General features: G+C 37.5%; 10 protein-coding genes across 10 annotated transcripts; 4 read left to right on the forward strand and 6 right to left on the reverse strand.

Annotated features, from left to right (window-relative positions):
- Positions 1 to 58060: 58060 nt before the first annotated feature.
- Positions 58061 to 58850, reverse strand: LOC113278587 (MLP-like protein 43). Its single transcript, XM_026527393.1, has 2 exons — positions 58618 to 58850; positions 58061 to 58522 (listed from the first exon to the last, which is right to left on the reverse strand). Exons 1-2 carry the CDS (start codon positions 58802 to 58804, stop codon positions 58233 to 58235), a joined length of 477 nt encoding a protein of 158 aa, XP_026383178.1. The 5' UTR covers positions 58805 to 58850; the 3' UTR covers positions 58061 to 58232.
- Positions 58851 to 59515: 665 nt separating this feature from the next.
- On the forward strand, positions 59516 to 60700 carry LOC113280746 (putative disease resistance protein RGA1). The gene has a single exon (XM_026529333.1). It carries the CDS (start codon positions 59516 to 59518, stop codon positions 60698 to 60700), a length of 1185 nt encoding a protein of 394 aa, XP_026385118.1.
- A 3-nt stretch (positions 60701 to 60703) lies between these two features.
- Positions 60704 to 63575, forward strand: LOC113280747 (putative disease resistance protein RGA3). The gene is made up of 4 exons (XM_026529334.1): positions 60704 to 61894; positions 62447 to 62477; positions 62640 to 62787; positions 63491 to 63575. The coding sequence occupies exons 1-4, from the start codon at positions 60704 to 60706 to the stop codon at positions 63573 to 63575; spliced, it is 1455 nt and encodes a 484-aa protein (XP_026385119.1).
- A 2692-nt stretch (positions 63576 to 66267) lies between these two features.
- LOC113284588 (cytochrome b561 and DOMON domain-containing protein At3g07570-like) lies at positions 66268 to 68487 on the forward strand. The gene is made up of 4 exons (XM_026534079.1): positions 66268 to 66628; positions 66726 to 67128; positions 67638 to 67924; positions 68032 to 68487. The coding sequence occupies exons 1-4, from the start codon at positions 66443 to 66445 to the stop codon at positions 68260 to 68262; spliced, it is 1107 nt and encodes a 368-aa protein (XP_026389864.1). The 5' UTR covers positions 66268 to 66442; the 3' UTR covers positions 68263 to 68487.
- Positions 68488 to 68826: 339 nt separating this feature from the next.
- LOC113280748 (pentatricopeptide repeat-containing protein At3g22470, mitochondrial-like) lies at positions 68827 to 70692 on the reverse strand. The gene has a single exon (XM_026529335.1). It carries the CDS (start codon positions 69913 to 69915, stop codon positions 68827 to 68829), a length of 1089 nt encoding a protein of 362 aa, XP_026385120.1. The 5' UTR covers positions 69916 to 70692.
- A 2916-nt stretch (positions 70693 to 73608) lies between these two features.
- On the forward strand, positions 73609 to 75892 carry LOC113284589 (cytochrome b561 and DOMON domain-containing protein At3g07570-like). The gene is made up of 4 exons (XM_026534080.1): positions 73609 to 74015; positions 74125 to 74527; positions 75115 to 75401; positions 75509 to 75892. The coding sequence occupies exons 1-4, from the start codon at positions 73770 to 73772 to the stop codon at positions 75737 to 75739; spliced, it is 1167 nt and encodes a 388-aa protein (XP_026389865.1). The 5' UTR covers positions 73609 to 73769; the 3' UTR covers positions 75740 to 75892.
- Positions 75893 to 75986: 94 nt separating this feature from the next.
- Positions 75987 to 81457, reverse strand: LOC113280750 (pentatricopeptide repeat-containing protein At1g63330-like). Its single transcript, XM_026529336.1, has 2 exons — positions 81313 to 81457; positions 75987 to 76384 (listed from the first exon to the last, which is right to left on the reverse strand). The coding sequence occupies exons 1-2, from the start codon at positions 81455 to 81457 to the stop codon at positions 75987 to 75989; spliced, it is 543 nt and encodes a 180-aa protein (XP_026385121.1).
- An 8693-nt stretch (positions 81458 to 90150) lies between these two features.
- LOC113280751 (uncharacterized mitochondrial protein AtMg00810-like) lies at positions 90151 to 91638 on the reverse strand. The gene is made up of 3 exons (XM_026529337.1): positions 91464 to 91638; positions 91284 to 91337; positions 90151 to 91199 (listed from the first exon to the last, which is right to left on the reverse strand). Exons 1-3 carry the CDS (start codon positions 91636 to 91638, stop codon positions 90151 to 90153), a joined length of 1278 nt encoding a protein of 425 aa, XP_026385122.1.
- Positions 91639 to 95688: 4050 nt separating this feature from the next.
- Positions 95689 to 101482, reverse strand: LOC113280752 (putative pentatricopeptide repeat-containing protein At1g19290). Its single transcript, XM_026529338.1, has 8 exons — positions 99581 to 101482; positions 99391 to 99449; positions 99234 to 99295; positions 98990 to 99057; positions 98810 to 98838; positions 98130 to 98173; positions 97924 to 97947; positions 95689 to 97479 (listed from the first exon to the last, which is right to left on the reverse strand). The coding sequence occupies exons 1-8, from the start codon at positions 101395 to 101397 to the stop codon at positions 95689 to 95691; spliced, it is 3894 nt and encodes a 1297-aa protein (XP_026385123.1). The 5' UTR covers positions 101398 to 101482.
- Positions 97578 to 99542, reverse strand: LOC113284590. The gene is made up of 4 exons (XM_026534081.1): positions 99234 to 99542; positions 98990 to 99057; positions 98035 to 98129; positions 97578 to 97947 (listed from the first exon to the last, which is right to left on the reverse strand). The coding sequence occupies exons 1-4, from the start codon at positions 99525 to 99527 to the stop codon at positions 97901 to 97903; spliced, it is 504 nt and encodes a 167-aa protein (XP_026389866.1). The 5' UTR covers positions 99528 to 99542; the 3' UTR covers positions 97578 to 97900.
- Positions 101483 to 114426: the final 12944 nt, after the last annotated feature.

Genomic DNA, 114426 nt, shown 5'->3' on the forward strand with positions numbered 1-114426 from the left:
TCCAAAAATGTTTGTTGGCCAAAAATACCTACACACACATAAAACACCATAATAAGTACAAAAATGAGCACTATCAATATATAGAATCGAGACAAATTAGACACAAAAATGTGTCTATCAAATACCCCCAAACCTATTATTTGCTATTCCTCGAGCAAATAAATAAATAAATAAAATCTTAACTCACTGACGCAGGCATCGTCGATTGCATTTAGCGTATGCAATAAGCCTTTAAACCCCTAAGTGTCCCTAGTGGAGGAGTGTCGTCTCCGGAGGGCTTACAAGAGGTATACCAACAAAACCTTTACTCCATAACTTAGCTATCTACACAGAACCTTGGAAGGCACTAAAGAATCTCCTTGGTTGGCATACTTATTGACTACAGGAGGAAGTACCCTGATGCGAAATTCCAATTGTTGCACACGAGTTTGCACTCAAGCATACTAAAACTCATATAAAGTGACAGAGCTCTACTCATATAGTCGCACTATGGACATCAATATCCGGAGTCAAAACTAATCACATGGATAGATCAAGAAGATGGATATAGAGAAAAACATAGATGGTTTTGATGTTTACTAAGTGAACGGCGTTTCCAATATCTGTCTGAAGGCCTCCACCAAAATGAACCTATCCTAATGGATTAAGATACTAGTCTGACTAATATCAACACAACTGGCATATACAAGGGAACCAGTGATCGATAATCCTAATTCTAGTTCAACACAACTGGCATATACAAGGGTACCAGTGGTCGACTTTATTCACTTTTTTTTTTCTTTTTTTTTTAACCATTTTTTTTTGATCCGTTTGGTCTAATTGGTCTGGTCTTTTTTTTTTCTTTATAACTCAATCACTCTAATTCACCCTAGCATTGGTAACAACTTGAATCGTGGGCCCCACCTATCACTTAGAGAAACATGGTTTAAAAACAAAATAAAATAAAAATAGAAGTGAAAAGGACTCAACGAGATATGGTGAAACTATCATGTTATTTCTAACACCTGAGCTCTGTGCTTTTATGAATAGACTCTTCTAGATGTTTCCATCTACTCAGATTGGTTCCTCAACTCCTACGATCAAAATGCTTCCATCCACTTAGATTAGTTAGTGCAATCCTCAATAGGCATAAATTTCTAGGTTATGGAGTTTATTTATTCATACTGCAACTAAAAAGTTACTCCCATACCCCCAAACTTAAATCTAACATTGTCATCAATGTTCCAAATATAAAATTAAAAGCATGAACAAGGAGAAACTGTTACCATTTGAAGCAAAGGAGATAAGGAAAGATATTACCATGTTGCATGAGATTGGGTTACCTCCCAAAAAGTGTTAAATTTAAAGTCTTCAGCCAGACGTCAAATACCACAAAATGGCTAATTACCTTTCAAATCATATATCAATAGTTGAAACAACTATGGGTCAAAAAAAGCAAATAAAATTTCCACAATTATCAGACTACTGCACCAAATCAGAAAAATGAACAGACATAGCACATCCTCATCCAAGGTTTCCTGCAAGACAACTGGTTTTTTCTGCTGTGCCCATTTGGGCTTCATATGAGTGTCTTGACAAATTGACTCATTCAAACAACAAGTCTTTAGAATTTCCTCCTAGGCAATATCAGGAGGATCCGGTTGCGGAGTCGTAAGTGACTCAGGTAATACCTCAGGTACACTAGGCTCGAATCCCAAGTTAGGGACTTCTAATGGAGATAATTGACCATTACTACCCCTAAATTTAGGGTAGTCAGTATTCTCACGCAAAAATCTAACTATTGCTTGAATTTATGGATCCTCAGAGTCTTTAAAATACTCAAGAGCTTCTTCTAGTTCATTACCCCCAAACTTAGGGTCAACACTACTCTCCGTAAGGCCTAGCACTATGGCTTGAATCTCAGGGTCCGTAGAGTCTTTAAACTACTCAAGAGATTCTTCTAGTTCAAAAGTTTGGTCACCTAACTGACTTAAGAGAATTTCCTCATCAAGTTCATCTAAGGAATCACCAAATAAAGTGTCGTCCCAATTATCCTGAGTTAGATCCTGAACTAAAGTGCTAATCATATTCACTTCTTCTAAATCATCGGAAGGTTGTCTATTAACATTAAAGACATTTAGTTCAATGGTCATATTACCAAAGGATATGTTCATAAGTCCGGTCCTACAGTTGATGACAGCGTTAGCTGTGGCTAAAAATGGGCGACCTAAAATCACCGGTATTTGAGCACTAGGATCTTGAACAGGATGAGTATCTAGAACAACGAAATCCACTAGATAAATAAATTTATCAACCTCAATCAGAACATCTTTTATGACACCACGAGGTACTTTGACAGACCTATCATCTAATTGCAATGTCATTTTAGTCGGTTTCAACTTACCAAGACCTAGATGGTTGTATACATGATAAGGGAGTAAGTTCACACTAGCTCCTAAGTCAAGCAATGCCTTATCTACTGAATAATTACCGATCACACAAGATATCGTGGGGCATCTAGGGTCTTTATGCTTAGGGGTTGTTTGGTTCAGAAGGATTGAACTTACCTGACCACCTAAAAAGGCTTTCTTATGGAAATTAAGCTTACGCTTTCGTGTACAAAGGTCCTTAAGGAACTTGGAATAAGCAGGCATTTGCCTAATTGCTTCTAATAAAGGGATGTTAATGTTTACCTTCTTAAATATCTCTAGGATTTCTTTGAAAGTCGACTCTCTCTTTGTTGAAGCTAACAACTGTGGATATGGGGCTTTGGGTACAAAATGAGACCTGTCGGGAACCACATTGGCATCACTAGAAATTTTATCGGTTTCTTCAGTTAGTGTCTCCTTCTGGGGATCATCTTGGGAACTAGAAGGTGGATCTCCAGTATGTCCACTATTAGGCATGGCTACCTTATTGTCTACCATTTTACCACTCCTAAGGGTTGTGACAGAATTCACTTGATTAAATGGTTTTGCACCTACTTTATTAACTCCTCTAGGGTTGGGTATCGGTTGACTAGGGAACTTACCTTTTTCTCTTAGAGACTCATTGATCAGACTAACCTGGTCTTTCAATTCAGAAATGACCTGACTATGTTCTTTCCCTATCCTATTACTAGCTTCTATGCTTTGTGAAAGCAATTGACGCATATTTTCAGTATTTTGAATAAACGAGGTGAGAGTTTCCTTTAGACTTAAGATTTTCTTATCAGACTGATTCTGAAACTGAGTTGATCCTGAAGTATTCTCAGTATAGCCAAAACCTGGGGGAACATTAGAATTACTAGACTGACCTTGGTCCTTAGACCATGAAAGGTTCGGATGGTTTCTCCAACCAGGATTATAGGTTTCTGAATATGGGTCAAACTTCTGACGGTTATCAAACCTAGTGTTATTATAGAGAGCATTGGCTTGCTCTTTATTATTCTGGCATTCCCAAAAAGGCTCTACTCTACCACTAGTGTGACCTAATTCTAAAGCTTCTAACCTTTTTGCTATAGCATCAATTTTGGCATCTGATTCATAGACTCCTTCTACCCGATTAACGTTTCCTCTACATAGAAGAATTGTTCTCTTGGGTTCCCTACAATATTCCCATTGTTGGGTATTTTCGGCGATTTCATTCAAAAATTCCATCGCCGCATCAACAGTTTGGTTTTCAAAACCACCAGTGCATAGAGACTCAACCATGATTGTTGTCGAATAATCTAAACCCTCATAAAGGATTTGAACTATCCTAACCTTTTATAAACCATGATGAGGACATTGGGCTAATAAGTCATTGAACCTTTCCAAATACCTATATAACGATTCGCCCTCCTATTGAGAAAATGTGCAGATTTGCGTCCTAATAGACGATGTTTTGTGCCTAGGGAAAAACTTGTTCAAAAAGGCCGATGTAAGTTGTTCATATGTTTCTATTGAATCGGAAGCCAAACTATATAGCCAAGATTTGGCTTTATCTTTCAGGGAAAAAGGAAATAACTTAAGTTTCAAAGCATCATCATCAAGGTCTCTAATCTTTAGGGTACTACAAATTTCCTCAAAATCCCTAACATGGAAGTATGGGTTTTCATTTTCTTTCCCTAAAAAGATTGGAAGCATCTGTAGGGTCCCAGGCCTAAGTTCATAATTTGCTTCAGTTTCGGCTAAACTGATACAAGAAGGACGAGTAGTCCTAGTTGGGTTCAACAAAGCTTTCAAAGTTTCCATTGCTGGCACTATCGGGATATTTAGGATTCTATGCAATCACAAAACAAGGCTGACTCAACCAAATCAAACCTAATTTTCTAGCAAACAAAAAGCATGATAGTTCCACTTAGATTGTTTCTAGACCAGCTTCTATTCTTTCGAAAAGAAACTCGTTACAATCTGAGCAAACCCCTCTGGAATCAATCCGAGTCAAAGTAAGTTGAATCGAGGCGAGGGAAGCTCAGTGGAGCTTTGATACCCAAGGCCTCACCGGTTACAAGGCGGCGCAGTCACGCATTCAACTCACAGAAACCATCATGAACTTCGAAGGATGCTCAATGAGAAACCAATATTTTTCGAACGACTTTCCTATTAAGCTCGTTACCCTATCGGTCTCGCTCTAGTCAAAATTTCAGGCTTAGGTTCGCGTTTGGTTTCGTTTTCCTAAGGCGGGCAAGAAGAGAGCGGTGATGAAATCCGAACCATTATCTTGTATGGCCAGTCGTTGCACTTTACTAGGAAATTAAAGCAGTCGTTTTCAAGTCCTCATCATATATGCAAACGAAGGAATATAGTAAACCCGTTGACAGGGGATTCGCGGGTGTTTCGAAAAACTAACCTCCCGTACCATACGGCGAAGAACCACTGAAGTCGACTCGGGCCACGACTCCTATGTCATGTACGAACCCGAGGGGCTGAGGAGATATCGTAATCACCGTCCTTCTCTGCACACAGTTTTTTTATTTAAACCAACCCTTCCTTAGGGTTTAAAAATAATAATGTCCCAGTCCAAAAATAAAGTCCAAAAATTGTCCGAATATAAAAAAAAATTACAAAAATAAAACCCTATTTACAGTTTCTAAAAATAAAACAAAATAACTATATAAAAAATCTTCTTCTTCACTCTTTTCGGATTCCTCTTTTCTTTCCTTCTTTGGCGATGCTTTCCTTTTATAGCACTTTTTCTTTCCTTGTAGCTTCGCTCGAAATCTGAAAAGAATCAAAAAATACCAAAGGAGTAAAAGAGAACAAAAATTCTAAAATAAATAAAATAAATCTAAAACCTAAAACCTAATACAAATCCTCTTCGGCGGCGCCAAAAATTGATGTAGTTTTTAAGTGGTAGTAAAGTTCCTTCAACTCGGATTATGTAGACTCGATTTTATACTCAAATTAAAATAGAAAACTTAAAAACAAATTGTATTCAAGTTTATAAAAATCACTGAGACTTTGGATTCCACCAATCTCCAATTTTTATGTGATTTAATCTAGTCAATATTTATGCAACTCTTTACGTTTAAAGTGATTCTAATATTTTCGCCCAGACAAGTAAATTCTCAAAACAATAGTTGTAAATCGAAAGCATGGACCATCAAAAGATTTAACCTAAGCATGACCCATCAATTGAGAACACAACCACTTAATCAGAATCATATATTCGATTTCAGTTCAGTGCAAATAATCATAAAAGAATTACGAAAATTAAATTAAATAGAATTTACCACATAATAATTGGAAAAATGGCTTCCTCCGTCGCCTCAGCAATGGGGTTTAGTTCCTCATATTAATCACTTGCTCAAAATATTTGTTTATGGTTCAAAAGTTGATTAAAAGATGAAAAACTATAACTCTGAATGTTTGCAACGGTGTATTGGATTCGCAAAACGAATGACTGACTGTTACAAAGAAGTTACTGTAGCAGAGTTACAAATTTGAGACGTTGTTCTTATTTGGAACGGATGTTCTTCAGCAACAGCAGCAGAAATACGGGTTTTCCTGCGACTTGATCTTCTCAGCTCTGTAGTTTTACAAACTTCTCTGCGACTGCTCCAATGACTTCGTTTTTCTTCCCTGGGACTTAAACACACCTCAATCACGTCCAGCCCAAAAAATTTCAGCGTTTGAATCTCTCTAAAACACCTTCGAAATCAATCCCCAACTCTGGTTCGTCTGCAACATTTTTTCCCGCCAATTTCTGAGTTTAAAAACGATGAAGATGACCTCCCCCTATAATTTGCTGGTCTCCCTTTAGCAGCTTCCTGGAAATGGATGCCCCTTAGTAATTTTTTACCCCTTATCCATTTGAGGGGTCCGAATAGCAAGTGCCCTCCGGGGGTGCCCGCGCAACTTTTTGAGGCGATTTTTCCAAAAAATTTTGTTGGCCAAAAATGCCTACACACACATAAAACACCATAATAAGTACAAAAATGTGCACTATCAATATATAGAATCGAGACAAATTAGACACAAAAATGTGTCTATCAACGAGATCCTTTCATCTTTCCATCAAATCAACAACGACAAAAGTAGGTCGGCTTCTTCTGGCTCCTCCAATCTCTCGTCCTGATGGTGGAGTAGCAATGGCTCTGGTGACGGTTGGATCTGTCACAATTGAAGAAACGTTGGGGTTGGCGGAAGTGGATCTGGCTCTGGTGATCGGAGGTGTAACGCCTGAATGGACATTTTCTGCGTCGCTGGTGTTTACAGGTGGCGTATTAATATGACTTTGTTAGGAGGCATGAAGAACCTGTGATCCTTGCATTCGCGGCTTTGCATAAATTTGGTTTGGACATTGAGTGTTGGTGGTGGAACTGCAACTTTTTCCATGAGATGGTGCTCTATCTAGCTTTGTAAAGGGGGATGGCGCTGCCCCGTTCGGCTAAGGAATAGCCCACGGTGCTGCTGGCTAGGACGCGAGCTGTTGGCGTCGGCTTGACATGGAGCCGTCGGTGTTGGTTTTGAAGTGGAGCCGCTAGCATTGGCTCGGCGTGTGCCATCTTGTCTTGGTGAGCTTTCAATGTCGTTGGCTCGGCTTGGGACGCGGAGCTGTTGGTGCAATCGGCTATGGCCGGAGAAGTTGCGCTGGAATAGTGCAAGCTGCTGGCGCTGGAAAGATGTAAGCTGTTAGCGCTGGAAAAGATGCAAGATGCCGGAGCTGGAAGGACGCAAGATGTTATCGCTGGAAAGATGCAAGCTTCTGGCGCTAGAAGGACGCAAGTTGTTAGCGCTGGAAAAGATGCAAGCTGCTAGCACTGGAAGGACGCAAGCTATTAGCGCTCGTATTATTGGCTTCGTTTCTATGTCTTGGTGCTAGCGGCAGAGTGGTAGCAATAAAGAAGGTGGACATATTCCAGGTACTATCTCCGTGTTTCTTCATTATGTTTGATCTTCTGTTTTTGGTGCAAACCCTAGCCATAGGCATGTCCACCATAGTTTTATGGGCGACGCCGTCCTAACCGCGAGAAGTCCCCAATCACTCCTTGTCGTGTGATAACTGGTAACTAAGCGGTTTGGTGACTGATCCATTGATCCCCGATCGGATCGTTTGATTTCACCAGTTTAGAAGTCCCCAGTCACCCCTTGTCGTGTAATAACTGGTAACTGAGATGTTTGGTGACTCAGCCATTGATCCCCGAGCGGATCATTTGCGTTCACCATCTTAGAATCTGGGTTGAAGAATGAAATCGGGAATTGAAAATTGATATTTTAACCGAGAGATTAATCTCCAACTGTGGTCGCCAATTGTTTGAGGGTGAAAATAGTTTCTGCTGATTTGGGTAATGTCGTGTGTGGGTGAGAAATGAGTTTAAACCCTAAACAATGTACTGCACGGGAGTACTTTAGATTCGAGAGATCAAGCTGTACAAATTCGGCCTAAACCAAGAAATGGCCGTTCCAGACTTGCTTCGGTCACAAAGTGAAGGAGAAGGGTTGTTCTTAGATAGGGAAGCGAAGAGAGTGTTGAGACCAGAATAGTTGATTTCTGGAAGAGTGGTTGTTTTACGACTTGTATCAGAAAGTGAAATGTTAGCAATATGGGAAGCTAACAGGTGATTTCTGAGTGTTGTATTATCTTGAACAAAACCTTGTCCTTTGGTGGAAATAAGTGAGACCTATTTATACAAGTCGCAACGAAACCTACCATGGTCTCATAAGAAGTGGAAACGGTTGAGTAAATGAAAGAAAGCGGTAACGAGTAACTCCTGAAATTGATGTTTCCATAATGAAGGAAATGTTTCACCATTACTTCTTGTATTTACTAACTGCCTCACTCTTATGACACTTTCTTGTAACGGGCGTAGTGTACGCCGCACGCTGTAAACCGCCATACCAATACCTTGATGAACATCCCCCAGTTTGTGACATGTTTTGATGTCTCGAGTATTTTCCTGGAAAACGTGTAGCATGTTGCTATTGGTTGGAAAGTTAAGATTGAGAGGCTTGCCGGTTCGGTAGTGACTTTCGACTGCCGAGATTTCGCATCTTGAGAGGAATGTTATCCGTTGAATGTGGTTACCTTCCGTTGGTAGCCAGTGGCGTGGCCACGGTGCTGGCATGTCTTGCGCATGCTCTTGGCGTTACTAATTAGAGTTTGGTGCCGTGACCAAAGAATTTGTATATCTAAGTATGTGTCGTGGCCAAAGAGTTGGAAGCGTAGCCTAAGGTTGCCACAAGTCGTTTGGTGGCAAGTTTGTACGGATAAGATCTGCATCTCAGGAGGAAAGATAGTTGTTGATTGTTGCAACCTTCTGTTAGGCAGCCAACGACATGGAGGGATGGACGACATGGCTTTGGCGTGGCCAAATTAGGGCTTTGGCACTGTGGCCAAGAGTTGGCACCGTAACCAAGAAATTGCCACAAGTCGTTTGGTGGCGAGTTTTTACGGCTAAGATCTGCATCTCATGAGGAGGGATAGCCGTTGATTTTTGAAACCTTCCATTTGGCATCCAGCGACATGGAGGCATGTTCGGCATGGTTTGGCGTGGCCAAATTAGGGCTTTGGCACCGCAGGCAAGAGATTGCCACAAGTCGTTTTGTGGCAAGTTTGTACGACTGAGATCTGCATCTCGGGAGGAAGGACAGTCGTTGATTGTTGCAACCTTCCGTTTGGAAGCCAGCGGAATGGATGCATGGCCGGCATGGCTTTGGTGTGGCCAAATTAGGGCTTTGACACCGTGGACAAATTAGGGTTTTGGCACTGTGGCCAAGAGATTTCCACAAGTCGTTTGGTGGAAAGTTTGTACGGCTGAGATTTGCATCTCAGAGGGAAGGGTAGCCGTTGATTGTTGCAACCCTCTGTTTGGCAGCCAGCGGCATGGAGGCATGGTTTAAGCGCAGCCAAGCTAGGATTTTGGCATAGTTTGAGGCGCGTCCAAAATTAGGGTTTTGGCATAGTTTAGGCGTGGCCAAAATTAAGGATTCGCATTGGGCCAAAAGTTTCCACGCATTTGGTGGAAAACTTGGACGGCTGAGATTTGCATCTCAAAAGGAAGGGTGGTCGCTGACTGTTGCAACCCTTCGTTTGGCATCCAGCGGTATGGATGCATGGCCGGCATGGCTTTGGTGCGGAGGTGCGACTGGCATGGTTGGCATGCCTTTGGCATGGAGATGTGGCTGGCATGGCATGTCATTGGCACGACGGTGCGGCTGGCATGGTTGGCATGGCTTTGGCGCAGAGATGTGGCTCGCATGGCATGCCATTGGCATGATGGTGCGGCTGGCATGGTTGCCATGTCTTTGGCGCGGAGATGTGGCTGGCATGGCATGCCATTGGCACAGTGGTGCGGCTGGCATGTTTGCATGCCTTTGGCGCGGAGATGTGGCTGGCATGGCATGCCATTGGCACGGTGGTGCGGCTGGCATGGTTGGCATGCCTTTGGCGCGGAGACGTGGATGGCATGGCATGCCATTGGCACAGTGATGCGGCTGGCATGGTTGGCATGCCATTTTAATTTCCATTTAAACCATATTTTGATGATTTCTACTCAATTTTCCAATCAAAAAACGAATTAAAAAGATTGACGGGTTTTTCAATCGAACGAGGAACGTCAAGGAAAGAGGGAAGAAGAAAAGAATAATTTTTCTTTTTCAAAACTAAAAAATTTCGATTCCCCTCTTGTTTTTGTTTTTGATTTTGATTTTGGTTAATAAATTCATTTAGATTAGATGTATATGATTAGATTTATATAATTATTAAGTTAGTTTTAATTTAAATTAAAGTAAAAGGTAAATGTGTATTTACATAACTTTAGGACACCTTTATAAGTATAGGGAGGTTGGCCAAATAAGACCATGGTCCCAAAAAACCATGGTCCCTAAAAAATGGTTCCTAAATAATTGCTCAAGGCCCAGTCCAGTTAAGTCCTAACAGAAAATTTCCGATGGACCACTCAATAACCGGCTGCATGCCAAATCCAATATCAGCCGCAGCACAGTCTTGTCATCTTATGGCCACCATCACCGACCACTTTCCCTTCACCAAGTCATTTCCTTTTTTAACACCGATAATCCAACCAATTACCATCTGTCTCGGATACTAGTTTTGTTGCTGCCAATTCAGTCAAGAAACGTTCACTTGAACGCAGTTTAGCTGCCTGTACGGACCTTGATTGTCTCCTTGCCAGACTGACCTACCACAAAACCAATGTCTATTTTCCGTCCACCAACAGTTCAGCCATCGGCTTCTTTGTCAGCATTTCTTGTAGCCTGAATTCGCTGCATCTCAAAACCCATTTGCACTCAGGTCCACAGCACCTGACTCTATTTCTTTTCACGTTCAGGCCGTGAGCTGCTGCCATGATGACGACTTCCAGTAATCACCAACCCATCGATTTGTTTCCTCCATCATCTGGCTACAGCACCATTGATTTTCTCTCTGACCTTCTGCTGTTTGAGTCGTGACCACTGCTTGCACTAGCTCACCTTCGTTTGTTGCTATCTTCCATTCACAATTCAGCTCTCAGTACCTACTTCCACCACTCACTGCACAACTCAAGGTTGAACTGACCCCAGCACCTTAACTACTTTCCGAATCCTACTCCTTCCAAAGTCACCAGATGCGTTTTCTTTTCGACCCTGTATATAACCATTCTGCAGACACCAAACAGACCAACACCGTGAAGATTTGGAAACAAATCTTCCTGGATCTCTTTCCTTGCGATGCCTTCACTGCTCAGCCTTCAATTACATGCAGCTGAATCTCCAGCCATGCATTATTTCTTCAAGAACGACCGGTACCTCGAACACAACAGCACATTCGAGTATGCACGAGACCAAGAGCTCACAAATCAAACTAACCACCACCACTGAAGAAAACCCATTCAGCCGGTGATGGTATTTTCAATGATGTTGAAGTAAGATGATTCGTTCACTCAGATTTGTTGAGAATTTTTTTTAAGACTTAATAAAGAAAATAAGGAAAAATATATATACACAATTTGTCACAAGATGAAGAGAGTTACTGGCACTCGGGATTCCACAAATTCTCACATTCATGCAGTTCAATATTTAATTCCGGACAATTAAAGCTCATAAAATAACAAACATCGACTCTAAATCTTTGCCAAGGTAGATTTTATAAAGAATTATATGTAAATCACAAGCACGACGCATCAAAAGTACCTAAGACTAAGCATGCGACACCAAACAAAATCACAAATAATCAAGAAAAATCATAAATCAATTATAATAGTGCAAATAGTCATAAAGAAATTAAATAGAATTACCACATGGGTGAAAAACAGCTTCCTCCGTCGTCCCAGTGATGGGTTCTAGCTCCGCATATTAAAAACACGCTAAAAATTCATTTTTATTGCTCAAAGGGTGTTTACAAGGATGAAAATGGAGATAAAATAATAAAACAGTGAATGTGCGACCCACCGAAAGCGTCCAAAATGAAAGACACAGAAGAAGTGCTATTGTTATTGTAGCTCTAAGACCCACACCTACGACCCACGCCTGTGAGTCTGTTTCACTGTTGATAAACGACTGTCCCTGCGAGTCTGTTCTTCGTGTTCTTCATCATCAACAGCAGCAGAAACAGAGTTTCATCAACTCTTGATTTCTCGCTCTTGAGCTCTCCTATCGACCCCAAACTCTCGACACCCTTCTCTGACTCTCGAGAATCCTTTTTATACCCAACAGCCTCATAAAATCTTGCTCAATCACTCCAAATATTCTCCCATTACTCGGCAGTAAACGATATATTTTTCTTTCCTTTTTTTATCTCGATCACGTATCTGCAGCTGTCAATTACGTGAAAACTATCCCTGTTTATCTTTTTCACGCTCCAACAAGTCGTTCAAGTCATTACACATCATCAGAACACGTAAAAATTCTTCCAGAACCCGTGGCTATCTTCTCCATGTACGTGTTTTCCCTGTTTGCAACTCGTGGATTGCCTAGCCGATTCTAGCTAATTCTGATCGAACCAAAAGCCCACAACGTGTTTGCTAGGCCATATCACAACTTCCTACCAAAAATCAGCCATTGAATCTCCTTGGAACACGTTCAAAACTTCGATCAAAAATCTGCCAGTGAAGAAGGAAATTTCCCCGCCAAAAATGAAATTTGAATTTTGTGAAGAAGGTCACCCCTTATCCAGTGGTCGCCCCCTTATCCGTTGCTGGAGTCCGAATAACACATGTCCCTTGGGGTGCCTTTAGTAATTTTTCTAGGTTCCTCCGGTGCATTTCTAGGGTGTCTTTAGTACTCTATCCTAGGGTGTAAAACACCACTTTTCGAGCCAATTTCGCCGCAAGAGCTTATTTTTCCAAAAACATCTACAAAAACATAAAATAACACAATAAGTATTTAATCGAGTCTAACAATACAGAACATTGAGAACAAAATAGACACATAAATGCGTCTATCACCCGGCACTCGTTTCAGACAATGAATAACCACCAGTGAGTTTGATTCCAGCCACATCACCTTCCTCCACCGTTCAAGACCATGGCAGTCATTTTCCATCAAATCCATCTTTCCTCAGGCCTTTTCACGAATACTTGAAATGCAGTTTCAGTGTGTCCTCCGGTGTACTTTAGCTGGTTGTATGAGGCTCCTCTTATAGATCATTTGACCTCATGGTTGTTTTGTAGCTTCCACAGTGACGTTCTTTTGCTAAGATAATATCTCCAAAACCGCATCCAATCCACTCGAGTTGCAGCCCCATACAAAACACAATTAATCAAGCCTTTATTTTTTCAATTAGTAGACAATCACCATTAACAACCAGTACCCATCACTTACAACCATGAACCGACGGTACTTCCAGTCTTACACCGAACCAGCTCAATCAATTCTCTGCATCAAGATCATCCACGGAAATTTCAGCAACATCAATTAACTCCGGCAACACACAGGAACCCATGTTTCTTTTCCAAATGTGTGGCATAGACTGTTCCTCTTTATATGTACTGGGTCGGGCTGAGTGGTGCTGATTTTGCTCATTTTTGACGGAAATGCCCTTTTTAGCTGTTTATTCTTCAGGCGATCAGATTTACTCGTACTTTCTACAAAAGCACTGAAATAGTTGTTGATGGTGGTTTTTAGCTTAGGGTTAAAATCGTAAAACATTGCATTTGATGTGACGTCACTCTGTAAGGAAGCGGAGCCATGAGTATGAACCTATCCACTGGTATATTTATTGAGTCGTTCAATATATTCACATGAAATTTATCCAGACTGGCGCATATAGCAACAATCCCAGATGCTCCGTAAATTTCGGCGTTTTGCCTATATTACTTATTAATATGAGACTCACCGAGTACCTTTCCTGTGCTATGTTCCCCGGCGGAACCCTTAATATCGGTATGGCATGACGGATTTGTGTTCACTCACAGCAGAGTAGCACAGATCTCCAAGTACCAAAGTTAAGGCCCTTGCAAAAAATACTCAGTAAGAAAGCGCACTCCACTTTGTAAATAAAGAATTTTGTGCCAGCACATAGAATACAATCAATTTTGTGATAACTCATAAAACTCATGAACTTGATTAATTTACAAAGTTAGGGTTTTTGCGTCCTTCGCAGTATATCATACCTCGTCGCTCGAGACTATGCTTCAATAACTAAGCAATTAATCCGTTGTGGATTAGTAAGAGTTGGGACCTACCCAAAAACAGAATACAAAGAATAACGGATCCGCGGGGTAGCAGCATCAATAAAAGGGAGCGGGGCCACGCCATAGGCTAGCCAGCACCGCTTGGCCACGCCCCATGCTACTCAACCGGCCCTTATTCCTTTATCGACCAATTGGGTCACACTAAACCTCCCACGCGCACCAAAAGAGTAGCCGCGCACGTGCTTGGCCGGCCCCCTACTTTCAGTGACCAATCAGGTTGCTCTAAACCTGCCACAGAGAGGTGGAATTTTTCCAAGAGGTCGCCATACTAAGTTGGCTTTCCAGAACCGTGCCAACATGCTAACGGCATGCCAAAATAAGCATGTCAAGCGCACATGCCAAACGCGCCACTTACCGCGACAGCATGCCAAAACTGGCCAACCCACTCTCCGTTCATGACCAGCTTCACAACGGAATTCAATTTGTCTATCCTAAACCTTAGGCGCGTCCATGCTCTAGTGCCAGTGGAAGAAACCCCAATTTCTAATTGTGGCACAAAATATGCCACCTCGGGCCCGCAACATGCCATATATGCTAATTAGGGTTTCTACATGCCAAACCCTAATTTAGGCAAAGTTGTTGCGCCAACCGAGCCAAACAATGTTCCACATAACATGGGGATCAATGTGGCCATTGATACTGATGTTGTCACACCACGTTTGAGTCTAACACCAACGTGCCAAAATTTCAGTGGCCATAGCTACGCCAGGCGCCACTTGCACCATCGTGCCGCTGGCATGCACAAACTATGCCATTCATTCCACCGCGTCACTGGCATGCATGAACTATGCCGGCCATTCCGCAATGCCGCTGGCATACACTAAAGGCGTCATTGTGCCACTATCAGGCGCCAACAGAAGGTAGCCATAATCAAAGACTACCCTTCCTCATGAGAGGAAATCTCAGCCATCAAATTTTGTCACCGAACTGAAAGACTTGTGGCAAATTTTAGGCGACCAACCACCTAAGTCTATTAGCCATGCCTAAGCCAGGAACCAATTGCACCATCGTGTCGTTGGCATGCATAAAATATCCCAGCCATTCACCGTTCCACTGACATGCACAAACTATGCCAGCCATGCCTCAATGTCGCTGGCATGCACTAAAGGCGTCATTGTGCCACTATCAGGCGCCAACATAAGGTAGCCATAATCAACGGCTACCCTTCCTCATGAGATGTAATCTTAGACATCCAAGTTCCCCACCAAGCTGGCAGGCTTGTGGTAAGTTTTGGGCGACCAACCGCCTAAATCTAGTGTCCATGGCTACGTCAGGCGCCACTTGCACCACCGTGTCACTGGCATGCACTAGTCATGCCGCACTGCCACTAGCATACGCCAAAACGCCACTGTGCCATTACCAGGCGCCAACACAAGGTACCATAATCAACGGATACCCTTCCTCATGAGATGTGATCTTAGCCATCAAACTGTTCCACCAAACTGACAAACTTGTGGAAAATTTTAGGAGACCATCCAAGACGAGCCTAATAGCATCACATGTTATTTTCCTACGACAAGCCTTCTGATTTTAACTTGCCACACGTAGCAAAGTGCTACATGTTTTCCACGAAAACACTCGAGACATCAAACATGTCACAAACTGGGGGATACTCATCAGGGTATTGGTCTGGCGGTTTACAGCGTGTGGCGTGCAATATGCCCGTTACAAGAAAGTTTGATAAAGTGGGGCGGTTAATAATGGAAAGAAGTAATGGCGTAAATGGATCCTTCATTATAGAAGCATAATTCCTGATGTTACATGTTACTCCACTCTTCCACCACTCAATCGTTTTCTACTTCCTACGAGGCCAGGGTACGTTTTATTACGACTTGTACAAATAGGTTTCACCTATTTCCACCAGACAAAAAGTTTTTGTCGGAGAACAACATAGTATCCAGAAATCACCTGGTAGCTTTTCATTATTCTAGCCAGTTCAAACTTTCTGATACAAGTCATAAGCAACCACACCTCCAGGATCAACGATTCTGGTCTCAACACTTTCTTCGCTTCCCTCCCTAAGACCAACCCTTCTCCTTCACTTTGTGACCGAAGCAAGCGTGGAACGACCATCTCTTGGTTTAGGCCAGGATTGTACAGATTGATCTCTCAAATCAAAAGTACTCCCGTGTAGTACTTTGTTTAGGGTTTAAACTCGTTTCTCAGCCACACACATGAATTTACCAAAACAAGCAGAAACTGTTTTCACCCTCAAACAATAGGCAACCACAATGGAAGATTAATCTCTTGGTTGCAATATCAATTTCCAATTTCCAATTTCATTTTTCAATACAGATCTCAAGATGATAGAATTCAGGTCCGGATCAGCCACAAACCCTGAAAACACTAGATCATATTGTGACTCACCCGGAAAGTCTCTTCCTCAAGTGTACGTACCAAACCGAGCCATGGCGCCGCTTTTGATAGTTTCTGATACAAGCGACCTGAAGATAATTTGCTCAGATAATGAAAAATGACTGGGGACTTTTCGCAGCCAGGACGACGTCACTATAAAACTCGGATTTGCACTATGAAGATCTAGTTTTGTTAAAAGACCCTAAAAGCGAGTAAGTTTTGTCAGACAATGCTTACACGATCTATTGTTTGCATATTTGCAATGGAAGACGATAACCATGTTATCCCAAATTTCATATTATCCCACTTTTTCCCTTTCATACAACATTCATGGTTTCGCGACTTTTCTGGAATAATTGTGCTACTCACGGCGATCGGGGTTCCACTATCTTGAAATTAATAATTTGTTCCAAAGAATAATCTAAAACCCTCACAGAAAGTAATCGTCTATTAAATCCAAAAAACCAGAAAACCAAACCATAAACTAGGTGTTTCTTTTGCCTTTCAAAAAAAATAAAAAACCTAAGAAAATGAAGTTCAGAAGACAGAAGATGTTCAAGGGAAATCATTCAACAATGGTTTGTTCTTCTTAGAGAAAACATCCTTCGCGCTTTGAAGAGCCGCTTGTTTCATATTCAACTCCTGGGACAATCTTTCGATTTCTGATTCCTGTTGATTGATTTCATCCGCGGAGGGACCTTCGATCGCTTCGGCCTGCAACTTTTGAATCTCGGAAAAACCTTCACAGAACCAGGAGACGTTGAACTCAAAGCCTACACACATATACCGGTGAAACTTCCATCTCGAGATTACATATCTGGAGACGGTATGGCCAGTCACATTGCACATATCGTGAATCGAAGATAAAGCTTCTTCCACGCGCCTGACCATCACAAATAGGATAGTGATCTATTTGGTTGTGACAATATGTCCATACCTTTCCCATATTTTTGTATACAGCGCCGCATACTTAGCTGGTACACTGAAGATGCCGATCAACACATGATCTGGAAAAGGATCCAAGAACGGAGGGAAGGAAGCAACACCCGCAACTGAATCCGTGACCAACAAGTATTCCTTAGTAACAATTGCACCATCTGCCGCAGAAGCGTTTTCCGCCAGCTGAAGCACATCAATATCTTCATGATAATCAATATCCATCTCTTGGTTACCAGCGGATATGGCTTTCACAATCAGAGACGAAACCGTATCTTCACTATGGCGAGTCTTCATTTCAGGTTTTATCTCCAGGAGTGATGTTGCCCTATAACATAAACAATTGAATATTTATTCCAAGTAAATAGTGCAAAAAAAGGGGGGGAGAGGAAAATGTGTGGAAGACTTACCGACTCATCCGTGGACTCACTAGAGGAAGATTCAGCGCTACTTTCAGAAGAGCTATTCTCATCACCACTGGATCCCAAACTTTCCTTCTCTTCAGATTCTCCTTTCCCATGGGGAGGCTCAGTGTTGCCACCCACTTTCTTGAGAGACGCCATCTTATGACAACGTGCAAGTTGGGAAAAGGCGTTCGTGCTATCAAGACCCTGAGTTTCAAAAAAAAAAAAAAGAGGAGAAGAGATGTTCACCGAAAAACAGAAGATCTGTGTAATCCAATCAAGTTAATGAGGAGTTCATGCACACCCGTATATTGGAAGAACTGAAGGTTACAAGAGTTGTCGAACCCGATTGGAAGCCACCTGCACGGTTTTTTGACCTTCGCTCTCTTTCCTAGCTATTGTTCATATCCGGGCTAAAATATTTCCGCTTGACTGTGGGAAGCTCCCTCAATAATGGATGTTTCGCCAAGATCGCAGGGGAAGGCTTGACATGGGGATCTTTCACCACTTGATTCACGAAACCGTGGATGGCAAGAAACTCATCCTGCCAAAATATGTTATATTAGGTAGTAGATGGATTTCTATCTGAAAGAAGCAAAGGGAGACATTTACCCCGCGCAAGGATACTGCCATCAAGAGCAGCTGACAGCAATTCATCTGGAGCCGCCAACTGACGAATAAACGAGACTCCTTGGTCATAGCCCATATGCCAATCAGCCCTGTCAATGTTATAAGGAACAACCTCATAAGATCCTAAAAAAAAGACGGCACATGTCCGAGAATACAGCTTCGCATGAATATGATTTCTCTAGCGCTCATATTCTTTTCAGTAGAAAAAAAAGTCGTTTTCGGGGCAGAGGCAAAAGTGTTCTCCTGAACTATGGATGCATAGACTGGAGCCCAGGGACGAAGGTTAACTACTTTCGTGTTTTCGAGGAAGTCAATGAGATTTGATCCAGCTTTTGGACGCTTATTCAACCAACGAAGTATCCTAGAGCCGCCATAGGATTCAGGAAATGAAGCCAGCGTGTTAGGAACATAATTTTTGAAGTGCTCCCACAGTGACGCTTGGAGGAAAGGAACGTGTACGTACGAGTCTACTTTAATATAACCATTGTAAGCATGCATGTTTGAGGCTAGATGATCCAAATGGGTGTACAAAGAGCCAAGAAACAAGCCACCAATGGGGAGAATGACACATTTCGCCAATTTGATGGCAAATTTGATGAGTTCCCGTCTTATGTCTTTCTTGCCGGAGCCATCATCCAAAATGTCTCTGGATATCCACAGAGCCAAAAATGTCGCAATATAGAGCGTACTACTCGGCTCCTTATTTGAATATGATTTACTCGGGAACCTTCACACACCCACCAGTTATAGAAACATTTCGTATCATTTTCCTTCCGAATGAATCATGCAGACTTCTCGATGAGGATGGTACGCATTTTTTCTTTTTCATCGGACAAAGTGATGTTAAGATTCCCTGTTATTGGAAGATTCAGCATGATGGATACGCTCTCCAAAGAAATAGTCATTTTACCCCACCTACATATAGTCGTGTGAGTATCCGGACACCATCTGGAGATAAAAGTGATCAATCCCGCAGTGTCTTTCCTTATTCGAAGTGTTGTAGAAGCCATGCCAGTATTGATTTTTCCCCTTGGTCAGATTGGTCTTCACGCAATCTTGACTTATCATGAATTACATCCATCTATCAAAATACTGCAATGTACTTTGACAGATCTTGAAGTCGATAGGAGAAGCAGGATACTCTTTTCTCTGAAGACAAAACTGCATTACGCGCCCTGGACGAGCCGATTGGACGTCTACCTCATTTTCGGAACCGTTCAAAAGGGTCGTGAAATATTTGGGATGTGTCTTCTTAATTGTGGAAGACTTTGTGAAGAACTCATCATCCATATTCGGTTTGGATACGCTAGCATTTTTCGACGCAACGGCGAGACCGCTTTTAGGTGACATCTTAACAAAATCCTTTTATGCTGCTTAACTACAATGGATCCAAAACGGAGAAAATTCACTACTTTGAGAAAATCGTGCATGAAAGGCTTTGTCAGAATCGAGTACAATGATCAAAAGAAAAAAAAATCCACGACAAGTTTTCACCGGGAAACTTTGTTTAACCAAATGTCATAACACGCGTACCCAAGAGGAGCACGCATAGCCAATGGAGTGGGGACTGATGCTCGCTTCAACAAGACATATTTTGCCGCGGAAAACACGCCCCTAGCCAAAACCGTGTCTTGCAGCGGGAAGCATGCTCTCGGCCAAAATGAAGAGTTCATCCTACCGCGGAAATTTTACTCACGACCACAAAGGAAAAAAAAAACCTAAAGCTAGGTTTTCATGGGAAATGAATTAATGGAAGCCACCTGTCCGTGCATGCCTACTTTGCATAATAATTGTTTTCGTTGTTACTAATGTGGTGGCTAAAATTACTGAGTTGCTACTGGCAAAGAGGAATCATTCATACTGAAGTATTTCTGCAACTTTATGGAAGATATACATATGGATAGGGTTTACACCAATACAGAATAGCAAGGAAAAAAAGAAACACTGGGATACGTACCTGAAATATGCTCGCCTGCTTTATTGCTACTGCTCTGCCGCTAGCACCAAGACGTGGAAACAAAGACAATAATACGAGATAAAGAGAATAAGTAACGCCTTTTATAGGCATGGCACTTTTGGAGTTCGAGTGAAGGAAGGTTTCTCGTTTGGGATATACACGGAAAGAGGAAATCGGGCCCATGCTGACAACGCTCCATGGCGCCAACAGGACGCGGCCAAGACAACGCAAACAGTCCGCGCACAAGCCGGACAAACGGTCTGCGTCCCATCTAGTGCCACGCCCAGAGCCAACAAGCCACTCTCGGCGCCAAAGCAGCGCCATCTACCATTACAAGCAAGCAGCGCCATTCCAAGGTCAGCAACGCCATCTCCGCCCGGTCAAGATTGAAGTGCCATCTCCGCCTCTTAAAGCAGCGCCATCTTCACCATTCCAAGTCAAGCGCCATCTCCGCACATTCCGTCACCTAGCCAGCCCTTGCCGGTTCCACGAGCCAAGTTCCAGTGCCATCTCTGCCGATCAGTAACCAAAGTTGTCGCGCTGACGCCAACACCCTATGGGAGCCAAAGTTATGCAAAGACGCCAATGCAAGGATCACAGATTCTTCATTCCTTGTGACAAAGGTTAGCCAAATTTTCCTGACAATCTCTTCATGACTTTTTGTTTTGATTTTATCCTTTTCCGTCACCATCTCATGATTAACCCGCACCAGTGCCACTGTCACGGGATAAGGAGGGGACTTAATGTTGATGGTGGTTTTTAGCTTAGGGTTAAAATCATAAAACCTTGCATCTGATGTGACGTCACTCTGTAAGGAAGCGGATCCATGAGTGTCAACCTCTTCACTGGCATTTATTGAGACGTTCAATATATTTACATGAAATTTATCCAGACTGGCGCATGTAGCAACAATCTCAGATGCTCTGTAAATTTCGGCGCCTTGCCTATATTACTTATTAATATGAGACTCACTGAGTACCTTTCTTGTGCTATGTTCCCCGGCAGAACCATTAATATCGGTATGGCATGACGAATTTGTGTTCACTCGCAACAGAGTAGCACGGATCTCCAAGTACCAAAGTTAAGGACCTTTCACAAAATACTCAGTCAGAAACCGCACTGCATTCTATAAATAAAGAATTTTGTGCCAGCACATAGAATTCAATCAATTTTTTGATAACTCACAAAAATCATGAACCTGACTAATTTACAAAGTTAGGGTTTTTGCGCCCTGCGCAGTATATCAGACCCCGTAGGTAGAGACTATGCATAAACAACTAAACAATTAATTCGTTGTGGATTAGTAGGAGAAGGGTCCTACCCAAAATCAGAGTACAAAGAATAACGGAGCCGCGGGGTAGCAGCAGCAATAAAGGGGAGCGTGGCCACGCCCTATGCTACTCAATCGTCCCTTATTCCTTTATCGACCAATCAGGTCGTATTAAACCTGCCACGCGCACCAAAAGGGTAGCCGCGCCCGTGCTTGGCCGGCTCCCTACTTTAAGTAACCAATCAGGTTGCTCTAAACCTGCCACAGAGAGGTGGAAATTATGTCAAGAGGTCGGCATGCTAAGTTGGCTTTCCAAAACCGTGCCAACATGCTAACGGCATGCCAAACATGCCAAAACAAGCATGCCAGGCGCACATGCCAAACGCACCACTTACCGCGACAGCATGCCAAAACTTTCCAACCCACTCTCTGTGCGTGACCAGCTTCACAACGAACTTCGATATGTCTAGCCTAAACTCTAGGGGTGCGGTGGAAGAAACCCTAATTCTTAATCGTGGTATAAAACTATGCCACCTTGGGCCCGCAACATGCCATATATTGTAATTAGGGTTTTGACATGAGAAACCCTAATTTAGGCAAAGTTTTTGCGCTAACCGAGCCAAACAATGTTCCACGGAACATGGGGATCAATGTGGCCATTGAAACTGATGTTGCCACACCACGTTTGAGTCTAACACCAAATACAAATCCAAAGTATTTTCCAATAGCAGGTACCGGGTCGACTAGAGAATACTAAGAGTCGAACATAGGTTTTACTCCGGCCTGTCCGAGCCTCGAACAACTTGCATTACGGCAAGCAAAAATATCTGACGCTTCCCGCGTCGCGATTTTTTTTGTTTTTGGACCAGATGGACAGTAATCACCGTGTTAATGGGATTACGAATTCTCGACCATTAATGCGGATATACTTACATCATGTCCCGGTTGCAGAAGCTACGGGGAGTTGCCCCTTCACAATCCTGCCAACTGCAGCGCTACAGGAAGATTCCCCCCCTTCACCAACTGCAGGGTTGCCTTTACGTGTTCGCCGATTGGGTTGTAAAGAAATTTATAGGAAATAAAGGAGAGGGTTGTTAGTCTACATACCTGAAACCCACCTCTTCCACGCGTATTGCCGCCCTCCATGTCTGTTCGTCCAACGCCTGCTCTGGTGAAATATTTCGGTTACTCAAGTCGTTCTTTATGCACTCGTCCCAAGTTAGCTTCGGTCGGCGTCTGCGTTGGCGCCCCTGATGCGACCTACTCGCACTGGGGCATCAGGCGGTCTGATGATATTTTTGATAGTGGTAAATAGTGTTGTCGTTCACTCGGACTTACATGAGATTGATTCTAGGCTTAAATATAAAAATAAGAAATTATATAAAAAATATGTCACGGGATGAAGAATTTACTGGGACTCGGGATTTTATTGTTTTTCATATTCAAGTGGTTCGGAAATTAATCCTAGGCAATTATAGCTCCAAACACAAGAAATATTAACTCTATTCTTTGCCAAAATAGATTTCGTAAAACATCAATTGTAAATTACAAGCATAGTGTATCAAAAGCACTTAAGACTAAGAATATACTATCAAACAAGATAACAATTAATTAATAGAAATCATAAATCATTTATAATCGGTGCAAAAAGTAAATAAGAAATTAATTAAATTTACCACATGATGAAATTCAGCTTCGTCCATCGTCCCAGCGATGGGGTATAGCTCATCATGTTGAAAACCCTCTCAAAGAATTTATTTATGCTCAAAAATGGTTTACAAATGATGAAAAGGGGAGAAATGATGATAAACTAGGTTTGTAACAATTATGCCTGTTACAAACAAACTGTCACAAAGAACGATACAACTAATGTGTCACTGTAGCATGAATGACTGTCTGCAGGCGTCTTATGTTCTTCATGTTCATCAATGGCAGCAGCAGCAGCAGGTTTCTCAAACTTGATTTCTCTCCATTTGGTTCTTCCCCCTAACGCTCCATCCCTTTATCTGACTCCAAACTCAACTATAAATACACCATAGGACCATCAATCTCTCGAGTAAATACCAGAAAGTATCGTATTAAAGTTTAAGATATTTTATTCTCCTTTCTTTTATTATACACGTCTGAGTTTTCCGAAACTTTTCAAACTCTCTCTGGATTGGATAAAAACAAATTTTCAGAAAATATATCCTCTTAAATCCCACGTAATATGCTCTTATAACTCAAGCGTAATCCGAGAATATTTGTTACCATGTTTAACGCAACAACCATTGATGGGCAGATTTTATTCCTTGTTTTCCTTCCAAAAACACGTCCTGCGACCTATTGATTAAGTGACAACATAATCGCAGCATAATATCCATGAAAATCTCCCAGAAATCTTTCCCAAAATCTCGTGCAGTGGTGATGAAATATTTCCCGCCGAAAATGATTTTCAAATGAAGTAGAAGGGGGTTCCCCCTATCCAGAGTAGGGGCGCCTTTAACAGCAGGGGTACCCTGGGTGGTCCTTATCCAAAATGAGGGTGCCTTTAGTACTTTTTCGGGGGTGCCCTGAGAAATTTTCCAACAGAATTTTCCAAAAATGTTTATTTCCCACAAATACATACAAACACATAAAATACCATAATAAGTACGAAATCGAGTACCAACAATACAGAACATTGAGGACAAATTAGACACAAAAATGTGTCTATCAAATACCCTCAAACTTATTATTTGCTTGTCCTCGAGAAAAACTAATCTAAAAAACTAAAATCCTAACTCGCTAGGTGGCCCTAGTGACCGAGCTAATCTCGGGAGGGTTTACCATAGGTGTACCCACAAAACCTTTACTCCAGACCCTAGCTATCTACGCAAAACCTTGGAAGGCACTAAAGAATCTCCTTGGTTGGCATACTCTCATTGACTATACCCTAATGCGAAATTCCAATTGTTGTACACCAGTTTGCACTCAGCATACTAAAATTCATATATAAGTGACAGAGATCTACTCGGATAGTTTCTAGACATCATAACCGGAGTCAACCAATCACATGGAAAGATTAAGAAAATGGATAAAGAGAAAAGTAGATGGTTTAAAGTGAACGGTGTTTCCCATATCTGTGTGAAGGCCTCTGCCAAGAGGAACCTATCCTAATGGACTGAGATATCGGTCTGACTAATATCAACACAACTGGCATATACAAGGGGACCAGTGGTCGATAAACCTAACTCTAGGTAAACACAACTGGCATATACAAAGGCACCAGTGGTCCACTTTATTGAATTTATTCTGGTTGGTCTGATGGTTTGGTCACAATTTTTTTTTTTGATATCTCAATCACCCTAATTCACCCTAGAAAAGGTAACAAATTGAATCGTGTGCCCCACCAAGTCACATAAAAAAAATAAAAACAGAAGTATTAGGATTCAACGAGATATGGCGAAACTACCATGTTTTTTTTTTAATTCTAACACCTGAGCTCTGTGCTTTTATGAATAGACTCTTTAGATGTTTCCATCTAATTAGATTGGTTCCTCAAATACGACAACCAAGATGTTCCCATCCACTTAGATTGGTTAGTGCCAACCTTACTAAGCATAAATTTCTAGGCTTTGGAGTTTATTTATTGCAACTAAAAAGTTCTCATACCCCCAAACTTAAATCTAACATTATCATCAATGTTCTAAAGATAAAATTAAAATCATGAACAAGGAGAAACTGTTACCACTCTAAGCAAAAGATTTAAGGAAAGATATTACCGTGTTGCATGAGATTGGGTTACCTCCCAAGAAGTGCCTAGTTTAAAGTCTTCAGCCAGACATCGAAAGGAGTTAATCACCTCATAGAATCATAAAGTAATATCCGGAATAACTGCGGATCACCAAAACCAAATAGAGATATCACAAGTAAAAGGAATCTGCAACATGCCAAGAAAATTAACAAATAAAGCACAACCTTGTCTAGTTTCCTGTTTAAGACAACTACATCTAGATGTGGTTCAGGTTCAGGTTCTATAACATGGTATGGATAAAATATTTCCATGGGTTTCATTTACTCATAATTTAGATCCAAATGTTCAGGTTCTAGAGTCTGGAAAAACTCAAATACAAACTTAGAAGCACATAATAATAACCTGAATAACTAGGGATCCTCTAAGTCAATCAGATTTGATTCACACATCTGACCACATTGAGAGTGGTGGTGTTCCTTAAACAAATGTGTCGACACTAATCTCATAAGGTAATTAGGTTTAGTCTCAAAACTCAATAACTGACACATTTCAAATTCAAACGTTCCCACAATTGGAATAAAAGTTTTTGGTGGGAAAACAAAATCAATGTGGGTATCATAGCCTGGGTAAACCATATCAACCAGAGGATGGGTTTCTAACAACTGAACTTCTTCTTGGACATTATTAGGTTCGGGAAAACACGTATGAAGATAATCTTGTAAAATGGTTGAGGAACATATTTCAAGTACCAAGTGAGGGACCTTTCTAAGAGTTAAAGCACATGGAGAATGATGATCACCCCCAAACTTAGAGTTTTCAGTATCTCTAGAAAGACTAGTCACAACTTCCCTAATTTCTAGGTCATCAAATTCCTGGAAATGGTCAATTGATTCTTCTAAGTCAGGTTCATCCTTACTCATATCTACGAGTTCATTTTCTTCTTAGAGTAGAGTTTCTAAATTTCTAGACTCGAAAGTAATATTCTCAGGATAAACTAGTTCCTCTAAACCATCATTGGCTTCGTAATCAAAAGGAAGTACAACTTCGTCTAAAACGGTATTATCTCTAGTAAAATCCCCGACCTTTTGAATAGGTGGATAATAATTAAAATTATCCGGATTTGAATCAGAAATATCATTATCATTATCAAGATCAATAAGAGTAACAAATACCTGATCACCATGCCTAAATACTTCATATTCTTCATCAGCATTGTCCACATCATACTCATAATTATCATAACATGGAAATGCTTGAACCTCATCTACACAAGGAGTGTCACCAATTCTAACCTCGATATCTTGATTATGCAAATAACTATCCTCATTTTCAAGAGTATTATTGGATACACTATATTGGAAATTCAAGTCATTTCGAGCAATACTTTCGTTCGTCTCTAACTCAAGTCTACGTGTCGACTCAACTATCCTCTCAAGGTTCTCTTATAAAGAAAGCTCCCTAAGTGTTGGATCTAAGTTTTCACTTAACCTATTGAGGATATCTTTCAAAGAAGATTCAGTCATTGCTGCAGTTATTTCGTCCATAACTACGTTGTTCACCTCATCTAACTTGTATGTCGATTCAGCTAACTTACGTGATGACACAGCTAAATTCCCGAGAGACTCTTCTAGAGAAGGAATATGAACTGAAGGATCATAAAAATGACTACTTTTCAATAGTTTGATTGTATCCTCTAAAGACGAAGAACTAGTATTATAATCTTTTTTCCTGTATGACCGGTACGCGTGTGGATAGTAATTCGGCTCACCATGGTATGACCCAAAACCTTGAAAAGGTTGGCGTGCCAAACCACTATTCACACTATGATCATAAAAAGAGTAATGTTCATGTTGTTCAGTTGGATAATCATTGTATTGGCTATACCAGTTCGACATCCTAACTGCAAGGGAATTCTAAACAAGCACAAACAAGGATGACTCGACCACAACAAGCCTATTTTATCTAGCAAAAAAAAAAGAATGATGGCTCCAGTTAGATTGTTTCTAGACTAGCTTATATTCTTTAGAAAAGGAATTCGTTACAATCTGAGAAAACCTCTCTGGAACCAATCCGAGTTAAAGTGTTGAATAGAGACAAGGGAAGCTCAGTGGATCTTTGATACCCAAGGCCTCACCGGCATTACAAGGCGGCGTATTCAACTCGCAGAAACCATCATGAACTTTAAAGTATGCTCAAAAGAGTAACCAATATTTTTCGAACGACTTTCCTAATAAGCTCGTTACCGTATCGGTCTCGTTCTAGTCCAAATTTTAAGGATTAGGTTCGCGTAGGTTACGTGTTCCTAAGGCAGTAAGAAGGAAACGGTTATGAAATACGATTCCTTATCTTGATTTGGCCAGGCCTTTCCATTTACTAGAAAATTAAATCCGATTTCAGGTCCTCAACATATATGCATACAAAATCATCCAGTAAACCCGCTGACAGGGGATTCGCGGGTGTTTATAATTCTTACCTCACGTTCCATACAGGGGATGAACCGTTGAAGTCGGCTCGGTCCACCGACTCCAATGTCAGTGTACGAACCCGAGGGGCCGAGGCGATATCGTAATCGCCGTCCTTCCCTGTGCAGTTTATATTTAAACTAACCCTTCCTTAGGGTTTTAAAAATAAAGTCCAATGTTCAATGTCCAAAAGAAAAGAAAAAAATGTCCAAAAATAAAATATTACAAAAATAAAAACCTTAATTACAGTTTCTAAAAAAATAAAAAAAAATTATTTACAAAATCTTCTTCTTCACTCCTTTTGGATTTCTCTTTTCTTTCCTTTTTGGGCTTTTCCTTTATTTTCATCACTTTCTCTTTTTCCCTTAGCTTAGCAACAAATATGAAAGCAAACTAAAATACCAAAACGCGTAAAAAAAGTATAATAAAACCTAAAAAAAAATCCGCGTCGGCGCCGCCAAAATGATGATATTTTGATAGTGGTAAATAGAGTTGTCGTTCACTCGGACATAGTTGAGATTGATTCTAGGCTTAAATATAAAAATAAGAAATTATATACAAAATATGTCGCGGGATGAAGAATTCACTTGGACTCGGGATTTAATTGTTTTTCATATTCAAGTGGTTCAGAAATTAATCCTAGGAAATTATAGATCCAAACACAAAAAATAGTAACTCTATTCTTTGCCAAAATAGATTTCGTAAAAAATCAATTGTAAATTAAAAGCATGGTGTATCAAAAGCACCTAAGACTAAGCATACAGTATCAAACAAGATAACAATTGATTAATAGAAATCATAAATCTTTTATAATCGGTGCAAAAAGTAAATAAGGAATTAATTAAATTTACCACATGATGAATTTCAGCTTCGTCCGTCGTCCCAACGATGGGGTCTATCTCATCATGTTGAAAACCCTCTCAAAGAATTTCTTTATGCTCAAAAATGGTTTACAAATGATGAAAAGAGGAGAAATGAAGAAAAATCGGGTTTGTAACAATTATGCATGTTACAAACTAACTGTTACAAAGAACGATACAACTAATGTGTCACTGTCACTGTAGCATGAACGACTGTCTACAGGCATCTTATGTTCTTCATGTTCATCAATGGCGGCAGCAGCAACAGGTTTCTCAAACTTGATTTCTCTTCATTCTGTTCTTCCCCCTAACGCTTCATCCCCTTATCTGACTCCAAACTCAGCTATAAATACACCACAGGACCATCAATCTCTCGAGTAAATACCAGAAAATAAGTTTAGGAGATTTTATTATCCTTTCCTCTATTATACACGTCTGAGTTTTCTGAAACTTTTCAAACTCTCTCTGGATTGGATAGAAACAAATTTTCAGAGAATATATCCTCTTAAATCCCACGTAATATGCTCTTATAACTCAAGCGTAATCCGACAATATTTGTTAACCTGTTTAACGTAACAACCATTCATGGGCAGATTTTATTCCTTGTTTTCCTTCCAAAAACACGTCCTGCGACCTATTGATTAAGTGACAACATAATCGCGGCATAATACCCATGAAAATCTCCCAGAAATCTTTCCCAAAATCTCGTGCAGTGGTGATGAAATATTTCCCGCCGAAAATGATTTTCACATGAAGAAGAAGGGGGTTCCCCCTATCCAGATTAGGGGCGCCTTTAACAGCAGGGGTGCCCTGGGGTGGCCCTTATCCAAAATGAGGGTGCCTTTGGTACTTTTCTGGGGGTGCTCTGAGCAACTTTTCGAGCCGAATTTTCCAAAAATGTTTATTTCCCAAAAATACCTACAAACACATAAAATACCATAATAAGTACGAAATCGAGTACCAACAATACAGAACATTGAGGACAAATTAGACACAAAAATGTGTCTATCACGGTCTTTGCTGGAGATGCCCAAATCAGCGCAGCCGATGCTGTGCGAGCATCTCCTTGATTGACGCTACCATAAGTTTCTTACGTACGTACTCATTCCTGATACGTACTCTAATGAAAACAAATGTATACTGAAAACAATTCACTTTAGTGTTTCTTAATAGTTACTCCGCATCTTTGAAATTGCAACATGTTTGAAATTCATATATACACCTAGTCTTAATCTACAATATGACGAAGGGTGAAATTACGAACATCTATATATGTTTGATCTTTATATCTCTATATCTTCTGTCAATACATGACTAACAAAAATTGTCTTGTGTTGGTTACGTCATATCGACTTGCACATAATTGACACAAACCTTACTTACCATATATAACCCACACACCTACTTATAAAATCTTACAATGAACAAAAATCACAAAGATTCATGAGATATTGATTCTCAAAAAAGAATACAAGCTTTATTCACCAATGCTGACATCCTACAACCAAATACTATGTCTGAGTCTAAGATCATCTGTCAACTGACATATAAAACCACTTGGTGGAGGCATAAAGCATGGAATTTACATGTTCATAATCACCAAAAGATTCTCAAAACAGGATACATATCACAGCAACATAAAAATAAACCTAAAATCTAAAACATATAGATGTTCATACTTCACAATCACCATCAGAAATAGCACCATTCCAAATCAAGAGTGTGTAACCTCCAATTTCTAAAATCATTAAACCCCCAAATGAATGAATGAGAAATACCTTAGATGAAGATGACTAAGATTTGAATTTCCAAAATTATGAATCACTATCAATACTTCTATGAGATATTGATTAAACTAAAATACAGGCTTGAATCGATGTTTCATAGAAGAATCGATTGATTCGTTGTTGTTGATGAAGTTTTCTACAGCTAAATGTACAAGAAACCCCCAAATGAATGAATGAGAAAAACCTTGGATTATGAATCAGTGTCAATACTTCTATGAAATATCGATTAAACTTAAATCTGGGGTTACATCGAAGTTTCACAAAAGAATTGATTTATTCATTCAATGTTGTTGCTGAAGTTTTCTACAGCTCCAATCAATGGAATTAGATGAACTGATAACCAGGATATTGAGATATCAGATATGGCATGATTCCTGAGCCAAACCATGCTGCAGTTTAAGATATGGCCCATATATACACAAGTGTGCTGATTTTATTTTGCTTGACCTATTTTGTTTGACCTAATTTGTTTGACATTAGTTGATTAATTAGTTGTTGGTCAGGATTCAGTGACCAGGGTATTGAGATATGGCATGATGCCTGAGCCAAACCATGCTGCAGTTCAAGATATGGCCCATCAATACACAACTTCATTTAATATTTAGGAAGATAATAAATATATAAATTTAATACAAATCCATCAAATTTCAAAAACAGTAGTGAGGCACAGTGGTTCACTTTAGTTTTAGTAAGTTTGAGGTCGGAGGTTCGAAACTCTCTAGACCTTTTTATTTCTTTATAATTTAGGCATTATGTGGCACAATGCTGATTTTATTTTGCTTGACCTATTTTGTTTTTGGTCAGGACTCAGGGACCAGGGTATTGAGACATGGCATGATGCCTGAACTGCAGTTCAAGATATGGCCCATCTGTTAACTAATTAATAAATCAAATAATTATGCCAAATATACACAAGTGTGCTGATTTTATTTGGCTTATTGACCTATTATGTTTGACCATTTTTTGTACACCTAACAAATCTCATCAACGTTAATCCATTTCATGTGTGAACACTACCATTATAGATGCTCCACACCAGCGCCACATCATGTCTCTCAACAGGTGTTGGCGCTCCAGTATCTACCAAAAAATAAAATATGATAATTAGTGTTTGGTTGAAGTGTCTATCAACCCCTTAGTGGCAGTTTTATTTGATATTGAGAATCGGAAGAGTCTACAATTAGGCTAATGGGGTGTATCAAATTAGTGAGGGGCGTACCAGCCCCAAGGAAAAACCAGTTTTCTCTTATATGATTTTGGAACCCACCACCCACTAATTTGGTACACTCCCATTAGCAATGTTGGTGTGCAGGAGTTATTATGATGGGATTAGGACTTGTTGCGCATGCCTTTGAATAGGCGTGAATTGTTAAGGGACGAGATGTTCCACCGAACGACTTAAATGACTATTAATGTCATCTTCTCTATAAAATGAAATTAAACAGAGAATTTCCAAAACATACAAAAATCATCCTAAATTAGGCAAGGAAATTAAGAAAAGAAAACATAGATTAGAGATAATGGGTGATCTAGGAGGAAACAATGCTAACGGAGATAATCATCCTCCTGCACTTTTTAAGTTCGCCAAGAAAGTTTCCAAGACTTTGTGTACCAGATAGTTGGAGAATTTGAGGGATTTTTTGCAGCAAGAGATTGACAAGAGAAATCGTCTGATTGAGTTCAAAAGAGCTCGTCAGGAAAATGCTCCACTGTATGAACTATGGAAGAGGAAGAGAATGGCAAGATATGTGAGGAAACCTAGAGAAAGAGATGAGGGGGGAAGGAGCGGATATTTTTGGAGAAAGTCCCGCAGTGGAACCTCAAGTGATTCTGACGAGAAAGAGAATGATTTTGAGAGAAGTGATGATCATGAGAGAAACTCTGAGACAGAGAAACAAAAGAGGAAGAGAGAAAATAAGATTGAGGATGCATGGTCTGAAAGGTTCTTAGCAGAAAAAGCAATCCCTAGGATCTTTGCAAGAACCATGAATGAGAGATTGAATGCTGATTCTGATGGAGAAACAATTGATGGTGTTGATGAGAATTGTGAACCAGTTGAGGTTGGAGATTTGGAGGAAAAGAATGAAGATGATGAAGGAAATGAAGATGAAGGTGATGGAGGTTATGGAAGTGCAACTGAAACAGGCAGTCATTATAGCAATGATTACAGCGATCATGAGATGGGCATCAACGACGACGATGAAAACGATAGCAGTCAGCAGAGCAATGAGAACAGCGGTGATGATTCTGAATAATCATCCCTAGAAAATCAACAAGATTTCGATGGGAAACCTTCGATTTTGTGTAGTCGGACTAAGAGATTCTTCGTAAAAATTCAATTAAATCTTGTAGGTGTTTGCCGATCATTTTGCTCATTGCATATTTTCCTTATATTATTGAATCTGCTGACAGAGGTTTTCTTGTGGTTATGTTGCTATTCAGATGTTTTTCTTTTTTTGGAACAAATGGGTTTTTTTTGATACTTTTATGCAGATGGTAACTGCTAACAGTTTGAAGGTGTTAAGGTGTTAAAAGTTTTAAGGTTTAACGGTTTTAAGGTGTTTACAAGGGGTAAAAGTTTTAATTTGTTTGTAATTAAGGTGTGTGTTTGAAGGGGGGTAAAAGTCTAGTTTTTCTTGGTATGAATAATTAATCTATCAGATGTTTGAGGGAATTACAGACTAGGTTTTTGGGTCATGTTTTGATGTGGATATTTTGAATGGGTTTGATTGTAATGGAACTACTTAGGAATTAAGGTCTGATCAGTAATAATGATGGTATTTGTAAATCTGGTTAATGAAATTGCAATTTCGGTTTCTTTTTGTGTTTATTTGAATATAGTGGGTTACATTTGGTATGCTGGAGATGTCTTTGTGATTTCTAATGAAAGGAACAATGGTATGTTAAACTGTGGTATGTTGAAATGTATTATATAATATATGAATTTACTAAAGCATTATCTGAATTCTATCCAGAACTAGAATCCCGGTACAAGGTAAGGGAACATATTAAGAATCCTAATTCTCTCCGCTTTTCATCTAAAGTGTAGAAACTGCTTCTCATAGCATACTACAATCTTGATTCACTAATGGTAACAATATCTTACACCCCAACACTATAACTGAGTCTAACTTTATCAACAAAAGGTATAACAAGATGTAGATCATCTGTCAAAGCCGTAATAACTGGACTCAAGATTGTGTCCTGTGAAACCTACATGATTCCACTGACCTACAAAACTACTTGGTGCTGGTGGAGGCATATACACATCTAATTCTAATCTACAATGTATTCTGACCACTGACCCAAGAAACTACTTTGGCAATGAATTCATAAAGAACTAGAATCTGACAAAGGAAAGGGAACAAATTATGAACAATAGCTTCTCTTTGGTTTTCATCTAAATTATTGAAACTGGTTGGGATTCTCATTAGAGCTACTGCTTCAATAAAATTTATTGATTCACCCATTTACAAACAAATGGAGATATCCTATAAACAAATTGTGACATCCTACAAACAAGTAAAATACTATGTCTGACTCAGTCTAATTATCAACTAAACCTACAAAGTACACTGAGATATTCTTAAAACGTAATAAAATGTACTGCAACATCCACAATTACATATACAAATCTTCTTAATCACACTCAACAAACACAAAAACCATACACATAAAATATACAATCACATATAAATCTAAAAGATATAGATGTTCATAAACACCATAAAAAATTGCATCATTCAAATTCAAAACCAATAGTTTCTAACCTCCAATTTGTAAAATTATTAAACCCCCAAATGTTGAAAAACAATGATTCAGAGAAAAACCAATAAATGAAATACCTTAGATGATGATAACCCAGATTTACATTTCCAAGATTGTGAATCAGTGCCAAAACTTCTATGAGAGATCGATTAAACTTAAATTTTGGGTTACATCGATGATTCACAGAAAAATTGACTGATTCGTGTTGCTAAAGAAGTTCTCTGCAGCTGCATCTCGATGTTTCTGAAGCTCAAATCGATTGAGTAATATGAACGGAGAGGAAAAGGTAAATTGGTGGAGAAATGTCTCAGGATTTCAGTTGTTCTCGACATATTTATTCTCTTTTAATTTTCGCACAATTAAAAAAAAAAACGAAAAACTAATTTCGTTGATTTTAGTTTTTTTTTCTGATTTTCGGTAATTAAAATGAAGAGTTATAATGAGAAAAAAATATTGGAGAAAAAAGCCAGAATCGTTGGGAGGCTGGGTATCCCTTGAGTGTGAGATGAAATTGGGAGCTCATAGTAGTAATAGAGGCGCTAATAGTAGTAATGGAGGGTAACAGTGTAACTTGGAATTTTAAGTTGAGGATAGGAAGGTAATTACGCACAACCCTCCCGAAACTCTGTAAAAAATACCAATTATTGCAATGATTATTCGACGTTACAAAGTTACCAACGTCGACACGATGTTACTTAAAAAATATCCGTTACAAAATTGGGTGTTACAAATTCCCTGATTTCGTGTAGTGATTATTGATTTTCTCAACATCTTCAGGAGATATAAACGGATTCAAGACAAACTTGTCAATTCCAAAGATTTCTTCTCTTGTTTTCCTTTTTCCCGTACTTGCGAAAATATGAAATACCCTAGTTACGGTTTTGAGCAATCTTCCCCAATATGTTTGAACACATAGCAAGAGATTATCTTTTATAGGAAAACTTGACATCAAAAACCGGAAATAACTAGTTTTAGGAAAAACTCTCAAAATCGGAGACCGTGGCTTGTGGGTAAACAATTCCGATTTTGTATCTAGTTCATTCTTTTGGAAAACCGGTTTTCTATGGACTGGACCTTTATTTAGGGTTGATTCCATGTCTTAATTTGTCCAATAATCTGTGTACTCTTTCATTACCAGAATGTGATAATATCACTTGAAATTTATTCAAGAATTTACTAGAGTATACAGAAATAAAATTGAACAAAATATGATATTTGTTAAAAATATCATCAAAATCATAAACCATGTAATATTTCAAAAGATCACTTGCTTCATTAAAACAGTTGTGAGGTGTATGAAACAATCCATTGTTAATAGAATTATTAACTGAAAACTTATTTCTTGTAGGAATACATATTTTCCAGAGTCGCACCCTAGATGACGAAACATTGACAGAATTGCATATGAAAATGTACATGTATATATTTTGGTAGGCCATCCAAAATATATTTAAGATTCCAGATTTAACAAGAACACTATAGCCATGGTTCAAACAAATCATAAAAGGGATCTTATGCATTTTCAAGATACAACCTGTTACATAGGCCATAGTATCATTGTTACTCAACATAATGATATACAATCCTATGTCTACCAAAGGATTATGTAAGTCTCTCAAGACATACATAAGCATAATTCCTAACATGTTTAGGAATAAGAGTATTACATACTTCATACGTGATTTCCACCACGATCTTATAAATTAGTCAAATCCTACTATTACATTAACTGAATCAGACATTAGATTCAATTCTTATAGGTTGGATCGCACCAAACACGGATTGTTAAATCTTTTCGTGTTTGCCTGCTTTGATACCCATTGAAAAGGCGGGGGTACCCAAATATACCACAAGCTAAAACTTTTCCTACCTATAAGTCCTTTCTCCGAAAGTGATTGCCTATGGACTGAGTCGAGACAATACAAATAATTGGTTCACACTTCATATGATCGTCTATGGATACGAGATCGAGACAATGTAACAACGAAGTATGTTTACTTTATACAAAGGTTCGGACTTAACCAAACACAATAGGATTGCTTATCAAGTAAATAGGAATTAACGTTTGTGTAATTTACTTTAATTATAATGCGGAAATATAAAGTAAATGACACAGCAATATTTTGTTAACGAGGAAACCGCAAATGCAGAAAAACCCCGGGACCTTGTCCAGAATTGAATACTCTCAGAATTAAGCCGCTACACAAAATTACACCTAACTTCGTCTAGTTGAGACCAAGCAACTAAACATATAGTTCACCTAGTTCCGTCTGTATTCCCACACCTCCAGCTTATAAATAAGTCACGTACTTGGAAAAATTCCTTTGGTTCGTATTCCAAACAGTAAAGGAACAACAAATATGTCTGGTATCAACTCTATTCAACCAAGTGATACGAATCGGACAAAGGCTCTTACATTTATCTTAACATAAACTCCTTCGTCAGGTCCTTAGATCTATCTTATGTTCAATTACCGAAGTAATCGTTTAAGATTAAGCCAACAACACTCTTAATCCAAAGAATTATTTTGATGCCGATCTACTCAATTAATCAATCCAATCTACCACAAGAATAAACCGATTATTAATTGGATCCTCTTTTACCAAAACAAGTATTGTGCACACCAAAAATTATAAACCCAAGTCAGATCTTCAATATCTTTTTTTCTTCAAATCTTTTTAAATATTCAATAAAAACCTGCACACAATCACTTGAATCTCTTATGATCAATCACGCACAGAACGAAGTCTGTTAACAATGGATTATCACAAGATTGTCTTTAGAATTAACAACAGTCTAAAGATCCCTGTCGAAACTCTGAACTAGTTTGAATTGAATATTAAATCAGAAGAGAATATTCTCAAGCATAAACAAACTAGGTGCAATCAGATTTCAACCACCGTTAGTCAATCAAATCAATCGAAACCAAAAGATAAACCGCAATTATCTAGTTTCCCACCAATGGTACACGCTAGAGCTTCTCAATCCCAAAGAAGACTTAAACTGAGCGGCCGTAAGAGATTTCGCCTAATTAGGTTACTCTCCTCTCCGAATAGGCGGCTACACCAGTAACAACAACAAAAGAGGAAGTTTGTTGTTACGAAGGATTAATTTGCTAGAAAGGAAAACTTCAAGTATTTGTAGACAAGGAAGGACACCAAAGAATTTCCAAAACCGAAAATATTCTCAAGATATTCATTAAAGCACAAATTCGGTTTCCATAGTTCCTGGAAATGCTCTGTCCAAAAATAATGGTCGAAATCTCTCGGAAAATCTAACTAGTAGATGCACATTACTAATTCTTATATTTCCCTACAAAATGAAATTAATAACCTTAATTAAAATATTCTTAACTTACTTATGTTTCGGTCCTGGGATTTTTTTCCTTTAGCTATTAAGGAATAACTTTGAACAATTAAAGAAATAAACATTCACAACACGTGTTCAAAGTATGTCGACATCCTTACTCTGTAAGTTCTCTTTCACACTTATAACCTTGAAACCGATTTGCCACACTTCCAAACAAGTTTAGAATTGGTTCATCTGACTTTCAAGAACTATGTGATTGATCAAAAAAACATTCAATCACAATCATGGATTTAATGGTTCTACCAAAACAAGTTTCGGTTCTACCTCAATGTGAGTACTGTGCATAGTCACACTAGCTTTCCAAAATTCGGTTGAATAGGTACTAGGATCGGCTCCCCACATATATATGGTATCTAACTTATATGTGTTGCACATGTCCATAGGATAGGTTCCCCTTTGTGATGTACTTCACCTCTTACTAGGATCGGTTCCCCTTTCCCAAAATTGGTCAGACATAACACAAACCCGATCATACCATCTCAGGTGATTACTTAAGATCGGTTTCACTAATAAAAGTCATACCAATACATAATTCAGGCCTTTGTGAATAGTTCTACCAAGAAAATAAACAAGTTGTGAGCGGTTATACTCAATCACACATATTGGTTGTTCATAAGATATGCAATGAATAACAAAACCAATAACACCTGGCAATTTCCTTTTCGGTTCACAAACAAGTTTATGAACTTACTTCCTTAGAACACATGTAGACATTGTTCCATAGGATGAAATCCTCACCTCATACCCATACATAATCACAATATCATTCAAATGATTATGGAGATGTCTTATCTACAAAGTTTAAGGGTTAGAAATAAGCCTCGTATTGTATTCCTTAATACTATGTCTATTTAGAGTTCAAATATGCTTCGCAGTTATGTTTTCAATATGCACGACTTGAAAGATATGTTAGGGAATGAAACAGTTCAAGTCAAATATCACTAACCTCAAGTGAAAGGATGATTGTTGTCGTCGTAGATCCTTGCTTCTTCACATCTTCAAGTCTTCCTAATACTTGTAATGTCTCATATCCTAATACTTTCAAGATAACCTATACGAAGTTGACTCTAGTACATAATCAAGCGACTCTTAACATGAGTTTTGATTCACTAAAATATGACAACCAAACTTGACATACCAACGCTTGGTGGGTTCAACCGAGCAATGCTCTAACAGGTTATTCACAGAGTCTGATATTTCGCTCCAGCAAAAGGTTGTCGTGCTGAAGAAGAGGATTGAGGATTTTCAGGGCGAGCTGGTTAAGGCCCACGGAGAGCGAGATTCTGCTTTGCAGTAGCTTTCCACTATCTCTCGTTTTTTGATTGATCTTTCGCAAGAACGTGACGAGTTGCGAAAGGCGAAAGAGAAGCTGGAGTTTTTTTTTCCTTTGCTAGAGCAGGAATATCAATTGTTTGCGGATGAAGATGATAATAAGTATTACAAGGAGACTCAACATCGAGTGAACAAGGAAGATCAACTTGTTGTTTATTGGGTTTTCTCGAAACATGGGCTCCCACACGAAGAATATCCGCAAGTTCCTGCTAGTGATTATGAAGATGATGAAGAACCTAGCGCGAACTTGTCTCAGGGTGAAGGTGCTGGTAATGGAGAGAATCTTTTCTAACCACATGAGACTGATGATGTTGGTGATGATGATGCTGAGAAAGAGGTAAACTCCTCCCAGGACACGTCCAATGCTCGAGTTCCTGAAGCTAAGAATGGTTGTATCGCGAATGAACAAGTTGTTGAAGGTGCTGATGCTTTGGTGCGAACTGTCCAAACTTCTCTTAAAGGTACGAATCCTCCTTTTGTCATGCCTGTGCTAGGGAATGCTGAGGTTGATGCTATCAATCCTTAATTAGGCTTCATATCTTTTCTTGGGTGTCATGCTTTTGAACTTCTTTACCTTTCTTTTGGTGATTATCTGGGTGCTCCCAAGCTTGGGGGCGTAATATTTCATGTTTTTTCTTTGTTTTCTGCTTTTAAATGGATGTAGTAGAACAGAAGAAAAAAGAAACTAAATCTATTTTGCAATCTATTGCTACTAATTTTGTGTCTTATATCTATGTGGTCTCATCTAAGTCTAAAGCATCCGACTGGGAAGGTGGAAAGTATGTAGTTTAAGTATTCCCAAACTTGCCTCTTCTTTCCACCTTCGAAGGAAAGTTACTTCCTTAAACAATATGCTGGGTTTAACACGAAATATATCATGCGATACAATTTTTAAATAGTGTGAAACATTTCTAAGAAGTATAAGAAGTGTATCAGCTAACAATAGCTACAAATTTTCTAAGTGCAAATGCCTTACGTTGTGCGAAATGATGATATTAGTGCGAGAAACAAATTACTTGAATATCCATGTGAATTGATGCAACGCGAAAGATGCATTATAAAAATATCAATCCGAAATGATACTATGCTAAGGATGATCCCTCACATTTCATTGTGAAATGCTAACATATGAAGGGTGAATTATTCAAGTATCCATGTGAAATGTTATTTGAGATTTGGCGTTTATGCAAAGTAAACCTTACTATTCACTACACGAAATCAGGGATTTCGTAACAGCCGAATTTCTAACGGATATTTTTTAAGTAACGTCGGATAATCGTTGCAATAATCAATAATTGGTACATGTTACAGAGTTCCAGGAGGGTTATGGGTAATTACCTTCCTATCCCCAACTTAAAATTCCAAGTTATATTGATGCCCTCCATTGTTACTATTAGTGCCTCTATTACTACTATCAGCTCCCAATTTCATCTCACACTCAAGGGCTACCCAGCCTCCCAACGATTCTGGCTTTTTTCTCCAATATTTTTCCCCGTTATAACTCTTTATTTTAATTACTGAAAATCAGAAAACAAAATTAAAATCCGAAAACAAAATTAAAATCATCTGAAATTAGTTTTCATTTAATATGTATGGAAGTTGGGAGGTAGATAAACAACTTAATGCGTTGATAGAAAAACGGTTGAGACATTACTAAATCTAATATCTTTCACCTCCATTTATTTCACACCTCACCGACTTATTGGTATATCCGTAGCCGCCATCGATTTCACCAGAAAATTCATCAGATTCAATTTGAGATTCAGTTGCAGGAAGCTTCATTAACAAAATTGATTCAACCAATTCTTATGTGACTCGTCAATTTATTAAAGATTTAATCTTAATTGAGTTATCACAGAAGGATCGAGTTTGATTAAAATTTCTGAATCTATCGATTTTCCTGGGTTATCTTCAGCTGATTATTAAGGTATTTCTTTTATTGTTTTCTTAATCGACAGTTTTTCAACATCTGGGGTTTATTAGTTTTAGAAATTGATGTTGTTGTGAATCGTATTCTACTGTAGTGTGTTGATAAATCTGTGGCTTTTTCAGGTTTAGTTGATAAAATTAGTGTCTAAGACATAATACTTTACTTGTTTGTAGGATGATAAATTTTGTAGATAAATCTTGGATGCGTATAACAGACATTTATATCCCATAATATAGATAAGGGGTCAGAAAATTCATTGATTTTGCAATGGAAAATGGTACTTGTGCAAAAACGTGTGCTTGCCCCATGTAGGAAGTGTGAAAATATACATCGACGTGGATTCTCGATTGTTAGGACACATCTGTATGAGCATGGTGTCGACAAGACATACACAACCTGGAGCTTACATGGTGAGAGAAAGGATGGTTCTTCAACAAGTCGTTCTAGGGGAACGCCGTACTCGAAGAAACACCTGATAAGCAATCGGATTATTTGAATTTGAATGATTTTATTGACTCTTCCTTTGGTATTCATCATGACCATGATGGAACACAAATTGGATAATCAGTCTTAGAAGATCCAGATGTCGAGAAGCATTATAATAGGTACAAGCCGTTAGCGGCAGAGAAGTTATACCCTGGGTGTGAAGACAATCTCACAATCCTCTCTGCTATGGTAGAACTGCATAATGTGAAGAAAAATTATAAAATTTCGGGTAACTGTGTCAACAGTTTGTTGGATTTGTTAAGAAATTGGCTTCCGAAACCTAAAAAGTTGCCCAAAAAATATGATGCTATGAGTTCAATGCTTAAGGATCTGGGGATGAAAGCGAAGGATATTCATGCTTGTGAGAATCATTGTATTCTGTATTACGAAGAGAATGAGGATTCAATAGAGTGTCCGGTATGCAAAACTCTGAGGTTTAAGTTGAAAGCTACCAAAGATGGTCCTGTGGTGACAAATGAACCTTACAAAATGCTGAGATACTTTCTTGTAGACGAAAAACTAAAGAAAATGTATTGTAATGACCCGTCCCTCCACCGATATTGTCCATACTTAGCCACTGCGGTCATCCGGCAGTGTGGGATTTTCAACGCGCATCGCTGCGGTAATCCAGCAGTAACTTCCCGGATGGTCACCCATCCATGGATTTCTCCCGCCCGAGGACGCTTAACTGCAGAGTTTTCTGCCAACTCTGGAGCCAATTGTGCTGAAAAGGCCTCGGTGTTTGGAAAGGACAAATCATTATTTATATTCCATTCGGCCAACCACCGCCGAATATCGGGGTTTTACAATACCACCACCATAAATTGTAGACGTCCTCGACTCCAGAATATATTCTCAAGACCATATCTCCGACGTTCTATGCCCCTCATGAGAAGCACCTGGACCAACCTCGTCCAGCGTACCTTCCCACCCTTGGAAAGTGACCCGTCGTCAGCTTTGATACCATTTGTAATGACCCGTCCCTTTACCGATACTGTCCCTACTTAGTCACTGCGGTCATCCGGCAGTGTGGGATTTTCAACGGGCATCGCTGCGGTAATCCAGCAGTAAAATCCTGGATGGTCACCCATCCCTGGATTGCTCCCCCCGAGCACGCTTAACTGCAGAGTTTTCTGCCAACTCTGGAGCCAATTGTGCTGAAAAGACCTCGGTTTTTGGAAAGGACAAATCATTACATATATTCCATTCGTCCAACCACCGCCGAATATCGGGGTATTACATGTATTCTCTACCTTGGATATCAGACACAATGATGTGGCACGATCGAGCGCAATTTTCATCTGAATATATGCGTCATGCTATCGATTCATCTCAGTGGTCATAAATGAAAATGAAGTTTTTGTTGTGCCGGGGAAGGAAGAAATGTTTGGCTTGGATATCAACAGATGTGTTTAATCCCCAAGGTGTACAGACTTTGAGTTGGAGTTGTTGTCTTGTGATCCTTGTGGTTTATAATCTTCCGCCTTCTATGTGTATGAAGTATGAATTCCAAATGATGACTCTGTTGATACCTGGGCGTAAGTCACCGGGACAATACATCAATGTTTTCTTGCGGCCGCTGGTCAACACGCTAAAAAAGCTTTGGCATCAAGGTGTACAAGCTTTTGATTATTTGAAAAGGGAGTATTTTACTCTGAAAGCAACTCTGATGTTTGGAATTCATGACTTGCTTTCTCAAGGTGTTTTAAGTGGATGTACCACTTATGGCTATTGTGCATGTGTTTGCTGCGCAGACAAAATTCGAAGTACTCATCTAGCTTACGGCAGAAAGATTGTGTACACTAACTATCATGTATTCCTCAAGAAAAGGCAACCTTTTTGGGGATGGGACTATTTTGGGATTAGAGACACAAGAGCATAAAAGTGAACCGCTGAGACTCACAGGAGCGCATTCTCTTGAGAAGTTGTCCGATGTTCATTACGAACCTGGTAAGTTAGTGGTCCGCAAGACAGGTAAACGAAAGAGATACCAGTCTGATGAAGAGGAAGGTGATTCTGAGCTTGTCACAGGTGCTTTCTTCAAGAAGTGTATTCTTTGGGAATTTGAGTCGTATTGTGCCTTGATTATACAGAATTGTGTCGACGTGATGCACACCGAAAAGAACGTCATGGAACACATTATCTATACTATCTTTGATAAGGATAATAAGTCTATTGTTGCATGGAACAATCGTGACAAATTGAAGGAGAATAAACTACACTGTGGAGAGTGGAAAGATAAGAAAAAATATAAAGGAGTAGAGATGGTTATGTTGTTTGTTTTGAGAAAAAAAAAAGAGAAAACCGATTTTTGTCAGATTCTTAAAGATCTGAAAGTTCCCATAGGCTTTTCGTCGAATATAACTAACAATGTAAATATGGAGAAATTGAACTTGAGCAGCTTGAAGTCACATGACTACCATGTGATTGTGGGGTACTTATTACCTGTTCTGCTTCAACATGCCTTTTTAGGAGAGAAATACTTGCATACTGCGCTTCAACAAGTCAGTTTGTATTTTATAATTTTGTGCTCAAAGGTGGTTAGCAGAGAGTATCTGAAGCAGGCTAAGTAGATGATTGCAGAGTCCATGTGTGTGCTCGAAAATTATTTCTCGACTGTTTTTTTTGATATAAGCGTGCACAACATGGTTTATTTGGATGATGAGGCCTTAGTCGTGGACCTGTTAGGTATCGATGGATGTACCCATTCGAAAGGTGAATTGCGATTTTACCATTTGTCCTTTATTTTTATTTATGTTTGTTGTTTTTGTACTGAAATTTAGATACACTGTGTTAGATTTTCTATGGAGCACATGAAAAATGCCGATCAAGGAGGTCACAAAACAAATTTGGATCCCTTCTTAAAGGATGAACATGAATTCAGCGATGTGGGTTCTGTGCTTGATGAAAAGTCAGTTCAGGTTAGCCCTATTCAGTGGGTGCAGATACGTCGGTGGGTAATTTTTCGGAATAATTCATAAGGTCTCGATGTTTATTACAGGTATTGGTTGTCCGTGTTTTGTTTGTATGTGGACAATGAATGGGTTATTCTATTTATATTTTAATACTATGTATGCTAAATGTGGGGATTATTGGGAGAAATGTGAAGCTGATGGGGTTTCAACGGAGGAAGTCGAGATGCAAACCAAGTTCCTTAGTTGGTTGTATGAAAAGGTTTGTATTGGTGCTCCTGTTTGTTAGCGTAGTAATGATGTAGTATGCTGATGTGTTGATTTTATTTTCGCCCATAGCTTAGATCAAACGACAAAACGGATACAGATCTGTGGCGTTACGTTATCCAGTGTCTCAGAAAGAGTACAAAAGATATCGTGTGAATGGATTTAGTTTTTTTTCCCAAGAAAAACAGCAAACGGCTAAGACCCAGGACAGTGGTGTCATCGTGGTTGCATCGACCACTTTTAGGAGCTCGAAAAGGGAAAAAAGCCATGTTACTATCCTAACCCGGTGGTATGGGGTGATCAGACAAATCCTAGAGTTGAACTATGGTACATTTAGAGAAACTGTCTTCTACTGTGATTGGGTGAAGGTAGAGAATGAAACAAAGGTCTGTCAGGATTCATATTTTCCTTTGGTAAATCTTTCAAGATTGAAAATCCATAGCAATATTTAGGACGAGCCCGTGACTCTCGCTGAAGAGGCTGCCCAAGTTTTCTACTCCAGAGACGTGAAACATCCAGATTGGTGTATTGTTATTCATACGCCGATAGGAATGACTGCAGATGTGGAAAAAGCAGAGATACCAGGTCGTGACAGTTTTCAAGATATTTTAGAAGAGGAAACACATCTACGTAAATTGCTAGAGCAAAAGAGTCTACCTAGATCAAAGAAATAAAAAATCTCCAATATATGTGCGATCAGTAAGTTTCCTTTATAACGTTGTTCTTGAATGTATGCAGATTCCAATTGCAAGATACTTTGAATTTGATCAGAGTAATGCTGGTCTTGAATAACAATTTGTTTTTTTTTTCGCACCCCCCCCCCACCCCCACCAATTTTTACAGATATTTTCTTATATATCCCTGTGTAAGTTACTTTATTTTTCGTCCCACTTTTTAGCCGCCCTTAAGTTAGAAGATGTTGTTTCCACCCAACATCTCCTTTTATGACTACCAAACAAACACTCCCTTTCCCAACAAAATCATCTTCTTTGGAAAAGTAGCTTATGTTTTCTACTCAGAGACAAAAAGACATCAGTTATTAGTTGCTCTTCAATAGTTCAGAAGCTGAAGTAAGTGGAAAAACAACAACAACATCATCTTCAATTTTAGTTGCTTCTGAATCTTTGAATAAACCATACTCTCCAATCTTTATCTACACAGGTACGGGTTTGTATTATTTTAAGTGTTGTTTTTCTTTATCTTCCTCTGCATGATTGCATAAAAATGGATTCTCTTTTTAATGATCCTTTTTTCTTTGCTGCAAAGAGAATGCAGAGAAGTGTAATAACACTTAATGTATTATTTTATTTTATTTTTACTCTGTTTTGTGTTAGACTATCTAGTGGAAACAATTTGTTTGTGTTGGTGGTGTGTGATTGATTTAAGAATTAAGTGTAAGCATGATATGGGTTTTGTTTGGATTACATTATTCTACTGTGCATATGTGTTTGATTTAAGTTTTGTGGTGGTTGTTAACTTTTTTTTCTATGGTTTGATCTGTTTTTTGAGTAAAAAATGCAAATTATTTCTGTTGTTGTTTCTAGGATTTGATCTGTTTCTGGTTGAAAATGCAAATTATTGTCTCTCTTGCAATGTATTTGGTTATGTTTAACACCCAAAGTAATTGTGTTGCAGCAATGCTTTCTATACATTGCTGTATGGCGTCAAGGAGGAGCCGCAGTCCTGATTCGTCACATGAGAGGGACAGAGACAGGAAAGGAAAGAAGCCTAAGATTTGTTGTTCGGATGATGAAGCAGAGGCAGACATCTCCAAGGATCCTCTTGCTGAGTCTTATAAACCGATCGAGCTCATGACGCCAGAACAGTTGAAACAACTCTAGAAGCGTGTGAACAACTTCGTCACATGACATGAAATAAGGATCAAAGTTAAAGAACAGTCCCACTGTGTGGGGGTGAATCATGAAGCTGGTTAAACAAGCGATACAGTGTTGGCCTTGCAAAGTTGTACCAAGCGAGGGAAAGAACTTGTACCAAGAGACACATTCTTTTCTGTACTTTCTATTAATTGGTGAGTAAAGTCTTGCTATATCAGTGTATTGTTTGTTGTCATCTTAATTTAACATATGAAACCATGTAAATTCCCAATGACAAGTCTTTCAAATATAAGCTTTTAATGCTTAGGTTGCCATGTTCATATAAAAATAGTGAGAATGTATGCATTAGATACTGCTAAAACACACAACCTTGTCATTTTCTTATAACATAAGGAACCATGTATGTTTTTTTTCCTCAAGAAGTTGTTTCAGTCATATATACTTAGGTGTTTGAATGAATGATGAGACAAATATTGGTTCAATTGGTTGGTCTATAATGGGAATGCATGTATTGCAAAATGACAATGAACATATAAGTGAATTGCCAAAATTACTGAATGAATCTTTCTCTCCTACGAGAGATGTTTCTAATTTGAGTTTTTGTTTCATTTTTGTTGTTTTGTCAGGATAGTGGAGTCGATGGCAATAGCTGATGCCATGAGCTGGTTAAGGCTACTCTGATGTCAAAAGACGACTTCTTTTGGCTGATAACAACTTTTTTTCAGCCAAGGTATAATGCAGAACAACACTTTTATATTTAGAAACTTCTCAAAAACACAACTCTGGTCATTTGATTATAACCATATAGGGAACCATGTATTTTTTAGGCTAAAACACTTCTTTCAATGTAAGTATGACAATTGTATATACTCGCATATGTGAATGAATTAGGACACAAACCTTGGTTCAATTGGTTGTTGTATGGATTTGTGAATGAATGAATTCCTTATGCTGCTAGAATAATAATGTATGTACTGTGGAATGAGAAATGAATTATGGGTTTCAGATTCAGTATTATAGGTTCATAAATGAATTGCAATGTAGCTTCATAAACTAATTGTATTGCAGCTTCAAAAATGGATTGCATTGCATTGCAGGGTCCAATTATGGGAGCTTATTTATAACAGTAAAAAATGTTTTTTTTTTTCTGAAAACTATTTTTTACAAACGTCGAATCAACATTATAATATTTGTTAATAATTAGCACACCTGGCAAATTCAATACTGTTACAATGAATTGTCAACGTCTAAAGTCGTTAGTCTATATGTTATAAGCGATAGACACGTGGCAGACGGCAAGCGTTACAGTCAACTGTTACAAATCGAATTGTTACATCCAGCTGTTATATCTGAAATGTTATAATCAATCATTAACGTTTGAAGTCGTTACTTTAAACGTTAGAAGACATTGACACGTGTCGTTCGGCAGTCGTTACACTTAGCTATCACGGTTCTGAATCGTTATAATAACTGTTAAAGCCAATCTGTTACAATCAACTAAACACCGATTAAAATCGTTGTTGTATCTGTTACAAGGAAGGACAGGTGGAAATAAATCAACCGTTAACCAGGCGCTTTTGTGACATTCTGTTTGCAACATTATAAAAAGCGTCAAAAAACAATATTTATTTGCGACGTATTATATGTCATACATATACCGTGTTAGGTAGGTACCAAAATCGTGTGGACCTATTACTTAACCACACCTGTATTAGTGTCGCGAATAAAAATTAAACTAAATTAAGTGTTAGGAATTAACCGATGGTGTTCTCCACAGTTTGGATCCGTAAAAAATGCATAGTTAATGTAAAATTCTCTCTCCTAAAGACACGTACACGTACTAAATTTCATAGGAAGATTGTGAATATTACACGTTCACTACTTTTTCCGGTATTTTAGTGTGGTTAACAAATAACTGACCACTAATCGTATCATGCAAATCAAAGAAAATATAAAACATAAAAGAAACATAACCGCCCAAAATATTTTGTTCCCTTATATTGTTTTGAGAAGAAATTTTTGACTTCCCATATCAGAGTAACCCTAAAATCTTAGCCCGTCTTCTTCTTCTCTGTTTCGTTCTGAATTCACGATCGATATGTTATCAAATCAAGCCGCCGCCGCCATCACCACCACCACCAAATCTTGTTTAACCACAGTAGTATCTCCTTCTCTTTTTATATTTTTGATTTTCTATTTCTTATTCGGGTATTTTAATTCTTAGTGAGAGAAAAACATTCCATGGAGACATTGGGCAAGGTAAGTTGCTGATCGCATAAACCTTTTAATTTTTGAGGAGTTTTTTTTTTTTTTTTTTTTTTTTTTTTTTTTTTTTTTTTTTTTTAAGTTTCTCTGTTAGCTAAAAAGTCTTTAGATTTTGGGGTTTTTCTTTTAGATTTAGTCAAGAACAAAGAGATGAAACAAAAAATAGTCTCGGGCCTATTAAATTGATGATCTTATCGATGTTCCCATCGCTATTCTATCTATTACTTTAAATCTCTAACATTATTACTTATTTGTATACAATGGGCATTGGTTTTCTATTTTACCGTCTGTATTTGGAATTCCTTTGACAAGTAAACAAGTGAAACTGATCTTTCAAGAGAAGAATATATTTGCAACTCAAAGAACTAATTCCATGTCCAGAACAACCACTATGAGGATGGTATTAAGATTTGGTTGCGAAAAAGCTAATTTGCTTTATTGTTGAGAGAATGCAATTTAGATCTAAAATGTATTAAAATTTTGTTCAAAGTTTTTGTTTTTTTTGGTTAAATTGTAATATTCTTTTTTATGGTTATCGTAATTTTGTAATTCTAAGAATATTGTAATTTTTGTATATTAGAAATATATGATCATTTTTACTTATTCATGTTCAATTTTGTCGCGTCTGCCCAGATTGCATAGATTCATTAACATACAAAAATTGAACATGAATTTTGTAAGTGTGATGCAATAGTGTATTAAAGAAAGACGTCTGTAATAGTGTATTCATGTTCAATTTACTTATTGTAAGTGTGATGCAATAGTGTATTAAAGAAAGACGTCTGTAATCTGCATTAACAAATTAATATTTTGTTAATAAAAACGAAAAATAAATTTGGAAATAAATAAATATTTCATTAATAAAATGGAAAAAACTGCTGATGTGGCACATAAATTATTCGTGACGCAAAAATATGTGTTACAAAAGTCCCACGGCATAAGCGACGCTTTTAGCGTCGGTCGGATTATATGCAACACCTGTTTTTATAACGCATTGACCGACAGCAAAAAAACGTCATAAACATATATTTGTGACGTAAAATCAAATATTTGTGACGATACTTTTCATTGAAAAGTCACCGTTACAGTATATGTTACACCAGATTGTTACAGACCAACCGTTACGATCCGCACAATAACGGCTATCTGTTACAACAAAATGACATCAGATAAATCTTGTACTGACTAGATAACTGTTGATGTATTTATTCCAACGATTGAAACCGTTATTAAGTAAATTTATTGTAACAAAATGAACCGTTGAGAAAATATTGTAACACTAATAATAACGGCAGATTCCAACGTTTTTTTTGACGTTACAATATCTAGATACTAACGTTTTTCCAACGTTACAAAATTCCCTGATTTCGTGTAGTGATTGTATTATGTTGTAAGTCAATTGGATATTGTATGTATCGCATAACAATGGCAGGAACATAGCTTGTGATATAAATATTTACTCAAGTATTACTAACACGTTAGGTTGAGCAGATAATACGTATCTTGGAAAGAGTATCTCTCCTTATTGTTTCTTCGTGCCTCTGCGAGATCTTTCATTGACTTACTTTCCTTTGCGTTCCTTTGAGGTTTTCTTCGCGTAACTTTTGACGTAGTTTCTTACAGGACTTATTTTGCCTCCTAGTAAGGTCTTATAGACTTCCCCGCATGTATAGAACTTAAAGGACTTATGGTCGTCTTGGTAGGGGTTTCAATATGTTGGGAGACAAAATCTCAGTTCCATGTGCACTTGCGAGCCATTGGACTTTCATCTCTCCTTATCATTGTTATCGTATTATTACCTCCTCATGTTGTATTTTCCACAATCCGGTAGGCCTTAAATACTCCTGTGAGTACAAGCCCCGAAACATTGCCGTATTGACACAATTAAGCTCCCTAATGGAGGGTGATGTTCCTTTAATTTCCCGCTGAGTTTCCCTTTGAAAGAGGTTACACCTAACCATTTTAGTTGGGCTCCTCTCATCCAGTTATGTGACAATCAGTTGTTTTCGTGATCTCATTCGCTCCGCCGATATGGCTTTTAGTTACAAGACCACACCCTAGGTGGGTGTGCTCGGAACCGAGTGTATCCAAGCCATGAACTCATTCTACTCCTCTGGTCATGTTTCTACACCCCATGCCGGAGATTTTATTCGTCGAGTTATTCGTTCTAAGTGGCCTCCAGCGGATAGGATTTTGTTTCGCTCCAATATTAGTAAACTTCTCCAGGATTTTCTCAATATGACGCGCATTAGGGCTTATGGTCTCCTCTCACACATTGTGCTTAAATCGCCTTTCACACAATTGTATGAACTAAGTTGACAAGCCAAAATTGGGTACCCAACCTACCTAAATAGAGCTCTTAAAATGTCACTTTGTTAGCCTCTAACTAGGTCTTACTTGGCTGTCATGAAGACTTTGTCTCCTACTTGTGACTTTTCGCTTTGCTAAAGAAGTGTTTTCATTTTCATTGGAAATATTTTATCGAGTAAATTTCTCATTTTTCGCTTTCTTCTAGCGATACTTAATATCACATAAGGATAATATTTCTTAAGATATAACCCGGTTCCATGGATGGGTGAGCGTGATTTTCCCTTCACTGTCAGTGAGCTCATATGTTCCATTTCCAACGATACTTTTGACGATATAAGGTCCTTCCCACTTATTCTCAAGCTTTCCTCCTGACTCTCTTTGGTATGGAGGGATTTCGCGCAATACTAAGTCTCCGACCTTAAAGTCTATTGGCCTGACCTTCTTGTTATACTCTCGGGACAGTCTTATGTGATAATTAACCATGTGTTTTAGCGAGACTTCCCTTTTCTCTTCCACGTCACCGAGCTTCGATAATATGAGATATGTATTAAAGTTTTTCTCCGAGGCTTCGTGCTTAGTGGTTGGTATGATGACTATTGTGGGTAATACCGCCTCCACACCATAAGTTAAGCAGAATGGGGACATTCAATAGCTTCTCTCCTTGTAGTTCTTTATGCCCATAGAGCATTATGAAGTTGTTCGCACCATCCTTTGTGGTTCCCATCAAGTTTTTTTCTTAGTATGTCTGCCAAATTTTTGTTTGTTGCCTCTGCCTGACCATTACTTTGTGGATATGGTGAAGTCAACTTTCTTCTCTGGATATTGAACGCGTTTAGTAGCATGGCGATATTTTGTCCTTCAAATTTCTTTCCATTATCCGACACTATATGTGTTGGGATTCCAAATATGCATATTATTTTCTCAAATATAAAGGAGAATACATCGCAATCCCTGATGTGTTGAGTAGATTTCTTCTCTAATCATTTTGTGAATTAATCTGTCGCGACAATCAGATATCCTTTGCGTCTGGGGTGTGGACTCTCTTTCCATACCGCTAGCACTCTTCGCATTTTCTAGCGATATCCTTTGCGTCTTCGTGCATGTGAGGCCAAAAGTAGCCTTTCCCTTTAGTCTTGTGTGCCAAAGATCTCGTGCCACAATGATTTCCAGCGTCTCCATAATGTATCGCCTTCATGATCTCAATACCTTCATCAGGCGATAAATACCTTAGGAGTGGTCCGATAAAATATCTTATGTATAACACTCCACCGCGCAGTTCGTAATTTTTGGATTTGCTTTTGACTTTATGTGCCTCTAGTATGTCGCGTGTTACTTCTCCGCTCTGCAGAAACTTGTGGATTTGAGCTCTCGAATCTGTCTTCTCGATTTCCTTCTCTCTGTTATCATCCTCCACATTCATTGTCTCCAAAGCTCGTCCCTTTATATTTATTGAAGGCGACATTAAGATTTCAATGCGAATGAATCTTTCCTCCAGGTTCACCATCATGGATGACCATGCATAGACAAACCTAATTGGTCATTTACTTGTTTTCAGAGCCGACTAAATTTCGCTATTGAATTTTTATTTTGAGATGATATTTGTTCCGATGCTAAATCATTATTTTTTCAGAGATAAAGAAATTTCGCGGCTAAAACTATTTAGGTGACGAATTTGTTGCTTCACTATAAATGTATTTTGAGACGAACAAGTTTCGCGGCTAAAACTATTTGTGTGATGATTTTATTTTTTTCATTATAAGTATATTTTGAGACGAACAAATTTTGCGACTAAAACTATTTTTTTGTGACGAATTTGTTTCTTCACTATAAGTATATTTTGAGACGAAGAAATTTCGTGGCTAAAACTATTTTATGTGACGAATTTGTTTCTTCACGATAAGTATATTTAGAGACGAAATAATTTCACGGCTAAAGCGATTTTAAGTGATAAAATATTTTCCTCACCAATAATACCTAGAGTGGAAAAATTCTTCATCACAAAATTAGTGAACAATGTTAATTTTATTTGCTCACGAAAATATAGTTTTGGTGGAAAAAAGACTTATGTCGCTAATTAAAAGAACTCGGTGACGATTTCTTAAGGACGTTACAGAACACTTTCAATGACTCGCTATAGGTGATGAAATTTTTTGCGCCGCTGAATTCTTTTTGCAACGAAGAAATTGATTTTCGTGACACAATATTTTTTCACTAAAGGCGACTTTTCTTGTAGTGGAAAGTGCGTCTGCATACCGGTTGTCCTTCTTAAAGTTATGTCTCTAGATGATTTTTGGGATGCGATCTGAATATTGTTTTGCCAATTGCGAATATCTTTGTAATGCGAGATCAGTTACTTTGTATCGCCCGTCCATATGGCGAACGACTAGCTGTGACTCATTAGTAAGTATGACATCGTCCAATCTTATTTCCACCGTTAATCTTTACCCATGTATCACTGCTCCGTAATCTGTTTCATTGTTTGTGGTTTCGTAGTCCAATATGAAACAATGTACTATTATTCCTCCTGTGGGAGAAATGAAAATGATCCCTGTTCAATTTCCTTGACTATTCATGGATCCATCCATGAAAATTTCCCATCTCTTGGGCTTGTCTTCTAGATCTGTACGATCTTCATCAACGTCCATCATATCACTTGCGACATTATCTTTTTCGAATGGAAATTCCGCAACGAAATCAACTATTACTTGAGACCTTGGCGAAGATAGAACTTCATAACTTATCACGAATTTTTCGGTTTGTGCGTTCCATCTCTCAATTATTCCCACTCTCTTGGAGGATTTCAGCACAGATTCAATGGGAGTTTTAGTCAGCACCTTGACTCTGTGTGCATGGAAATAGGTGCGAAGTTTTTGAGTTGCATAAACCAGTGCCAGTATCAGCTTCTCTATCTTGGTGTAATTTCGTTCCGCATAATTGAAGGTTTCGCTGATGTAGTAGATCGGCTTCTCCACCCCTTTGTCTGATCGAAGCAGCAGTACACTGAGGGCATATGGTATTGTGGTGAGATATATCAACAATTCTTCATTCGGCTCTGGCTTTTGCAGCGTTGATAGATTTTTCATATAATCTTTTATGTTTTGGAGGGAGGTTTCGCATTCTTGTGTCCACGTGAACTTACTTTCTTTCTTCAAGATATTAAAAAAGCTTTTTCATTTGTCAGACGAATTTTCCTAAGGATGTGATCAGACCATTTAGTTTTGCACGTCCTTAATAGTAGTTGTTGAAGGCATCTCGTGAATGGCTTGTACTTTAATTCCCTCTTTCGAGATGATATAACCCAGAAATTTCCCAGACGTAACCACAGTGACACATTTCACAGGATTTATCTTCATTTTAATCTTTCGCATTTGTTCAAATATATCCTTCAGATCCTTCGCGTGATCAACTGATTTTTTTCTTTTGACTAACATGTCGTCGACATAGACCGCCAAAGTAGTAGGTACCCATGGCTTAAATACTTTCTCCACCATGCATTGGTATGTGTCCCCCGGATTTGTTAATCCGAAAGGCATTCTTGTGTAGCAGTACAAACCTCTTGGAACGAAATTTTTTATGTTCTCCTGATCTTCTTCTCCTAAGGGTATTTGGTTGTATCCTGAGTAACCGTCCATCAATGATATTCTTTCACACCCTGTGACCGACTCCACCGTTTGAGGAATGTATAGAAGTGGGTAACTATCTTTTGGGAAAGCTTTGTTTATGTCGGTGAAGTCAATGCAAATGCGAATATTTTTTTTTTTTTTGGGACTATCACCATGTTTGCGACCCATTTTGCATACTTCGCGGGTCTTATTATCCCTGATTCGATCATTTTTTGTAGCTCTTCATCTATTTGCTCTTGATATGCCATTGCTATTTTTCGTACCTCTGCCTAACTGGTCTTGTTGTCGGGTTGATGGATAACTTATGGCAAGCAAGGGAGGGCTCTATGCCAGGCATTTCTCCCATACTTCATGCGAAAACATCGCAAACATTTTAGCAGTTGCACTAGATTCCCTTCTTCTTATTATTCCATTGTGGTTCCGATTTTTACTATTTTTGGTTCAGCCTCCGTTCCCAGGTTGATGTCTTTCGTGAGCTCTTCAGCAATAAAACTTGGTATGGGTTCTCCTTGCGGTGTTGGCTCATTTAATTGGTGTATTAGTTCTCCTTTCCATTATGGATTCCTCTTTGAATTCCTTTTCCTTCGGTCGCCTTCACCATGTAGATTTGGAACTATTTCTCCTTCTTTGCCTCTTTCGCTCTCTTCTTCCTGTCTTTCTTTCTCTGTTTTCGCCCTTCATTCTACTGTACGCTGAGGTCCTGGCATTTTTTCTCCTGCGCAGTATATCCGTTGATTTTTCCTATCCCCTATGGAACAGGAAATCGAACACGTTGGTAAAAAGTCGATGCTGCTCCTCTAACTTTGTGTATCAATGGTCTTCTGATGGTCGCATTGTAAGTAGTATCCACATCCATAACACTGAATGCTACCACCGTCTCTAGAGATTTTATACGAATAGTCGCCGTGATTTCTCCCTTGGGTTTTGTTACCACACCGTTTGAATCCTAAAATGTTGTATTCTGCTGGGGAGAGACTTGAACCATTGTATCTCATCAGCCTTAAATGTATGGTAGAATAATATGTCTGCTGAACTCCCGCTACCTACTGATATTTTGTGGATCGCCCAGGTTGGTACCTTCTTTTTCACGCTATTTGTATCTCTGCGATCTTGCTCAATCGTCATGGTTAATTATGATTAGACTTTCTGTATGCGGTTCTCCACTTCCAGGGGCGTCTTCGGCGCTTAATGCGATCAGTTTTTTTGCCAATCTTCTAGGGGTAAGTTCTCCTCTCTAGGATGTATTTCTTTACCGTTAATGTCCCGCTTGTTGACTCTCCTTAGTAATTTTTCGTGAAATTCTTCAACCTCCTTTGTGGTTGATATGGTATAATTGCATTTTTGATGCCATGTGTTTCTTCTTATTTGTACATGGATTTTGTTTTCGCTCAGAGACGTTTTCCTCAAATGCTCGCATTGATGATTATTTTGGAGTGTTCTCCTTTCACTCTAGTTTCTTCTATTTCTTCTTCTCTCGTATCGACGCACCTCATCCCACAATTGTTTATCTATCCGTTCTGCCCTCTCTTCTCTTTCAATATCTCTTTTTCTGCGATATCTTTTTTAATTTTCCCCGTATTCCATCCCCAATTCGTATCTTCTTCAGGTTATGATTCTCTATCATTAGCCTCCCATGCTTATTTGGAAGATCTACTCGTTCTGCAGTCAGCATCTTTTCTTCTTCCCTCAATTGCGCGATTTTCTTCTCGTGCTCTCGCTTGGTGATAGTCGTTTCTTCATCTTGGTTCTTATTATTGGATTATTTTCCTTTCTTTTTATTATCTAAGTCATATTAATTAACTCAAACATTAATGATATTATTCACCACTTTTACAATTGTATGATCTTTAAAACTCTTTATAATGAATATGTGTTGCTCTTTCAATGGATGCAAGCTAAGTTTCGTATACAACAATGGAGAAATACAATAATGAAAGCTAAGTTCTAAGATGGAACTTGTTTACTTTCCTAGCTCATATCTCTCTCTCTGGTAGATTTCTAAGTCCTTATATAGGCAAATTTACTAGTAGAAGACAACCATGATTCACGTGTATGATCACAGTTGACTGATTCTATTTCAATTTTTTTTATGCGTCAGTTTTTTGAGAAGTTGTCATTGTTTGTGGCGTTATCTGTGGATTCTTCGTGCTATTCCTTTGGAGTTGGTTTTCGTGCTATTTTCATCGTGTAATTACCTTTCCGCGCTCTTTTCTTATTACTGCTTGACTACCCTTCGCCTTGTCTTCTAATAATTGTTATGTATTCGTTCTTAAAACTGTGTTATTTAAAGCGAAATTGTATGTTTTCCTTGCGCGATACCGCACCTACAATTGCATCTAAATGGAAAACTCTTCCACTATAAGATGTCAACGAAGATTTCAGAAGCATACAACAGAAGCTGTGCACAATTGAAGCTCTAGTTTAGTTATCTATCTAGCATTTCTTTTTTTGTGAATCGCGATCAGTCACTAGCTACACGGTTCCTTTTAGGATTTTTTTTTTTGCGGCCTTCGGCCTCTTTGTACTATAGTAACATTCCATCCCTACCCATCGTAGAATTCTACGAAAGTGCTACAATACAACACTAAAACTCCCACGACTGCCACTTGTGTGGTGAAGAGTCTGAAGACCGCGATCGCCACTTGTGTGGTGAAGAGTATCGTGTAATGAAAAGATAATGTATTGATTTTTAAGAAACTAAAACGCTGGCCGCTGGGCAACAATAATGCACCTACCAATCAAAAACACATCTTGATAGATACCTTCTTAAGTAAATTCTACAGGACATGGTAAAAAAAATTGGTTTCGTACTTTTCCGATATGATTTTGCATTTCTGTGATCTTTTATTTTCGGTTTTAAAATCATTATAACCTCGAATTACTATTACTGAAAAGGTTCCTTCGATTACAAAAAAAAAAAAAAAAATCTAAAATTTAGAAAAAAAAGAAATTGCTGGTAGGCAAGCACAACAACCTGTTTAATTAATGTAGTGGCATGTCGTTGGAGCTTAGCTTGTTAGGCTTTCAACTAGTTAATGTAATATTCTTTATCCAATAATAATATATGAAATTTAAAAAAAGAATCAAAAAAAAAGAAAGCTATTACTTTCTTGGTGCACAAAAACATCAACAGATCGTCGCATGAGAACTGAAAATCCTACAGATCTACAAAGCCATAAACAGGTTGGAATATCAACAGTTAGTGGAAAACCTAGATATGAAATTGACACAATCTATTTTCACGTGTACAAGACAGTTAACTAAGGCGCCAAACAAGTATGATAACATTATCTTAAAAAATCTAATTCATTACTTTATTAAGTTAGTAAACGTCTAAAATTGTTTTTATTTATTTTTTTATTAATAAAGAATTTGATGCTAGCGTTTTTTCAACTCAGATTACTGGTATAATTACCTAACACTTTTATCACTGTATTACAGTGACACCCGCTAAATGTCTGAAATTTAAGTTCACAGAATCACGATCATTACAAAGAAACGACGAGCAAAAAGTTATCCAGTGTTGAACTTACGTTAAGGCGGAAGCATACTGCTACTGAAATCAACCCAATTAATTTGCATTTATTTGGATAGTGATTATAGATTAATCAGCCTTTATTTAGATACACCTAGTTTTAAAACAACACAACACCCAATTGTCTTACAAATTGCATGTTTCCACTCTCTATGCTTTCTTTAGCAAATGGATATTCATTTCAGTAGTAGCTACTTCACATGCCTTGATGATTTCTGTCGGATCAATCACATCTTCGTTAGCTTTTTCATACTCTACAGACCACTTCACTAAACTGGTACCATCAGTGGTACCAGACTTGGGAGTAATATCCAATTTGAAATCAAAACTATTAAAGTTTTTCATGACATCTCCTTCAAAGACAGTGTATGTATTCGACCTATTTTTGTTGTCGACCTCCGTTATCTTCTGCTTGGTCAGGATCGCTGATCCAGCATGATCTGAGATTATTAACACATAAATATCATAGTCGTCAATATATATCTGATAAATGATCTAAAATGCATATAAATAAACCGGATATTTAGTTCCTTACGAGGTACGGCTTTCCACACAAAGCCAGTGCCTAAACGAACTTCTCCATCTCCAATAACTTCAACGCTGTGAAAGGCTTTTGGAAGATACTTTGGCAGTTGGGGTGCATCACGGGTAAACATGCGGTACAACTTGTCTGGACAACACTTGACCTCTTGCACAACCTCAAGTTTTTGAATCTGAGCCATCGTATAATAAAATAATCCTAGAAAGCTGGTTGCGATATGGTGTTATACCTATTTATAAAGAACAAGAAAGTACATATTAGGACTACACATAATAAATAATTAAGTTATAAAATTGGATGGAACAAATTATTAAGGCAATCTTAAAGAATCCATTCAAAATTCAATTAAATTAGTGTTTTGGAATGGTCCATACAAAGCCTTCATTATCTGCAGCTTGGTCCAACTAATAAAGGATATTGATTCAAAGTTCTTATCGACTCTTATCTGGAATCTGATTCCTGCACTAGTGTGATGAATCATAGTGGAGAGAAGGCAATGATCGAGTGCATGTGGTATGCAACACGTGTAGGGAGTGCAATGACCCGGTCTAGTTTTTCATTTTGGTTTGCTGGGAAACTACATTTGATTGTGTTGTTTATTTTTTTTATTTATGTATGTATAACATGTATTGGCCGGGAGGAGCCGTTGCAATACCAAATGAAGAGTTGGTGGAAAATGTAGACACCTGTCTCGACATACAATCTATTTTCACGTGTACAGTACCCTTAATTAAGGCGCCAAACAAGTATTAACCATTTTCTTCGAATATTTTATTCATTTTCCTCGTACCTGGGACTAAATTAGTCGATGTCTGAAATTTGAGTTCTGAAGAATCACAACCATTACAGAGAAAAAAAGAAGAAAAAAATCAAACTGTGTTGAATTTACGTGATGGCGGAAACATGTCTAAATAACACTACGACTGAAATCTTGCAGAAATTACGTTCAATTGCATCTAAAGGGAAAACTCTTCCACTGTCAGATGTCAAGGAAGATTTCAAAAGCATACAACAGAAGTTGTGTACAATTCAAGCTCTAATTTCCGATGCCCTTCATCGCCAAGACGATAAAAGCGTAACATTATGGTTGGAAAAGCTCAGATGTGTTGTGTATGACACAACTGATATACTTGATGAGTTCTTGTACGAAGCTCATAGATGTGAAATCCAGAACTCTACCGGGAACAAGGTACATGTCACCAATTTCTTTGTAGCTTCAGATTTGCTTCGTGTGTTTTCGCATAAAATTTGTGGTATTGATCAAAGGATGATTGATGCATCAAATGGTATGAATGGATTATGCTTGAAAATTAGTGATGGGTCTTTGCATACTATTGGAGGTAAAGATAGTCGAGAAACTTCTATGTTTGTAGACGATTCGGATATTGTTATTGGTAGAGAAAGTGATAGATATAAGGTTGTTGAGATGTTGCTGAAGGTTAACTCCTTGGATGAGAGGGTATCTGTAATTCCTATTGTCGGTGGTGCAGGAATCGGGAAGAAATATTTGCTTGTTATAGACGACGTCCAAGATAAGGATTTGGAGACGCTTTTTGAGATGTTGAATCAATTGTGCACTTTTGGTGCAAAAGGAAGCAAAATCGTGTTTACAGCTCGGAGTGATGATGTTGTCAGGGGGAAATTTACATGGCCAGCATACAAATTGCAGAAGCTGACGGAGGATGAATGTTGGTTTCTTTTCAAACAAAGGGCTTTCTGGAGTGCTGATGGAGAAAAGGAGATCCCAAATTTGGTTGCGATAGGCAAGGATATTGCAAAGAAGTGTGATGGGTCGGCAATGGTGGCAAAATCTTTGGGAGGCTTGATGCACTCTAAGAAGGAAGAGCATGAATGGTTGTCTGTCAGAGATAGTCATATTTGGGGTTTAAACTATGGAGATGAAAATGAAGTTTTGAGGGCACTGAAACTGTGTTATGATCATCTACCATTGCATTTAAAACAATGCTTTGCATATGGTTCGAAATTTCCTAGAGGTTGGAAAGTTGAGAAAGAAACGTTGATTCAGTTATGGATGGCAGAAGGATTCCTTCAGCGACCATGTGACAATAATGGCTGAGGAATGGCAATGGAGGATATTGGTAAAGAGTACTTCAACAGTTTGTTATGGAATTCCTTCTTTCAAGTTGCTGAGAAAGATAGGTTCGGAGAAATCAAAGTGTGCAAAATGCATGCTCTTGTGCATGAACTTGCATTAGCTGTTTCAGGTACTAATGACTGTGCAGAAGTAAAGGCAGACGAAATTTCAAATGTATCTGATGCGAGACGTTTATGGGTTTTTGATTCTGACAAAGAAACAGATGTGCATTCACATTCTTTTGAAAACGAGAACAAATTACGAACTGCTTTGACGAACATCGAATGTGTTTTCATTTTTAATAAGCATTTGCGAGTGTTAGATTTAAGCAAGGCTTACATTCCAGAATTTCCGCCATCCATCAAAATCTTGAAAAATCTACGGTACCTTGATGTTTCAAATCCTAGAATATGTGTATTACCTAATTCCATCTGCAGCCTCAACAACTTGCAAACTTTGAAGGTAGGCCCAAGTCTCTCACAGCTTCCGAAGGACATGAAAAAGTTGATTAACCTGAGACATATTATAATGGATAATCGTGTCTGGGGTGAATTTCCAGTAGAGATGGGTCGATTAAGATGCCTCCGGACGTTACCATTATTTAGAGTAGGCATAAATAACCGGTGTGGTATCGGAGAGTTGGAAAAGTTAAACCATCTTGAAGGGGATTTAATGGTCTATAATTTAGAGAATGTCAGAGATTGTAATGATGCTGTGAGATCAAACTTGATGGGGAAGGAAAAGATTTGCAGATTGGGTCTATTCTGGAATCGAAGAAACGGCAATGGTGAATGCAACGATGAGGTGGTGCTGGAAGGACTTCAATCTCACTCCAATTTGAGATCATTGCAAATAGGTAACTCTATGGGCTTGAATTTTTCAGCATGGATGACTAGCAAGATATCTTCGTCTCTCCGAAACCTGGTAGAGATCAATTTACAGGATTGCAGAGGCAAACAGATTCAAGGGTTTGGACAGCTAGGAAAACTGAAAAGGCTCACATTATCTCGAATGTCTGATCTAGTAGACTGGGTGGAGCCACCACCAACATCACATTTTCCATCATTCCCTTGTCTGGAGAACCTGACTATTCATTTGTGTTACTATTTAAAGACGACGCCAACTTATTTTCCTTCACTGAAGTCTTTAACAATAGCATACAGCGAAGCCGGGACGGTAAGTTTACTTTTGAGAAGCAACTTGACTTCTCTTACTTCTTTTGAGGTAAATAGAATTTCAGAACTCACATCTCTTCCGCAATCAATACTACAACCTCGCCTCGAATCTTTCAAGATTTTGAATTGTCCCAAGTTTCAAGGTTTTCATCCAAACAAAGAAGCGGATGGTGGGCTGCAATCGTCAAACCATAACATCTCTAGTTTCTCACCAAAGATGGAGGTCCAAGGCTTGAATTCTCTCAAAAGACTAGTTATACAATGTTGCAAGGATTGGAAGATTTTTCCCGATTCTATGCTGCATTTCATATCTCTAGAAGAACTTGAAGTTAGTTTCTGTTCTGACAATCAACATTCCATCCATATTCTTTCTCGGATACAGAAGAGGAAGACCAAGAAGAGTGTGCTAACATCCAGCAGCGATTTCCTTCGCTTCGAAAGTTAAAGATTGATAGAGGATGTAGTCTCGAAACTCTACCTAAACAGATTCAATACCTCACCACACTACAAGAATTGGAACTTCGATTTGTGGATAATTTGGTGTCTTTGCCAGATTGGTTGGGAAACCTCTCATTACTTCAGAGGTTTGAAATTTATAGCTGCAGCAAACTGATGAGCCTTCCTTCTGAGGCAGCAGTGAAACGTCTCACTTCCCTCCTTACGCTTGCACTTCGTGGGTTTCCCGGAAACCAATCATTTTTTTCCAGTAGAAGGTATACAGTATCTCATTTCACTTCGGAATTTAGAACTTGATGGATGGTCACATTCGAGTTCACTGCCTCACCAGCTTCAGAACCTCACAGCATTGCGTGAGTTAGCACTGCGGAACTTGAGGGATTTAGAGGCTTTGCCTGATTGGATAGGAAACCTCAAGTCTCTTGAATACCTGCAGATGTATGGTTGTGATAATGTGACATGTCTTCCTAGTCTCCCGAATCTACAACGTTTGGAAATTTATGGATGTCACCTGCTAGCGGAAGGATACAACAAGGAAAGCGGACCAGAGTGGAAGACAATCTCCCACATAAAAGAGATCTTTATTCCTATGTTGTGTGAGGCGCAAGGCAAGGCGAGGCGCCAAGCCAGCCACCTCACGCATTAAGCGCCTCGAATGGAAGGTGTTCCTCTATGACGTGGTACTAGAAAATGACAGGTTTTATTTCAATGTGGTTATTTTTTATGTAGTTGGCCACTTGTACGTGCTAGTCGAAGTTTACATTTACAAATTTCTAAAGATCATTTTCTGTCTTGAATTTGCTCGGCCACTATGATGCCATGATTTAGCTCTGCAGTCGATTAAACTCGTGAATCAATGCGGTCCTCAAGTTTGAATCCTACAGATTACCGAGTAGGATCAGATAAATTCCAAGCTTCACTTTTGTCTGTTACAATTGAATTCAAAAGCAGTACTTATCTTTAAGTATCCATTGAAACTTGAAACGATGAATCATATTCATTAATAACTGAACCATGACAGTGTTTACTCTGTACACAGGATCAGAGTTTACTACATAGTCTTCTGCGTTATGTTTTTCCCAATACTTGTTTAGCACACCCGTTTGCCTGTTTTCCTCTCTATTAACATGGGTAAATGCAGGCAGTTCATCCGCACCTCACTTGCAACCGCCAAGGAGGAAGTATTGATGGCTAAGTCAACCGGTTTGGCTACTTGGTCATGTTGATCAAGTCTTTAAAACAAGACAAAAAATTGTGAAGTCAGAGTAGGGCTACTTCTTTGCTAGTTGAATTCGTGTCAGATCATGATGACAATCTTTTATCTATTTTGTTTTTCTTAATTATTTAAGCCTTTGCTATTTGCTGTTCTATCCAATGCAATATATGCTATAATAATCATTCATAGTATCGTTTTTTTGAAAAACACAGAACATAACAAAATAATAAAATACTCCCTCCGTTCTTTTTTAATAGGCCAGATTTGTTTTTAGCGAAATTTAAGGAAATTAAGAGAACTAATCATTGAAAGTGGTTCTCATGACACTTGTCAATAAAAGAAGTGAAGTGAAATGGTCCCAATGACACTTGTTAGCAAAAGAAGTAAAGTGAAGTGGTCCACATGACACTTATCATCAAAAGAAGTTAAGAAAAAAGTGGTCCCAAAAAATAAAATAACATTTGACTTTCCCAATTAGGAAACTGGCCTATTTTTTTGAAACTTTTATCTGTAGAAACTGGCCTATTAAAAAAGAACGGAGGGATTAACATTTAAAGACTGTTGTCATACTTGTATCTACTATAGCCTAATCCTCAACTTTGGTCAGCTCAAGTTCATTTTCTCAAGTTGGTTACCTCCTCTACATTCTTTGTACTATTGAACCCTGCTCTTGAACTATCGCATTCTCGTGCATTATGTATCCACCTACTATTCCATATGATGTTGAGAAAATTAAAGCATAGTCAACTTCCAACACCTTCTTAATTCTATTTTTTAAAACACAAGTAGAACCTAACCCTTGCACTAGTAGCTCCTAGATGATTTAGCCATCTTCTACTTTCTAACGAATTAGTCTAAACCTAACTTGATTTTTTTTTTAAATTTATTTTTAACGATAGTTTTGTTAGCAGCCAAATTCTGAACCTTGGTTTAATCGATAGAACCAGTCCAAATTGTCTGGAGCTGTCATAGTAAAATTTTATTAGTAGAATATTGCTGCAAAATGCACGCCACATTATGAAAGTTTTACCTACTATTTCTGTTTGCTCACCTTGACATCTTACTAGTAAGAACTATTAGCCTCCAACTTGTGCGGAACCAGAAAGGAACAAGTCCGCTAGTTATCCCTATACACACTTCCAAGATTTTTTTGTGCATATTTTAACAAAACCACTTAGATTTGTGGTGATTTTTATTAACCCTTCTTACGTCCAGTCACGGAGAAATGTTATGTTAAACAGATGTTTATGATCATAAAATAACCACGATAAGAAGTAGTCAGGATCAAGGAACCAAGATATGAACCCAAAATGAGCCCCATGATCTTATAAATAACAAAACGTCGGGATCAGTTTCTTTCTTTTTCATTTTCAATCTGCTAATGCGATGGTCAACAACTCCAATAACATGTAAAAACAAAGTATTGAGCTGATTGAATAAACTAAAGATGATGTGCTCATTTCACCCACCAGCTGCCTTTCCCAATTGTTTAATAACTCGTATGTCCCAACCATATCTTAAGCCAATCTCTATGGTCCCATAATACAGAGGAAACAAGTCACACAGGATGCTATTTTGTCATAAATTAATCAAGCAAGTTTTATCAAATTAACAAGATGTTTGGCTTTTTTCTGATTCAACTAATTATCTGGATTTGTATTATTACGTATGATTCAAGTAAATTTTGATTAGTAAAGTTATGAAAAACTTTTGAATCCAGTTAGACATATACCAAACGAGTCAGGTAGAAAGTGACACCAAACTCAAATAGACCTTAACCAAATTTATCAGTCAAAATTAGACCACAAGCAAGATATTAGGGAAAGAAAAAAAAAAAAAAAAAGATAATTTGACATCTAAAAATTGAACCCAACATAATATCCAACGAGACCTTAACAATGAAGGTGTATATTTCAAACAGTAATAGAAAAACAAAAGCAACCACTGATCCCCACCATCCAAAAAATACCCATGTTCGGATCTCACGTTGCTTATTTACACCATGTTTATTTACTCATGATTCATCTGAGTCGTCTGGATCTGAATCATCTGGATCTGAGTGAAATCACCTGACTCATCTGGATCTGAGTCGATATGTTTGTTTTGAGTCAGATCTGACTCATCTGACTCGGAAATAAGTGAGTCAGTGGTTTGGTCCCATGAATCAGGGGTATTTTGTTACCTGACTCAAATGAATCCGAGTCAGGGATTATGTCTGAGTCAGAGGTCGAGTCAGATCTGACTCAAAATGGAAGACAAACGGTCTGACTGTTGACTCGGTCCGAGTCAGGAGTTGACTCAGATTCAGACGGCGAGTCAGCTTCAAACAAACAAGTTCTTAGTCTCAAATGTAACCATTTATTCTCATCCAACTTTTCTTTGAAAAATGGATGAAGAAATTAATCGGATCCCTAATTTTAAAGAGAAAATTAAATTTATATTATTTATTGACTGGTTAGCCTTACCTTAAAGATGAGGGTCAGGCTCGTGACCAACTAACCCAACTAGGATTCGACCATGTCTTATGTTTTCTTAACCACGATAGTTGAAACCAAAATTCCATTTGTCTTAAGGTAATTAGGAATAAACATTAAATGAAAAAGAACAAAAACATAATTCAAAAGAGGGAATTTCCCATCTGCAAGTGTATTTTCTAAGAAACACCAATTATGACTATAATAATTGAAAATTATTAAATTATTTTTCAATGAATACAAAAACTCAAACAGAACATGAACAGATGAATTTTTATGTATTTATAAATCTCTTTAATAACTGCCTATAATTTTTGATTGAGATCACCCAACCCACTAACTTTGCTTTGTCTCTTGACAAACCACTCCATCATCATCATCACCTCCACCACCATCTAAAAAAATGAAAATGAAATCACTTTCTTTCATTTTCATTCTTCTCATTCAATTGATCTCTTCATTTTTCGGTGTAAATTCTCAATCAGATTCTTGTAATTCCAATAATCTGAGTAATCTTAAAGGTCTTCCATTCGATACAACTTCTCTAAGTTGCTTCAATCTCTGGAACGATCATAATTATATCCTTAGAGTAAGTTTTTTTTTTTGTATTTTTTTTTTTACTTATTAGTTCTTGAATTGTTCTTCGTGTTCTTGGCGAACTGTTAATTAATATTTTGATGCAACAGTATTCAAAAACAGGATCAGACGTATGGAATTTCCTACTTTCGGCCCCGAACTCGAACAATTACATCGCAATCGGGTTTTCACAAAGCGGAAAAATGAAAGGGGGTAGTGCCGTAGTGGGATGGATTGGCCCAAACAGTATTGGTATCGCTAAACAATACTACTTGGTTGATAAACAACCGAATGCAGTATTCTCAGATCAAGGAAACTTAACTTTTGTCGATAAAAAATCACCGGCGATTACATCACAAAACTCACGGTTATATCTTTCATTTCAATTGAAAACTGGACAACCTATAACGAACGTGATTTATTCCATCGGAGTAGATGGTTCGCTGCCCAATCCGAGGTTCCAGTTATCACAACATGCGGATCAAGGAAATATACTAGTCAATTACCAGACAGGTAAGAAATTTTTTAATACAGAAACTTGAAAGTCTTTCTTCTTTAATGCTTGTGCCTGTTTAGATGTTTGTGGATGCACCACCAAAATTTTCTGGTGATACAGAAAACTTCAAAGACACAAAGTGGGATACAAATCTACAAAAGGGGTATTCAAGAAACATGGTTGTTGTGTATTTTGATTTTGCTTGAAAATAGTAGGGACAATTCCAGCCAAAAGAAATTCCTTTGGCTAGCATAGGCCAGAGAGGTTGGATCAAAACTGACCACATTTTGACAAAAGTCAATCTAACATTCTCATTCATTCGCATAGTGTAGAATGAATCGGAAATTTTCATTGTTCCTCCAAGTTTTAGTTGTATGTACTGTTGTGAAGGAAGGTCCTAGTGTATTGATGTCCCATACCCTCTTTATTATGACAATGGCATGTGCAGTGAATTGTGTTTGGTATTTTACAAAACTAGGAAAAATGTGATGAGATATTGATGAAAATTTGGGTCAACGTTTTGCAGGTCAAGCTAAAGTTTTAGGTAAGCCATATACAAGGCTAAGGAGAGGTCATGGGTCTTTAAATATGATAGGTTGGGGTATATGTTTGTTGATTGGAGCCATGGTTGCTAGGTACTTGAGAGAAAAGGATCCCCTTTGGTTCTACTTACATGCTTGTATTCAAGTTGTTGGATTCATTCTTGGAGTTTCTGGTATCATTACTGGACTTGTACTAGAAGATGTTTTATCTGCTTCAGTGGACAGACACAAGACTATTGGTATCTTTGTTCTCATTTTCGGATGCCTACAGGTGTGTACCAAATCCTAAAGCATAATGATTTTTTAAAATAGCGTAATTGTCGTATAAAGGAAAATCTGTTCAATGTCTGTTATTGACACTCTCATTGTTCTGTCCAGGTGATTGCATTTTTGGCTAGACCTAAAGTGGACTCGAAATTCAGATTTTACTGGAATATTTATCACTGGACTGTTGGAAGGACAATGATTATCCTTGCAGCCGCAAATGTGTTTTACGGACTCAAGTTAGCAGACGAACATAAAGGATGGACTGCTGGATATGCAGTTGCTCTATCAATCCTGATTGTTACTGCAATTGGGTTGGAAATAAGAATGAGGATGAGAAAGTAGATTTACTTGTACTTGTTGTGTTATTTTTCAATTGGTTTTTTCTTCTTTTCCTCTCCATACCACCACTTGATGAGATTCTTTTTTGTAACTATTTATTAGAATACCCTTTCGATTTTTGGTTGTTCTTAATTCGATACCGTGCATTTTCTTATGGAGCTAGATTCTTGTTGTGTCTGTATGCGTGGTGATCAAGATGTTAATAACTCTTTCTTTGGGTTTGGGATATACTACGTTTTTATCTTTTTATTTCTTTCTTTCTTTTTGGTTTTTCGAGACATATGCAGCCTGGGATCCCCCTTAAGTTTTCTAAACAAGTTCAAACATTATACACATAAATGAAGTTGCACTGAAAGTGAAGCATGACCAAAAGAACAGAATTTATAACCCAAGCTAACGCTATATGGTTTTTCATAAAGGGAGCACAAAGGAGCAAGTAAAGTAAAGAAAGAAACCATATATTCAAGCAAATATGTTGCAGTTGATAGAGATTTCAAATTGTCAGTGTTTACCTCAGCAGTAACGAGGTTTCACAAGGAGAAATTAAAAAAAAAAAAAAAAAAAAAGCTAGAGATTTCTAAACTCATCTACTGAGAGAGTGTTTAATAACCAAATAACAACAGAATCACCTGGTGGAAGTTTTCTTTCAAGCATCTTGCTAAGAAATCGCAATGCCTTGGCAGTCTCTTTTGCTATAAGAAATCCACGGATGATGGTATCATATGCTCTGGCATCTTGTAAACAGCCCTTCTCTTCCATTTTGATGATTAATGCGTTAGCCTCTGGTAACATCTTGTTACGAAAGAGGCCATCTATCACTGTGGTATATGTTACTACATCAGGTACTAATCCTTTTTTAGGTATTTCATTAAACAATTTTTTGGCATCTTCCAACTTGCCAGCCTGGAATGAACTGCGGATAAGAATACTGTATGCGGGAGTGGTAACTAGATTTTCCTCCATGGATTCAAAAATTTCTATCGCCTCTTCCATTTTTCCATTCTTGCACAGTCCATCCAATATTGTGTTATATGTAACTTCATCTGGAGATAGATCAAAAGTTTGCATCTCATTCAACAGATTCTGTGCAGTCCGAACTCTTCCATTCCTGTGTAGTCCCATTAATAGAGTATTGTAACTCACTATTGTGGGTTCTAATCCATTTTGTTTCATCCTCTTGAATAGTTGCACAGCTTCATCCAACTTACAGTTCTTGCAATACCCACAGATTAACACATTGTAGTTGAGCTGATTTGGCTCAAGGCCCCTATCCACCATCAGACCATCCATCATTGAATTATAAGTTATCTGATTTCGCTTTATATTTATCTTATCCATCAATTCAAACAACCCCCAAGCATCTTCCGTCATCCCATCTTTACAATGTGAATCTATTAATACATTGAAGGTGACTGTATCTGGAAAAATCCCTCGATCCATCATTTCGTCAAAATATCTTCTTGCTTCTTCCTGTTGATCATGTAGGCAATGACCATAAATCATACAACTATAAGTCGTTACATTCGCTGAGATTCCTCTACTATCCATATCTTTAAGGAGTCTCTTCGCCTCATTCAACCGGCCTGAATTGCAAAGTCCGTTGATCAAAGAAGTGCAAACAACTACGTTGGGTACAACATTCAAATCTCTAAGCATTTCCGTGAAGAGAATTAAAGCTTCATCAATTAATCCTCCTTTACAAAGTGCATCTATGATCACACAATATGTAACAACACTAGGTCTGCAGTTCCATTACAGCATATTGTTTTTCAGCTGAAGAGAACGACCCACTTGACCAGCCCGTGTATAAGAGTATTACATGTAAAGGCATTAGGTTGATTACCCATCTCAGTCATTTTAGCAAACACTTCTAATGCAAAATCAATCTTTTCTTGAAGACACAACCCTTTAATGAGTGTAGTAAAAGTGACAGTATCAGGATGATAACCTCTCTTTATAATTTCTCCAAGCAAACAAAACCCATGATCAACCTTTCCTAATTGACAACAGCAATTAATCAAAATGCTCAATGTATGCAAATTAGGTTGTACTCCAACCAAATTCATCTTTTTATACAACATAATCACATCTGAATAACACTTGATTTTGGATAAAGATCTTAACACATGATTAAATGTATCATTAGATAGTAATGGCCTTTCTAAAATTAACTTATCCAAGTATCTCTAACCATCATCAAGATTCTTAATTTTACCAGATTTACACTAATCCCTCACAAAATGCTCAAGTTGAGTTACTACTCTACCTCCTGAACCGGAGGAATAGTTGGAGATTTCTGTTATTGTATGCAGTAACCTCTGACCCAATTTCATTTTATCAGTCAATTTGAGAGAAAAGAGATGATGTACCTTGGTCTTAGAGAGAAACTGGGAGCACTTCAATTCCTGATGAAAAAAAATTGAGAAAAAAGAACCGGAAGTGATAGACATCCCGCCGGGAAAATTTTTGATCGCCCATTGCCGCAAACAAAAATGAGCGAGCACCTCTTCCACCGTCAGATGATTAAGATGTGATGTCATCAAATTAAGATGTGATGTCAAAAATGAGTTGGAGTAAGGTCATCATGTTAGATGACATCACATTTTAATCATCCAACGGTGAAAGAGGTGCTCGCTCAATTTTGCTTGTGCAGGTGTGCCATCAAATGTTTTCTCATCCCGCGAGCCCTATCCCGTGGATTGTCCCGTAAGAGACAAAGAAGGAAAAATTTAGTGATCCGACGGATTTGTAAGGTAGGTTTGGTGCGGGTCTTACCGCGCGGGGTGTAAATCATTTTGGAAAAAGAAATGCACAGTCAACGAAATTGAAACATTTCCAATTTGACTCATCAAAGGGTGCATGGATACGCGGCGTAAGAAATTACTTTCTCCAAAATAACAGAAAGGAATATTTTGACTTTGGTTCACATAGTAATGATCCGAATCGCAATTGGGTCACCAAAAAAATTTAATTAGAATTTAGGGTATAGGACCGTGATTTACCGGCTTGACCGTTACTAAAAAAAAGTTTCATTTTAATAAATTCGTGCGCAGTTAACCGAAGCCGTTAGATAAGGTGGGTGGTCGTGGAGGTGGTTACAACCAAAAGATCAACCATGAGTCAACTTGAAGAGGCACCTTATTTGATGTCTCTTTGGACTTTGCATTCACTGATCTTACCAGTGGTACTGCCTCCCCATGCATATCTTCTACCATTACTGTGTATAACATGATGCAATAACACCCAGCTCCCTCAAAAGTATTTTCTACACGCCCTAGAACAAATTGTAAGGGTAGTGTCACTCTTTCATTTGAAGTAATGAACTACCAATTTGCTCTAATTAGAAGTTGTTGTCGGTAGTTTTTATTCCACTTCCACCCTCAACACGTTCATACACTCGTTCGCATGAACGAATGGTCGGTATTGTACACTAGACGAAGTGGCGGAACCAGAAAACGAATGTTGGGATGGCTTGAAAACAAATTAGCTTGACTTGGACTAGCTTAAGCCTATTGTTTAGGCTTGATTTTTTGTAACCAAAAGCAAATGCACTACAAAATGGAAGCTTTTCTTGGACTTAAGCCAGCCCTAGTCACAACATAGATCCGCCACTGGCTAGACGAGGGATTGTCCTCCGTTTGACAAAAAAAAAGCTATATAGGGAACAGTCCCCCGTATATTAAAAAAAAATGGGTTGGACGAGGGGACAGTCCCCGTCTATAATGCTTTTCACTATCTCACGGGGGACTGTCCCTCGTGAATATTTGAAAATCAGTTTTTTAAAACAAATTTTTCCCACCAACCATTATTTTATTAATAAATTTTGAAAAAAAATCCTAAACGGGAGATGATTATCCGTGTAGTGCTCTCTTCTAATTTTGGCCATAGTAGCTTCACCCTTTCTATTGGACGAGTACTCTTTTATATGAAAGAGATATTCTTCATTTGGGGGCTACCCATAGGATTCGCTCTTAGTAGTGTTGCTGCCTTAGCGGCCGCGGAATCAATTCCCTAATAACATTCTCGGGAAAAATTGACGAGCTTCTCCTCAAATAGAGCAAACGCCAAGTCCACACCAACCACAATCACTATTATGTTGGATGCAATAATCAAAAACAAGGAAGACTCAAACAAGTAAAAATTATTGATACTTAGCTCCTTTATAATGGAAGTGATCGATTTGACCAAACGGACGAGCTTCCCAAATCTCCGCAACAGCAACAAAGCAAAACTTTGATAAACAGAGTGAGTCACGTGTTCAACACGCTGTCCTTAAGACATTAGTTTCCGGCTAAACTCAAGAGTGATGTTATATCCCTCACAGGACGGATATCTCCAGGATAAAACACCCTACGGAAAATCGCGAACGCTTAAGAAACCAATATAAAAATATTTTCCCTTGGTGGTCTCTCTAAAATATAGAGAAATCTCTTTCCCGTAGATTTTACAAAAGTAGAGAATTTGTTTATATAATGGAATAATACAACTTAAAAAGAGAAATTCCCCGATGTGGGACTAAAAAGTTTCATTCACAAAAGAAAACAATAAGTTATTATTTTCTTAATAACTTTAAAAATCAATTTTGTATTAATTGTTTTCCAACAATCCCCCACATGAATGAAAACCTCAATAAAACATGAAAAACATGAAAAATCAATCTTGGTAAATCAACAACCCAACCTCACGATCCTGTCTGACATACAGACCGTCCATGTGGAAATCATACTAGTCATTTCTATGTCCTCTCCCTCACACAAAAGTGTGTTGACCCCAAGGTCATAATATGGATTGCATAAATCATAATAATATAGAGAGCTTACATCTTTAGTTTATCACAGGTGAGACTAAAGGTTTCTTTCACGAAAGTAAAAAAGAATGAACTAGTGAATCCTTAGTGACCCTTAGGTCCTAAGTTTTAGTACTACCAAAATCATATAAACAAAAATCACATAAAAAACATAGGAAATACCATTTTAGGTAGAGGTGTTCATGAGGTCTTGAACCTTTGCTTATTGAGATATTACCAAAACTACTTGCTAAAGACAGTGAACGCGATGTCTTGAACTGCTAGTGTTTCAAAATTTTATCCCTAAATCTGATTTTAATCTAACTAAACTAATTAACAATTAATTAACTTAATTAACATTAATGATTTGGGGTAGTTTAGCTATTTAAAAAAATTGAGATAAGAAATAACCACCAATTACTATTTCATGACCTTTTTTGTCCTATAGCTAGGGGCCTAATTATTTTCAGGGCCCCAATTAAGCGGTGGTCAATTTAACAACGCTCAAGTATGAACACTACAGTACTACACACTACTGAGAATCAGATAAGTTTGAAGTTCCTTTTTGGCTGTCAACATTGAACAATAGTTGTTTGCTGATTGCGCCGTTTCTGTATCCATGGGGTCTGCCAGTACGAACAATGAATTATCTTAATAACTCAACCATGATAGTATTAAGTATGCAACAGGATCAGAGTTTACTGCATATCTAATTTTTTGCATTATGTGTTTCCCAATATTGGTTCAGCTAATTTCAGCACAGCTGTTCCCCTCACCATACAAAAAAATGAAAACGAAATTTTTTTTGTTCATTTTCATTCTTCTCATTCAATTGATCTCATCATTTTCCTGTGTAAATTCTCAGTCAGATTCTTGTTCTAATAATTTGAGTAATCTCAAAGGTATTTCTTTTAATACAACATCTCTAAGTTGTTTCGATCTCTGGACTAGTCGTGGCTACGTCCTTAGAGTAAGTTTTAATTCATTTAATTAATTTCGTTACTTGTTAATTAGTTCTTCGTTCTTGAGTTGTTCTTCGTGTTCTTGACGAAAAACTGTTTACCATTTTGATGCAACAGTATTCAAAGACCGGATCAGACATATGGAGCTTTCTTCTATCAGCCCCAAATACAAAGAATTACATCGCAATTGGATTTTCGGAAAGAGAAAAAATGATAGGGAGTAGTTCCATGGTTGGATGGATTGGCAACAACAATATTGGTATTGCTAAACAGTATTTCTTAGCAGAGAAACGAATAAATGCAGTACGACCAGATCAAGGAAACTTAACTCTAGTCAAGAATTCGGAGACGGTTGTAACACAGAATTCGCGATTATATCTTGCTTTTCAATTGAAAACTGCACAACAACCGTCAACAAACATTATTTATTCGATCGGACCAGATGGTTTGCTTCCGAATTCACAGTTCCAGCTATCGCAACATCTTGATCAAGGAAATACTCTGATCAATTACCAAACAGGTAAGAAAATTTATATACAGAAAACTTGAAAAATCCTTTTTCTTTTATGCTTGCCATGTTTAGATGTGATGGGCAGAAAATTTTCAAACCGACAAAGTGGAAAGCGAAAAGTCTAAAAATGGGTGTCAAGGAAACATGGTTGTTGTGTATACATTTGGTTTTTGCTTAAGAATAGTAGGGACAATTCCAGCCAAAAGAAATTCCTTTGGATGGCATGGTTGGGTCTATATTGACTACATTTCACGAAAAGTCAAACTTAACCTTCCAAAAAACTTCTTAATTTTGGTGTACATTTTGTAGGAAAATTAAAATTGGAATCCGATTTTGTGCATACTTATTCTGACTTTCTCATTGGAATCCATTGGAAAAAAAATAAAAATAAAATATTTGGTTCTTATAGATTGAAATGGATTGGAAAATGTCACTATTAATTCAAGTTGTGAAGGAGGGTCCTAAGTCCTAACAGATTGAGGTCCCGTACCCTCTTTATTATGACAATGTCATGTGCAATGAATTGTGTTTGGTATTCTATAAAAGTAGGAAAAATATGATGAGATATTGATGAAAATTTGGGTCAACATTTTCAGGTCAAGCCGAAGTTATAAGTGTACCGTACACAAGGCTAAGGAGAGGTCACGGGTCACTGAATATGATAGGTTGGGGTTTATGTTTGTTGATTGGAGCCATGGTTGCTAGGTACTTGAGAGAAAAGGATCCACTTTGGTTTTATTTACATGCTTGTATTCAAGTTGTTGGATTCATTCTTGGAGTTTTTGGTATCCTTACTGGACTTGTATTGGAAGATGTTCTTTCTGCTTCAGTGGACCGACACAAGACTATTGGTATCTTTGTTATCATTTTCGGATGCCTACAGGTGCGTACCAAATCCTAATGCATAATGATTTTTTAAAATGGCGTAATTGTCGTATAAAGGAAAATCTGTTCAATGTCTGTTATTGACACTCCCATTGTTCTGTCCAGGTGATTGCATTTTTGGCTAGACCTAAAGTGGACTCGAAATTCAGATTTTACTGGAATATATATCACTGGACTGTTGGAAGGACAATGATTATCCTTGCAGCCGCAAATGTGTTTTACGGACTCAAGTTAGCAGACGAACATAAAGGATGGACTGCTGGATATGCAGTTGCTCTATCAATCCTGATTGTTACTGCAATTGGGTTGGAAATAAGAATGAGGATGAGAAAGTAGATTTACTTGTACTTGTTGTGTTATTTTTCAATTGGTTTTTTCTTCTTTTCCTCTCCATACCATCACTTGATGAGATTCTTTTTTGTAACTATTTATTAGAATACCCTTTCGATTTTTGATTGTTCTTAATTCCATACCGTACATTTACCTCAAGCAAATATGTTGCAGTTAATAGAGATTTCAGATTGTCAGTGTTTACCTCAGCTCAGCAGTAACGAGGTTTCACAAGGAGAAATTAAAAAAAGAGCTACAGATTCCTAAACTCATCTAACGAGAGATGAGTGTTTGCTAACCAGGTAATAACGGAGTCACTTGGTGAAATATTTCTTGAACGCATCTTGCGAAGAAAGTGCAATGCCTTGGCAGTCTCCTTTGCTATAAGAAATCCACGGATGATGGTATCAAATGCTCTGGCATCTTGTAAACAGCCCTTCTCTTCCATTTGGATGATTAATGCGTTAGCCTCGGATAACATCTTCTCACAAAAGAGGCTATTGATCATTGTGGTATATGTTACTACATCATGTGCCAATCCTTTGTTTGGGATATCAATAAACAGTTTTCTTGCATCTTCCAACTTACCAGCCTGACATAAACCTTGAATAAGAATCCTGTACATCTCAATATTAGCTATGATACCACTACCTGTTCGTTAAACTTCAACATAAAAGTCACTAACAAGCTGGTTAGGACAAGATTAGGAAATTGATGTAATCCTAAGGGAATTAGAAGTCATCTAGTTCTAAGAAAAGGAAAGACATGTAATAAGGTAATAGGACTAGGAAAAGGAATTCATAGCTATATATATATGATCACCAAAGTTGTGGTTGATCATATGAGTAAGATTAGAGTTTGTGTTTAGTTTTGAGAGATTTTCTAAACATCAATAAAGAGAGTTGTCTTTATATAAGCTAAGTTTCATCTTGCAGTTGCCATTAATTGGTATCAGAGCTTGTTTCTGAGCCATGGAAAACGAAACCACCATTGTGGGTGCAAAACAGTTCACGCCACCATCAATACAAGTTCCAATCCTCAACGCCACAAACTACACAGTATGGGCCATGAGAATGAAGGTACTGATGAAAATATACAAAGTTTGGGAAACAATTGATCCTGGTACATTGGACCCAGACAAAAACAATGTTGCCATTGGATTACTCTTTCAAGCAATACCAGATTGTCTTGTTCTACAAGTTGGTGAACAGGAAACTTCAAAGAAAATTTGGGATGCAATAAAGGCACATAATCTCGGAGCTGATCGAGTTAAATAATCCCGTCTGCAAACCTTAATGTCTGAATTTGAAAGAATGAAGATGAAAGACACTGATACTATTGATAGCTTTGCAGGAAAGCTATCAGAGATAGCCTCAAAAGCTGCGTCACTTGGACAATCCATTGATGAAGATAAACTGATAAAGAAGTTTCTCAATAGTTTACCAAGATCCAAGTATATTCATATCATAGCTTCTCTCGAACAAGTCTTAGATTTAAAGAAGACTAGATATGAAGATATAATTGGAAGATTGAAAGCATATGAAGAGAGAATCCTTGATGAAGAAAACAATGGAGAAACTCAAGGAAAACTCTTGTACACAAACTCTTACCAACAAAACTCTGCGACAAGAGGAAGAGGTCGTGGAAGAGGTGGTAGAGTAAACAGAGGCCGAGGAAGGGGAGGAAGGTTTAACTCACAAGATAGAACAACAAGTCAGAATGATCAAAACCAAGGGAAAGAAAAGAAGGATAAATCAAACATTATTTGTTACAGATGTGATAAACCAGGACACTTCTCCTCTGTATGCCCTGAAAGAATACAAAAGATGGAAGAAGCAAACAAGAATGAAACAAGGGAAGAAGATACAGCTCTTTTCATGCACGAAGTTGTATTCTTAAACGAAGGGAAACTAATACCAAAGAATTACGAATCAAATGATGGATAAGAAGGAATCTGGTATTTAGATAATGGAGCCAGCAATCACATGACTGGCAAGAGACACTACTTTTCTAAACTCAATGAGAAAATCAAAGGACAAGTGAAGTTTGGGGATGGATCTTCTGTAGAAATTGAAGGGAAATGATCAATTCTATTTCAGAGCAAGACCGGAGAACAGAAGCTTGTCACAAACATCTACTTCATCCCAAACTTACAAAGCAACATTCTAAGTTTAGGACAAGCTACAGAAGTTGGATGTGATGTTATAATACGACAAGATTATCTAACAGTTCATGACCCAAGTGGAAGACTTTTAGTTAGAGTCTCACGCTCACAGAATAGATTCTACAAGATAAGTCTCATGATTGGAAGGCCATTGTGTCTGAATATGATACTGGAAGATCAGACATGGAAGTGGAACGCAAGGTTAGGACACATAAGTTTCAGAACCTTAAAAACTATGTCTCAGAACAAGATGGTTCGAGGGATACCACAGATAAACGATGAATCAAGGATCTGTGAATCATGTTTAGTTGGGAAACAAACGCGTCAAGGTTTTCCAAAAGAAACAACATTCAGAGTGGTAGTAAGTCGCGACGTGGTGTTTGATGAGACATCATATTGGAACTGGATAGAAACAACCAATGAATCGAGAAGGGATCCAGGTATGTTTCACATGATATGGGGTCAAGTAATTGATGAAGGAGAAGGACCCATAACCATCAACACTGAAGATAATCATTATGATAATCAAGAAGAAGAAGAGAATATTGAAAACACTATCCCACCACTGCGAAAATCAACAAGACAGATACAAAAGCCACAATATCTGGAGGATTATGTTCTTCAAGCAGCAGAGGAATGTGAGACATTATTGTTTTCCATTAATGACGAACCAAGAAACTTTAAGGAAGCAAAGCTTTCGCATAAATGGACACAAGCATGTAGAGAAGAAATTATTTCAATCAACAGAAACAAGACTTGGTTTCTACTTGATAAGCCAGGAGGGGTAAAAGTGATTGGTCTTAAGTGGATCTTCAAGGTTAAAAGAAATGCTGATGGAACTATTAACAAATATAAGGCAAGACTTGTAGCTAAGGGATACGTTGAAGAATCAGGCATAGACTTTGATGAAGTTTTCGCACCAGTTTCTAGACTAGAGACAATTCGTCTCTTAATAGCAGAAGCTGCATCAAACTCATGTGAAATTCACCACTTAGACGTTAAGACATCATTCTTACATGGTGAATTGCGAGAAGATGTGTATGTTGAACAACCAGAAGGTTTTGAAGTAAAAGGACAAGAGCATAAGGTTTATAAGTTATCAAAAACTCTATATGGTCTAAGACAAGCTCCTCGAGCCTGGAATACAAAGTTCGATCAAATCTTAAGAGAAATCAGATTTGTTAAGTGCTCTAACGACACATCAGTATACATAAGAAAAGAAAAGGGAACGCTTCTTGTGATTGCAGTTTATGTAGATGATCTATTTTTGACTGGAAACTCCCTTAAGGTGATCAATGAGTTCAAGAGAGAAATGTCATCAAAGTTTGAGATGTCATACCTCGGAAAACTCACTTATTACCTTGGCATAGAAGTCCATCAAGGAGTAGATGAGATTCAGATTAAACAAGAAGCTTATGCAAGGAGAATTCTGAAAGAAGCAGGACTTGAATCTTGTAATCCAACTAAGATACCAATGGAGTTTGGACTTAAAGTTTCAAAGGCACAAGAAGAAGCTGAGATTCATCCAAGGAGTTATAGAAGAAATGTTGGATGCTTTAGATACTTATTACATACAAGACCAGATTTGGCTTTCTCTGTGGGAGTAGCAAGCCGTTATATGCAGAGTCCACGCAAGTCTCATGGTGATGTAATAAAGCAGATATTAAGATATCTAAGAGGAACAATCAGTTGTGGATTGAAGTATGGTCGAGGAGGATCAAAAGGAATTGTTGGGTATAGTAACAACAGTCATAATATTGACCAAGATGATGGAAAACGTACAACTGGTCATGTATTTTATTTAGGATAAGCACCTATTACATGGTGTTCACAGAAGCAAGACACAGTAGCTCTGTCATCATGCGAAGCTGAGTTCATGGCCGCAAAAGAAGCAGCTAAACAATCAATATGGCTTCAAGAATTATTGGGTGAAATCAAAGGAAGAGAACCTGAAAAAGTTCTCATCAAGATTGATAATAAGTCTGCAATTGCACTCACTAAAAATCCAGTGTTTCATGGGAAGACGAAACACATTCACAAAAGGTATCATTTCATACGAGAATGTATCGAGAAGGAGATCATCAACGTTGAACACATACCAGGAACTGAGCAGAAAGCAGAAATATTGACAAAGGCATTAGCTCGGATCAAGTTTGAAGAAATGAGACAATTAATTGGAGTACAAGATATGTCACGGGTAAGGTTGAAGATTAACGGGGAGAATGTTGGTTAAACTTCAACATAGAAGTCACTAACAAGATGGTTAGGACAAGATTAGGAAATTGATGTAATCCCAAGGGAATTAGAAGTCATGTAGTTCTAAGAAAAGGAAAGACATGTAATAAGGTAATAGGACTAGGAAAAGGAATTCATAGTTCTATATATATATGATCACCAAAGTTGTGGTTGATCATATGAGCAACATTAGAGCCTGTGTTTAGTTTTGAGATATTTTTTAAACATCAATAAAGAGAGTTGTCTTTATATAAGCTAAGTTTCATCTTGCAGTTGCCATTACTACCCTCCATAGATTCAAACAATTCTATTGCCTTCTCCAATTTTCCATTCTGTCAAAGACCATTCAACATCGTAATGTATGTAACTTCATTTGGAGATTGACCAAAAGATTGCATCTCACTAAACAAACTTTCTGCTGTCCTGACTCTTCCAACACGGTATAGTCCCCCTAACAGTGTAGTGTAAGTAACAGAGGAAAGCAACCCATTCTATTTCATTTTCTTGAACAGCTGCAAAGCTTCATCCACCTTACGATTCTTGGAATAACCATTGATTATCACATTAGCTGAACTCATCTGGCTCAAGGCCTCTATCCACCATCAAGTCAAACAGTTTAAAATAATCTCTCATTTCTTCACCGAGTCTCAACAATTCTTGATGAAAAGCTTCATTGGACATTTTTCCGTCTTGTTCCTCCCATTGATGGTTGCGGCTCCTGATACCAAATGTTATGTTCTCCATATAGAATCATAACATCCAATATCGAAAGTAGATGATTAAGATAATAGTTTGTAAGGAAAACAACCCTTGTTTATAGGAAAACAAACCCCAAGTGAAAACTTCTCTAAAAGCAAATATATTTCACACATGATCTTTTACAATAGATTCACAGAATATTTATAGTAAAGAGAATAACTACTTTCATAAGTAACCATACTAACCAACCTAATATATCCGTAGATAAATACAAACTAAGCACATAACAATTTACAACTGAAATTAATCAAAATGCTCAATGTATAGATATCGGGTTGCACTCCAACCAGATTCATCTTCTTATACAACCTAATCACATCTGAAAAACACTTGATTTTGGATAAAGAACTCAGCACATGACAGAATGTAATATTAGATGGAAATGGCCTTTCCAAAATCAGTTGATTAAAGTATTTCAAACCATCATCAAGTTTCTTAATCTTGCCAGATTTACAGTCATCTCTCACAATTTTCTCAAGTTGTGTTATTACTCTATCAAAACCTCCTGAACCAGAAGCATAATTGGAGACTGCTGTTGCATGCAGGAATCTCTGACCCAAATTCATTTTCCCAGTTAATTTGAGAGAAAAGAGATAACTTACCTTGGCTTTAGAGAGGATACTTTGAGCACTTCGATATGTGAGGCCGTGGAAAAAGAAACGAGAAAAAAGGATACTTTGTCTAAATGTGCAAAGTCCAAGGGACTTGAACATTTTCAATTTGACTCATTCATATAGTATACGTCGAGAAGTTTTTTTTTTATTTTTGTTCGAGGGACAGCAAAATATGATCCGAGGAGAGCAAAAATCGTACTCGACCCACTAACTAGGTGTAGTTGCAGGAAATCCTACAACCACACCCTTAAGGAATTCAATAGATCAATTCAAGTAATCATCATAAATTTTATAAGAACATCTATTAGATCTTAATTTGAATACAAAATAATCAGAAACTCTAACTTGGAGAACAAACAATCTTTCTCTATCCTAAATTTCTTTTCTACACTCTCCAAAAGATCTCTCCCTCTAATACAAGGTCGCTCAGTCCCTTATATAGGGATTTACATAGTGGATGACAGCTAATAAATCCCTTATTTTCGGATCTGGTGACGCACACTCACATTGACTCTTTTCGCACGTGCTATATAATGTCGCATGGTTCTTCACACTTTTCTTGTAACTAAGCTGACGTCATTTGTTACGTCATTCTGTATATACTGTATGTGATTGTCTTCGCTCACACCTGACGATCGTTATTTCGCGTTACTAATAGGTGTGCGGTATTTTACTCCTACAGTTTTCCTCTTCTCATATCGTTCTTTTAATACAAAGGAAGCGATATGAGAAATTCCAATCTACTCTGCCGCACCCGTTCACCTTTTCATATCCTTATCTTCCGACATATCTCCGTAATTCCAGTGTAACCGTCTACACGTGCTAGTTTTCTATCCTTTTTACCTGCACGTTTGAGTTTAACCGGTCATCTCTTTCATCTATTTATTAACCAAACTTGAAGAGAGATAGTTATTTCTTTTCTATTTTGTTTCCCCTTCTCGTTTCTGTGAATCCTCTGCAAATCTTCATCTTCTTCAAATTTCTTCATCTTCATCTTTTGAGATCACACACTTGATCCTGCTGCTGTTGTTTCTATGGATTCTCATCAAAGGTTTGATTTCAATCTTACTGATCTTATCTTTCTTTTTGATTCTGCTGAAACTGATTCTTTTCTTTCTTCTTGTTAAAATCATGGTACAAATATGTTGTTATATTAATTCCCATACTGGTTCTGTTTCAGCAAAAGTTCTTCCATTGGCCATACCAAATTTACGATTCCCAATCTTAATTCTTCTTCAAATTTGGAAGACAGAGAGTCTCTGAAGAGGAAATCATTGCATAACAAAGGAGTAAGAAATACTTTTTCGTTTATGAAACAATATTGTTGCCTCTATTTCTTATATGCGTTGTTATTCGCAGGATTCCTTGTGCGAGACAATTGGTGGTAAGAAATTGAAAATTAAAAGAGTTCGCAAAGACCCCACACTCAACAAGAGTCTCATCATTCCTGAATTTGGCCGTAAAAAAGTCGAGATCTTTTCTTGCACTAATATTGATACTCCTACACAATTTTTGATTGCCTCTGCCTATTTTGATACACCTGCTTCTCCAAACGAAGTTTTCGCTGCTAAAGAAGATGTGTCAATTGATCATGCGGTGAAGGAATTTTCTGCTCCTCCAATTGTAACCGCACCACCAGCGAATTAGATTGTCTCTACCTTTGTGAATGTTTCATTGTTTGCGAACATTCCCGCCTCTATGGAGAACGTCACCCCCGTGGAAAATGTTTTTCCTGTAAAGAATGTTACTTCCCTGTGTCTATGAGTGTCTCTTCCTCTACTTCTGTTCCTTCTTCTTCTAAATTTGTGGAATCCATCACTATTGATAAGGGAGTCTTAGAGGGAGTTGATTCTGCTTCTCAATAAGCTTTATCTGATATTATTAATGCCGCTCATTCGTCCATTATTGACCATTTAAAATTCGCATCTGTGACGCTCTGAGTAAATTATTATGCGGTTCTCCGCTAAACGAAGAAACAAGGAGCGAGATCTTCTCTCGTATTGACCCAAGTGTCCATATCGCTCTTGGTCTCTTGGTGAATGTTCTTGCCCACATATATTTTTTATTTAAATTATTTTACTACATATTCACGCTTGTATTATTTCCCTTTCAGGAATCTTACCGCCAGACGATCTTGGCTGAAGGATACTTTAAGTCTAACAATTCTGCACTACAACTTGCTTTAGAGAAATAGGTTAATAAGATGAAAGGGGAACTCCAAACTGTAACTTTATAATGCAAAAATCTTCGTAGCAAGAATCAAGAGCTTAGAGGTCCAATTATCTTCACTCTTACATCCCTTTTAGAAGTAATTTATCATTCTTTGTTCCATGTTTCTCGTTCGCACATTAAGATTTAAACCAGAAGCGCGTTTTGGAGGGGTATGATTTTCAATCTGCCGCTGAAGATGCTTGCGCTGATAATGAGAAGTTGCTGACCCAAATAAGCCAATTACATAACGAGCATTCCTATTCACTCGACCAGATTAAAAATTTAACAAATGAGAATGTACATTTAACTCAACAGTGTGAGACATTGGGTTCCCATATTTCTCATCTATCTAAATTATTGTTTAGTGCTGATTTAAGACATCAAACTTTGTCAGATGAGAATCAAAGTCTATCCATTGAGAAGCGGTCTTTCTTAAAGAAAGAAGCGATGTTTTCGCATCAGTATCTCGTTCTCCAGAAAATTTGTGATAACCAAGAGAAATCTCTTCGTACATTAAGGAATCAGTTTGATGAATCTACAAAGACATGAACTACTCAAAATGAAAAGATCATTCAAAGTAAGATAAACTTGACCATGAAGATGAACCAAATTCAAGAACAATACGCCCAGTTAAAAGAATCTCATGATTCCCTTATGAAAGAGAAGGTTTCTCTCTCTTTGGATGAGAAGAAAATTCGGTCTCGCCTTAAATATTTAGTTGGTGATGAATTTGATAAGGCTATGGAAAATATGAAGAATAATGGTTTTGCGTCAGCTCAATATGTTATTTCACAAAGGGAAGGTAGTCACATGGAGATGACTGCCTCAATTTATTTGTCTTTTATTATTTAAATCTTTGCTTTGCGAAAAGTTCGCTATAATTATGATTCTGAAAACTTCGCTCTTGCAGAGTCTGAGAAACTGCATCAATCTACCATCTCTCGGTTGAGATCCGATCTGACTAAGGCTCGCAAAGAACGTGCGAAGTTCTCAACTGCTCTAATTTCTTCTCGTGATCGATCAGAGAGGAGATGTTCGTATCTTCAAAGCTTCATGGAAATTGGTATAAGAAATGCTGAGAAGGCTGTCGCTCGTGACGCTCATATTAAGGCTCAAACTCTTCTGAAAAACATTCTTCTTGAGAAATCACTTTCTTTGGTGACTGTTCCACCTCTTGATATAAGCGATGACGAGCGGCTTCCTGTTCATGACAGTGATTATGAGTATGTAAACGATGAATAGGAAGATCTTGAAGTTTCCCTTCAAGAAAATTAACTTGAAAAGGATGGATCTGATGAAGGTTTTTCCAAAGATCCTAACAGCGAGATCAATGCCGAAGCTTCTGCGGTTGATCAGGATGTGCCTTCCAATGATGGTTAGTGTTTTCTTTTATGTCTTTGCAAATGTATTTTGGTAAGCTTGAAACATATCCCCTTTTTATCATTCATTTCTTGATAAGGAAGATAATATATTATTTATGTTAATTCCCATACTTGACTCTTATTATATTCCTTGTAAGAAATGTGCGAGTGATTTTGTGCATCTTGCTTCTTTTTTAGTTTGCCCTGCAAAACAATGTTAGTGCGAAATTTAATTTTCTCACGAGGTCTTATTTTGCCTTCCTAATTAAAGGTCTTATTTTTCCCAGTATATTTCTTTTATGCAACTAGATCGCGGGCGGTCTTTACACTTTCGTGTAATGACCAATTGATCTCGCCTTATCATCATCTTGTATTACTGTCTCTGCGGGTTATATTACCGCAAAAATACGACAAGCCTTAATACTCCCGTGAGTAAAAATCCTCATAATATTTGCGTCTTTTGACACAATTCAGCTCCCTAATGGAGGGTGTCGTCCTTTTATTCCCCCTGACTGCCCTTTCAAGGAAGCTTACCCCTACCGGGTTAAGGTGGGCTCCTCACATCCAGTGATGCAAAAACCAGTTGTTTTCGCGGCCTCTTGTCCCTCCGCCGATATGTCTTATGGTTACAAGACCTCACCCTAAGTGGGGTTTCTTCGGAAAGAGTGCATCATAGTCAAGACTTATCAAGAGCGGCCAGGTACGCTCCAGACGCCCCAGGCACTCTTGACTCAACCGTGTACCTCGGCGCCTTGATCGAGTTTCTGCACTCCTAAGGAGAGATCTTATCACCTTAATCTTTCGATTTTGGCGTCTCTCCTGGATAGGCTTTTATTTCACCCAAAATCTCCAAGACTCAAGCTCCAGGGTCGACGTAGCTTTCACCTGAGCCATGCTAACTAGGTTTTTCCAAGAGTGACACGCGTTAGGTCTTATTATTGCCTCTTGTTGTATGCGAATTAGGGTGCACACCACAATTGGATATCTAGCCCCCCTATCGGAGTCTTTACTTCTAATGCCTTCTATTATGGTCTTATTTTTTCCTTTTTGAAAATTATTTTTAAAAGAGAGAAATCTTCAAATATATTCATATTTTTGAATAATATATCTTTGTTGAATCTTTATAAATTCACATCTTCCATTTCGCACACCTTATCCTCAGTGATATCGGATCGTTTGTTATATGTGTGCGACAATTACCGCATGACTTATGGATAGTACTTCTTTAAATATAATCTGTTCCATGGATGTTCAAGCTTACGACCAGTACTCTTACCTTCAGGGTCCATCAACTCAAATGCTCCGTTCCCAACTATTCTCTTTACTATGTATGGATGTTCTCATTGCCTTCTTCATTCGATGATCCATCTACTAATATCTCCCATCTACTATGATTGGTCAACAAGTCTTTAGGATTCTCATGTTCTTCATCTACATCCATCATTTCTTCCAGACCTTCGTCTTCTTCTAGCGGGAATTCTGCGAAGAAATCCGCTATAATTTGAATTCCGCACGGTTATCTCTCATTTTGGCTTTGTTGTTGTTTTATCAAAACCATGAATGTGATAAGTTGAGCAAGTCATATCCGCATCCTTATATCCCATTCCTTTGAACGCATGGTAGAATAAGATATCTACCGAACTACCCGTGTCTATCAAGGTTCCATATATCGCCCATTCATTTGAAAACTTCGCTTCCTCACTTCTTTCTTTTCGCTCTGAAGTTACTGTAACTACCAAAGGATCTGTGTGCCTTAAGTTTTCTTCTGGTATCTCCTTTGTTGTAAATGTTATCTTCCGCTTTTCCCAATCCTTCAAGAAAGATAGATTTTCTACCGTCATAATTTTCTTTCCTTCAAAATCTCGCTTGTGTATTTTCCATGTGATTCCTTCATGGAAATCATTGACCATTGTTTTCGTTATTTGGTTACACCGTAATTTTCTGCTATTTGCTCTTGCTTTGATGATTTTGATCGTTTCTGCTTGTTCACCTCTTATTTTAGCACCTTCTTGGTTTTTATAATTGTTCTTTTGTTGGATCTGTTCTCTGATTTGTTATTTGTTTTTGTTCGATTCGTCCATTTTTGCTGATTTATCAATTTTATGCTTTTTTCGTCTTAAAATAAGATCTTTCTTTTATATCAAATCTCTTTTTAACAAAGAATCACCTGTCTCCTCAGATTTGCATTTCAATTAGGTTTAGCAACAAGATTAATCACTCCAAGCTGGTTTCTAGCGCCAAAATGTAGTTGCAGGAAATCCTACAATTCAAGTAATCATCATAAATTTTATAAGAACATCTATTAGATCTTAATTTGAATACAGAATAATCAGAAACTCTAACTTGGAGAACAAACAATCTTTCTCTCTCCTAAATTTCTTGTCTACACTCTCCAAAAGATCTCTCCCTCTAATATGAGGTCGCTCGGTCCCTTATATAGGGATTTACATAGTGGATGACATCTAATAAATCCTTTATTTTTGGATCTGGCGTGCGTCATTGACGCACGCTTACATTGACTCTTTTCGCACGTGCTCTATAATGTCGCATGGTTCTTCACATTTTTCTTGTGACTAAGCTGACGTCATCTGTTACGTCATTTTGGATATACTGTATGCGATTGTCTTCGCTCACCTGATGATCGTTATTTCGCATGACTAATAGGTGTGCGGTATTTTACTCCTTCACTAAGATAAACTCGGTATGTTTAAGAAATTGGATCAGCTCTTCTTTTTTTCGTACGAACAATCACGAACTCTAAAAATATCACTCTTCCTCTTTGGAAAATAAATAAAAATCTTTCTTATGAGACTTCTCAAAGCAAATAAATTGCAACATCATATTGTTGACTAAGCACATAAAAGTCTACTGGTGTTTAAATTCGTAGGAAAATTTGGACTCATTAACAACAACAGTGATGCTAATGATTTCGAAATCAGAGAAGATAAAAAACCAAATATGTTGTAAACAATGTTCGAAGGTACAGTTCTCTATCTAATCTTATCTTCTACGCTAAATGGCCAACGGGGAATCAATTGCTATATGGCCAACGGGGAACCAATGATATAAGTATTGACGGTCAGTTTTTTACTTTCAACAATTCTTCCATGAGAGGATATTTCTGTTTCCTGCTTTAAAATTAAAAGTTTAGGGTTCATAATTATTACTTTTTACAATAAAGAAAGACGATAAAGAGAAGACAGAATATACTTTTTAAACCCGTGTGAAGAGCTTGTGTGCTAGTAAGGGATTTTTTAGACCGAGTTAAAGAAAAATATTGAATAGGACCTAGTCAATGAGTCAACTACAATTTTTTGCTTTCCTCGAATTGCATTTTGATCTCCCTCTATTTTTTTTTTCTTGTGAAAACCAAGTTGATTAAACAGATTAATGGGAGTTACTTAAGATTTTTTAGGAAAGCTAAAACAGTTAGGGGGAAAGCTGACTTTGTCAACTAGATATGACCTAGTGTCAATTAGGGGTAAAAAAAATTCCATGAAAAGTTAATTTTACTCCTCAAACTGTAACGAGACAACCATCATCAAGCAGTACATCTTCACTTTGAAGGTTAGCTATATCATTGGCCATCCAAAAATGTGCTTGCTTCTACAATATTTTGTTCATAAACAAACAAAGCATCAAGTATTTTTAATTAAAAAATTTCATTATTGCTGTACATTGATTTGACTATCAAGTGTACATTGACTAGATCAATCAAATACATCCGCATACAGAGTTGCAATGTATATATCAATAGTTGGCGATAAAACTTAATTTTCATTTATCTTTTATTTACTATACTTTTTGATGGGAAAATGAATTATATCAACTAGCAAATATAGTATAAAACATTTACAATTTCGTTTCTATTAAATACATTAGAGATAATGCTAGATTTTTTAATTATTTATTGTAATTTCGTAGACAAGACGTTGGAACAATCAGTTACTATTGAAACGCTAGACAAAACGTTGTCTCTTAGCCAGATGACCGCTTTTTGTAAAGATTTCGCTTCCGCATAAAAAGCCGAAGTAGTTGTTTCTGAACCTGCTAAAATGTGTATAAATGTCTGATGATCTACTGAATAAACGATGTGAGCGTATCCCATTAACAGATCTTCTTCCTTGGAAGATCTTTTATTTACTATACATTAAAAAGAACCATCATCTTATGTTAATCGAAAATTAATAACAATATGAATCGCTAAAAGGAACCATCATCTTATTTACTTAAAGTGTTGGTTAACCTTACTTCTTGACATTGATTTGAAATATAGGCTTCTACCAACATATTGTTAACTCCTACAGCAGAAAAGGAAGTTACAACTGAACTTGAACATGCTCATTGTTATGTGCCATAACAAGGAAGTGATTTAAAGGTAGAAGTTCAAATGTGCAGTTTTAGCTGAATGACCGCTCAAGTGAACCATTTTGGACCAAAACGGAAGCCTCTGTCACAATTTAAATGTTTAACTATAACATCTTTTAAAATATTTAAATATAAAATCTTTTAATGTTGTTTGCAGAGTAATGTGTCTTTTTGGACACGAACGCTCCCAATAGCTGCGTCCAAATGCAGACGCACATAAAAATTGGATGCTAGATCTGGCGTTGCTTCTTAGCATTTATAATGTTTCCACATTATACCTCCCCTGGCTACCGACGGGTTTTCTTTTTTTTTTTTTGTTTGTTTGTTTGCCAAATCTAGCAATTATAACTGACTGTGGTTTGTTGCAATATTGGGTTTTGGGATTTCTATCTCACACAATTGTGTTGAGATTAATTTCATTATTTTGTATATATACTTGTACAAATACATTGAATGAGTGAAGATCCTAATACTATAATTACATCAAGAGAATTAAATTTATTCCTATAGATAAATCAAAGAAATTAAAACTAATTACATCAATATTATTCTTTGCATGTACTAATCTTTATTTCTATATTCTACATTGCATGTATTCAATCACATATTATTCTTTGCATGTACTAATATTGTTTCCATATTCTTCATTGTCTGTACTTAATATGTGTTGATCTTCTTATATATTTGCATGTGTTAATACCCCCCTCATGTTGGAGCGGTAGAGCCTGAACAAACGCCCAACTTGCCAACTAGATGACCAAATTGTGGAGCTCCCAGAGGCTTAGTGAAAACATCAGCCAATTGATCATACGACGGAAGATGTTTTGGTAGAATCAATCCACTTATTAACTTTTCACGAACAAAATAGCAATCAATCTCGATGTGTTTAGTACGTTCGTGAAATACCGAATTTTGAGCAATATGAATTGCTGCTTGAATATCATAAGAAACAGTGATAGGAAGAGGACAAGAAATGTGCATGTCTTTGAAGAGATAAACTAACCATTGAAGTTCAGCAGTTAGATTTGCCAAAGCACGATATTCAGCTTCAGCTGATGAACGAGCCACAGTAGGTTGTTTCTTTGATTTCCAAGAAATTGGACTATTACCTAAGGTAACAAAATATCCAGTGGTAGAACGACGAGTAATTGGGCAGCCTTCCCAATCAGAATCAGTGTAACCATGAATAGAAGGAGAACTGGATGAGGACAAGAATATGCCATGTCCAACGGTTCCCTTGAGATATCTTAGAATACGATGAGCAGCATCCATATGAGCTGATCTGGGATGTTGCAAAAATTGACTCAAATAATTAACTGAGTATGTGATATCTGGTCGTGTTACCGTAAGATATAACAAACGACCTATTAAACAACGAAAGCAACTTGGATCAGTCAATTCCGTACCATTTGTAGGAAGCAACTTGAGTTTTGTATCCATTGGATAAGCTGATGCACGAGCCCCTGTGAGGCCGGAATCCTTAAGGATATCAAGAATATATTTTCTTTGACATAGAAATATACTATTGGATGAGCGAGAAACTTCAATTCCTAAAAAATAGTTCAAACTACCAAGATCCTTGATTGAAAAATAAGAAGCGAGACGCAATTTGAGAGAATTAATGAAGTTATTATTTGTACCAGTGATGATAATATCATCAACATAGACAAGAACAAATATAGAGGTTGTACCACGATGATATGTGAAAATAGAATTATCACATAAGGATTTAACAAATCCTTCAGATAAGAAAACTGAAGAAAGATTCGCAAACCATTGGCGACAGGCTTGCTTTAAACCATATAGAGACTTTTTGAGTTTGAAAATTTTGGACTCACCTGGACGTGCCATACCTGGTGGAAGCTTCATGTAAATTTCTTCATCCAAATCACCTTAAAGAAACGCGTTGTTGACATCAAGTTGATGAAGAGACCATCCCTTAATAGTTGCAATAGATAATAAGACACGAAAAGTAACCAACTTAGCTACTGGTGCAAAGGTATCATATTAGTATATACCCTCTTGTTGTGTGTAGCCTTTGGCTACCAGTCGAGCCTTGTAACTTTCAACGGTACCATCAGCATTGAACTTGATTTTAAAAACCCATGTGCAGCCAATGGCTGTTTTACCAGGTGGTAAATCTACTAATATCCAAGCATTGTTGGCTTCCAACGCAATGATTTCTTTGGCCATGGATGCGCGCCATTTGGGACATTTATTTTCCTGAGAGAATGATCTCGGTTCATCAGTGAGAATAACTGAAGCTAAAAAAACCTTTGTGTGAAGCAGTGAATTTGTCGAAGGACAAATAATTTGTCATTGGATACAGTGATGAAGACGCATCCTTAGTAGAAAAACAATGGTAATCCTCTAAATAGAATGGTGGATTACGAGAACGAGATGGATGTGAATGTATTGCTGATGATGGAATCGTTGGAGAGATGGGCACCTGAATAGGTGGAGATGTGGATGATTGGCCTGGAAATACGACAGGTGACTGAACTACTGGAACAGTAGTAGTATCGATATAAATTGATTCTGCGGAACGGACAGAAGACGAGCCACTCATGGAATTGCGTGTAAAATAGTTGGTTGTGCAGCGGAATCATGAGAAGGTACGAAAGGATCTGAATGCTCATAATGTGACTGAGACTGAGAGCATGGGATAGAATGCTCAGGATTCGGAATATCATTACATGATTGGGACTGAAATATGGAGTCGTAATAATAATAATCAGGCTGTGAAGGCTCAACAGGAACTGATGCTGATGAAGACATATCTTTAAAAGGAAATGTATGTTCATGAAACACTACACGCGTGATACATACACAGATTTTGATGATAGATCAAAAATTTTGTAACCCCTGGCCATGCGGATATCCGATGAAAATGCCAGGCTTAGCACGTTCATCGAATTTGTTACAAATACGTATATTTCTGCCAAAAAAAAGGCAACCAAACACTCAGAGATGTGAATAATCTGGTGGCGAATTGAGAAGTAACTCATGTGGAGATTTATGAGATAATACCGGTGTTGGAAAATTTTTAATCAAATATGTTGCAGCTAAAATGCAGTCTCCCCAAAATTGGATGGGTAAATTATCTTGAAAGCGTAAAGACCTTGCAACATTTAGAAAGTGACGATGCTTGCGTTCAACAATACCATTTTGCTGTGGCGTATATATACAACTGGTTTGATGGAGAATTCCATTTTGATGAAACCAAGATTGAAGTTCATTTGATTAAAACTCAGACCCATTATCAGACCTGAAAGTCTGTAATTGAGGAACCATTAATGAATTGATACCAGAGAAGATGCTGGTAATATGATGCCCAAATTGTTTTATAACAAAGGTAAAGAAATATTTGAGAAACTTCAAGGTTTCAGACTTTACTTTCATCAAAAATACCCATGTACACCTAGAGTAATCATCTACTATTGTAAGAAAATATTTTGCACCAGTTAAAGAAGCAGTAGAAAAAGGACCCCATATGTCAGCATGAATCAATTGAAATGGATGCTTTGATAAAGAAATACTGTTATTAAACTTGAGACGAGATTGTTTTTCCCGTGGGCATACATCACATAAGTGTTTAAATGAAGAACGAACGTAAGAAAAATTACGAGCTAAAAAATTAAAACAATCCATATGTGGATGACCGAGACGACAGTGCCATATATCCACTGGTTTATTAGCAGTTAAAGATGAAACTGATGGTTGGAAACTGAAATGGTAGAGGCCAGCGATATGCCTACTCCATCTAATCTCCTTGTTCGTGAGACGGTCCTGAAAGATGCAAGACTTGTGTGAGAAATTGATACAACAGTTTGTTGTGCTTGTAAGCTGACTTACAGAGATCAAGTTAAATTTAAAACTTGGAATGTGAAAAACATTGAGTAGCTGAATATTGGGAGATAAATTCATAGTCCCAATATGAGTGACAGATGTATTCGAACCATCTGGTAATTGAACCGTGATTGGGTTCATAACCAGTGTGTAAGAAGAAAAAAAAAAGAGAGAGGAGCAAATATGATGAGTTGCACCACTGTCTATAATACGAACATTAGAAGAACAAGTCAGAGTAATACCTGCAAAATTGGCAAATGGAGTGACAACACTGTCTCCATTGTTTGGTTCAAGTAAAGACATAAGTCTGGCATATTTAGCTGCAGTTATACCAGGAGAAGCCTGTGTATTGGGAACAATAGCAGCAGCAGCATATGCCGGAGTTGGAATATCTCTGGATCTCGGCGGATCTTTTGGGTAAGCCATTCAGCTTCCAGCAGGTAAGACGAGTATGACCATGTTTGTTGCAGTGGTCGTAGAAAGGTCTGGGTCTCTTGTTGGTACCATTTTCCAGCGTTGGATGTAGTGTCGGGATTAAAGAAAGACCTCTGATTTGGTTTTTCTGAGTTGGGAGCACTGCGAAAAACATTAAGTGTAGCAGATTCAACCTGAGTAAGAGAGGATGAGTTTATACCTTGCTCCTCCTCCTCCTGCCTCACGAGATTATAGAGTTTGGATGCTGATGGAAATGGTTCCATCAACAAACACTGACTGCGCAGTGCAGAAAAACGGTCATGCAGCCCCTGTAAGAACTCCATGGCTCTATCTTGGGTATGATAATCTACAAAATCTTTTCCTGCACCACAGATACAAGGTTGAAGAGGTCTGAATGTATCGAGTTGATCCTACAACGTCTTGAGTTGAGTAAAGTACATCGCAACATTTTGATTTTCTTGTTTCAGATATGAAATCGATTGTTTCAGGGAAAACAGTTTCGGTGCATTCTTATGAGAGAACTTGTTCTTAATCTCTAACCATTGTTCCCGTGCAGATGGGAAAGACATGACACTGGATTTGATAACTGGATCGACTGAGTTTTCAACCCAGCTACCAACCAAATCGTCTGCACGAGTCCAATGGAGGAGATCAGTTAGATTTGTGGGTTTAGTGATGGTTCCATCAATGTAACCTAGCTTGGCTTTGGCACTTAGGGATTTTCGGATTCCTCTTTCCCAGATGCAATAGTTATCATCTGTGAGGAGAGGAGTAAATATGACAGTGGTAGGGTTGTCAGCCGGATGCACATAATAGGGACTTGATTGAGGAAGACCTGAATCTCTATTAGGTGGAGGATTACTGGAAGATGGAGGTATTTGGATGTCATCTTCAACAGTCATGATGATACAGTTGCAGGTAAAAAAAAACTAACCTAGCTCTAGAGTACCATGTTGCAATATTGGGTTTTGGGATTTCTATCTCACACAACTGTGTTGAGATTAATTTCATTATTTTGTATATATACTTGTACAAATACACTGAATGAGTGAAGATCCTAATACTATAATTACATCAAGAGAATTAAATTTATTCCTATAGATAAATCAAAGAAATTAAAACTAATTACATCAATATTATTCTTTGCATGTACTAATCTTTGTTTTCATATTCTACATTGCATGTATTCAATCACGTATTATTCTTTGCATGTACTAATATTATTTCCATATTCTTCATTGCATGTATTTAATATGTGTTGATCTTCTTATATATTTGCATGTGTTAATATGGTTGCTAATTTGGAGCACAACAGAAGCCTATATAACAATATAAATGTTTATGAGGTCTAGAATCTGAGCCTGTTAGAAAATAGTGCAGCATATATAAGGCTAAAGAGAAGTCATGGCCGGCCCTCATGCATGTGACACTAAATATGTTAGGATGGACTGCTGGATATGCAGTTGCACTTTTAATCCTTATTGCCACTGCAATTGGGTTGGAAATAAGGATGATGAGGTTGAGAAAGTAGATTTAGTAGTACTTGCTGTGCTGTTTTTCAAATGGATTTTTCTCCCTTTTCTCTTCATACCATCACTTGATGAGAGTCTTTTTTTGTAAATGTTTCGATTGTTCTTAATTCGATACCATACATTTTCTTATGGAGCTAGATTTTTGTTGTTGTACGCATGGTGATCAAGGATGTTAATGACTCTCTTTGAGTTTTGGATATTCTACATTTCCTGTCTCATTTTTCTTTTTTGGTTTTCCGCGACATATCTAGTCATTGCAGCAGCCTGGAATTCCTCCCAAGTTTTCTGAACAAGACATTATATACATAAATGCAAGTTCAACTGAAAGTGAAGCTCACACCACACTATGGTTTTTCATAAAGGACATCTACAACCCCCAAGTTTTTCTGATTTCAGAAAAGGGACCATAAAAAAAGAAAGAAAGAAACTAGATATCTTTTAACTCGTCAACAGAGAGAGTGTTTACTAACAAAAAGTTAACGGGGTCACTTGGTGAAAGATTTCTTTCACGCATCTGGCGAAGAAATCGCAATGCCTTGCCAGGCTCCTTTGCTCTAAGAAAACCGTTGATGATGGTATCATATGTTCTAGCATTTGGCAAACAACCCTTGTCTTCCATTTCGATGATTAATGCGTTGGCATCCGGTAACATCTGGTTACAGAAGAGGCCTTTGATCATTGTAGTATATGTTACTACATTAGGTGCCAATTCTTTGTTTGGGATCTCAATAAACAGCTTTGTAGCACCTTCCAACTTACCAGCCTGACATAAACCATGAATAAGAATACTGTACATTTCAATATCAGCTAAGACACCAATACCCTCCATGGATTCAAACAATTCTATTGCCTTCTCCAATTTTCCATTCTTGCAGAGACCATTCATCATTGTAGCGTATGTAACTTCATTTGGAGACTGACCAAAAGATTGCATCTCACTAAACAAACTTTCTGCTGTCCTTACTCTTCCAACACGGTATAGTCCCCCTAACAGTGTAGTGTAAGTAACAGTATCAGGTTGCAGTCCACTCCGTTTCATTTTCTTGAATAGCTTCATAGCTTCATCCAACTTACGATTCTTGCAATACCCATTGATTAACATATTGTAGCTGAACTGATCTGGCTCAAGGCCTCTATTCACCATCAAGGCAAACAGTTTAACCGCTTCTTGCAGTCGACCTGTCAAACACAGACCATCAATCAGTGAATTATAAGTTATCTGATTGGGTTTTATGTTCATCTGGTGCATTAGTTTAAATAACCCCCAAGCATCTTCCATCATCCCATCTTTACAACGTGAATCAATTAATATACTAAAGGTTACAATATGCGGTAAAATCCCACGATCCATCATTTCATCAAAATATCTTCTTGCTTCTTCCCAATGACCATGTAAGCAATGACCATGAATCATACAACTATAAGTTGTTACATTCGCAGAGATTCCTCTACTAGCCATATCTTTAAGAAGTCTCTTTGCCTCATTCAACCGGCCTGAATTGCAAAGTCCATTGATCAAAGAAGTGTAAACAACTACGTTGGGCACAACATTCATATCTCTCAGCATTTCAGAGAAAAGAATTAAAGCTTCATCAACTAATCCTCCTCTGCAAAGTGCATCTATGATTGCAGAATATGAAACAACACTAGGTCTGCAGTTCCATTTCATCATATTGTTCTTCAGCTGAAGAGCACGACCCACTTGACCAGTTTTACAGAGCCCATGTATAAGAGTATTACACGTAACGGTATTAGGTTGAATATCTGTCTGAGCCATTTTATCGAACAACTGAAAGGCAGGTTCTATCTTTTCTTGAAAACACAACCCTTTGATCAGTGTAGTAAAAGTGACAGTATCAGGATGATAACCTCTCTTTATAATCTCTCCAAGCAAACAAAACCCATGACCAACCTTTCCTGATTGACAACAGCAATTAATCAAAATGCTCAATGTATACAGATCAAGTTGTACCCCAACCAAATTCATTTTCTTATACAACATTATCACATCTGAATAGCAACTGATTTTGGATAAAGAACTCAACACATGACAGAATGTACCACTAGATGGTAATGGCCTTTCCAAAATCAACTTATCGAAGTATTTCAACCCATCATCAAGCTTCTTAATCTTTCCAGACTTACACTCATCCCTCACAATTTGCTCAAGCTGCGTTACTCTAAACATAACCTCCTGAACCAGAAGAATAATTGGAGACTGCAGATGTATGCAGTAATCTCAGACCCAGCTTCATTTTCTCAGAGAGAAAGAAAGATCGAATGCACCCTGGTGGCGGCCATGATCCCTTGAGGAAACGCTTCCTCGACCGTGATCATTATCTTCTGCGGCTCCTAGAATCATGATTCTGGGAACACTTGGATTCTCTCTCTCGTTCCCTGTTATGATCCGGTCATGATCTCTGCTCCGACGTTCATAATCTCTTCCTCCACCTCGGTTATCACCTCTATCATCCCTACTAACCCCCTACCACGACCCCAGCATGGTTTTCCGTCGCGGTCCATGCTTCGCTCTTTCGATTTGTATCAAAGGAAACAATGTTGAGAGGATAAAAAGCAGCAGACGTGTAACTCCAGTGACTTAACCAGTACCAACTAACGTCAACAACGATTACCTTCTATCATCTTAAGATCCATCTAATACCTTCCGAATCTGAATTCCATCTTCCTGCAAAAAAAAATTGATCACCATTGAATTACCATCAAATATGCCAACTTAAAATGCAGCAAAAGCAAACATTATTTAAACTCAGACCTGCGCAACTCCGCAAGAAAGAGATGCAGAAATACTTTTGAACTCCAACGGTTATTAATCCCTCGCACCAAGGAAAACTAACAAAAATAGTGCACCTGCAATTGTTCATTGTTCGAAGAATACAGTACCCCTTTAACACCTTCCAATATACAAATGACTTTTTACCGAAGAATGTTAAAAAAACTTGGCACGACCCAGTATGAAATCATAAAGAATTCTAACAAAAAAGAGCCAGGGGACGTAAGAGGTAAGTTAAGTAACAACATACTACAGATCATGGCCCCTTTTTGACTTTATCGCAACAATACATCAAGATACCAGCTCAAGTGAACAAATAGATACTCGATACTTTTAATAGGCATGACTTCAGCTCTTCATTTCCCAATGATGAACCCATTCTTAACCAAAATGAAGCTTTCCCCTAAAATGATCCCCCAAAACCTCATCAAAGCAGCTACTCATCACAGAAAATGCACAAGTATTTAGAAGAATAGAGCATTTGGAATGCAGATGCAGCCTATTGGTTTTTATAGAGACAAGATTTACAAGCAAGAAAATGGGAAAACACGCACATTCTTCGGTTGCAAAAGTTATCCTGTTAAAAGTGGGACAATTTACCTGGTGACAAGTCCGTATAACATGCCTGGTCAAAAGCTTAAGTGCTAACAGTACAGTCTTCTTTTTTTTTTCTTCCTTTTTTTTCCCCCTCAAGAAGCTAAAAGCTGCTAGGGAACTTCAAATATGATTGTTTGAGCTACTTTAAATTGAAACTTACCTGTTGATTGCGGTGCACCCTCAAAAATGCTACACATATATCACATTCATGTAAAAGATATCATATTCTAGTATGGGGGGATTGTTCCATGCAATAATAGATTCAGAGCTTTTCTGAGGTATCAGAATGTTGTTCTATAATGATTCATTAAATGGCAAGTCCAGAAGGAAAAGCAATCACCTCACAATGCAAACATCAGCAGCAGTATACTTCGTGGCGTCCCGCAGTGGCTCCTGCCTTGCACCTAACTGGGGTGGAAAACATAAGATGGAACAGAGATTTAGAAAAATGAACTGAAAATGAATCTTACGAAAGACATATTTAGCTGCCATAAGCTTCGAAAAGGAAACAGATGTTTCCCAAGTATAACATTGTTACAAGGGAAGAATCCAGGAATAAATTAAAGGTGAGGAAATTAAAAAACCTTTTTCGGAGCTTCAACCTTTTCTAGTGCGTTTTTTGCCTCAACCACTATGCAAACCTCACCTGTATAAAGAAGAATTAAAAAACCACAGACAAATATTGAGTTACATATAGAAACACATGCAAAGAGTAACAACACTATGAGGTAAATTTCATACAAGAGATGCCGGATATAATACAGAAGGTTACTAATTGACAGGCAAAAAACTCTGAAAATCTGTTGAGATATTATTTGCAGGTAAGTAAAGAAACCATTTAATAGGGAAAATATGTGCACTTGATAGATTTTCGTCATTCCCTCAAATAACGATGTTCCACGAAAAAAAGAAGAACTAGAGATTTTTCAACTCATCTATGGGAAGATTGTTTACTAACGAAGCAATAACAGAATCACAAGGTGAAAGTTTTCTTTCTAGCATCCTGCGAAGAAATTCCATTGCCTTGGCCATCTCTTCTCCTTCAAGAAAATCATTAATAATGGTACAGTATAATCTAGCATTTGGTACACAACCCTTCTCTTCCATTTCGATGAGTAATGCGTTAGCCTCCACTAACATCTTGTTACAGAAGAGGCCTGTGATCATTGTATTATATGTTACTACATCAGGTGCCAATCCTTTGCTTGGGATCTCAATAAACATCCTTCTTGCATCTTCGAACCGGCCAACCTGACACAAACCATGAATAAGAATATTGTACATTTTAATATTAGCTAAGATATCAGTACCCTGCATGGATTCAAACAATTCTATTGCCTTCTCCAAATTTCCATTCTTACAAAGACCATTCAACATGGTAGCGTATGTAACTTCATTTAGAGATTGACCAAAAGATTGCATCTCATTAAACAAACTTTCTGCTGTCCCAACTCTTCCATGTCCGTATAGACCTGCAAATAATATGTTGTATGTAACTACTGTAGGTCGCAATCCATTTTGTTTCATTTTTTTGAATAGCTGCATAGCTTCATCTAACTTATGATTCTTGCAATACCCATTGATTAACACATTGTAGTTGACCTCATTTGGCTCAAGGCCCCTATGCACCATCGAGTCAAACAGATTTACCGCCTCTTGCAGTCGACCTGCCAAACAAAGACCGTCCATCATTGAATTGTAAGTTATCTGACTGCGTTTCATGTTTATCTTATCCATCAATTCAAATAACCCCCAAGCATCTTCCATCATCCCATCTTTACAACGTGAATCAATTAGTATACCAAAAGTTACAGAATCTGGTGAAATCCCTCGATCCATCATTTCATAAAGATATCTTCTTCCTTCTTCCCATCGACCATGTTTGCAGTGGCCATGAATGATACAACTATATGTCGTTACATTTCCTGAAATTCCTCTACTAACCATCTCGTCAAGGAGTCTCTTTGCCTCATTCAACCTGCCTGAACTGCAAAGTCCGTTGATCAAAGAACTGTAAACAACTACATCGGGTACAACATTCAAATCTCTAAGCATTTCAGAGAAGAGAATTAAAGCGTCATCGACTGATCCTCCTTTACAAAGTGCGTCTATAATCGCAGTATATGAAACAACTGTAGGGCTGCAGTTCCATTTCACCATCTTGTTTTTTAGCTGAAGAGCCTGACCAACTTTATCAGCTCTGCAAAGCCCACGTATAAGAGTATTACAGGTAATAGCATCAAGTTGATTACCCATATCAGTCATTTTAGCAAACACATTGAATGCAAAATCGATCTTTTCTTGAAGACACAATCCCTTGATCAGTATAGTAAAAGTGACAGTATCAGGATGATAACCTCTCTTTATAATCTCTCCCAGCATACAAAACCCATGATCAACCTTTCCTAATTGACAACAACAATTAATCAAAATGCTCAATGTATAGATATCGGGTTGCACCCCAACCAAATTCATCTTCTTATACAACATAATCACATCTGAATAGCAACTGATTTTGGATAAAGAACCCAACATATGATTAAATGTACTAACAGATGGTAATGGCCTTTCCAAAATCAATATATCAAAATATCTCAAACCATCATCAAGATTCCTAATTTTACCAGATTTACAGTCATATTTCACAAATTGCTCAAGTCGTCTTACTACTACTCTTTTATAACCTCCTGAACCAGAAGAATAATTGGAGATTGCTGTTGAATGCAGTAATCTCTTACCCAATTTCATTTTCTCAGTTAATCTGAGAGAAACGGAGAATTTACCTTGGTTTTGGAAAGAAAATTGGGAGCAAACTTTAGTTGGATGGCTCGCCCATTAGCAAAAACGGCCGAAGCAAGAGCAGATCATGCAATTCCATATCCATTTGAGCGCTTAGCCGTCGATACATTTTGACCATAATTAAAGATTTGACTTTTTCTATTATCATCCTGGTAAATTGGTGACCTAGTAACCAGTTAAAAAAAATACAACCATGGTAGACACTAAAAAGAATAAAAAATCGGTCATCTTTGTTTGTCGATGGCCTAATCAATGCCAAAACATGTAATAAAGTGTGAACTCTCTCTTGTTTCCCTCCCATTAGCATCAGTGATAAGAATCGCATGATCCGCTTGTGTAGCACCAGTATTATGACTAGGAGCACAACAACATGCTAGTTCTTCCGTTTATATAGTATCAAACTCTGTTTGCTCAAATTATTGTATTCTGTATCTAAGCTTATTTTTTCTTAATTTAATATCTTCATGGTAAACCTTAGAGTACAACTTGATCTGGTGTTGAAAAGTTGTTCGTAGTCTATGTGAATCAGTACACCGAGAGCAGTTCTTATGGAATGAATAAACTTGGAGTTCATTTATTTTGTTCCCACTATGGAATGAACAATCATGAAAAATGGATGTTCAAATCAACAAATCTGATGCTTTGAACATTGAGTCGGAAGATCCAGTGTGCGTCTATGGTAAGGACGGGCGATCTTGCTACGAACGCGCGACCATGCCGAAAACGCCAGCGATTTTCTCATTGACGTCCGCGTCTCTTGGTTTAAAACCAAGTACAATCCCTGATTATTTTACTACTTTTTAATCTTATTTTATCTCACTTTATCCTATTTTATCTCATTTCATCTTATTTTAACTCACTTCATCTTATTTTATCTCACTTAACTATTTTATTTTATTTTTCATCTTTATCCTACAAAACATTTTATATTAAAAAGAAATACTAGCGGGGACCTAGAAAACCAAATCCGTTCATTTTACCTTCTTTACAATAGTGGAGAAACCCGTTTGACCATCCACATGGTTCAACAAAATTTTGAGGTTGAACATTACGACGGGAACTGCTTTGAGTACTCATTTTCTTGTTGAATGACTGAGGCTTTAAGTGTGGAAAGTAGGGACATTCGCTTTTGTTAACTATCTGTTCTGGAAAAATTCAGAACTTTTTTCTTTTTTAACTTAATTCATCCTTTGATGTACTTATTAAATTTATGAAATGATTACGTTGACTAGTTCTTTAAAATTGAAAACTAAACTTTTTAGGGTTTATAGCTATAGGAAGAAAAATAGAAAGTGTTAAGTTAAGATTAAAACCGGTTATCATTTTAAAATCATATAAAATAAGTGAATCAATTGGGATATGCTTAGGTTTGCTATATCTCAAGCTATGAATACCTATTAACTCAGTAAAGATATTTTGGGTTATGATTTGGACTATGGTTAATTGAAAAAAATATAGGTTATAAACAAAATGGCTTATGATTGATAAAAGTATGGATATATTTAAGAGAAGCCTTTTGCTATTTCAGTAATATTATCTATTTCAAGCAAGCTATTTTCTTAAATGGATTCTAATTTGTAATATAACGACCTGGAGATGGATATGGATGTTAATAATTTTATTTAAGAGCCAAAAATATTAATCAAGATGCGGGATGAAGCAGGTGAAAATTCAACTGATACAAAGAATGAAGACTAAAATATATCACAATTAATTCTAGTTCTAATTTGTCAGGAATAAGGACTGGAAATATATTTGGAATCTTCCTTGTCCTCAGAAGATTAGGAACTTCATTTGGATGGTTTTGATTGATAAGTTTCAGGCTAAGGAGAAGTTATACATAAAAAATCTTTTGGATAGTCCAACTTGTGATATGTGTAATCATAATATTGAGTTGCTTTCCATATTTTGTTCAGTTGTCCTGTCTTCCAACATGTTTGGAATTTTGTTTATACCAATTGGAATGTGCAATTCAATCTTGAACCCTTTAATCCATCTTGGTTTAAGACTGATGCACAAATTGATAAGGTTTATTGTGACTTAAGTTGGACCAGTTTCTTCCCTCATTTACTGTGGCAGAATTGGATTGCAATAAATAACTTTTACTTTCAGAAAAAAATTATCAATTGCAGGTGGATTATTAAGAATGCAATGGAGGAAACCTTCTTGTATTAAAGTGCTTTAACTGGCATGAATTTGCAGAACAAGAGATGGGAGATGGAGATTCATGTACATTGGGAACTTCCTAGCAAGGTTTTGTAAAGTTAAATATTGCTGGTGCTTATGATGGTCTTCTTAATGAAGGTATGGGCGCAGTCATTCGATATGAGCAAGGAAGATTTCGTGGTGGAGTTGCAAAGTATACCTACAATTGTGGCAGCAACGTGGATGAATTATGTACTATCAGAGAAGGTCTGTTGGTAGCCGAGGGTCTGGGAATTAGGAAGTTGGAAATCGAGAGTGATTTAATATATGCTATACAAGTTTGCAGATGAGAGATCCATGCAACTTGGTATCTGAATGTAGTTCAAAAAGATATCAAGTTTCTCTGTGAGAAATTTGAAGTTACAGTTTTTCTCATAAGTATTGATAGGCTAATAATGTTGTTGATGTTTTATCCAAGGATGCTAGCAAGAAGAGTTTATTAGGTGTGTGGATGTCTGACCACCAAGAGATATTTGCGAGAGTTTATTCAATGACTTAATGGGGATAACTTACCCCAGATTAGTTAAGTTGTAGTGTTTTGTTTTCCTCTTTGTTATATCAAAATAAAAAAGTCACAATTATATAAAGGGAAAATAACCGGAAAATGGGTCATTTGTCCAAATATTTTTAAAACATGGTTCGAATGGACGAGTAAAAATTAGTATGGGTGAAATGGACACCAAAAAAATAGCAATGATGAAACTGGATTCATCCTGACTTTAACTTAAAAAAATATCAAGGATGAAACTGAATGCATCCTGACGTAAATTAAAAATAAGAAAATGTATTTGAAAATGAGTAGGATGAAACTGTTTACATCCTGGTTATTTTAACATTTTTGTCCATTTAAACAGTATCAAAGTCTAAGTGTCCTTTTCACCCAAGAATTGTTGATTTTGGTCTTTTAACCAATTTTATCGAAAATAACCACATCTCTAGAACCAAAAAACCTATTCAGACAGACGTGGAAATTTTAAGATGTATACCAATAAAAACCTATTCAGACAGACGTGTTACTCCTAGATGTGTGTACTTTAATAATGGCTTCCGGCACTTATTTTGCATGGACGGAAACTTGCTGGTTATCTTTTTAAGCAGTAGATTCCTCTTTTGATAATTCTTTTTTACAATATATTGTCTTCATTCCTTGTAATTTTTTGTACTTGAAAAAAAAATGACACATGGCACCTACAACTAGAAGTGTTACGAATAACGATATTGCCAAAGCTGTTGAAGTCTAATTTTGTGAGGTAATCATTTCATCAGGAAAAGAAAAATGTTGCATTAATCGAGAAAATGTTGCTTCATCCTCTTTTAAAATCGTTCGTTTATGTCTTCTGTCACCCTGAACCTGGAGACCTTGCCATTAACTCTAGGGAAGATGTTGAGTCATTCACCAATCAAATAAAATATCTTGGATATTGAATATGTTTTTCACTGAAAAAAGTAGAGACTTATGAGACAGCTTAGCAAATCCAAGGTTTAACTCTCTCTAATCTCTAAGCTTTATTGAGTGATCTGTCAAAGACTCTCTAATGATGATGAAGACTTTCTTAACAATTGTTTTTATCCGTGAATTCTTTGATGACAAGAAAAATCCAAGAAAGAGCTTGTTCTAATTTTTCAACATTACTAATGGGGTGTACCAGTTTATCGGGGAAGATACCGACTTTTATATAACTGAAAATTGCTTTGTTCTATATAAATTTGGTTCCTCCCTTAGTGAACTCCGGCACCCCACATTAGCAGCGATGTAACTTTTGTTTTGGAGAACAACTACGCTATGGAGTAGTATTATTAATGTTTTAACTTATTTGTATTAGCTTTTTTTTATTATCATTTATGGTTTTTTTTTATTGATATTTTTTTATGATGATAATTGCGGTGCTCGATCTTCATGCTTACATCTTTTTGGTATTTATTTCCATGTAATTGTATTTATCTACCATTTTCTATTTATGATCACTCTCTCATGATGATCTTCAGAAGTTATGCTCTTAACTCTTATGTTCATTTTGAATGATTAAATTTAATGACTGATTTCTATCTTACATCTCCTTGTGACATTTGCTAATCCTAAAAAAGTCTTTTCGTTCTTAAAAAAAATGTCGCCTTTATTGTTCTCTTTTGAAACTTGGGGAAAGTTCTTATTTGAACTTGCACTCAATTGACATATCTTTATAGGGTATCTGGTTGTGGAATTTAGTTGAGAAACATACCTTTAATCTTTGCATGGTTAAAGAAACTAAGTTTTATTGCCAAATTTAGTGGAATCATCATTGATGGTCGATTTGATTAAATTCCTCTTAATGGTTTGATTCTTGAAGAATTTGATTGTCATCACCATTGTCAACTTTGTGACTAAAATGGGAAGAAATATTAAATTGTACATTAAACATATCTATCAAAAAAAACATGTAAAAACTAAGTGGGAGAACATATCAATAAGACATGGTATCACTTTATGTTTCAAAACGTATATTAAGCTTTAAAGAAGATACTACTCATTAAGATAATAACTATACGAGGAATTCTAATAATCCATGAGAACTCCAACGACTTGTTAGCTAATATATTGTTATCTATTACCGTCGAATATTCAATTACAGGAACTCAACGAACACGTGCAAGAACGTAGAAGAACACTGATGATTCAAGGAATCAAGAATACAATGTAGTGAAATGACGATTGAGATGAAAGTCATAAATCTTATAGTCCATATGCATGTATTTTATGTTTTTGTACTAAAACTAACAAATGAGGAGATTGTTAGAACGAAAGCTCACAACCGATAGACGTTGTCAGTTTGTTTTCAAATTTGGATATCAAAACTATTTCTTAATTTGTTTTACTAAAGTATACTCCAGTCTAAATTATATCAGATAGTGGAGTCTTAAGATAATTATAGTTATTCTCCAAGCTTGAAAGATTAAAAGCATACAAAGACATCATTTGAATAAATTCATCAAGGTTAGTAACGAATACTGATTTTTCTTTGAGAATATTTCTCCTTATATATATAATATATATATATCAATCGTATCAAAGTCAAAAAATTTGGTATATGGTCGAATTACAAAGAACGATCGTATCATATACATGCCAATGGAAATTATATATATAACTTTTGAAATTTTGAATTTGAGTTTCGGATGCATTTGAATATAAAGATTCGAGTGAGAAAAATCTTGTTAAATTTTTGTTGGATTCTTACAACAATGAAAAGCAATGTTAGATGTATCAATATATAAAAGACTGAATCACAAACAACTCTACCACAAACAACTTTACGAGGACAAAATAACAGGTTCAGCAATTGTCTATAACAAATTAGATCGCGGGTGTACTCAAGAATCATGTGTCCCGGATAAGACTGCCCGATATAGCTTGTATAAGCACAACGCAAGATTTCCACTCTCTGTATTTAGCAACAAGGAATGGAATGAAAGTAAACAAGAAAAGCGCACAACAAAGAAAGAAGATGCAGAAAGAAGATACGATCGTATCCGCTTCTGGACACAATTATTGGTCTATAAAGCTTGAGCTCTTATTCATATGAGAAAACAAATGGTTATGGTTTTGGTTTTTTGAGAAACAAGTTTTTAGTTTCTTGGAAAACAACTTAAGTTTAAATCAAAAAGGAATTCTCCAGTAAATAAAACACAAGGAGAATGTATCTTGAAAAACATTCAAAAAAATAATTTTATCAAGAAATAGATCTTGGTTGATACATTCGTGCACATATAAGGACATGCCCATAAGCTCACGATCAAAGGCTTATGTCATCTGGCTGCCAGTATGACTATCAATGTGGGACTAAAGGTTCCATTTCGTTCACTCATAGAAAATAAGCAAGTTTCCATAGACCCTTGGGTCGTTGGATCCATTCCAACCAAGACCAATATTTATGAAACATTGAAAGACTGGATTTTTTTCTAACACTTTGCACATTTAAGTTCCTGAATCTAATTGGTCAGTTTGCAAACTATTCAAGTGCCTGCAGTTCCTGAACTCTAATTTCACTATGAGTTTGAGAACCTACTTTTGTAAGTTTGCTAACCTAGTTGAACTCTGAAGTTCTTAAACACGAATTTCAATTTGATTTCGAAAAACTACTTATGTGATTACGCCAAACCTAGTATAAATCCAATGTTTCTGAACCCCGATCTCACATTGAGTTCACGAACTTATTTTGTGAGTTCGCGAAACTAGATTAAAATTTATGTTCATGAACTCATAACTAACTTAGAATTTGCGAAACTAACATGCAACCGACCAATTTCTATTTTTGGTTTGGCGCACTTTCTTCTTTTTGTTTAACGAAAACTTCTTGCACGCTTAGGAACTGCTATTCTTAGGTAATTCCTTTGCAAGGAAAATTTCAGCTTTTGTCAATAGTTGTTCCAACTGGTGAACCAAGTTCTAGATCCTAATTTAGGGAGTTGCCACAAATTGTGCATATTCTTTATACATTATTGGTAGTCTGAAGTTATCGTTGGAAGTTATCGCTAGAAATACTTTACTTATGGTAATTATTCGATACTAAAATCGTCTAATATTTAAAATATAAAAATTCAACCCTTGATAGAAGTTAAGTTCTTACTCAAGATACAGGTTCTTCATATTCGAGGAATAAACTTAAGCTTAGCAGTTGAGAACTCCTTAGGTTGCAAGAAATCATTGCTTACATCTATATCAACCTAGCCTTGATCAACTATTATATATTGGAGACATCAACAACACAAAAAACTTAATCTTTATACTATGTGTATTTTAATGCAAAGCTAGTCCTCCAATATTAAGAGTTCTTCAAGAGTTAAGGTGAGACTTAGAAAGACTATACTTGGGATTCGTGAAGCACAAGTTCACCTATCTTCTCTGTGATAGTTCACAACATGTATCTCGATTTGATCTACTTATGATTCTTATTTATTCTAAGGTCCTTCGCATCTGATATAAACCTATACAAGAATTATTAATCAAATTTAAATTTCAAAGAAAGTTTCAAGCTCGATTGCATGTAATGTTTATCTATTAAAATTTATTTTTTAAATTTTCCACAAGAATTCATCTTAGACAAAATCTATTTTCATATTCATCTTAGACAAAATCTATTTTCATATTCCATTACGTATCTCTATTACTTTGGAAGAATAGAAATCTTAATCTAGGGATTTTGCTTCGTTTGAATAAAAGGAAATGTTTCTTACTCCTTATGTTCTATCAAAATGGAATTACTAGATAAGCATCCTGTTTGAGGTAGGATAGCGCTAATCTTCACGAATATTTATTCACTTGAACAAATGCCCGATTGATATGAGACTGCAAGATAAACCGCCAAACAACACGGCGATGTCGATGATAATACAAAATGCTGTTCTACAGCCTAATTAATAAAATATGTGAATATGTGTTTCGCGTGGGCAAAATTTACAGACTGGATAGACTGTATTTGTTGACATGGAGGTATTATTTGCAGCTCATCGACAGCACCAAAATGAAGTTTTGAAGGATGCTCAACAGTCCACACCTAACCTAAGACGCATCCGCAAACCATAACTCGGATAAATCTTTTTCATACCAGGTGAACACATCCTCATTTATATTAATTGCATACATAAATCCTGAGAACTGTTTGATATTTTTTGCGAAGTTTTCCCACTATGCAATTCATAATAGAGAAGACGTAATTTCATGTGTCGTACACGTTAAGACTTTGACAACTCCACACCTTTCTCTCGTGGGAAGAGTACAATAATTGTAAAATCACCGTCATAGACTATGACCCTTGACATTCTTGCCTTAATTAACCCTTCAACATGTTCCTCGTAGCTAGTCTTCAATTGCAAGTAGTAGTCATGCACACACTGGGATTATCGCTGTCGAAAGCTTAGCAAGGTATGGAAATTATATGCACTATAAATTAAAGATGCCCGAATCACAGACTTTTAATTAAGATAACACGCCAAATTAAGATCAAACTTTAAAAAAAAAATCGGGAGAATATATCTTCTTCTATGGATATAGAAGTAGCCTCCACTAATGCGGGATCAGCAACAAATTATAACAACGGAGCAGGAAATCATCATAGCAACCTAGTAGTACCAAATGATAGTACTGGTGAAGATGATCTTCAAAAATCAATCAATCCCATTACTCAAAAACTAGTGAGAAATTGGAAACTCATATTATTCTGTTTCTTTACTGCTTTTGGTTACATAGGAGGACCCATGTTACAAAGGCTGTACTACACTCACGCGGAGCCGTAAATGGTCTTTCAAGTATGTTACAAACCGTTTGGGTTTTCCGGTGTTAGTAGCTCCACTTCTATATTTATATTTTAAGAAAGTAAATGGTCCATCGTATATTCTTCATGGGTTTTCATAATGGAACCAAAACTGTTCATGTTTATAGTACAATACTTGGAGTTGCTCTAGAGATTGGATAACTATATATACCAGCTGGTCTCTTTTATCTTCCCGTCTCAACTTCACCACTCTTGTTTTCTACCCAAACTTGCTTACAGCTATATTTGCCTTCATAATTGTGAGGCAGAATTCACCATTTTATTCATTCAATTCAGTAGTTCTCATGACTGTTGAGTTGTTGTTTTGGCATTGAATACTAGTAGTGATAGACCTAATGGCAACTGCAAGATGAAACTTAGCTTATATAAGATAACTCTCTTTATTGATGTTTAGAAACTCTCAAAACTAAACACAGCTCTAATCTTGCTCATATGATCAAACCACAACTTTGGTGATCATATATATATAGAACTATGAATTCCTTTTCCTAGTCCTATTACCTTATTACATGTCTTTCCTTTTCTTAGAACTAGATGACTTTAATTCCCTTAGGATTACATCAATTTCCTAATCTTGTCCTAACCAGCTTGTTAGTGACTTCTATGTTGAAGTTTAACCAACATTCTCCCCGTTAAGCTTCAACCTTACCCGTGACATATCTTGTACTCCAATCAATTGTCTCATTTCTTCAAACTTGATCCGAGCTAATGCCTTTGTCAATATATCTGCTTTCTGCTCAGTTCCTGGTATGTGTTCAATGTTAATTACCTCCTTCTCGATGCATTCTCGTATGAAATGATACCTTTTGTGAATGTGTGTTCGTCTTCCCATGAAACATTGGATTTTTAGTGAGTGCAATTGCAGACTTATTATCAATCTTGATGAGAACTTTTTCAGGTTCTCTTCCTTTGATTTCACCCAACAGTTCTTGAAGCCATATTGATTGTTTAGCTGCTTCTGTTGCAGCCATAAACTCAGCTTCACAGGATGAGAGGGCTACAATGTCTTGCTTCTGTGAACACCATGTAATAGGTGCTTCTTCTAGATAAAATATATGACCAGTTGTACCTTTTCCATCATCTTGGTCAATATTATGACTGCTTTCACTATACCCAACAATTCCTTTTGATCATCCTCGACCATACTTCAATCCATAGCTGATTGTTCCTCTTAGATATCTCAATATCTAATTTATTACATCACCATGAGACTTGCGTGGACTCTGCATATAATGGCTTGCTACTCCCACAGAGAAAGCCAAGTCTGGTCTTGTGTGTAACAAGTATCTAAGGCATCCAACATTTATTTTATAACTCGTTGGATCAATCTCAGCTTCTTCTTGTGCCTTTGAAACTTTAAGTCCAAACTCCATTGGTATCTTAGTTGGATTACAAGTTTCAAGTCCTGCTTCTTTCAGAATTCTCCTTGCATAAGCTTCTTGTTTAATCTGAATCCCATCTACTCCTTGATGGACTTCTATGCCAAGGTAATAAGTGAGTTTTCCGAGGTCTGACATCTCAAACTTTGATAACATTTCTCTCTTGAACTCATTGATCACCTTAAGGGAGTTGTCAGTCAAAAATAGATCATCTACATAGACTGCAATCACAAGAAGCGTTCCCTTTTCTTCTCTTCTGTATACTGATGTTTCTTTAGAGAACTTAACAAATATGATTTCTCTTAAGATTTGATCTAACTTTGTATTCCAGGATCGAGGAGCTTGTCTTAGACCATATAGAGCTTTTGATAACTTATAAACCTTATGCTCTTGTCCTTTTACTTCAAAACCTTCTGGTTGTTCAACATACACATCTTCTTGCAATTCACCATGTAAGAATGTTGTCTTAACGTCTAAGTGGTGAATTTCCCATGAGTTTGATGCAGCTTTTGCTATTAAGAGACGAATTGTCTCTAGTCTAGCAACTGGTGCGAAAACTTCATCAAAGTCTATGCCTGATTCTTGAACGTATCCCTTAGCTACAAGCCTTACCTTATATTTGTTAATAGTTCCATCAACATTTCTTTTAACCTTGAAGATCCACTTAATACCAATCACTTTTACCCCACCTGGCTTATCAACTAGAACCCAAGTCTTGTTTCTGTTGATTGAAATAATTTCTTCTCTACATGCTTGTGTCCATTTAGACGAAATCTTTGCTTCCTTGAAGCTTCTTGGTTTGTCATCAACAGACAGTAGCATTATCTCACATTCTTCCGCAGCTTGAAGAACATAATCCTCCAGATACTGTGGCTTTTGTATCTGTCTTGTTGATTTTCGCAGTGGAATGGGTTGAGTTATTTCATCGATTTCCTCTTCTTCTTATTCTTCTTCTTCTTCTTCTTGTACTTCTTCATTATTCTCAGTGTTTTCATTATTCTCTTCTTCTTCTTGGTTAACATCATTGTTTCCATTGGTATTGATGATTATGGGTCCTTCGCCTTCATCAATTACTTGACCCCATCTCATGTAAAACATTCCTGGATCCCTATTTGGTCCATCATTAGTTTCTTTCCAGTTCCAGTTTGCTTTTTCATCGAATACCACATCTCGACTCACTATTATTCTTTTCGTTGTTGGATTGAATAATCTGTAAGCTTTGGATTCAGGCTCAATTCCTAGATGCACAAGAGTCTGAGATCGATCATCCAGTTTCTTAAGAGTTGCAGAATCAACTTTTGTGTATGCTTTGCAACCAAACACTCTTAAATGATCTATGTTTGGTTTTCTCTTTCGCAAACTTTCATATGGAGTCATGTCTTTCAGAGCTTTCGTAGGTATCCTGTTTATTAGGTATGTGGAGTGTCGTACAGCTTCTCCCCACAGATAATTAGGTACCTGCATAGCCTTTAAAGAACTTCTTGTCATCTCCATTAGAGTCATGTTTCTCCTCTCCACCACTCCTTTTTGTTGTGGTAGACCTCGAACCATCTTGTTCTGAGACATAGTTTTTAAGGTTCTGAAACTTATGTGTCCTAACCTTGCGTGCCACTTCCATGTCTGATCTTCCAGTCTCATATTCAGACACAATGGCCTTCCAATCATGAGACTTATCTAGTAGAGTCTATTCTGTGAGCGTGAGACTCTAACCAAAAGTCTTTCACTTGGGTCATGAACTGTTAGATAATCTTGTCGCATTCTAACATCACATCCAACTTCTGTAGCTTGTCCTAAACTTAGAATGTTGCTTTGTAAGTTTGGGATGAAGTAGATGTTTGTGACAAGCTTCTGTTCTCCGGTCTTGCTCTGAAATAGAATTGATCCTTTCCCTTCAATTTCTACAGAAGATTCATCCCCAAACTTCACTTGTCCTTTGATTTTCTCATTGAGTTCAGAAAAGTAGTGTCTTTTACCAGTCATGTGATTGCTGGCTCCATTATCTAAATACCAGATTCCTTCTTTTCCATCATTTGATTCGTAGTTCTTTGGTATTAGTTTCCCTTCGTTTAAGAATACAACTTCGTGCATGAAAAGAGTTGTATCTGCTTCCCTTGTTTCATTCTTGTTTGCTTCTTCCATCTTTTGTATTCTTTCAGGGCATACAGAGGAGAAGTGTCCTGGTTTATCACATCTGTAACAAATAATGTTTGATCTATCCTTCTTTTATTTCCCTTGGTTTTGATCATTCTTACTTGTTGTTCTATCTTGTGAGTTAAACCTTCCTCCCCTTCCTCAGCCTCTGTTTACTCTACCACCTCTTCCACGACCTCTTCCTCTTGTCGCGAGTTTTGTTGGTAACAGTTTGTGTACAAGAGTTTTCCTTGAGTTTCTCCATTGTTTTCTTCATCAAGGATTCTCTCTTCATATGCTTTCAGTCTTCCAATTATATCTTCATAGCTAGTCTTCTTTAAATCTAAGACTTGTTCGAGAGAAGCTATGATATGAATATACTTGGATCTTGGTGAACTATTGAGAAACTTTTTTACCAGTTTATCTTCATCAATGGATTGTCCAAGTGACGCAGCTTTTGAGGCTATCTCTAATAGCTTTCCTGCTAAGCTATCAATAGTATCAGTGTCTTTCATCTTCACTTTTTCAAATTCAGACATTCAGGTTTGCAGACGGGCTTCTTTAACTCGATCAGCTCCGAGATTACGTGCCTTTATTGCATCCCAAATTTTCTTTGAAGTTTCCTGTTCACCAACTTGTAGAACAAGACATTCTGGTATTGCTTGAAAGAGTAATCCAATGGAAACATTGTTTTTGTCTGGGTCCAATGTACCAGGATCAATTGTTTTCCAAACTTTGTAGATTTTCATCAGTACCTTCATTCTCATGGCCCATATTGTGTAGTTTGTGGCGTTGAGGATTGGAACTTGTATTGATGGTGGCGTGAACTGTTTTGCACCCACAATGGTGGTTTCGTTTTCCATGGCTCAGAAACAAGCTCTGATACCAATTAATGGCAACTGCAAGATGAAACTTAGCTTATATAAAGACAACTCTCTTTATTGATGTTTAGAAAA

The sequence above is a fragment of the Papaver somniferum genome, chromosome 5 (genome assembly GCF_003573695.1).
Source record: "Papaver somniferum cultivar HN1 chromosome 5, ASM357369v1, whole genome shotgun sequence".
NCBI classification, from domain to species: domain Eukaryota; kingdom Viridiplantae; phylum Streptophyta; class Magnoliopsida; order Ranunculales; family Papaveraceae; genus Papaver; species Papaver somniferum.

Excerpts from the sequence above, each read along its gene's own strand:
- LOC113278587 (XM_026527393.1), bottom strand. The coding sequence starts at position 58,804 with ATGGCTCAGATTCAAAAACTTGAGGTTGTGCAAGAGGTCAAGTGTTGT. Across the intron at positions 58,523-58,617 it reads TGTGTGGAAAGCCGTACCTC|ATCATGCTGGATCAGCGATC; the intron begins GTAAGGAACTAA and ends TAATAATCTCAG.
- LOC113280746 (XM_026529333.1), top strand. The coding sequence starts at position 59,516 with ATGGCGGAAACATGTCTAAATAACACTACGACTGAAATCTTGCAGAAA.
- LOC113280747 (XM_026529334.1), top strand. The coding sequence starts at position 60,704 with ATGGCAATGGAGGATATTGGTAAAGAGTACTTCAACAGTTTGTTATGG. Across the intron at positions 61,895-62,446 it reads CATACAGCGAAGCCGGGACG|ATTGGTTGGGAAACCTCTCA; the intron begins GTAAGTTTACTT and ends TGTCTTTGCCAG. Across the intron at positions 62,788-63,490 it reads TCTCTTGAATACCTGCAGAT|GCAGTTCATCCGCACCTCAC; the intron begins GTATGGTTGTGA and ends GGGTAAATGCAG.
- LOC113284588 (XM_026534079.1), top strand. The coding sequence starts at position 66,443 with ATGAAAATGAAATCACTTTCTTTCATTTTCATTCTTCTCATTCAATTG. Across the intron at positions 67,129-67,637 it reads ACTAGTCAATTACCAGACAG|GTCAAGCTAAAGTTTTAGGT; the intron begins GTAAGAAATTTT and ends AACGTTTTGCAG. Across the intron at positions 67,925-68,031 it reads TCATTTTCGGATGCCTACAG|GTGATTGCATTTTTGGCTAG; the intron begins GTGTGTACCAAA and ends TGTTCTGTCCAG.
- LOC113280748 (XM_026529335.1), bottom strand. The coding sequence starts at position 69,915 with ATGCTTAGAGATTTGAATGTTGTACCCAACGTAGTTGTTTGCACTTCT.
- LOC113284589 (XM_026534080.1), top strand. The coding sequence starts at position 73,770 with ATGTGTTTCCCAATATTGGTTCAGCTAATTTCAGCACAGCTGTTCCCC. Across the intron at positions 74,528-75,114 it reads TCTGATCAATTACCAAACAG|GTCAAGCCGAAGTTATAAGT; the intron begins GTAAGAAAATTT and ends CAACATTTTCAG. Across the intron at positions 75,402-75,508 it reads TCATTTTCGGATGCCTACAG|GTGATTGCATTTTTGGCTAG; the intron begins GTGCGTACCAAA and ends TGTTCTGTCCAG.
- LOC113280750 (XM_026529336.1), bottom strand. The coding sequence starts at position 81,457 with ATGAATTTGGGTCAGAGATTCCTGCATGCAACAGCAGTCTCCAATTAT. Across the intron at positions 76,385-81,312 it reads GATTAAGAAACTTGATGATG|GTAGTGGTATCATAGCTAAT; the intron begins GTTTGAAATACT and ends TTTAACGAACAG.
- LOC113280751 (XM_026529337.1), bottom strand. The coding sequence starts at position 91,638 with ATGGCCAAAGAAATCATTGCGTTGGAAGCCAACAATGCTTGGATATTA. Across the intron at positions 91,338-91,463 it reads AGGCTACACACAACAAGAGG|GTGATTTGGATGAAGAAATT; the intron begins GTATATACTAAT and ends CGTTTCTTTAAG. Across the intron at positions 91,200-91,283 it reads ACCAGGTATGGCACGTCCAG|TTTTCTTATCTGAAGGATTT; the intron begins GTGAGTCCAAAA and ends ATCTTTCTTCAG.
- LOC113284590 (XM_026534081.1), bottom strand. The coding sequence starts at position 99,527 with ATGACGAAAATCTATCAAGTGCACATATTTTCCCTATTAAATGGTTTC. Across the intron at positions 98,130-98,989 it reads GCTGATGTTTGCATTGTGAG|GTGCACTATTTTTGTTAGTT; the intron begins GTGATTGCTTTT and ends GAACAATTGCAG. Across the intron at positions 97,948-98,034 it reads TTTCTTGCGGAGTTGCGCAG|GAAGATGGAATTCAGATTCG; the intron begins GTCTGAGTTTAA and ends TTTTTTTTGCAG.
- LOC113280752 (XM_026529338.1), bottom strand. The coding sequence starts at position 101,397 with ATGAAATTGGGTAAGAGATTACTGCATTCAACAGCAATCTCCAATTAT. Across the intron at positions 99,450-99,580 it reads AACAATCTTCCCATAGATGA|ATTTTCAGAGTTTTTTGCCT; the intron begins GTTGAAAAATCT and ends ATATCTCAACAG. Across the intron at positions 99,058-99,233 it reads AGGTTGAAGCTCCGAAAAAG|TTAGGTGCAAGGCAGGAGCC; the intron begins GTTTTTTAATTT and ends TTTCCACCCCAG.